The sequence below is a fragment of the Anopheles coluzzii genome, chromosome 2 (assembly GCF_943734685.1).
Source record: "Anopheles coluzzii chromosome 2, AcolN3, whole genome shotgun sequence".
NCBI lineage: Eukaryota > Metazoa > Arthropoda > Insecta > Diptera > Culicidae > Anopheles > Anopheles coluzzii.
Window position 1 is genome coordinate 4,200,920 of NC_064670.1, and position 144,179 is coordinate 4,345,098.

Consider the following 144,179-nt stretch of genomic DNA (forward strand, 5'->3'; position numbering starts at 1 on the left):
CGAGTGCATCGTCGCGCCAGCAAGGCACAAAAAAGAGCGTTAAAAACGCATAATAGGTTTGCCGGTTTGCACTTAATGCACCCGCCGTTGACCGTGTCGCGAGCGCTCAATTAATTAACGGAATAGATTTATGAATTGTCTGCCCTTTTCATCACACCTCGCGTTGCCCCCCGTAGTCCCATCCCATCCCGGTAGTCAGGGCAACTGTCGTCCGGCTTCTAAACAGGGCACTTCCTGTGCAATAAACAGTGTGCCTGTTGTTTGTGCCGGTTTGCAATTGAATATTATTTCCTCCGTGCAGTATTTTTGCATACTCCAACGTAGGGGTGGCGAGATTCTTTTCTGACCACCCTCCTCCTGCTGCTGCTGCTGATCGATCCCGGAGCCCATCCGGAGCCGGAGCTAATATTTATTCATTTATGTTATCGAAGTTTATTTCCCCTGGTTGAGTGTTGTCATCGCGATGCCGTTGGTGTACGATTAACAGCATTAGTGGGTGCGCAGCGATGGGTGCGATGATGTGCGATGCTATCGACCGACCGTATACAGACAGCGAAGGGCACTGCATTATCCATCTGGCGGGGACATTGGCATTCCCGGCGCCAATATCGATGGAACATGCCAATATTGGTTCGCTCGTTGGCACAGCTTTTCCACTGTCCGCTCTTGCGAAACCCCTAATTTGTTTCAAATGAGCACGGCACGCGAGTAGTACGTGCCAGGAAGCGATGCACTGCATGACCGCGGGTGGTTTCCCCTCTTTCCTCACTCCCCCCACATTGGTGGGTGCGCTTGAGTGCAATAAATTCATAAAACATAGATTTATTAATTTATGGCCTTGCGATAGATTCCAAACACTCGTAAATTATTTACTAGCACCAGACGGGGCTCGGATGTAGTGTGCACCGCGGGCACTGCTACAGTCCGGATGCAACTGCAGCCTCGTCGGTCTAGCACAAATTCTATGGTTTGGTTTGTGTGTGTGTGGGGGGTGAAAGTGTGTTTTAGATTGGTCGTACACTCGCTGCACGATGGTGTTGAAGCTTGATCATAATTGATACATATGGTTTTGCTTTTGAGCCCGATTGCATTCCACCACCGGCCGGGGCCGGCACGCTGTAAACTCATTGACTGGCGATATTTCTAGCATTGGTTTTCGGGTCGCGGCATGAAGTGCATTCGATGGATGTTGCAGAACAATGGCTCCATTCAAATAGGTCGGATTGTAATGCTGGCACGTTTGCTGGTGTTGATTTCTGTCGTTGCAAGTTGTCTTAACCGCGGCATGGCTTATGTTTCGTGAATGGCTGCATCGATTTTAAGGCTCTAGCGATTTGGGACAGATGGGAAGAAAACATAGATTTTTAGAAATAAAATTTAAGCGCTATTAATTCTAATAACTCTTTTTTCTGGAGTCTAAGTGCGCACTTAAGCGGAAAATTCTCCAAAACTGAAGCATTCTTCATCACAATACAACCACACGAAACAATTCAAATCGTAGCTTGTATCGTACGACACCGTAATCTTAAAATAATGCATGTAATTGCGAATCTTTATATGGCTTTTGTATGGCTGCATTCTTCAATTGTTCTTTTCATGTCCGTTTATATGGCGCATGTAGATGCTTCTTATACCGTGCTGGGAGGCATTTCCAGGTGTGTGTAACGATAAGATTTAATGAGCGCAAGATTATTTTGCGTTTAATGAAGGGTCGTATAAAATTTTACGTTTTTTCGAGTAGTGTAAGACAAGTTTCCTTTGCACACTCCCACCGTGACATGTATTAGCTTTCAGCATCTGAGGACGCCTTTCTTGGAGCGGGTACAATTTAATTGCAACCGAGCCAAGCTCCACCGGTAGACATTTCTCAGCCACAGTGACATCTGCACGCAAGTGTCTTCGCTTCTTTTTAGCGCAGCCGTTTGCACGATAGCACTTTCCCGGGTACCCGGGTGCGTTGGGTGTATCTGGGCGCCGTTATTCAAATTTACGATGTGTTATTACGCACATTCATCGTCACACCAAGTGGTGCCAGTCGACAGCGACAAAGGAAAGTGTGTTGAAATTTATCAAGCCAGCGTGTGTGTGTGTGTAAAAAAGGATCTTCCGCATTCAGGACAATGACTAACGAGAGAGAGAGAGAGAGAGAGAGAGAGAGAGAGAGAGAGAGAGAGAGAGAGAGAGAGAGAGAGAGAGAGAGAGAGAGAGAGAGTATGGGAGGAAGGAAGCAGAGTAATTCACTTTCCCATGCGAAGAAAAACGTGACCGCTTTGTGGTGTAGTGTGTGCGCGTTCCGAAGGCTCGGAGTGTCGCTCCGGTACGACAACAGACTAAACAGGCTGTAAGATAACGGCTAACTCCATTACGATGCTCATTACCATGGAATTAAAATTTCAATCACTCTTTGGTGCGAGCGCGCGCCTTGTTGTGTGCGTCTTTTGAAGTGTGCCCCATTTCCTCCCCGCCCTCACTGATACGATTAATTTATAGCCCCATAAAACCGTGGTCAAAGTTTACAAATTTTATCCACCAAACTTTATCGACCTCCACCACCACCACTAGCGTTTGTTTCATCGACAACTTCGACATGCGTAAAAACATCCGTGCATCCGTGGAGGTGATTAATTGCTAAGACGCTCATGGCTCTCGTGGCGTCATGGCCCCCTTTTGCAACCTTTGTCCTTTTCGGTGCGGCCTTTTCACTGGGAGGTAAGGGAGGGCGCCGTGGTTGGAGCTGTTTGGTCGCTTCCGGCGTATCACACCTAACCATTTATCTTCGTTCCTGGTACCGTGTGCCATTTCTTCGCCAAGGATAGTAATCAGTGACGGGAAAATGGCTGTTTTTCGCATAATTCATAATATGCAAATATATTCATCCTCTCGAAAAACCGGTACGCCCGTGGTAACGTTCCGTGCGATCGACCAGGGGCGGACATTCCCGTGCCGGTTGCAAACGAAGTTAGGCGACGTTTTATTTTCCTTTGCACAAACACACACACACACACACACTCACACCCATCTCGTCCTGGCTGGGACGTGAAGTGAACTGATGTCCTGTGTGTGTGTGAGTGTATGTGTGTGTGACGGAACGCTCCCGTACCTACGGTACGCCGCCGGGTGGATCCTGTCGAACAAACAAAAACACTTCACGTTCGCCGCCCGCACTTGCACGTAAAACGTTTCACGGGAATAAACAGTTCAATCTAGCGTGGTTCCGTGTTGTGCTGAGCGTTGGGTGCACTTTTCGGTGCCACGGCGAGAAGGAGTTTTTCGATGAAGTTGAGCTTTGGCGCCCAGTCAGCCAGAAATGCCGTTCCCGGACAACGGCTTAAACTCTCGCGAGTTTTCTTCGCCTCGGTGAGGGGCATTCCGGCAAGAGTGGCCGGAATGCTAACGAGTCCCGTTTTGCAATCCTCGGAAGGGAAGGAAGAGCGCGAGAGAGAGAGAGAGAGCGAGAGACAGAAGAAAGGTAAGGGTTAGGGCAGATACGGCAAGTCCTTGGGCGGCGCTGGGTGTAGGCATCCAGGTGAGAGTGTCTGCACCCCGTGCTGCGATGGCGGTGGGAGTAAAATAATTTATTTTCACTGTCGATGTTTCTCGAGTTGTTAATTTTCATAAATATTTATGACATCTTCTTGCAGCGGTGTTTTGTAGTCCTGGCTGGCTGGCTGGCTCGAGGCAAAATTTCGTGAGCGTCTCCATCCATTGCCCGGGATGCTGGTTGCGTGCGCGGAGGATGCTTTTTGGGAGCCGAAGCGAAACGGCAGGAAAGCTTCTTTTCGAGGAAGTGGATTATGAGTGGCACAGTCAGTGTGGCGATGGTGTGGGCGCTGGCATGGCGAACCGTGTTTCTGAGGCACTTGATGACCCCGTGCAGCCGGAAGGCGAAATTGATAATTTGATTCCTGGTTCCAACAGGAAAAAAAAACAGCGAGTTGAATGGTGCAGCATTTGGAAGATTCGCGCTAGTTTGTTTGGCGGCACGTTTTGAAGTGGAACTAAAAAATCGGCAAACAAATTCATCCCGCTCAACTCGTTTATCCTGTGAAACATACACGCATTCGCAAAAATGAAGGAACATATTTAATTTACACAGAAAAGCTTTTTATGGTGATTTGATAGCATTGGTGGAAATGGTGGTACCATCGATAGTGGCTGGAGGATTCTGCGTATGTGAATTGTGAAATTTTACGCCAGATAATTTCTAGAAATTTGTTTCCACTGCTTTCGGAAATTTATTAGCAACGTGACGGTGCAGGAATAGATTTCGAATGAAGAAATTGATAAAATGATGGAAAATGTGTTCCATTTTCATTGGAAATGTGACTGTCGATTGCGGGCAAAGAATCGCTGAATGATTGAATACACTGTGGTTATCCTAAGAGCATCAGTGCAACAAACGGCTACTGTGTGTGACATGCAAGTAGTGAGATCTTGTTTCTTATGCACTTTAAGTACCTTACAAACTTGTGTAAGTCTATAACGAGTAGCAAATGCTCCTCCAAACTCTAGAGTTGATATTTGAATCATTCACAACTACTTAAAGGCAATCTTTCAGCTTACAACACAAATGAATGAGTGTAATAGGCCCCACAATCTAAAAGAATAATCCTCAAGTGCTATCCCATCTTCCTGGAAATGCTTCAGAAGCACGGAGTAAGACAAAGCAGTACCAATATCTAAAACCAACAACAGATTTTCTCTTATTGACGTCCCTGTACACGCAATTGACATATATGCACTAATGAAAAACACAAAAGCCTTGCGACGCAAATCCCTTTTCAGTACTCCTCCAAAAGAGAAACGGGAGGGTGGAAATCCTATTGGATGGTACTTGAGAAGCCAGTAACATCATGCAGAATTGGTTTGGGGGGGAGCACACGGGAGCAAAGGTTCCCGCCGCTCGTTATGGTGTGTGGCCACCGCACTAAAATGCCTTGGAAAAATATGTTTCACTCCGATGGAGGTTTTCCCGTTCCGAGAAATGTTCCGACACGCATCGGTAGCGGTTGCCATATTAAAGAAAGGGGCAGATGTTTGTGCCCGGACAGATGAATGCTTTTCCGCCGTAAAAGGCAGAAAAGCAATCGAAAGCATTTTCCACTTCAACCGGTTGAAGAAATTTCTTCACTTTACGCCTGTCCACATACGGGGCACTCTAATCACCGCCACGGATGTCGATTTGGTGTTTGCAAGTTGCGCTGTGTGCGCCCTTTTTTGCCAAATCCCGGGTGATTCACTTCACACCGCAATTGATCGGGATGGTTTTGGAAAGTCCCTCCGAGGTTCAGGTAGTGGGCAGAAGAGTACTGTTTTTTCCCTCTCTCGTAGTGAAGTAGTTGAAAGAGCTGTAGGGCTGAAGGCATCGTTGGCAAAGAAAAATGACGGTTTTTGAATTGTCGAAAGGACAACGATGATGAGGAAGTAAATAAAGCCGAACCGAATGTAATCTCATAAAGTGTGCGAGGTGATGGTGTGAAACATTACTCTCAATCTTCACTGCAAATGGTAGGAGCGAATAGTAGCTTAGAGAAAGTGTTGCTTTTTAATGCTTAGAACATGGTTTTGAGAAAACACTCAAGGTTGTGAGAAGCTTTATAGATTTTGGTGGTATTGTATTGTATTTCTTTTGATTTTACTAAAATGTTCATTCGTTTGTTTCTTACTCTCCATGATAAATGTTCCACGCCTTAGTCTTAAGAGCTACTTGTAGTCCATTTAATGAGTAATTGACGTCATGAAATTAATTGTCCAAGAAATGATCTACTTTTGGAGCAACTCCACTTATGCGCAATGATGCTTATAAAGTAACAACATACGTACGGAAAAACTTCTCCAAAACTTACACACACCCACATATATTGATGCCTTTGGCAGTGCGAAAACGAGACACCTTTTTCATCGGCAACAAAGCACGTACCGGCGGCAGCCTAAACCCCGTACACAAGTAATCGTTGTAACCATTAGGACGTGTATAGGGAAAGTTTGCACTGTTGCGTTTTCACCCTGGCACGGATCCCTGATCTATCTCGTTTGCAGGTGGATCGATGACTGTCCGCATTCCGCCCCACCCCGGGTAAGGTTGTCGTTTTAATAGGAGCAGCACACTCCTGGACCCGGACGCCCTTGAACACACAAACACCATTACGCCGGTGTAGGGTGTAGGGAAAAACAGCAGCATCATCAAACTTTGCCCGGCCGTGTCTTTGATGCTTCTTAACCGCACACACACACACAAAGATACAGTGTAGTAAAAAAAAAAGAACACATAACTCAACCCCACACAGCGGTGGCCCGCACAAAGCTCACCCGAGCAAAAGATGGGCGCAAGCTGATAGAATAGGAGTCTGGTAGAAAAAGTTTCGTCACACTTGAGCCACGGACGGACGTTTTTCGCGTGGTTTCTCGCTTTGCGGCCGGATAGCGCGTTCTAGGCGTAAGAGTTTCAGCATCTCACACACATACGGTGTGCCGGGGTCGGTGGCAACGGAAGGCACTCGAAATTATGCTGACATATTGCACGACTGCTTTCGAGCTGTCACATTTAATTGCTTGTCGTTTCGGTAGTGGGTGACGGGTTAAATTAGCGTGAAATTGGGTCACAACTTTCTGTTTTCACGGCAAATTTGACCCCACGATGGATCTTTGTGCGGGTTTTTCGGGAACAGATGGATTAGGACGGATCCGAAACCGATCCGTGGCCACGTGAGGTTGTGGCGTGGCGGTGTTTTTAGTGGGTTTGTTGGTTTTTTGGAGGATTTGTGGTTAGTTTATTCACTTAGTGGTGCGGGCAGTGTGGGAAGGTTATTAGAACGGAGATATATTTATATCGTTTGGAAATGGATTCTTTTTGTTTTCTGTGCTCAGGTCGTTGAGATTGGTTTCTTGCAAAAGTTACATGAAGTAATCCGTGCCAAGTTTCGGAGAAATTGTTGCATGTCTACAACTTTTGACAAGGTTTGCTGAAACTTCTTTAGAAAATGGTAGAAGCACAAAACACAGAATAATGACACTAAACAGAAGAGTTCAGTAACCAAGAATCAAATCCCAGGATAAAAAGAAATGTCAACGGGTGTAAGCGCATTCTTTTATGTCCCGAAATGTGTCTTCTAGGAAGGGCTAACGTCTAATGATGTGACCGTTGCTTGGATATCCCGGGATCCGATGCTTTGGTCGTGAAGGTGGCTTCGTTTTCAACAATACCAAAGGCAACAATTTCTAACTGTATGATTTCCCCAGCAACAACAGATCAAGCAGTAATTGTTATTGACACTGGGAAGATTTCACCTGTTACAAATTACTGTTTGATTCTTGTGTTGTATGCACCTTTGCGCTTGAGTAAACATTTCCTTTGGAGTTGATTGATTGCAAAGCATGAGATTCTTAGTACGTCTTAAGTATGGCACGTAAGAGGCAGTTGGCAGATTATTGTTATGATGTGAAGGTAAAACGGTTCTATACGTACAAACAAGTTCGTCTGACTGCAAAGCATACGCTTCAATTTTATAGCTTGTTATGACGGTTATGAAATTACAATTCAATTTGCATGTATCTTGGAGCTGGTCCTTTTTCTTTCCCTCCAGGAAGATCCCGTCTGCCTTTGGCTGGGAATGTTCCAGGGAAGAACGACCATGCGAGAGTGCATAAATGCACCTATCAGCATGATAATGTATTTAGTTGTGTAAGAGTAACTTCATCCGTCGTCGTACACAACGCATACAGCACACACAATAGCACAATGGCCCGTGAATGTGGCTTATTGTTTTGTTCCGTGCCGGTGGAGGTGCAGTAAAAGTGCTGGGAAGGGAAGCGTTTCTCTGTGTCTAGCTTAGCCCGTCATGTTCATACGTCAACTGCTTATCACTTACAGTTATCTCATAAAACTAATACGTTAGTTATCAGTTACCGTACTGCAGCTGACTGTTTTCCATTCGGTCCTGGACCCGACGCTCAACCGCACTGCACCACGTGTCCCGGTGATTGCAATCACAGAGGATGCAATTCTTGCCCGGCCCACCCATCGTCCTCTCCACGGTGGAGGTGTTGCAGCATTCGACCATCTCGTCGCATTGCTGGGTGTCCTGGGCGCTCTCTGCGGTGCCACAGCTGTGCCGGAGTGGCCGTAACCACCATTGCAGTTGCTGGAGCGGTACGTGTGATTACGATAATTGTTTCGTTGAGACAATGCGCATTGTTTGTAATAAGTTTGATTCGAGCAACTACCTTGTGCCGGTGGTCTGTGCCGTGTTGCGGAGATGTTGCAACTCCACAGCAAACAAATTTAATCAAATGTACCGATCGGCAACATTGCCTTGCCCTTGTGTGGGATTCAATTTAGCTTTTCCAGTGAATTCATTGACTTAATGAAGTGGAGCGTGCTTTTTGGGAATGGCAAATTACATGATGTGGGATTCTGGCGCAAGCTGTAATGTAAAGTTCAAATGTCATGCCACATTTTCGAGCAAATTCGGGAAAATGTTTATTTTTACAAATTTCGGGATATCAAAGATGGGCTTTACAGCAACCAATCGATTGTTGTGTGCCATCCTGGAATGTTGTCCCATGTTCATTCTGCAACATTTGGTGGAATTTACCAAGAATATCAAATTTAGGGGAACAAAGCAACACAAGTTTCAGTGCTTTGAAGGTGGGGAAAACTAAATACAGTATAATTTTGTTGCAGAATAATGAGAAGCCATCGTGCATTATAGTCGTATATTTCCGGCATTTCCGCTTGATGCAGTGCCGCAATAGTCAGAAGCCAGAAATGTCCAGGAAAAGCGAACCACAGGAAAATCCGTGTAATGCTACCGACAGAGATGGATGGATTACTAAATGGTCTGGTGTTTACTCTGGTTGCATTCGTTCCTGGGCAGGTCCGTAGGTGTAGCTCATGTGTATCTCATCGATCTGCAACCTGTTTGTCCGTCGGATTTCCCCGCCTTAACCGATAGCAGTTGCGGTAACAGACTCGGAAAACAAACATACCCACCCACGATGGCAATTAATCAGATTTCCCCAAGATAAAAGCTTCTACAAAAAGGGTACACCCGTCTGAGAATGGTGTAGAGTGTGTATGGGAGTGTGTATGTTTGTGGCTGTGCATGCTACCGTTCTTTGGGTTTGCATTTTTTCGTACCCCAATCATGAAAGAAAGCTTGCTGAAAAGGGCGCAGCGGACGGCGTGGAAACAAACGAACGGCGAACACCTTTTCCGAATAATAATTACAAAAGATAAAACTCTCTAATCACCAACAGCAGCAACGACGCCACGATCCGCGGGTGGTGTGCATGGTTCCGCATGCACATGTGCACTTTTTCTCGCACCACACGATGAAGAACTAATTGCAACCGTACCAACCCGTTTTACAAATCAGACCACAATCGCCCTGAGCCCTCCCAACTCTCTCTCTCTCTCTCACTCTCTGTTTCCCGTGTTGCCCGATTTGGTGGCGTAAGCGAGCGAAAGGACATGCAGAAATCGAGATAGTCTACCTGATTGGATGGCGGAACAGTGGGGACCGGGCACGGGGAAACCAACACTGTGCCACTGTACTGTGCCTTGTGTGGTGGATCATGGGAAAATGATCTCACTTGTGTGCCCGCGGTAGGACGCGGTAGGACAGACGATGCAGAGGGAAAGAAATTGGATTTACAAAATTATTACCACCCGTCACGAGAATGTGCCATAAATCATTCTGGTTTGGGTTTGTTTGAGCGTACGTGAAATAACTGAGCAGGTGTCGCTACAGCTTCGCGGTTGCCGGGGCAGAGAGGCATTGAAAGCTACCACGGAAAGGAAGAAAGTGCAGCAAACTGCAGCTGCCAGTAAAATGGTAAGCATTGCACATCCGCCCGCGCTGTGCAAAACTTTGGTTAAGTTGCCGTGACGCATTCCACCACCACGGTAGCAATTTGCATGCCTTGGGAACTCATTGGGATAAACTTTTCTAGCTAGCGCCAGCTCGTAGGCGCTGCCGCGCAACGGTTCCAGGTGGTGTAGCAGCAGCCAGGATTAGAACGGAATTGCCACCAATCGTGCGGCTGACTCGCGCCTGCTAATGGAAAATTTCTGTTTCCGGTTTAAGATTTGCTCCAAAACCTCGGTGCGGTACCTAGCAATGGTAGGTAGCGTATCTAGGAAACGTGACGGAAATGAGCCGCAAAGCCGGTTTCGGTAACCCGTGCGCCTACACCCAGTATTATTCGGGGCAAAGTGTTTTCAAGTCAGCACGTGCACAAAAGGCACGCAATAATGGGATCGGTATGTGCGGCAATCGGTACCTGCGCTTGCATTGTTTTAGTTGCAAGATGAATCATTAGCAATGGGTGAAAGAGTCTGAAAAGCGTCCGTAAGGAGAAGTCGTATCATACTATCTGGGTGGTGAAAGGGAATTGTCTAATGGAGAACTTCTGGAATTCATAATTTTGAACAGAGGAGATCTCTAACAGCAAATATTTGGGCCATTTATGAGAGCGCATTGAAGGGCAACAGTTTTACGAGTTGGTTGATAATAACAGATGGTGGTTAGCAATAGGCTAATAACTGTAATTTTTAGATAAAATATAATGGATATTAAGCAGTTCACAATTGAAATCTTTTTCTGTGGTCTATAAAAAATCAAGAAATAGGGATTGATAATATATGAGGTCGTTAGGCAGCGTTAGACTAGAGGAGGTTCTTGGAAGCTCAACCTGCACAAACGATTTACAAAGTATGGCCATTGAGAAACAGGAGGTAGCATATTCGAAGCAAATGAATATAGCAGAGTATAAGTTCTTCTTACAACTTCCTGAGAATCTTGTGTAATGACTGAGTCATGAGGCCAGTGCTACATCTGTATGTAATTAATTGTATTAATCAGAAACGGATTTCCTAACATTGCTTAACCGAACCAACCAATTACAAATAAAAGAAGAGTACCACAAACCACAATTCCACCGAAACAGCACTTGTACCATAAAGCAAGTCATAACATTGGGATATACTGCAATGCCTGTTGTGCTCTTATCTAGTATCATTTCGTTACGTACTGCTAAAGACACATTGCGTCACGAGCGGTTATAGTGATCACAATTTTACCCGAAAATGACGTACATATGTTTACTGGTATCTGCACCACCACTGGACTACATACTCAAGAGTTTTCTGAAAGTTATTGAATTTCTAAGCGCTAACTATGGCACAATGTATGTAAGTGATATCTCTTCGGCATATATCCGGCACATCCTTTGACTTCAGGGCGGGTCGTACGCCAAAGAGCACCAGCATCGCACCGCGGTTCATCTAATCCGCACCCATATTTCTCCAGCGCAGGTTGAGTCACGCGTAGGCTATGATTACCAATTATAATGCGAAATATGAGCACCACTCGCGTGAAGCCCTGGCCCCACGTACCGTACTCTCGAGCGCTCTCGAGCGTGGCCTTTGTACACGGAGAATCCTTTTCCCTTGTGCCTTTGTTGCCTGATAAGCTGATGCGGCATACACCTTCTTCCTTCAGGTCCGTGCCTTAATGGTTGGGTTTAAGATGTTGATGAAGAAAGAAAGGACTCCATCTCCCGGCGACGAAGACGGATTCGACTCGTGCTGACAGCAATTGATCAATGGGGAACGCACACGCGGTAAAAGTCAGCGCGATGGACACGCAAGACACTTGCTGACGCGAAAGTTCCTTCACGGATAGTACTTCACACCGGCCATGGTAGTGTGTCGTGGTGCGCACCAAACGCACTCTCTCGCGCACACACTAACACACAAACACCTAAAGAGTCCCAAAGGAAAGCTCAATGGCGCGATAAGGCAGGTTCCGCTTTCCGCATGACAAATGATTTGCCGACAGTTTAAGAATGCTGAACGTTTTTAATGATCCTCATGTGCACGAGGCGCGACCCATTCTTCCGTGTGACGGCCGGTTGGTTGCGTTCCTCGGTGGCGTAGTGAGATGTATTTTTTGTCCCCGGTTTCGCGTCCCTGTCCCTTATCCTTTTGTGCTCGTCGTCGCTGTTTGAGCGTTCTTGCGGTGTACCGCTTATCGCTCCTAGCACTTTGCCGTAAATGCGTACAAAATTGGCGGTTTCGTCAAAAACGTTGCGCACACGGTATAATAGATCGCCATGTGGAGTGCCGTGCCGTGCCGTACCGTGGAGATAAATGACAATGAACCAGTGCGTACTTCAAATGAGCTCGGAGCTTGGGTTGTGTGTGTGTATGGCGTGCTATTGTACCTCAAATTATCTCTTCACAACCCTACGGAGCTTTTATTATCGTTGTTCTCGCATCTAAAGGCAAAAGGCGCAAGGGTCCCACAGCGCGCACTGTAGTTTAATGTCATTAAGAAAGGATATGTTTTTCTTGCGGTACGGCTTACAGCGCGATAAGCCGCTTGTACGGATTTATTGTACAGCATCCTGCTGATACGCAAATTTCTTGGCGTATTTTGCTGATGTACAGCGACGGTTTGGCTTTCTTTTTTTGTGCATGGTTTAATTTCATCTTTCCTCGGTATGGTTGGCCGCAGCGAGCCGTTCGTTGGATGGTGGCTGGTGGAATGATGAATTTCATTACACGAATCGTTTGTTCATTTACTTATCGTACTCTGACGAGCGAGTGAATGAAAGTTGTAGAGTAGTTTTGAGATGAACAGTTAAGCAAATAAGTGTGCTGACATGTGCTGTCTGTGAGCATAGATTTTGCCCTGCAAATAACTATACCTCTGCTTGATGACGTCTCTTGTGCCGCGGTATTTTTCATAAACTTTCAAATTTACAACAAAAAATCGCAATTTGCCGTTGGTTTTGGAAAAAAGATACGATTTCAATGTGATATTGTAATGTGGATGTGGGCAAAAAAATCAAAATTTCCGTCCGGTCACGATGACGATTGGTTCGATTGGCAACGATAAAGTGTAGAAAAATCTGCATTTGCTGTCCCAAACCAAACAACGCAACAAAACGTTCAAAACGGTAGCCGTAAAAATGTAACTATATTGCAGGCCCGCTGAAACCGCGATGGCAGATAATAAACCATAAAGTTGGCCCGAACCTCCGGCCTTACTGTGGGTAAACTTTGTCACAACGTTGCAGAAAACACACACACATTCGCACACAGCAAAAAGCTCAGCCTGACCCCCCATCCCGCCGCTGCACGAGTTCATATCAGTTGATGGAAATTCGATTCCTTCCTGCTGGGTGTAAATAACAGCCATCCGTTTCGAAAGTCGACCACACTGGAATGCCGTTCCAGCCCATTTCCGGGGGTTTGGGAGACGAACAGCGGTGTCGTCGTCGTCTGTGTTTGTGTCTGGATGGGCTCACCCTTTCCTGGGTCTCGGTGATCAGGACTCACGGGTGCTTTGATTTGTTTTCTGCTTCTCTGGCCCGGTTTCGGCTCCGAGCTCCGGTGGAGCGTTTTCCACACACGGGGCCCGGGCGGAAGAAAAGCAGGTAGGAATGGTAGAAATCGTAAAAAATGGTTCATATTCATATTTCATCCGAAAATATGAATGCTATGCCCAGAGCGCCACGTACACGGCTCGCTGTGGAAAAACTCATCTCTTGTTGCCCCCCTGTTGTTGTTTTGTTGGAACGGCTCGATCATGTGTGTCTGGAGCTGTGTGCGCCCTCGGTTCCGACGGAATGCCCGGGATAAATAAACCGAAACCGGAACCAACCGGCAGCGGCGGTAAAGTTTATTGAAGGATTGTTATCGTTTTGACATTACTCAGCACTTTAACGTTTCCGTGGGGGATTAGCTGTGCAGGGCGAGCGGAGGGAGAGCGGTATGTGCTTTTCACGGTGCGGGAAAGGTAGGAGTAAGTTGTCATATTGATGATGACTGTTTCGTACGACTGAGGCAGTAAGGTGCGACGCGACGTCCTTTGATATGAATCTGGCGGCCCGGATAGAGAGTCAAGGTGACAGGAGGATCCTGTTGCTGCTTGCCGCTGCAGTTTACGAGAAGATTAAACCGGAAGGATACGATTGCCATCCCATTTTGAGAACGAGGGAGTGAGGAGGGCGTTCGTTGTTTATGACGCGTGATTCGACAACGGGTGAGCGGGCGTAGGAGCGTGTTTAATAAATTTGCCCCGAGTGCGCGGGGCAGGCTTTTCACGTCGTTGAGGATTGTGAAAAACAAAATTGACAGATGCCTCGCGCGAAAAAAAAGGTTGCTAATAAAACCGGGCCCCGACCATATGTGCGTGGAGCTGAAGGGAGGATGGGCAGTAAAAAGGTGGAACCATAATTTACGGTTCAGCATTGTCGCACGATTCGCAATTCTAAATTGCGAAATGATCAACGACGTAATGACTGGAATTGTAGGCGAATGGGTAGCAGCTGGCGTGGAATTGTTTGCTGCTGCTCGTTAAGTGTGTACAAAAGCGACAACGAAATGCGCGACAAGAGACAATGGGAAGCCATTTCTTCCCGCCCTTGGTGAGGGTATTCCGATCCGATGGTATTGATGGAAAATATTTTGGTTGAAGTCTTTACAACAAGCAATGGAACAAAGGATTTCAATAGAAAGAAAAGCATTTCATCAGACAGAGGATTCCGGTAATTGATTGAAAATGACAATCGTTTTTGTAAAGATTGAACTCATGTCAAGCGTTTTTAAAAGCTCAATAAAAGCACTGTTTTGTTTGTTGATAGTCTTAGTTTGAGATTTTTGGTATTATTTGTAACAATTTCTAGAGTTTACTAGTTCACTCAAGTTTCCCACTTTCTTCTTTATTCACTGATAACGTTAGGTGTAGAAAGGGAAAGCAAAGCAACCCAACAGAAGGAAAGCGTTTGGTTCACAGCTTCCTTAGATCACACCATATGCTACCACTCAGCCTGGCTGCTGCATGCTGCCTGATGCAGTCCGCGAAGCGCTCGACCAGCACGAGGCTCTTGGCAGCCCAGGATAAGCATATTCTAATTTTATGCCACCATCCATATGTGTGACATTGTACGTGCGCAGCAGAACATACGTACGTTCGACCACATTTCGGAGGCTGCTGGCTTTTCCCCTATCCAACGCCGCACACTCACAGTACGGTGCGCTGGTCGAATGAAGACATCGGCCATCATACTTAGAATTCTATAAATAATTCATTGACAACGACAACCCGGTTTCGTTTGACTCCTGGCAGCGGCTTGGATGCCGGCTCCAAATTGTCGCACACTCTCGCACCCCAGACGTACGTCCCAACACGCTAGATGCATCGTCACTCCAGATGTGCTGCACGAAATTGGCGGCTGGCTGCATCCGTCGCATCGGGTTTTTCGGGGGAAGATGGAGAGAGAGAGCGAGAGAGACACTGTGTGTGTGCTTCAAATATGTTAATTGAATCTTCAGTGCACATTTCAGCTGCAGATAGCAGAACGATACCGGTCGTTTCGGTCCAAAAACCTCGCCCACCACTCTGTATGTGACCGCATGCGGTATGCCGCACGGTTGGGAGTGAGAAATGCGGTACGCTGGCTAAATGTTTAATTGAATTATTTTCGATTTGCACCGAACTGCAACAGATATCCCTCAATTAAGAAATTGTCATGCTGTGGAAAAAGGGCTGCCAGTGGAATGCTTTACCAGCGTTTTTTCCCCTAACTTTCCTCGGGAAGAGAGCTTCTCCTTCGTAGCACGTAGTGTCTGGGGCAAGGACGCAACGAAAGCCGCCATCTTGTTCGTTTGGTGAAGCGATCAAGTAAATCATTGTGAACGTGACTATCCTTTGGCTCGATCTGAATCACATTGTGCAGGAGATGATCTGGCAGAGTAGAACAGCTCGGTAACCGACCAACCAACCGACTTCTGCTGCAGTTCTTTAACGGTGTGGCACGGAATCCACCGCGGTTGGCCGTGGCGTAACGAGTTGATTGCAAGCTCGAATAAAAATTATGAGACGTGATACGTTTGCCCAACAATAGGGTGCAATCAGCGTGCCCAGTGTAGGACCGCATCGCATCCACATGTTGGGACACATCCACATTCGATAGTGCATTCGATGGGTGGTAAAGGTAATGGTTGCAAGAAGGTGCACCCGTTACATCTCTATCTTATTGCAAACCTGTGCCGAGCGGGTGTCTTTATTCACCCCCATCGGGATGGTCGGGCAAATTTGCGGGCCGGCACTTATTAGCGAGCGTAATTAGCATGTATTTACAATTGCAGTTCTACACTATCTTGATGCGGAACTTTGAATGTAGTAGCTCATGCAAAACGAAGGACGCGAGCGCAGGAGGAAAAAAACCCGGTCCAACAGTTCACTGGCAGCGCAAACTACCCAGCGCGAGTGCACTAATGCACTAATTAAGATTCGTCGTTTCCGTTTGCCTGAACTTTGCAGCGAATTTGGTACGGTTCGCTGGATAATGTAGCATTGCGCGGGTGATTCGCGTAACGACTTCCTTGACCGAAAGCCACCCGTAGATAGTGAAAGATCTTGCAAGAGTTCCATTAAGAGTCCACTTTCGTCTGGGTCGTCTATGGTGGTTGCTGTATTTTTTTTTATTACAACCGCTCGGGTTGGAAGAATATTCTGTTAGAATTTATGCGGTGTGATTATTATTCAAGTAACTAGTATCACGGTACACGGCGACGAACAGAGATACGATTTGGCTGCGTTAATCAGAGGGATGTTTTGAAGTGGATGAGATCTAAGGCGGATGAATGGATCAGTAAAAAGGAGTGGACATGGCTTTAATACATTGCTTTGAAGGTTGTAGCTCAAAAAATGTACTTATTTTTTATGAATTGTGTAGCTCTGTTATGTTTCTATAGAAATTAGAATGTCTCAACTTACTGTTACTGCTTTGTACTGCTTCGGACTGTTCATTTTTGTTTGAGAATAAAAACCAAAGTACAGCTCCACCAGTTCATCCTCGTATTGCATTACATTTTGCAGTTTTCTTTAAAGAACCGGAATGTTTCATTACTTACCGGTATATGGTACGGAGTAATGAAGGTGAACCCCGAGATCCATCCGAAAGGGGGCGAAAAAAGTAACCATAAAGTTTATGACGCTTTCCCGATTGATTTGCACATTTATTGCGAATGGAAAGCAACGTAAAGCTGCTGCTCTGAGTGGATTGGAAATTGTTTTTCAAACTTACAACCGAGGCTTGGGATGTTCTTCAGGTACAGGCACCCGATACCAGCGCCAGCTAGATAAGTGAACCTTCTAGTGTTTGATTTTTGCTTTCTCCCCACTTTCCACTGACTCCGTGGATCTTGCTCGAAGCGATGCAGCTAGCAGGGATCGATGAATATTTTGTATTTATATGTTTGTTTTTTCCCTTGAGCTGTAAAAAAAAACCCCATCGAAACCACCCACCAGAATGTCCACCATTACCGATGCTGCCGATGGCTTGAGCTAGCTGGCAAACGAGCAGTTAAAACTTTCATTCCCAGCTACATACGTACAAGCGAGCAAACAGGGTACGTGAATGGGATAGTTGTGTGCTTTCTTTTATTTAGTGCAACATTTTGGTCCCGATTTCCATTATGTTTTATGGCTGTCTGGTTGAATTTTTGATTGCATTTTCATGATTAAACCCCCTGTAATGTGGTAGTGCAGTTGGGTGCGCTTACGTTGTATCTTATATTTTTTCGATTACTGTCCCCACGAAGTTGTTTCGTTGAGCGCGAGCGGGTGGTGAAGATAAAACTTACAAAACTGTCTGTTCATCCGAAGGATTAGAGTCGTTGGCGGCAGGTTACGATTCCCATCTCAGACCTACCAATTGCAATTAACAAGCATTGTTTGCAATTGAGCGCAGAAGAGGAGCAAAGACAAAAGCAAACTCATAACTTGGCCCCATCCAGAAGCGATTGTAAGCATTGACAGCGAAATTGATAGCTCCATATCACGCACATAAATGTGAAATGGCTTCAAAACAGCTGGCGGCGGTGACAAAAGAGTGCCTAAACCGCTCCGGGGACAATCAACAAAGAAAAGGTATAGGGAACAAAGGCTCTCTTTAAGCGCGGCAACACATGCAAATCCGCAAAGAGGAGCAAGTTTTTCGTATGAAAAGAAAAACCTCCATGCCTGGAAGGACTTTCATATGCGAGCTGTTGTTGCTGCTGCTGCTCGTGCTCTTCACGGGTTTGTTGTTGGCCCCGAAAGCGAAGAATACAACAGTGTGGGAACGGTAAATTTGAAATCAAAATGTTTGCCGCTGGAAGAAAGTAGGTCAGCAGCTTCCTTGCAGCATGATGCTCGTCAAGGTGCTTAATCCTGCGTTTCTTGTGCAATACCACATTCCCGTACACGTTCCTCTTTGTCCGAACCTCGTGAAAACCAGTGTGGCCACGGTGTGGCAAACATCATAACTGAATGATTACTTTTTCCCGCTGCCACCGCACTAGCGATGATGTCACTTAGTGTGGGAATGAGAAGCTTGGAAAAGCCGAGAAAAAAGCGAGAAAAGAAACATCCCGGAAGGCAAAAGGCTCTCCGTTTTGTTTGTTGTTATCTTTGCACATTTTTGGTGGGATTTTTTTGTTGTTATTATTATTGCTGTGAGCTTCCCATACACTGTTTTGGTTGGGTGCGGAACTGTGTGGGAGGGGGTGCCCGGTCGGTTCCTTTTGTGGCGTTTGGCATCTCAGTCTGACTAAATGGCTCATTGTTGTGGGGATGATGAAAATTTGAATACCGATAACGGCTGAATTGAAGTTTGATGAAGATGAATTGCCAAGCTGGATTGGGTTAATGCGCGTCTATTCACCTGCGGAAGATGGGAGAAAAATACCCGCACACACAAACACACCCCACACGTCACACAAATGGTAACAATATGACGGGTGAGCATTACGGTGAGTATCAAGTAATTGTGCTGGCAGAGTTTGTTAGAGCAAACAGAAGAAGACGATGAAGTATCTCTGCCAACGTAAGCTTATTATTTTTTGTGCGACAGTAATTTATCAGCTGTTGGGATGACTTTAATTCGATTTTCCCTGCGCCAAAAAATGATAAAGAACTGTGGCGAGAAGACATTTAATTGAGAAAGAAGGTATGAAAACAAGTGAGTTAAAGTCCTTGAAATATAGAAACTGAAAATAGTCCATTACTTTTGGTATTTTTTTGAGTTATCATCCGTATGGTCTCAGTGATCATGTAAAGTCATGGCAGTCTAAACGATAGGGGATTCTGTGCTGATATCTGCCCATATCTGAAAACCTTTCATTGGCTTAGAATAGCCTAAAATCTCCTATACGATTGAGGTTCTATGTGCTACTCACTTTGAACATCGAAACGCATCCTTTCACCGCTCAAGTACCGCTGTGGTGAGAGAACTCAATCAGGAAATCGCTTAACTAGACTACGAATACGCCGATGTGGGTGAAGCTGCAAATAGGATGCAATTGCTGAACACACATGATTCCACAAGCCAAACTCTAATGGCTCGTTTGCTGGAGGTTAACGAGATTTAGGATGAAGCTACAGTGAATATCATTTGACCACATCAAATGAGTTTGAAGTGCTTCGGTGCTCTATATTGTTACTATTCTTTGATGTAGTATGACGTAGGTTGAGATCTTGTAACACTGTTACATAATAAAATTTAATGTAGATTCTTTAGAGTTTTCAGTTGGTGAATGAAAATTGCAACAGTTCTATCCAACGTGTTTCAGATCGCAGAATAAGTCATTATATTTGAAAGGTGGCTTAAAATACTATCGTAAGCTGAAATGAGTACAATAATAAATGTATCTTAACATCTCGTACTTATTTACTTATCGCACGCAGGCACGGAAAAAGACATGGACAAAGCTCCCCTATCTCGCCTATCGCACAATATCTCATACGCCATGGTTTGCACTATCGTATCATTTGTCTGGCGCGCCGGCCGCCGGGTTGAACGTAGTGGCTGTGCCGTACGTCGAACCGCAACCAAACATTCGCAGCAAGCGCATCCGGATGCATTTCCGGTCGCGTTTCTTTCCGTTCCGTCGCTTGGTGTGCGGGCGTGCGGTTTCGGGAGTTATCTCTCCGGCAATTTCCCTATCGATTTTTCCTGCTTCTGCGCCGGCTGCTGAGCAGAAACCGGAAACAGTTTGTTAAGTAAGAGAGAAGCACAATTATTTGTATTTGTGGTCGGTTTTGCGATGCCCCGGGTGCTGGCTGCAAAAGCAAAAGCTCCGAGCGCGGTTAAATCGAGCGTGACGAGCGCCTTGCGAGCCAGGGCGGAACACGAGGAGCGGGTCCGCCGATAGTGTTGTGCACGGTGAAAAATGGTGCCCTGGAAGCGAAAAACGGGAATGCGTCTCAGGGACACCGATCTCTTCCGGTGTGTCGTGGTTTCCGTGGATCGTGCCAGCTGGTAGAAAAATTGGAACCGGGGCATGCTCGGCAATGGCCAACGCTTCGATACAGTGTTTCGTGGTGTTTCGTGTACGAGCAGTGTACGTGTACCGTTGCCGTGATTGGCAAATGCAATGGAGTTACGTTCGGCTATTCCTTGGCCGTTTTGTTGTCCTCGCCAGCTCCATCCTTTCACAGATAACAAATAGGACATGCCACGGAAGAGGTGGACTGGTTTTATTTATCTCCCGGTTTAACTTAGCTACCGAACTGTTTCTCTGTTTGTGTTTTGTGTTTCGTGTAGTGGTGTGGCATAGCTATTTTTTGTTGTCTAGTAAGCGGTAGTATTGGTGCGAAACAACGAGAGGGTTGATTTTGTAGTGCGTTTGCAGCTAGTAGTAGCTGTTGCTGAGCGAAGCGGGGCATTTTTTCCCCGCACTGGCTCTGAACTGGCCGCAGTACTAAAGCAGATTATTCGCGCCAGCAACTTTGGCCGGTGCTAGCACTTAACTGCATTTCCTTAGGCACCGTTTATTTACTGGACGTATGTTGTTCTTCGCAGGGGCAAGCCTGCTAATCGTATCGGTAGTGGGCCCCCAGACAAACCCATAAATACCATTTTCCCATCGAGCAGCAAATGAAGATTAATTATTTAGGCTACGTGGACTACGAAGGTGGATATGGGACCGGCAAAGCTGGCAACACGGGTTTGGGAGGTGGTAAAGGGTCACGGCAGTCGAGCATGGCAGCCTAACACGAGCGCACGGTTGGTGGAAGGATGCTAGCGTCGGTAAAGCACGCAGCTCACAGCTGTAACACGTGTTTTCAAGTGTTGTTCGCTTTTAAATCCATTAGCTGTGTGGTGCGATCTGGCTGGGATCCTTGAACTGAAAGAGCTTGTGTCAGTGAAGTGGTTGTTTTTCGTTGGACGAAACTGGAAAGGCACAGCGAGACAGGTGGAACAGTAATGTTAGTAGCAGGAAGTTTTGAAGGACTTGGTTTTTATCAAGGTTGTTTTATTAAAGATTTAAGGGAACAGTGTAGAGGCGATTTTACAGGCAGCGCCATTGCAGGAGTAGGTAACTGTGCAATCATGAACTCCAGAATCAGTCAGTAAGGATATGAGTAAAATCAAAAGCCATAATGAGTTTATAATTAGGTCGTCTAATAATCTGTTTGGACTGTAAAATTCTCACAGTTTTTTTTTGCTTCTCTTGATTCAGAGATCTTAAAATACTCTCCTTTTCTCATCAGCCCACTTCATTATGCCTCTTTCTGGCTGGTGGCTTTGTGCGGCTTACTATTGAATCCATTTTTACACTCATTCATGCTCATTGTGTTCGGGTCCCTTGACAGACACACAGATGTCAGTCTGATCTTTCAGTTCTCATCTTCCTACAGTTATTAAGAACTACCAATCCCCTCGATCCATCCACGGTCTAATGGCCCCGATGCTCCGGAGGTTTGACCAGCGATGAACGGCAGGAACGCCACAGTGCGACCATCACCATCACCGGTCACCGGAGTGAATGTAATCTCTCATCCAGCCAGCCAGCCAGATGATTTATGACAGTCACATAATGCAAAAGATGTGTTAATCTCAGCTTGAAAGCGATCTAGGCCAGATGCCGCCGCTCCGGTGCGCCATTTGCCCCGCGCAATGGTCGCGCGAGCATAATTACTGTCGCCGTGCACAAACACACTCAAAAACTCACAATGGAAATGGTGGCATCAATTCCCGCGTGGATGCTGCATTGGAAGCCTCATATTTTTATGCCCGATTTCGAATAGCTTCCGGGCTGTGCCAGTAGCACCCTAACTCCCCATCGCGAGCACATTGCTTTTCTCTGTTGATTTGTACATTGGTCCATAGGGAAAAAGCAAAAAAAAAAAAAACAGATATACGAAGTATATTTGTGAGCTCTCAGTTTCGTTCGAGTCTCGGGTAATGCACAGTTATTCTATTTGCGATGGATAATGCCAATTCCGGTGGTAAAAAGGATTAAGAGTGAATATTCCATTTCGTGTCGGGCGCAATCCTATTAATTGAATGGCTAAAAGTCACAAATAACGAGCGAAATGGCGCTAGCAAACCGCACTGCTGCGCCAAAGTTTGCACAATGCATTGGAAACACTTCCACCATTACGCGCCGACATTGAATTGTGCAGGCAAGCGGTTAGACAAACATCTCCGCCCCCTCCAAACGCACGGGACAGTGTTTTGGGGGAATGGAAATATTTGGTTAATAAATTAAACAACGCTTCACTGCACACTGAGTCCGAGAAGAATGATGCGATGTTTGGGCAATTCATTGATGAAGCTTGGGCTGATGCGGAACAAACTAGAACAATATTTGACTGATGGGCAAATAAACAGTTGCGTTTGGCGAGCCAAAGTGGCCAAAGTATGTTTTTTATGACTAAATGATGACTGTAAACTGTAGCTGAGAAGCTGAGAAGTTTGTACTGTTTTTTTTTATTTGAAAGTAGTTAAAACCAAATTAAACATTGAAGTTAAAGCTTTATAAACTAGTCAAAGTATGTTTATTGTGTCAAAAATTTAAAAAATGTCTTTAAACGAATAATTTACGTCCAATCTCTTGTATTTAAATTTAAATGTTTTACTAGACAGGAGAGCACAGCAAATTCCCACCACAAAAAGAAAGCACATAAAATATGGTTATTGCAACCGTTCCCATCCGCGCAACGCACACCTTGGCTACAATTTTACTGCACTGGCTGCACGTGACATTGTTGCATTGATCCTTGGTGCCCACCAACGTCACGTGCGCCGCCCCCCGTTGTGCGTGGTACGTGATTTTTGATTAATTTCCCTACCCGGAACGCGAGCGCGTGGAAACAGCTGGAAATTCCGCAAATGAAAAGCGAAACAGCAAGCGATAAAGACGTAAAGGGGAGCGGGCGCAAAGGGGAGAGCTGGAACGAAAAGCCATGCGTACATGATCATCGATGTAAAATCGTACGCACGTCGCCCGATTCATGGCGTGATGTTTGGTGGCTTAATTTCCGGTGGTGTATCTTAACTTGTCAACCCCGGGACAACGGTGAACGATCCTGCTACTTGCCCCATGCCTCCACCGTAGACAAGCTGTGGCAGGCAAATTTGGCAAAGGTGGATGGAAAACCATTTTTCACCCAGAGCGCTCACACACACACTCACAGCGCCTGTCGAAGGTCGATCGACGAAATCGGGCGTAACGGCCGGAGCGCGTGTAAATGGAGCTCAACAATAGCAGCAGCAGCAGCCTTAAAGTGATGCCGTTGTGTCCGCCCAGGTTCCATGCTCTGTCATGTCGCATTTTCATCCCGTGTAAAAATGCGCTGGGAAGAGTGTATACAGTACAGGGAGTTGTTAACCTTCCAGCACCATCAGCACTAAAGACAGTGAAATCGAAATCCATAAATCAACCGGTGCAAATCTTGCCTACCAGCTGCGCAGGAGGGGACACACGTGCAACTGTGGGCCGGTGGGCGAACCGACGATGGCAAATGGAACGCAAAACGCAACCGAAAAATCGTGTACCCGTTGTTTGTGTGTGTGTGTGTGTGGCGATGAGAAAGGAAAAATCGTTTTTCGCGCAACATCTAAATCTCCCGGTAATCCGCTTTCCGTGTGCACGATTTAACGATTTTCAGTCAAACTTCTCCCCTACGATGGTGGTTGGTGGCTGGTGGGGACTTGCGGCGATGAAATGGGTGGCATAGTGGTTGGCGCACACGGCAACGAGCGCACGCGGCCACAGACACAAGGGGCTTCGTGTCGTAAAGTTTAAACTCTTCCCCTTCCGGGCTACGGTCGGTGGTTGTGCGCTGTGCGAAAAGCAGCCTGTGTACAACCCATAAAGCTCAACCATTTCTTCATTCGCCAGGCTTGGCAAAGCGGAACGCCCGGGGCTTCAGCCGGATGGAGAGCGGGAGGAGTTGATCTTCACGCTCCGTACGCGGGTGCCACACTGCCAGGAGGCGATGATGTTGGCCGTTTAGGTAAATTGAAAATGTGATTCCTGTACTGAACGCGAACGCGTGTGCTAGTAGTAGATTAGGCTGAAACCAGTCGGGCTTAATGTTATGGCTTAATGTATTGTATTGCACACCGACAAACCGAAACACACACACACACACACCTTGGCGAGAAAAGAGTAGCTGAAATCACTTGCAGGCATGTGGGGGCCTATTTATGGCGCAATAATTGTCAATCTTGTGCCATTGAAAGATAGAGCTGGCGTGTACGTGTTCGGGCAGTTGTGTAGGATTTGGGGGTAGGCTATGTATCTTCCTTAGGTTCATTTGGTCCGAGGAAAGCGCTACGAAGCTGGAGAAAGTGATAAAAAGTATTTGGGGAGTGTTTTGGACGACCTGGATAGGATAAATTGTGGTAGAACATTCAAAGCAAAGTAGGTAATTTGCAATTAATATACAATTCACTGAGTGAAGGAAGCAGATTTCTGATCAAATGTAGTAAGAAGAAAGCTTTATTTCACCTTTGATAAACAAAAAAACGTAAAAAAGTCTGAATGTGTTGGTACCATTTGACATATCATGTGAAAAGCCATCATCAGCTCAAACAGGTCACTCTGGCAAGGAAGCTACCAAAGGTAATGATGTGATTTCATGTGGCTCGTAATTTTGCAAAATTAGCCACAAATTCCTTGTCCAAATCAACCGGCCTCGTTATGCAAATGTTTGCTTGACTCAGCACAACACAATATTGTTTTACGCGGAATCAACATCAACGCATGCCACGTTATCTTTAGCGTGGAAAAAAGGCAGTCAAACTTGTATTTTTTCCGACCATTTGAATCCGTGTTGGGCGTTAGGTGGTTGGAAGATATAGCCACATTCGATGACCAATAAACAATCATTGCCCGTATCCGGGCACACAGCAGCAATAGCAGCATCATGATATGCTAACAATATCTAATCGTTTACGTAATGGTCGGCCGCCCGAAGCCCATCTCTCGCACATCCCCTTGCCGCTGCACACATCAATCAAACTCCAGCGCAAAGCGTGCCAGTGCGCGATGGCAGGAGTGGTGCTGAAGCGGAAAATAAATTCCGGCCATTCCGGTTTCCGGCTAAGCAACCGGCACGCGGCAAAAGCCACAGGTACGTCCGGGCGCGGAAGGACAAGCGCGGAAAGCGATGTTTGTTTTGTGCCACGCGCTTCTCTTTGGCGATGCGTGTGTGTGCGTTTGAGTGGTGCCGAACTGTCGGTGGAAATGTTCGTGCCAGAACCCGTTTGCAATCGCACATCGATCCTTTATCCGGCGCATTCTCGGAATTGATGAATGCATAAATTATTATTTGTCTATATTTTCCATATTTGATTCCGTGCGTGGCCGGCCGGTGTTGCGATTTCGTTTGAGCGGGTGTGTGGGCATTTGCTAGTCTGTTTGCGATGCGTGTGAGTGTTTGCAAACGATTTCTCGATTACCGCAAACTAATGGTCGTTCCTTGGAAGATGGCGTGTACATCGTTGGTGTGTGATTGTTCTTCGTTGCCAGCAGCCTGTTCGTTACCTTAATACATTTTAGGATGCGTGATGAAAATAGTTTGAAGATCCGTGAAGAGCGAACGAAACGGTACGGTACGGTGAAACTATTTCTGTAAACACTGTCTACTTGCACCAAAAAGCTAATCATGTGTAAAGTGCAAAACATTAAAGCAATATTTATAGGGCGTTGAGCTGCGCTCCCTGCCACGGAACGATATGTAAAGCAAGAGCTTTTATGCCATGCGACCGTTTCCTGCCATTTAAATCCCACCACATAGTGCGAAATGTCGCACACGGGCAGGTTAGTTTGCATGACTGACCACCAACATTGATGCACCGTGCGTGCGTGCGTGCATGCAGGTGTCTATAAACATGTCGCGCCGCGCGTTGCACTAGCTCCGTATGAGTGTGTTTGCCCATGGTGGGTTGGGGTTTTTTTGTTTCCTCCCCTAAAGCTAATCCCCTTCCGGATATCGACCATTTTCCACTCCCGCCATTGGGCTCGCTCGCACTCGAGGTCCGTTAAACAATGCGAAACGATTATCACGCTGTGCTGTAAAACCTCGCTTAAAACCGGGATGTATGTCCATCGGATGGAGAACTTTGCCATTCCCGCGGGAGGAACTATTTTCCAACCCGTTTTATCGCTTTCGAATAGGCAAACTAGCTGGGCAAACGTAGCCGATAGTGGAAATGGTGCTGGTCCCAAAACTAGAGCACGTCATGGCCCCGCAGGCGTAGGCGTGATTTTATTATTTGTTGATGTTAACTGCTGTTTTCGCACTATGTGTCCGGGCGGGCGATTGCGCTTGAATACATCACTCTCGCAGTGGAATGTACGAACGCGATTTAGCAGACGACGATCGGGGAGGGTCCGATTGAAGGTTGAATAGTAGCTTCAACCGTATGCGAGTTTGTTGAAATTACAACATTTACCGAATCTCGCCAATTTTTGGAGAGCTCGGAGTGGATGTGAAATTTTACTTTCTGGACACTGGGGGTGAAGTTTTTGCTGGCTGCAATTTCAGCAGCCGATGGGAGTGGGAAAACTCAAGAGGGAGCACTAGGAAAATGCTGGATCGCTTGGACCGCTAGTTGCTACTGCGCTGTTGACCCCGAGAGTCGAGTCGAGCGCATCCAACAGCGGCACTTCATCATCGGTATTGGTTCCGGTGCTGTGAGCTCGGAAACATGGGGTGCCTCCTCATTCCCGGGATGTTTCGCGCTATTCAAATGAAACCGCTCGGCTTGTTTGTAACAGTTTTCACTGTTTAACTTTGTTGCTCTTTCGGGCCTCCGGGACCGAGGCCGAGGGGCCGGGGCTTTACGCAGTATCAACAAATGCGCTTATTGTACCGCGAGCAATGTAGAACAATGCGCTCCTAAGAGTGCAAGCCTGGCTGCATTATCTGCTGCTGCTGCTGATGGTGGTAGTACGGCACGCTGAACACATTTCCGATTTCTGTGGCCTGTTTCTGAAGCTGCACTCGGCACACTCTGGTTCATTCGCGGTACGATGCTTTCGAAGACTTGTGCCCTCCACGCGTTCGCAAGCGGCCGCATCCAACGCAACCTGTTAGAGTGCAAGAGTCTGCAGTCTTTCGGTGGGGTTTTTTTTTGCTGGCTTTGTTTTATTACACGGACCAGCGGATGTACAGAGCGTCCGCACACAAAGCATTTGTCAACAAGCGTGCCCCGCGATTGGAGCCAAGGCTAGCTGGCTTTTGAGAAGAAGATGCGGCAGAGATGGCGGCGGCGGCGGCGGCTGGAAAAATGATTTTACGAAAGCGAGTCAGAAGGAAGCGCCTATTACTGTTGATCATAAACAATCAGCAAAGAAAACCGTTTCCGCATTGTTGGGCTTGCGAGTGGGTCGGCGAGCAACGCACTGTTAATATTTGTAAAAGCTACGAGGACGGGACGCATCTTTGCTGAACCTGAAACAATGCTGGATGAGTTGCAGACATAACAGGGCATGATGATGATGAACTTCTGTAACTGGAATTATGGCTATAGTTTTCGTCCTTCAACAAGCTGAATCGGCTTGAATGGGTTTGCAGCTTTAGAAGGGGAGAACTCATTTATTTAAATGTAAAACAGTAACGGTGCCGAAGTTGATGAACGTTGTTTTGCTTTACAGTTGACATATGTGCCGGTGAAGAATGATGCGGTGAAGTCAGGTGGAATTGGCAAAGTACGCGTTTGAAAATGGCACTTAATTAATTTCCAGCAATTCACAATTTCCTATAATAAACCTTACTTGGCTAACAATGATGTAAGGAATGGAATGAACGAACAAGTACATAATCTGTAAAATATAACAAAACAATTAGGTTAAATCGTTTAAGTCGATTGAAGTTAATTGTTTAATATTTTCCACGGAAAAGGCATCATTTTGCCTATTTGCGAGCATCATTCGTAAATGTATTGATAACACACACAAAAAAAAAACATAATCCATACTCGAAAACAGCAATAAAACCCTCGTTTTTTTGCCCACCACCGACAGTAATTGCGTACTTCTAGCGAACGAGAAAAAACAAAACCACCGGGACCGATGTTTGCCATCGAGCGATTAAAACAGGAAGCCCCCAGTGGAAAAATATGCACTAACAAGAAACACTAACCAGGTCGGGTTGCTCGCGGGTTGGAAAAACAAACCATTTTGTGGAAAACCGGCTTCAAATAAATCATACACCATCGCATCGTAAGCATCTTCGCGCTCATCGTGTAAACAATTCAAAGCACCTTTCGTCATCGGAATGTCGGCAGTCTGGTGGTGGTGGTGCTGCTGCCGATTTGGTGAGGAAAAAAAGGCACATATAAATTACCATTTTTCTTTGCTCACTCACCAGCTCAAGCCCGCATAGATCGCTTCCCTGGCCCGTGGTTCCTCCCGGTACCCGCAACGGTGAGTGCGGGGAATGCAAAAACCACAGCAAGGACGATACAGCGTATCCCGTATCCAGCGAATGTGCTGGAAAAGATCATTCGACGAGAGCAGCGCTTAATCACTTCACGCCTCATAAGCACCTTGCAATTAATATTCGTTAGTAGTAATTAATTAGTGTAATAAAATTTTCCAACCTAGTGAGTCCCGCGGTACATTTGCACCCTCGTTAGAAGGCTACCGAAACTCGGTCGGCTGTTGGGGTGGTGGTGGTGGTGGTGAATTGGTTCCTCTGTGTGTGTTTTATCTCTCTCTCCATTTCGTCAGTTCTTTTGCTTTCACTTTTCTCCCAACCGACCGACCAACTCAACCGTGGACGCGTGGGTTGGAGCCGGCCACTTCAAAATCAAACAAACCATTTAAAATCCCCGTGTGAATGTGGTTCGAAATGGAGGGGAGCTTGGGTGAGGGCGAACAACAAAAACATCGGACTCCGGACTCCGGACACGAGGTTTATTTTGCCCGTGCATAAATCGTAATAAATTTCGAAACGATCGCGGTGGCGGTGGCGCACGGAGGCCGGAAGAACTTAGGCCCCTTTCCCGAATTCACACTGACACGGATCATCAACCGTTGCCGCGTGCAGTTGCTGCAACATTTCACAACCTCCCCATCTCGGGAACGGGGCCGCCCGGGTGGGGTGAAAAATAATTGAGTTTTCTTTTAAAGACCTCTGCGTCAACATTGCCACACGGGGCGGCGGTCCCTCGCTTTGCCCGGAACGCTCATTAATAAACACTTCAATAGGATCTTGGTGCTGGTGTTTTTTTCACTCTTACCTTTTCCAATTCCCGCACAGAAAAGATTCTAAGGGCGTTGGGGAAGTGTCGGTACCGATCGGAATGCTGTGCGGTAGTACCTCACGCTTCTTCTCTTCTCATCAGCACGCGTGAAGAGTTTGCGCTTGAGCGAGCCCGTTTCGCAGGGTACGCCAAGGTACGGAGCAGCTCTAATAATGCCGAGGCAAAAGTCCTTTGGTCGTTGTGGGGCCGGGGCGTGGCGGGAATTCCTTTTTTCTTCGTCTGCCGGTTCGATCATAAATTCATTTTAAAAATTCAATAACCAGCGTTAGATAAAAGCAGGAAAAGCAATTCATCGCACAGACACACACACCGCGTGAGATGGGATGAGGCGACGAACCGGCAAAACGTCGCCGTCAAACGAAGGTGCTTCTGAGCTAGAATGCGTAAGAATCGTACCGGCACCGGGGTTGTGCGGAAAAGGTGGGGGAAGGGGTAGAGGAAGGCAAGAAAAGAGGAAAATAAATTGATTTTGATCAATCGAGTCGGGGTAGGGCTATGCGGCAGCGAGAGTTTTTGCACCAGCGTAGCTTTCGGTAGCGGTATGTGAATATATTCAACGCTACCAATTTGCGGAAAATGTGTGTACAAAGAAAGGACAGTTTTCCATGCCGAATGTATGATTGTACGTACGGAAGGAAGAAACGGTGACAGAAGCCTTTCTTGAGTAGTGCAACCTGGTTAGGTGATAGTACGGATGCCATAATTGTTGTGCATTGTGAAGAAAATGTGAAGTTATTTGTAATGAAATTTGCCGTTCGTTTTTTGTTCGTTGCCCATCACAAACCATACAATACGTCGAAAGAAAAAAAAATGAGAGAAAATTGTTTCCACTTGCCAGTACTGCGACTGGAGTGACAGTGCGACCGACAGAGACGGAAACCGTGCAGAAGAAATTATGTACCGAGCGGAAGGAACGAAGATCTAAGCAAACGACCTCGTAAACGGGACAGAACATTGGGCGAGGAAGAAAATCAAATGATTATTAAAATTGATTTCCCCCACTCGCCTGTGGGGTCCCTCTCCATGTCCGCAGTGGATCCAAGGCCCAGAACACAGTCAACTTCAGTTCCATTTATTTGCACCATCGAGCTGTTCCGTCATCTTACGGAATGAAATGCTTTCTTCTGCTGGAATATTTGCAATTAGTATGTGAGAGAGAACAGTGCATGAGATGTGTTTCGGTGCAGTTGACGCGTGTTACTAGTAAAACATTTGACGATACTCAACATCAAAACTTTACCCTCTAGAACAGCGATGGATCAATGGCTGCTAAAGTTGTGTGCGATCAATGCCTTTGCTTGTACGATTTTACTGCCATTTTTAACATTAATCCCACCACTGTGCATTAGCCTTTGTTGTTGTCAACTCACACTTTCCCTTGCGTTCGTTTGTTCATGTTGTGATTATTTCGCAGGCCCCATTTCCTTTCCCCGTGCTTCAGACCCGTGCTTCAGAACCGAAGCGACCCGTGCGAAGCGCAGAATTAATAAACTCGCGCTTTATTAGGTTTTGTGCCGGGGAAGCCGAACGAACCGGAATCAAATCATTCGGTACGATTGGAAAAGCTCACCGGTTCTGCTTTCCACGAGGGGGTTGTTGTTGCTGTGCGAGTTTCTGTTCATTTTGTACACCTCTTCTGCGTACTACTTCTGTCCGGGGAAAAAAAGTTGATAAAAAATGTATAAATACGGAAAAACATGTGAACCGTTTGCGGCAGAAGTGGCAGCCGAAGTGAGAGGAACAAACTTCTAGTTCCCCTTTTTCTAGTCGTTGCGTAGCGAAAGCGAAGAAAAAAAAATTGTCGAGGAGGTGAAATATTTCACGGCAAGCGCGTCAAATCATTAGAATCGCAAAAGAATGTGATCGAGCTTAGTACGAGTCCGAGGTTTACACGGGGAAAATGTTCGCTTGCCGGGAAAATGTTGCCAATTGCCGGCCCGAAAGCGACGAAATGGGAATGCGAAGCCACACAGTAAAGGGAAAGAGAGAGAGAAAAAAAAAAACGCTGAACCGTTTGCTAGTGGAAGCAAAAAGAATCTTCAAACAGAAGAGAAAATAAAAGCTGAAATTGAAATGAAAAAGAAAAATCAATGATTATTCATGCGCAACAATAAAAAAATGAATAATCGGAATAACGCTTTGAGCGATATTCATGAAAGTTTTACGCGGTTTTCCGCCATAACGAACGGGAAATTGCTTTCCCCTTTTTTATGCTGTATTCCACCACTGCACGCCGCTGATGAGAACGCAAATTGGAATTGGCGCGTTGGAGCTAGGGCGGGAAAGCTTGCGCCAGCACGTGCTGGGTGGGTGGCTGGTTGTTGCGCACGCTGGAGTGGGCTTTTTTCGCTGATTTTATTTGAAGGTTTTGTTTTGCATGGAGGCGCGGTGTGGGCGCGTTCTTTTAACTGCCACGATCGATCACTGATTATGGTTTTGTCTTGCGGATTGTTTTGGAATTTCCGTGTAATATCACTAATGCGGCGCGCAAAGTGCAAGATGAGCGCTAACCAGAGGAGCTTTAAGCACGAAAAAACTCATTTTACATTAAATTATTCAGATGAACTGGTGTGATGTGCATCAAGTGACATGCCGCTCAGCTGTTTTGTATATATTTGCACTAATCCAACTTCGCCTGTGCTCTGCCACTTTCGCTTTAGCGCCTCCTGTTTTTCAACAAACGAGCACGTTGTTAATGTTTTAGGAAGCTTTCGAATAAGCACGTGCTTATGAAGACGATAGAATACCGCCTTCAAGACCATTTCCAACACACGCACGTCCGCACGCACTTGTGAGCATTTGTGAGGTCGTTCTCTTGTCCCTTGTTTTCCGGGGGTGCTTGTACGGGACCTGTTTGTCTTCCCGCCCGAAAGCAGCGGGATGGTGAACGTATGAGAGACCCGGCTGACTGACTGTTGTGACGTACTCGCAAGCAAACAGTAAGCCCTACGAGACAAGGGGAAAAATCAGTCCACCACGCTGACCAAACATATAATTTATCACTTATCGTGATTTATGGTTTTTTGATTCATTCAGGGGAATTTAATATTATTTATTTATTTAGGGCCGCAACGATAAATTTCGTTGTGACTAGGGATACCGTTTCTTTCATACGTTCTCTTGCTCTATTGCTCTGTGTATCTCTCCGGCGCTGTTTGTTTGGCGGTCGTTGTTGTCGTTGTGTGGTATCCTTCCTTCCTTCCACGCCGGTGCACGATTTTTGCTGAGCCGCACCGAACGGAGCCGAAGGTGTATGACAGAGTAAGCTGGCAGGTTTCGTTTTTTTCGGGGGACAACAGACACGCACAAAGAAAGCACTGGATGGGGAGGGTGAAAAAAGGGAAAAAGTCATCCCCCGGCTCGACATAGGTGTGTGTGTGTGTGCATTGACTTGGCGCGGCACGCATAGATCAGGTAAGCAACGGAGCGACGATGACAATAGGAATGTATGCGACCTGTGTGACTTGCCGGCGTGAGGGAGTGCTGGGCGGAGCTTTATTTGGCTTTAATTGATCAACATTCACGGGAGGGAGTCTGCCATGATGAGCAGGTTGAACACCTTTCGTCTGACATTTGGTGACCTTGGAGCGATGGAGGGTTTAGCTTTGATGAGATGTTTGTTATCGGTATGTACATGTTATCATTAAACTGTAGGAATGGATGGCGAACTTTGATCATGGATGAACTCAACATTTACATGGCAATGTAGTGTTTTATAACAATGCATCATGATGACCGGTCTCGTGGTACAGTTGTCAGCTGGTACGACTTATCAACATGCTCGTCATGGGTTCAAGCCTCGACTGATTATCTTGCAATGGGCAATAAATAACTTACTGAAAGCCAAGCTCTTTAGTGGTACAGGGTAGACCTTGACCGAAAACGATTGTTGTGCCAAAGAAGAAGAAGAAGAAGAAGAAGAAGAAGAAGAAGAATAAGATGGATTAAAATGGACTGATATAAACCTCCATAACGTTCATGTCTTTTATGTTATTTCAATTTTGGAGTAAAAATTCCATTGTAAATTAACCAGAACACATTTTATTTAAATACTTTCAATCCATCAAACACCTGCTGTTGCATACATCCCTCTTTCAGCTATAATTCATGACATACGCTCACAATATATGTACTCCTCTGCGCCTTTTCCGCCTGATTCCTACTGATGACGGGGCTGCGGAGAAATGCGAAGCGGGGTGGAATTGAAGCTCAACCTACGCACCTTCGCGACAGCCGCTGACAGCGGAACTTCCTGCTGTCGGCCGAAATTGCGTGCTGCGTCACTTTTGCCATGCAGCACGAAGAATCGTTTACATTCACTAATTACAAGCTATCTGCCAAACGACCGCAGCTTCAGCTTGATTACTTCATTAATTTGCTGCAGTAAAACTCTCCGCCTGTGTGTATGTCTGTGCAGTGTCAGCGCACTTTGAGCGCCCGCGTCCAGGCCAAGTGGCAGGTGGCTCCCTTCCAGTTTCCGGTGTCCCACCCGACACGTGTATAAAGTCTCGTTTTTCTCTAATTCTCCTGCGCCCATCCAGGCAACAAACTCAATCTCTTCCATGGTGCGCTGGTACCACGGCAAAAGCCGCACGTAATGAAGCCTCTGCGATCGGGGATAGTACCGCACCGTATCGGTATAATGGCAACGCAAAGCACACGCGCACACATACACACAGGAACAGGCGGAAGGCGGCAGGGATGGTAATTCAAATCAACGTCCACCCACAACAAACAACATTCCCGTGCCTCCCCCTTCCGACCGACGCCATTCAGCGAAGCTTTCAAACAACCGGGAAGCCACATCGAAAGCCCGCATTAAGAAGTGAAAATGGTCTGTCTCGTGACACATTAGTGGTGAACGTTGTCCCAGCGAATCGAAACTCGGCTTCCTCCCGCTCCCGTCTGTAGCCCTCAGTGAGGAACTACACCAGCGCACGACTAATGCGTTGCGTTATTGTCTCCCTTTGCGCTTATCCCTGCCAGCCCTGCGCGGAAGACACGCAATGCGAACATTAAAAAGGAACGAACCAGATCTCCCCAAGGAATAGCGCACTCGAACCATCGCAACCATGACCTGCGCGCCGGTACCCTTTAATGGGCAGGATTAGAACCCTGGCCACCAGCAGGACAGGACAAACAGAGCAAACAAAAAAAACTGTTACTCAAACCGCAGACACGAGCACCGGTTTCGTGGTGTAGGTAGTAGCCATTTTGCAGGACGTGCAGGACGGCGCCCAGCGACGGTGTACGGGTGTCGGAAGCCTGTGCAAACCCGCCTGTGTCTACCTGGTTTGCCTTTTTGTTTTGTTACGGAGAATTAATGTTGCTACGAAACAATTCGGACACTTCCGGGCCCGGGCGTATCTGGGTAACAATGAAACGTGAATGTAACCAAACGGGGCAAAAAAGCAAACTCGCAGCAAGTAAAGAAAAATGGACGAGTGACATAAAAAGCATCCGCATCCGGAGGGTGGGAGGGGGGGGGGGGAGAGCTGGCCAGCAATATACGACTCTCAGACCGTTCGCCAACAAGCGCCAGGCCAGGTGGATCGGAACACGCGCGCTACAACATTCCTGGGCCGCTGCGGCCATAATCGTAAAGAGTCCTAAATTAAAAAGGACCTCAAGATACATTCGTGAATTAGTAATTGTTTCTACCTTTAGCAGATCTTTTATTTTTCCGCAACCGTTTCGCAGGTTGCGCTTCCGCTTAAGTAACGCTGAGGCAAAAACGGTAACAGCAGCAGCAGCAGCGGTGGCAACAACCGATGGGATTGGTTGGGAAGTTTAATTTCACTGTAATTTCCACGTTTTTCATTCCAACTTTGCGTGGCTGCGCTGTTCTGAAGTATCTCTGGCAGCTCTGTGGGCGTACGGGGAGGAAAGAATAAGAGAATGGAAATGGAAAATTAAGCTAACCGTGGCTGGCCACATTGTCTCATAAAACTGGACGAAATGATTCGTGGATGGTCGTCGTGTAGCACGTGGACGGAGGGAATGCAGGCAACTACGCGACTTCGGATCGGCACAGAGGTTTGTGACACTTGTTGTGACAGTGGTGGGGTCAGGGTGGGAAGGGGAGGGTTTGAAGGCAAAAAGAAAAATTGCAGATTTAAGCCACATGCACATGATACGAAAAACGGTTGGGATTTTATCGTTTTGGACAAGCGAAGCAGGCGCAGAATGGGGCGCCCACTCTACACGGAAAGCTAATTATTGGAATTGCTTTGGCTTTGGCCGGGAGGGACATTACGGAATGATTTAAAGCATTCCAAAACCTTAGGAGACATATTGCTTAAAGCGCTCATCTAAGACACAAGGATTAAATCCAAAATTTCTAGTTCCATGTTTATTTCAAATTGTCTGTGAGGTGGATTCGCTTCCAAACATCCGTCGAAAATGTGTTAGATCGCGAACAAATGGTAACCAAACGCTAAATAACATTTCACACCAATTTCACGATTGTCGATTGTGTAGACACGACCCTATTTGCCCACCCCAAACTACCCCAAAGCCGAACGCCCCGTAAACGTTCTAAACTCTGAGGCGTGGATCACAACGCAACAGCAACAACAAAAAAAAGGCGAGCCTCCCACACCAGTAAGTGAGATGTTTGCTGCTACTGGTGTTGATGGCGGTGTTGGCAAACTAAACACAAAAAAAGGAAACTCGCTCCACACACACCCCAAGAACGCACACGAAATGTCGAGGCTCGAACAATCGGAAAAAAAGTTGATTGATCTGCCGCTGGTAACGATAATTTCAAATTATAGTTTCCATTTCCCCGCAAGCCTCAGGCCGAGCACTCCCCTCCCCCTCTTCTACCCCTTTCTCTGACAGATGGGAGGGAGGGTGGGAGACTTCAAACTATCATCGCATGCAATCAGCAGCAGGCCGCGCAATGCAAAATTCGATTCCTGATCGGTGTCGGTGGGCGTCGGTGGTAGGACAGCTCGATTCATCGCAAGTTCGCGGGCGAGGTTTTGATGAACGCTATAGTTCGTTTGATTTTCCGAGCCGGATTGGGTGTTTGTGTGTGTGTGTGTTTTTTTTTCACCGCTCTACATGCCCGAGTGTACCTTTTAGCGGGTAAGTTTTTGCGCGTTCGCGCGAGTCCTTTTCAACGCGCCACCGGAAATTGCCTTTGAACGTCTGACGCAGGGGATGGCGTGAAAATGTCGATTGCAGTTTTATAATGAAGGTTTTAAAGTTGCTGGCAACAGGGGAATGAGAATGAGCAGTTGGCAGGCAACCCAAAACCAATGGGAAAAACTCCAATACTCCAAATTCGTGAATACCACTGAATGGTGCCCCGTTTTCTGACGGGAGGTTTTCCGCTGATGGACGGGTTGAACGGCACTGGGATGTGTGTAGTTTTGTGCTGGTAGTTTTAGTACCTCCCCCACAGTCCCCGAGCACCGGTATTATGGTTCCGCTGGTGGAAAATGCTTCAGCCATCGAAATTAAGTCGTCACAAATGGTGAAGGCACTGTGGCGTACGGCGTTGTCCCGTGGAGTGGTATGAAAAGTTTGCTGTAATGGCAGCGCTGCTAATGAAACGAAGCGCCAGCGGGTGTACGCGCAGGCGGCGGAAAAATAAACAATAAACAAAATGTAAACAAAATTGCCCAGACAACTTAAAGCTATAAGTTCGTTTCGGCAAGAAAGCATATTTTTAAAACGTTCCCCATTACTGTGCACGGCGATAAAACTCATTCAACTCGAATCAAAACAAAATAGGAAAATTGTATTAGCAAAATGCGTTCGGGTAAATCTGCTGCCGCCCCTTGCAGGGGGGATGCTCAAGCCATGAGGCCATGTCTACGGGTGGGATGCGAACGATGCTTTGGCTGTCTAAAAGCTGCCTAAGGTTGCCTACCCACCAGCGACCCCAAATTCTTTAGAAATTCTTCTCGCAACACCGATGTACCGATGTGGCAAACGGTCAAAGTCGGAGCCGTTTGCATCCAGCATGGCAAATGAACTAACCGCAAAATATGACACAACGTCTAGCTAAAGCGTGCCATCTCGGTTCGTTCGACTCCAACAGCAACAACACCAACAACAGATAGCAACGCGAGTGTACGCGGTTCGTTTGCGGGTTCCACTCCTCATTCCAATAACAGAAACTGCTGCCAAGCTGATGTAAATGGCAAGATAAGTAATTTAAATTTTACAGCACGATTGCGTTTTGTGTTTGAGTTTGTGCCTCGGAGTTGGCAGTTTCCTCGAAGCGGCAAGACGTGGCCGCTTCTCGCGAGTGCGCTCGACTGCAGGGTACATAACATAGCGATCGAGGCGGAGGGGGGAAATTTTAGGAAAATTTGATAGAAATGAAAATGGTGTGCGTTGTTTCCTGGGAAAGTACAATAACGGTAGTAGTACAACCTTATCGTGGAGGAGATCGGTGAGCGTCTGCCAACTTTGACACGCCGGAGTAACAATGTGATGCTTGCGCTTGATAAGACATTATTGTAAATGTTTAGATACTGTAACGCATGTCAAGTGAAAATGCGTGGCATTTGCTAGTGCGGTAAGGCCAACAAAAGTGCCAGAATAGAGAAAGATTTATGCCATTTGGTCGTATAAGATATCTCTGATTTTTATTAGCAATAAATCTTTTATCTCTTAAAGCGTTTAGAGACGATTTATTTAGGTTATAACTGGAACGACGAACAAAAATACGTCATCGCACTGCTCAGAATTGATTTCGTAAGCTTACGTAGTGACGGCATTCTATTTTTGAGTGTCTTTTCCCTTCTACGTCTGGATGAAGTACAATAGAATGTGTTTATATACATTAATGTATTATTACAACTAGGAGTGAGTGCTGGAAGAGCTTACAAACATTTTCATCGATATAAATAATCTCCTTCCCGTATCCAATGGATTTTAGCACTCTCGAAGAAGAAGAAAAAGCATCAACAACAGCTTCAAAACATTACCACGATCTTATTTACCCTGCCTCTAGTGTGCCTTGCGTATTATTCAATGTGCAACTTTGCTGTTCATCGATTTGCTCCATTTACGCAACTTTCCTGCAACCGCATCTTCCAGCATCAACTTCCGTCAAAGCACTCAACGCAGTCCCTCCTCGTGTTAGCATTCTTGTCAAAATCTTTTCCATAAACCTTTTTACATCCCTTCCTTACCGTGCCTCGTGCCAACTCTTATCGGAAGCGTAAAAGCTTCCTCATTCATGTGCATTATCCACCCACTCACACACACACACACACACACATCGCGCACAATCCCTGACTTTACAACATCATCCTCGAGGAGTAAGGATTATCGAGCAACGGTGGAAAACTTTTAAACAAACTCAGTCCCTCGCCCCCCCCCCCCATTCTTCGGACGCATTTTTGGAGCGTATATAGTTGTTTCCTAGAAGAACGCCAAACTTGACGCGAAAATCGTGTCCGCGCGTGTGTTGGAGAATGTGGCCCAAACTTTTTAGTCCTGCGCGGGGGGGCAGCCGGCGCGTAATGAGTGGTAAATTCGGTGGAAAATGTGTGCACCGCGGGCACACTGCTCTTCCCAGTTCCTTCTTTTCATCAACTGAAACTGGAACTCTCCATGATGAAGGACGACCTTGCGCAAGCGATTTTCACACACACACATACAGCTCACAGCGTTTGTGAACCCTCATTACGATGTCTTTTGTAATGGCAGCCAAAAGAAAGTGCTTTATCGGTGGGTGAGAACGAGTTGGGCAAAGTTTTTGATCCTCACTGTACTACATGAGGTAGTAGCACTGTACTAGTACAGTAGTGGACGCTTGGTGCTGGGTGCAGATTTTAGTTGTACTGGTGAAACTTTTTTTTGGTACGCGTTGGCATTAATGCACCGGACGGAACGAGTCGTAATCAGTTTTTAATCAAAGCCCTCGGTAGTGAGCTGAAAGCGCTCTTTGAAATTAATTTTCAGCTTCGCTGAAAGGAGGCCTCAGTGTAGGGAGGTAAAATGGATGCTTTTTTCCTTGTTGTTTGGTATGGTGTGACCGGTGTCTGGCCTTTTTCACATGCTTTTCTGCAAGTGTCTTTGGCGTTGAATGCGTTGTCTCCTTTTTTCGGAAATAATACTAATTACACAGCCGGATCTACTGCGCACAAAGGTGACAGCTGCGGCGTAATGATGATGTGTAATCATGCTCAGTGTACGGAGAAGTCAGTAGGCGAGTAGTTGATAACTTCTGAGACCTACGAACTACGATGGCATAAAGAAATGTGTTGATAATATCTCAGCAAACGACTAGAGTGTTTAAGAGCTCTTGTACTCCAATCCTATTTTAGAAACTCTCTTTTTCTTTTCCAAACCTGCCAAAATAAAAAAGAATTCAACATGAAGCTTCAACACGACTTCACTCAATTAATAAATTATAAACTCAAACGCTCACTTTAAAAAGCGCTTTCATTTCAGCGCTCCAGAGCAACATGTTTGCTTATGCTCAGCAGACAGCAGAGGCTCTGACCCCTCCCATCATCAACCCATCAATACACTCTAGCGTACGTGGTGAAAGCTGGTGCCGTATATTTGCCTTTTTTTTTTGAGCGCACATCAAATCGCAGCGATCCACTCTCAAGTACGCTCCGGTAAATAAAACAAGTTAATTTCATTAAATTTATAGCGTGGAGATTTTATTAACCAGCCCATTATACATCAAACGCTACGCGGTGGCTGCTGTAAGTCCGTGAGTGGGGCCTGTAAGTCAAAGGCAAAACTTCGTCCTCGCTGTTGTCGATGCGTGTGTGTGTGTGGTTGAATGGAATTTATTTTTATTTTTCCATTCCAGTTTGAGTTCCTTCCTTGCTCTTCTTTGATTTTTTCGTCCGTTCTATTCAACTGCTTCTCTGTTCGGTGCGCTGACTAACTGGCGCTCATCGGCACTTTAGTCGCAAGCAGCAAAGGCACTTGGATGGTTGATCGGAAAAGTTTATTGTTTGAAGTGTTTAATAAAATTTGATCCCCAACGGTTGGTCTGGCCGCGGGTGCAGCAGGGATAAAAGTGTTCAGCAAACACAGACACACACACACACACACGCACACACACACACACACACACACACACACACACACACACACACACACACACACACACCAACCCAACAAGCACACTTAATCTGACTTCATTGGATGTTCCGATGACAGCGTAGGGATGGACAGCGGAGCCATTCAGTCGAATTCCGGCCACATCCCGTGGTTTGGGCGTAAATCAATTCAATTAGATTTAAAGTGAATTAAAATTTATAGCATCAAAATCGTCATGGATCGTAAAAACTCGCTGAAAGCAGGAGGAAGGGAGCTTCCGTGCCATCACAATCGACCCCGTAGAGTGGAACGTCGATGGGATATGGGGTGACATCGGCACTGTACGTATGTTTTTTTTCTCGTCAGGCACTTGCCTTTCATTCACTACCCTTTTGGTTGCATTTTCGGTCCTTCGCTTCTCGGCGCGTTGCTTGCAATCGTCCTAGTGGTGGTGTTCAGTTAGGGGGTAAAATCCCCGATGGAAATGGTCGTAAAAGTTAAGCCTTTCCTTCTGGCTGGTTGGGTGGTTGTGTCAGAACGGTCCTTCCGTGGGTACTTCCTCCCTTGTGTGGGGCGTTGACGGTCCAAAATTCCAATATGCTTTGGCTGGGTGCTTACAATTCTCCCCCTTTTTTCCCGATGCGTCGGAATGAACGTCGTTTCGTGCCCAATCTACATTAATAGTCTCCACGGTCGTGTGTGTGTGAGTGAGGGAGAGTTGTCGCCGTTAGCCACAATCTTCGCTTGCGGTGAAGAAATGTCTCAATCAAAACTAGACGATCACATCAACGTCGACGGCATATTGTACTAATCCTGCCCGAGATATTACCATGCCCACTGACACAGCTCCTTCCCAGGCCGGGGGTTTCCTTCGTGACCCACCACGAGCACGCGGGTTCATTGTGTTCGGGCAGGATATAGTCGGAAAAATTTGCTGCCAATGTAGTTATGTGATTTGAGCACCGGTGAATGGAGCTCGCACACAAACCGGATGTATTATGGATCCTGGTCGGCCGGGGGCCCGGGGGAAAATCCGACCGTGGGCGCAGTTGGTATTTTGTCCATTTCCTTCCTCAGCGCCGTGCTCGTATGAATGACAGCTCGCCGTTGTATGTCGCGGGAATAATTCACCTTATGCTAATGTTATTAGAGTTTTGGTTCGTTTCTTCTTTTTTTATCCCCTGTTACAGTTATTTAACTGTACCCCGAAAGTCGCCCAGCAATGCGTCTTGCCGGTGCGAGCAGGCTTGGTAAGCAAGGGGTTTAGTCCTTCTGTTGTTGTGCGCTACAACAACTTGGCAACTGTGCGTCGTTATGGCCACGAGAACAGGAGTTGAATACTCCAAGAGACGGATCGGGAAAGCGGGTGCTGCTCCGCCAGCTTATTGTCCGGTCTCCACCAACAATCGGCCCTATGCTGCAGCATATTTTTCGAGCAATTTATTAAGAGCAGAAGTATATTATGAACGAGTGGAGCCACTGCCACCAGTCCGTAGGCTCCACTCAACTCGACGCAAATGGATATCAATTTGTTATATTGACACACAAATTTCTTCTCCTGAGTAACGGCGCAATAGAACGAAGGTGAGAAATTGAACGTACTGTCCACATGCCGTTGACGTCAGAATGTTCGGCCGGTTTGTTGGGATAAAGTTGTTCGGTTCGATGAAGATTGGTTGGGCGAGGCGGAGGAAAAAGGTGTGTAATTAGTACTAATCACTTTTACGGATTCGACGGAACACTCGGATGGGTTGTATTAACCAGGAAGCTTTGGTTTATTGCCTTGCATCATGCGGAAAGGTTCAAGGGCACGATGATGTATCGTTTGTGGAGTATAAAGCTCTTATGCTCTTGTAACAATCGATGGTTTGAGCTAAAAATAAGCACAATTGTCTTCAAAAGAGTGTTGTCATTGCGACAGATATAAAACATTCAAAGATATGTCAAGCACAGTTTAAGGTTTGATATTTTTTGCATCCAACGCATAGTAAATTGCAAGAAAAAGCACGTTATTTATTTATCATATGCTCGTTTCCACTTAGAGCAACACGGGCAATAATTCAGTTCGTGCTATTTTCACACCACGAGCGATACACCTAGCACGGCTTTTTTGTTGCCCGCGGGCTTTTACTTGTTGACCCGCTTGCACAAGGACAAACGTGGATAGCTTTTTTTTTATTGTACCACCCTAGTCAACAATTGGCAGCACACCATTGCCAACGTAACCGAACCCACATCCGCATCCGCCGGGAGGCGTTAAATTTGGCATGAAATTAAATCACATCTCGCTGCCACTTCAAACAGAATCCATCTCGTCGTGCATTGAGCCGTGAATATTTTTCCCTTGCGTCCGCCGCATGGCTGCGACACAACAAGTCCTGCCACCGGCACCGACTGACCAGCAACCGTGGTCCCGTGGTCAACCGAGTCCGACAGTACCGTACCGGGATGGTTTCAACCCTTTGCCGGCCGGAAAAGGCTGCCCGCCGTCCGTGTCCGTAACCCGGAAACCAGCTGAAATTGATACCCAATTTCGGTCCGAAAGGATAACTCCGCCATAGACGGCCCTTCGCCCCTCCCCCCACTATAACCGGGTTTGAGTGTAATTGGCTTCGGATGACCTTTTCGGGTTGACGGTTTTTGTTTGCTCGCTTTACGTTGCTTCCGTCACGCAAATGTCAGCTCGATCGTTCAACTTTCCCTGAGACAGGCCCGCTGGTCGAATGCCAATCTTCGTCGCCTGCTCGAACTTCGTGCCGTGGACGGGGGAGGAGCGCAAATTAGGAGACGCGCAATCTCGGGCGAAATTTCGCGACAACCGTGAACTGAAGTGACAGGTTGGGTGGGCCGGCTCACGCGCAAAACCGGAAGGAATAATAAGTGGGAAATTTAATTCAACTACGAACAGGAATTTCCTGTTGCTGCCTTGTGTGTCCCCTGCCGCGGGCCTGGTAAGCAGCCTGGGCAGCACATTTGCATATTGAGATAAGCGAACATCTGCCCAGGCTGTGAAATTCTCGTTCTTTTCATAGCTTCTCGCCTCATGTACGTGTACACACAGCAGCTCATGCTCGTGGTACACGCACATCACACCCACTATCGTGATCGCACCTGTGCTGGTAGTCATCGGGAGCAGAGAGAAGAGAGAATGTGTGGGGGGGTTGACGAATTTTCTAAGAAAACTTGGAAGCCTCCTTCCGGTGCTTGGTGGCTTTTTCGGTGAAAATAAATCACCTGCTGGGGGAGGGAAAGAGCGGGAAGTTTGGCTGTTTGTGTTTATTTGGAAGAAGTTTTTCGCACCGACGGGTTTGAGTTTTCTTTGTCGAGATGTCCGTTTGTGTGTGTGTTTGGGAGAGTTTTGCCGGCATGGCTGCCATAGGAGAACAGTTGCAAACAGCCAACAGGGACAGTGTCGTCTTGGTCGTGTCGAATGTAGCTTTTCGAGCATAGAGACTGACTGTTCGGCGGATGTTGTCTAATCCTTTTGCCGGTGCACTACTTCCTTCCGGCAACGAGTTTGATTGTGTTTTAGTATGGTGTGGAGCTCATTTTTGCAGTTAATTGTGGGCTATGTTTCAAGCGAAAGCTAACAATTGATTGGATGCTTGAGATGAGTTTGGCAGTTGTTAATGATACTACTAGATCAGTGTTTTTAACATAGATTTCTTAAACAACGGTTCATTTAATGAAATACGTATAATAAAAGTCTACATTTTGCAGACAAAAATGAACAATTTAGAGGAACACACATGAAGAAGGACCATTTGATACAACAACAACAAAAGTAAAAACTGGAAATTTTGAGTCGTTTATGCTCATTTTGAGAAGTTCTTCTCAACTACCATTTTTAGATTTGTAATAAAAAATAATGCTGGCAAATGTTTGACAACAATTGACTTTTAAGCACACATTTAAATTAACTAATCAGAGAAACTCAAATATGTAGCTACACAAATCACGACCCGTAATTCAAACATCAATTAACTATGTCCATGCAATCATACCAATTAATTGCTTCCAATAAATAACAATCCCCGGCGCAAGCTTTATTATAATCCCGGATTTTGTACCATCGGCAATGGCACTCGCAACCAACCAAGTGCTGAGGAGTAACGAATTGTGGTACGAAATCTTCCACCTGGAAGGACAATTGTGTCATGACAAAGTACACAGCAAAGCAAAAACAATTCCACAGCACAAAAAGGGAGTGAAACAATAACGGAGAACCAGCGGCCGCCAGTGGTTGCCTCCTGTCCCACTTCAATTACGCTGCATGTGCGTCTGTGGGCGCGTGTGCAAACGCACCGGAGTACGATGAATTATTCAGTAATAATAAATATAAATATCGACATTAAATGAAAATGGAAAATTAACGAATTAGTGACGCAACCGTTTTCATATTTCCTGCTCCACTCAACTTCGGTGTGGGCTGCGGTGTACGTACCAGCGGAAGGTAGAATCGCATAAAGCATTTGAAGGGACCGGGTGACAAGAATGGCACCTCCTCATCCCACACCCCACCAAGGTAAGTGGGCGCAGCGAAACGCACCAGAACAACAGCCGAAACATTAATGGCATTTTATGCAACCACGGGGTTGGGTTGGTTTTAGAGGGAAACAGGCAGGACGCGTTTGCACCGATGTACTACTGTGGTTGCAAATGGTGCAAAGAAGTAAACCATCAAGCGGCACACGCACACAAAAAATAACGACTTTCAATGCCAACGAAATAAGAGATGCATGAAACGGCCGACCAACCGTTTCCGCCGAGGCACACCGTGTCCGTCGCCAAATTGCAACTCATTCGGCGCGCGGTTACCCCCCCCCCCCCCCCCCAAAAAGGGCTCTCAAAATGGCATAACACGGAACACAAACGCACAAACCGCCAGCCAATCGAGCTTCCACCCACCGATGGAGGATAACATTTGCTGCGCAAAGTGGAAACCTTCCAAGCATGAATCAGGAATTAATAAATAAAATCATATCCACAATATTAATTGCAACCTTCATTATTTTCGTTTCTTTCATTCGAATGGAATGTGCTGCCGCTGCGCTGCGGAGCCTCGCAATGGCTCGTGCCGTGCCGTGGCTTTGGTACGGAAGTACCTGCTATACGATATGCCGGCCGCCGCCCAAAATCAGCCGGGACGTTATTTGCGAAAACAAACGACAATCATCATTTATCATTAAACGGCCGGTGTGATAATTATTATTTTAATTATCATTATGATTACAGGCCTCAAATGCGTGGTTGTGTGAGTGTGTTTGTATGTGCGTGTGTGTGTTTTTCCATTCGTTTGAAGATTGCCCGATTTATCGTGCACGAGTGTGTGAGTATGGATCGAGTCCCGTGATGCACATAACCACATGCAAATAAATTCAACACGATCAATGATAATTATCGTAGCGGTTAAAGTTTGTTTTCCTGTTCCATTTTTCCCCCTTTTTCCGTGAAAAATCAGGCATCGCCTGGGACGCCTGAACAGAGCTCTATAAAATATTATGTGATTTAACTGAAGCACTCCACTTCCTTCAAATTAACTGTATGCTTCACTCCAATAGGAAGCTTTACAAAGTAGACTAAATGCATATTAGTAGTGTTACGGCATCTTTCGCTTAGTTCGTGTGCCGGATTAGTACCGGTTACGATTGGAACCGTTTCCTTATCAAGGCAGGAGCAGCCCCATGCCGATGTCGGCCCGCAATCAATAGACGGTTTATGGAGTGGCACATCATTTGCACTGGAATTAACATTTTATTACGTCTTATTTATCTTCCATTACAGCTCTTTTTCCCGTATCGCGCTGGCAGCCCCGTGCCATTATCATTGTCGCGCTGGAGAAGCTCCGATAACGGGACGGAGGGATCGATCGTAATGCATGTAAATTGTGCCATGATGAGCAATCGGGATTGGATGCTGCTAGAGCGATCTAATTACAATTATTGAAATGAAATCACTCTCGCTTGCTCTATCTATCTCTCTCTCTCTTTCTCTCTCTCTCTCTTTCTCGAGGGAATTAAGAAACGGTTGGTAGAGACGATAGGCACGAGTTTTTACGCGATTAAACACTTTACAGGCGTACAGTAAATTTCACGGAAAAGCGTTTAAATCAGATTGCTTGCCTCGAATAATTTCACGTTTTTAAGTCTCAATATGCCAATTGAATGCATTGAAATGTAAATCCCCGTTTAAGCAGGATCGGGTTGCGTCTCGCTATCGCTCATTAAAACTATTTTCTCATGCTATCGCTCGGACGTAAATGGCAGCAACAATATATCTGCTTTCGCCCACGGTCAGAATAACATTTTCCCATCGTCCAGATCGTACCAGGGAAGCTGTGTACCCCGCAATGAGCAATGGGCCAGTGCCCGTGGCCAGTGGGATAAACATATGCGAACTTTAATCCAATTACAGTTTCCGTCAGCACGTACAGCGCAGGCGAGGGATGCAAATTTGCAAGCTGTGGAAGAATATGAAAAATCGACAATTCCAACTACCACACACACACACACACATGGCCGAACCGACAGCTGCAACTCCCGTGAGGACAGCAAACCTAGAACAAACAAACAACCCGCCAAACAATGGACAACGGATGGGAAAAAAGCGATATCTCGCCAGGTTTTGCAAAATAAACGTTTCCATGTATCGTGCTCTATCATTTTCCACGCGAACAAACATTTGGATTGAAAATACAAAGTTCGATGAAAAATGATTAAAAACATTTTTCAAGCGGCTGGTGGGTTGTTTTAATGGAAAATAATCTGTTACCGGTAGGGAAAATGGAACTCCAAACCGTCTGCCGTTTCATTCACTTCGCTTCGCTCGTCGTTGCCAAGCGACCAAATGCACAAATCAAAACACATATCAATTGCGAAACTAACAACTTTGCCGTCCCGCTGGGAGATAGAAAGGGAATAAAATGCGATTGTGGCTGTGCAAAAGTCGGTGGTGGGAAAGAAATGTAAAAAAATAAACCGTTTACCCGCAGAGGATCGTATCTTTTGGCACGGATTCTGTTTGCGACATTCGTTATCCTTGCCGGGCCGCGAGCGAATCGAGCGATGCGCACGCGATGCATCATGTATGTTGCAGATTTTTCTCGCCGTTGCTTTCGTGCCTCTTCCGTTGCCGTTTCGCTTGAAAGGAATGCACAATAGGATATGTATGGGTGTGTGTGTGTGTGAGAGAGAAGAGGCAAAGCGAAAGATAGCAATTCCCTAGTGACGCCGCCGGGGATGAGTGGCGTTGTGGGTTGCCGGCTGGGTTAAGATTCCGCATTAATCACGTTCTTGCTTCACAGCAGAGCAAAGTAACTACACATGGGTGTTATGACCGTCACCGGTGGGAATTATGGAACTGCTCTGCACTGCTCAGTATTTCCCAAAGACTGTTGTGACAAAAGGTAAGATCAGGTGGAAGGTACAGCATTTCTGCCCGAGGGCTTGTCGACACTCTTTTAGTCGTTTGCAATTTCATCTAGATATTGGTTGGGCGAATGGTTGAAGTGAGAGTGTGTTAGGCAGCTTCCTGCAGGCAATGGATAACACTATTGATTGGATCTGAGCAGAAGTTAGTTCATTAGTTGAAATTAAAAATTTTTATCGGAAGTTGGGGCTTGTGTTGTAGGAGAAAAAATGGAGTAGAAGAGTTTGTGGTAATGAATTGCGCATTAAAATAAGCAGCGTTTCTTGAATGTACTTTTTCACAGTATGGTTATCCATTTGATGATTGCTGTTTGATGTACAAGTTTCAGATAATTCATCATGGCGCAGTTGATTGATGGAGAGCATTTCATATATTCCTGTTAAAATAGAAGTGTGTTTAATCTGGTGCGAGAGTTGGTTATGTTAAATATAGCACAATATATTTCAATTAATATAAACAGTTCTTGGAATGATTTTGCTCACCTGATTGCAGCATGATGAGAACCTTGAATTTAATAAAAAAAAACAACCCAACAAATTGCACCGCAAACTATTGTTTGATGTTTATGCTGTGTTTGATCAGTTACAGTTCGTCTGTAATAGATTTACTTTGTATGCATTATACAATATAGAATATTGATATATAATGAATAGTAAAGCATAATACGGCTACTAAACGTTGTGCTTTATGGTTAAAAAATTAAAATATTAATTGTGGGCCGACGATGGATTAGGCGCATTGTAAAGAATTGCTTTTTATAGGTGCACAAGCTTTTTTACGATTAATATTTATTTTATAATACCGGAAAAAAACACAACCAATATAAAAGAACGATTTTGAAATGATGATGCTGGTAAAGTGGATTGTTCATACGATGTGATTCCTCGCCGCACAATGTAATACAACACGCTAGAGCATTTGCCAGCCTACCAGCAATGCTCAGAGGAGTCGAGTTGATTTGATTGTTGATCCTTTCCGCTCTGTTGTTCCACTGTTGTTGCCAGCAGCGAATAGAAACCCTCCCATATTAGATACCGAGCCCACCGGCAAGCCACCACACCACCGTACAGCGCCGAATGGCCAATCAAACTTTGAATGAAAGCAATGTTGTTTATTGAGTTTCCGATTCTTTCAGGCATTTTCTGACGTGTTGTTTTCCTTGCTCGTTTTTTTTATTGCTTTCCCCTTCCCAAGAGGGAAAAGCGCAATGCAAACAATACGACGCCATATGCACGCCCAGCCTTCACTGCACCCATCGAACGAGGCGTGAAACCCACCTCCGAGGGAAGGCGCCTCCATACAAATTGGCCTGCTGTACGCATCGAACTTTCGGGGCCCGTGTGTGTTAAGGGGGTAGTGGTGTGTTACCCGCAAGCAGTGGAACGCCACAGTCACGCAAGTGTCGTAATTGAGTTATTAAAAGTTGCAAGTTGTGTAGGTAAATTTTCAACTTCTCAATTTTCCCGACACTTTTCGCCACAGTTTCGCCACGCACGCCCTCTCCCCCATCGCCGGGTTAGCCATTTGCCAGTTGGGAAGTTGCTATTTCCGTCATGGTATGCAAACGGCAACGGACAGGGCCGGTGTGTGTGTGCAACTCGGGGGCAAAAGTGCATACACTCACGAAGTTTGAACTTTATCGCGCGCCACACTCCTTTGGCTCCCTTGCAGGATAGGATGTCGAACTGTCCGTCTGCCGTGCCGCGTTTGGTTCGTTGCGCTAGATCGGAGTTATCCGTACTCGTACCGGGTTAGGCGGGAATGGGCCGGCCCAGGAGGTGTTTGATTCGACTCGACACGACCCAAGCGGACGCACGTCCGCATCGTCCGGAGGCGAGATTTCTTGAAAGGCAATTAACACTCGGCAATTAAAACTTTTCCAACGGGTTTCGAGGACTGATCGATCGAGGGGTTGTTGTTTTTCTCCGTTGATGTTGTTGTGGTTTATTGTTGTTTGCGAGTGAATGGTTACTGTCTGATGTGGATTTAGAGATTGTAGGCTAGATACAATATAAAACAATGTCTATGTATATTTGCATTGCTGTTTTATGTGCGATTATGATCAATATTTACTCCAAAGTTTGTGGTGAAGATCGATTGCATATTGACACTATAAGAGAATGAATTTGAATTTGCATACTTAGTATACATATATTAATGGTTTCAGAGGTCCTTTTTATCATCATTCCTGAAAGCATTCATGTCGAGCTGTTTCGTAAAATCCTTCCCCGTTTTCAACACGTCACAAGCCAGCGATGTTCGCTGAAACATCTTCCTGCGCTATTTCCGCAAAAATGGGTAGTAGAGAGTAAAATAGAGCTGGTTGTCTTGAAGAAGTAGCGAAAGTTAGAGCGAGAAAAAGCGACAATAGAACCTGTTGGAATAATTTATTAATTATCGGAAATTGAAGTTTTCTACCAGCTTTCTTATAAACCCGAGTTTCAGCATCAAAAGGGTACTTGGCGGCTTTGTTTGCAGAGAAATGAACGCAGAAACCCCACCCTTCCTGGAGTTGGGTACGTTAAGCTGATCGTTTCGTTTACCCGTCCCAGAACGGAAGGCTTTGAGTGGGGAAGGGCTGCTTGCTCCAAATGGTGCTTTTCCCAATCTCGAGCTTGTTCGAAAAACTGTTGTGACGAAATCGTACGATAACGACTAATTCCGGACAGAGAGGGTAACGTGTGGTACACTTCAACTGGTGAACCTGTGCGGAGCCTGCCCTAGCCCTACCGACGAGCGAACCGAACGATCTGTAGACTACATCACAAATTCCCCCATACACAAGTTCCTTGCACCCTTGCAAACATGCTGTGTTTCTTCATTTCACCGAAACGGGTTCACCGTACACAAGGGGCGCGGACCTGTGCGAGTGGCGTGGGTGGAAATTTGCAAAGACCCCGTCCGTACGGAAGCTTTTCGTATCGCTCGTTCAGTAATTTTCTCCCCGAGCTGGCTGGCTGATAAATAATTCAATGTATCGCCTCCTCGCATCCACTCCGCCACCCAGCGCGCTTTCCTCGCTCAGCACAACCCTTTCGGGCTGCTGGCTTTTGTGGAGAAAGTTTTCCCAGATTTTGGGGTTTGTTTTTATTTTCATTTAGAACCTGGCAAACACACTCCCACACACACACCCGGCTCTGAATGCCGGAAGCGACAGAGGAAGGGTGTACATTTCGAGAGCGCCCGTAATCAATAGGCAAAGTGATTTTGATTATAACTCGATATCATTGATATGGAGCAGATTTTCGTTCTACATCGTACTCGCTGCGAGTCGGTGCCTGGTGGTAAGCGGATGTTCTTTCACGAACGACTTCCGAGTACCGGTTCCAACTGCTTTGTGGCGCTCCAGTAGGAGCAAAACAATCAAAGGAGTTTAATTAGAGAGCCCAGCTTCTTGTGGCGCTGTGTACGTACAGTGGCAAGCGTTTCTTTGAGGCAGCGTTTCTGGAGATTGAATGGGATTTTCTTATGTCGTTAGTTTTCTAGTAGTGGAGTGGAATGTTTGTCGTCTTAGCACTATTCGGTGAGATCGGTGGGCGAAGCTGGTAGTCGTTACAAGGCAGTAAATCCCGAAGGAGATCTAATACGACCAAAATGGAATAGAAAATGAACAGTGTGGGACTTTAACGAGGTGTTTTAACGAGAATGAATATATTTGAGGAAATTGTTCTTGATTCAAATTCTGAGATCCGGATTTCTTTTTCAAAATACTGCCTATTTATAAATTAAGGAGCTGCACTGGTCCATTTTTAGATCTTGTTATCGATCAATGTAAAGATCTTTAAAAATAACACATGATTTTTGTCATGATGCTCTTACAAATAGCTCTTGAAACACAACGTTTTGGCTGACATTAATTAGAAACCTGGCAAAAATATGAACTCATCATTTAAGGAACCTCATAAAAGCCTACCTTCATATCCTTAAGTGAATGCGATCGCTTCACCGTGCACTAACGTGGTGTTTTTATATCACCTGCAGGATGTGTGAACGTTTGCACCTTGGTTGAAAAGGGCCGCACAAGGAGCTAAAGTTTTCCTTCCCGCTTCGCTTCGCTGGCCCTTCACACGACACTTCCCAAGCAGGACCCCACACGCGGTTGTCCTGCGTGTGCTTCGGATTTTAACATTCATCACCCACCCGCGGTGCGCTGTTGGTTCTCCCGATTCGTCTGCATAGTCGGCTCGCGCTCTCACTCACGCGGAAGCACACAATCCCTCAGGGATTGTCTACCGTGCGCTGGAGTCAAGTGGAAGATTCATCTTCCCGGAACGGTGAGGTCGAAAAATATGCGCCCCGTTTCGCGTGAACCATTCCCCGGCAACCCCGACAACAATGAAGAGATAAAAAAAAAGATGACGCTACTGCAAGAAAGCAGTGGATAGAGCTCCGGAAGAAAATTCCTCGCCAAAGCTCTGGGTGTGTGTTGCTGTTGTTGCTCAGTCGAGAAAAATTGCTCGGGGCATTGTTTAAATTTTCTGGCACATTTTTCAGGGCTTATCCTGGTGAAGTTTGTGTTTGTGTCCGTGTTGCTGCTGCCCATCAGACAACCACACGGCATGGGCGCTAGGCGTTCGCCGTGGATGGCGCTCGTGCTGCAGGACTACCAACAAGAAGGTGTCGTTTGGTTTTGCGTTGGATTGTTGGCAGTGTCGGCAAAGGCAACAACAAAGCTGAACCTAGGATAATGGAATGTTTGTTGTGTGAATATTCCAACCATGATGATCCCCAGAGAGGCTTCGAACACAACCAGAAACATATAAAAAACAACAACAAAAAAGAGTGTGGAGAATTCGTTCGCTGGGTGTGATAGTGATGTAGTTTACGGTATAATGCTGCTAATAGTGATCAAATTTCTTTCCCACTGTTGTACTAAATGACATATACAGGCGGAATGTTTGGAAATCATACATTTGTTTCATTTTATTTTCTTTGTCCTTATAAGATTTCTTCTGCCATCCGCCAAGACGCTTGACAACTTGTTCTTGTCCGTTCATTGTTTGGTAGTTGCAAGTCTCCTCAAAGGATAGATTCGTTTCCCTCTTTATCTCTCGTTGCTTTTTGCTAGTTTAGAAATGGAAACAGAAAACGTAAAGCAAACACAAGAATTACCTAGTACTTCCCCTCTTCTGCCTGACGACCAGATGTATTAACTACTTTCTACTACACTTCTTAATGTTTGCTTTTGTACAGTGAATAAAAACAACACTTTTTGTTACACACACAAACACACACATTCGGCGCTCGCGCGCTACCATTCTCACGGGGGCCAGGTGCCATCTCGCTCTTGTTAAATCATTGTTTACCGAATCTCTTTGGAATTTCCACGACCTACTTAACGTTTCTGTGTGATATGGAATCAGTCAGTCGAACCATCGAACTTACTTTTGCTTCACCGGTTTCTGATATATATGTGTATTTACCTTCCTTTCCGTTCACAAGCTAGTGAGCCTTGCCTGCCTAACCGAAACGATAGGGGAATGATTTATTGTGATCGAGGCTGGATCGAAGGGAAACGATTGCTCGGGGTAAACAATCCGCCAGTTTAAGTGTTTTACACTCTATCAATTCTTTTCTTGTTGGAAGAATTACTTGAAGTGTGAAAAAGCTTTCCAGCGAACAGATTAGCTTGCAAACGCTTCCCGTTCAACCGAACCGACAATACCGAACTCTCCCGCAAGAGATCACAGATTCTCCGCTACGAAGTAACACCCGCTCACAAATAATCTCTTTCTCTGGGGATATTGCACATTCTGTGTGGCTCTCTGTAGCTGTACCGCATCTATAGTGTTCTTCCACGTTTATTGTCCAGTCATTAACGCAATGTCTTGGAAAGGGCTGCTCGCGCTGCTAAGATATGCGGCACCGAACCGCGCGCGTGCCTGTGTGTGTGGGTTCTTCAATGTTGCCTCCGAGCAGCCACCAACACCATCTGTAATTCTGCTTCCTCACCGGAAGATGCAACTCCGTTCGAGGATCGAATCTAGAAACAAGACTCTAAAATATGTACATACATCGAAGATATGGCCCAGTCCCTCGGGAGGCTGGACAATATCTCGCTTGCTTAATAATGGCGCTACACCTTTTCAAATTCGATCCATTCCACTGTGTTTCTAAAACAAAGGCTCTACGATAGCTACGCACTAAACTTACGCACAATCACGCATTGACGGGATGAACTTTCTCTCACGATAACGGGGGAGGTTCGGGTGAGTTTTGGGGCGGGATGGTATGGAGGATATGATTCCGGCGCTGGATAAGATTCCGCAGGATATGTGGGAGCCTTACGAACAAACACTTACACTAATCTGGCGGGATGACGTATGATGAAGGGGGGAAGGGGGGGGGGGGAGGGAGGGATGAAGTCGGACGCTCGATCTACACATTATATACAACTTTCCTGTATTCTGTTGGATGTGGTGACCACCTCGGGCCGAAACCGGTACTCGTTCAGCGTCGACGTGACCAGCGACTGGGAGGCCGGACTGCTCAGCAGGCTCCCCACCGCCCCGACCCCGGTTACGGACATCGACGGCAGTGGCAGCGTCGCCGTGGACGCCTGCTGACTAAGTGGACTGAGCGTCGAGGTGACGCTGCTATTGTTTGCACGGCCCAGCGTGGCATAGCTCTGCAAGGGAGAGGTGTAAACAGACGGTAAAGCCAGCTGAAGTGAGTGTTTGGGCTCGGGAGTGCTAAAATCGCGTTATACTGCGAAAACATGGGGCTGGAAAAGGGGCTAGCGGTAAGTGAAATGAAATTCTTACTGTCTTGCACTTACGATTTGTTTACTAGGCTTAAAGGAGTAATGATGTACTTCCGTGTTCGACCCGGTCAGCGAGGCCAGACTGGATCCATCACAATGTCGCTCCTCCTCATGGAGCAGATGCTCACCGCCGTTGCGGTGTATCAGTCTTGCCGAGGGGCTGCGGAACAGCGGCGTAGGAAGTGTCGTCTTCGGTGGCCTCCGCTCTGCGTTTGAAAAAGAGCACCGAAAAACCAAACCAAAGCATTAAGATTTATGCCAGATCCGTCCAGACGGTATCCGGAACAGATGAAGTGAGACTGCACCAGCGCACTACTTACCATACTGATTCGGTATCACATCCGGATCGGTTTCGTCCCCGTCGGGCGGTTCGCCACCAAGCGTGGGACTACCGCGTCGTCCCAGCCCACCAACGCCGCTGTCCACCAGCGGCGTCTGGATGCCGTTCGGGTCGTGCGTCTGATGATGTACGCCAGAGTCCAACTGGCAGTCGGGTGTCGAGGACAGCTGGGCGGTTTTGGTGGGCTTTAGTTTTTTGGTCGTGTTTCTGTGGATGTGCGTGAGTGAGATAGTGAGAGTAGAAGCAGAAAGAGGGCAGCAGAATAGGTGGAGTTAGTAGTGCATCCGTGCGAAGTGTTCACAAAAACGCCGCAGGCCTCCGGACTTCGGTGGACATTTTACACCGCACACATGGACGGTGTGGGACTTACTTGCTCGCATGTCGCCGGTAAATGGTCGCCAGGACGATGCAGACTACGGCAAACAGGATGGCCACCGTGAGTGTTAATGCGGCTAATACCGGTGATAAAGGAACATTCATAACGTTGGACACGCCTGTAATAAATCAGAGAAGGATTGGCTTTGAAAAACCTGGTCTTTCGCAAATGGTAGGCTGGTAGGCCTTGGTAATGGCTTGGTGTGCGACCGTTTTGCGACCTGGCGAGAGGTACGAGCTTGAAGCAAATGCAGTAGAGCACACAACATTTGCAAATTTTACTGTAAGAATGTTATCGATTGTGTAAGGTACGGTTAAGCAACAGTGATTGAAATGAATGTTTTGCAGAAGTAAACAATTTATATGAACGTAATGTTGAATTCAATTGGTTTATGTTACATTAATTCAAATAGAAAGTAATGCCCTATGCAACAGCTAGGCAAGCATGAATTCTTAATCCTCGGCTGCTCCCATTGCTACTGCTAGATTAGGGCATTAATAACTATCTTAATATTTTATCACTGTAAATCTTTCGCTAACTCCCGTCCACCCAACCGCACTGAAGTATCCACTCGGAAGTGGACTGATGCGGCCTTTCAGCAGCCACTGTAGCGACATATGTTGTCGTCGGTAAGCCAGACGATACGGTCCGCAATAAACTATTTAGCCCCGGACCTCTGTCTGTCGGTGTGTGTGTGTGTGTGTGCATGCCGTCCATTGGGCAGACTAAACGCAGCGCCGGGCTCATCTTCATTACCCAACGCGCCGTGATGCGTGGAACAACCGCTTTCGCCCATCTGGCCGAGCCGACCTTTAAGGCCGGATAAGTATCAAATTTATTATTAACGTCCCCGGGATCTCATTAATTTCCATGCCTTGCCGAACAAAATTACCTCCAAACCTCGGAGGCAGCGTAGGCCCGAAACGGCTGGGGATGGTTGGGCTCGCGCGCGCTCGAGGAAGATGCCGACCTAGGCCAGCCCAGCGTACGATGAAACGCTCTAATCCGGGGCACAAACATGACTCCCTCAGCCCCTTGCCCATGGTTTGACTGTGGAAGCTGTCCGCTTCCGGTGGTGAAACCATTCATCACGCTTTTCCTTTGCGGACCACCGTCCGCTAGCTGGCCTGCCTAAGCATGCAAGGTAGGGATTTTAGCGACCGAGCAAAGGACGCAAGCGTGACAGCGGGTGATGGTGGTGGAAAAATCGCCACTGACAGTTGCGGTGCGGTGGTGCGGTGTGGTGCCGTCTATAATCTCTTTGGAGCCACCGGGAGCTTTTCTCAGGTGGCTCACAAACAAAAGCGATTCTTTTGCCGATCTTTCGTGCAGAACCTCGGGCGCAGCCGAGCTACGGTGAGTGACGGTGACCAGTGTCACAGGTCATCAGGCGTGCAGGATTTTGTGCTACCCGAGCGGTCAACCGGGAGGAAGCCACCGTATGCGAAGGCGAAATGGATGGAGTGCGAACCCGTACCGAGTTATCGGACTTGCTCGATGGCAAGCCAGCTTCTGCGCTGTCGCCCGGAAGCTGCGTCGTTCATTGGCTTAGGTTTTGATAACGTGCACATGGAGACAACAAGCTTAAAACGGGCACGAATGGTTCTAGAACGTACGGGATGACACACAAAAAAAAAACAACAACAGGTCCTAAAAGTCTATAAGCTTCTTGGTGGAGTCGCTACGGCAGTGGTGTGAAGAATAGCTTTTTTTCGCAGTTGCTATGGTTTCGGTACGGCAATGGCGGTGAAAGTGCGCTAGCCGATTTGTACCGATGCTTTCGAGAAGGCGAAACGAACTCCCTCTGCGCTGGTAGTGTTAACGGATTAAGATGCAGCTATGACTTTGATGTGCATGTGAGCCAATTGTACAAAGTTGCTTGCTGGAAGGTACCGGCGAGTGTTGTTTTCAACTTTCCAGACCTGACTTTACGGAGCTCAGAAGAGCAATGGCCGCTAGAGGATGTATTTTCTCGTGAATTGTGTTAGCGAGTATTGTATTGTTGTGTGGTCTTATTGCAATCGTTCGTAAGCCGCTGACGGCGCTGACCCTTACCTGTGTATTTGGCCACGCCCTTGAAGGTGATATCATCTATTATGACCGGCTCCGAGCGGCCTTTGGCGTTGGCGGCGAACAGGATGATGCGGTACGAGCTGCCCGGCTCGAGGTTATCTATGTAGAACTGCACTGGCGGGTGCTGTGGATGAGAAAAAAAAGAAGAAATGGAAAGCTGGGTAAGTTTCCGTGCAGAAGAGACTGTCCTGACTGTGTTGTCCAGACCAGAATCGGACGAGTGTGCAGCGTCCTTGAGCTGGCAGAACCTTATCCATTTCTAGGAAGGGTCCATTTCTAGACCAATTGAGATGAATTGAGTCAAGATAGAGACTGTGGCACAGAATGTAGGTCATCTTGTTGATTTATTTCTTTGTTATATTGTTTACTTACTGAGTTGCAAAGTTAATAAACCAAATCGAGCAAAACATGCTTCTTTAAAGCTATACAGGCAATTGCTTAACAGACACTACCAGGATTTGCTGAACTGTGTAGCTTTGTACAAACAATTTTTGACCTCAGCAGCGTTACCTTCATTTCATGATGAGTTTCTGGGTACAGTACTTGTTCTATCCTTCGCTTCCACCAGATGGACGTTGGAATGATGACGGAAAACTACCCTTGGGCCACTTGTCACAATGCTGAAGCTTCTCCGAAAAAGAACAATCCTTTGCCCTGCCCAGCCCTCATCAGACCGGCCCGTTCTTCATGGGTACAACCTAGATGAAGCCCTCAAAAAACCGTGGAATGTTTCATATTTTCCAATTTTTATGTTCCACAGCGCTGCAGGAATCCCCCGACGCCCACAGGTTATGACGAAAGGGAGATAGTTTTCAACCTGAGCAGAGTACGGCACGGTGATAAAAGGAGAAAGTTTTAAGAACCACCTTGACAGAACACAGCGTATATACTCGCTCCTTTCCCTGCTCTTGGCGGTGCAGTGCCCCTTATTACTGGCTGGCAGCACTGGAAACCACGGCATGAGCGGGATACAACACTCAACGCCTGCACCCGTTGCAGGTGCAGAGAGATGAAAATGAGATTTTTGCTCACCCGAGCAGAAAATGTTAGTGAAACAATCGACAGTGACAGCTGTGTGTGTGTGTGTGGGATGGGATGGGAGGCATGGCAGATGCAAGGCTCAGAGGTCGGCTTGGAGGCTTGTTACGTAGCAGGGAGTGCAGGCGTATCGATTTTGTTGCCAGCTTGCTGCACCAACCAGATGTCTGTGTGGTGCAACCCACCCCAAACCCGGTGTATAACCACGAAGCTTCGAGGGAATGTTTGATGGAAGGCGGGAAGAGGTCACATACCTGTAAGCTTAAATTTCTAACTAATCGCAGGACGGGCACCTCCACCAGCTCCAGCAGGAACATCTGCGGCAAACCGCCATCGAACCCCTCGATACACTCGATGTGCAGGGAGTCGGCTGATTGATTCGACACGGAGCAGTTCTGCAGTGCGAAAGGGCGACCTGGAACGAACACACACATTCACAAACAGCGTTAGAGGGTGGGAAACACAGCAGAAGGCGTGGAGTTTCGGTGGTGGGCATGCTTATGCAAGAGTATCGATTGCAGTGACGAGAGCAGCGAAGGTAGCGCTTTGCACGGTTCGATAAGATCTAGAACATTGTAGGAGAATGTTATCTTGTGTCTGATGGTAGGCGTTATTTTTTAAGTTTTGAGAAGGCAGCTGCTTCATCCTTGCTTTCCGCCGCTCCAGAACGGGTATGGATATTATTCGTTATGTTTTGCAAACACCTTTCACTTTGCATCGTCCACGCGGGTGCCTTCCTTGTTCGATGGCGTTCCCATCGATTGTATGGCGTTTTAATTAAATTCCAGACTCGTGCCTCGTTGCCCCTTTCAGCAAACCCACTAACACTTGACCGGAAGCGCTCCACTCCACCACACATTCTACGGCGCTCTCGACACTTCAATGCTGTTAAGTGGACCGGATTCGGTCCGGCAACTTACCTGCAGCCACCACTTGGAAGACGCAGGGTGATTTCTGCACACCGATCGCGTTCCGTCCCCAGCAGGAAATCGTCCCGTAGTCCAGATCGGATGTCGGCGTGTAATTAAGCCTCGATAGACCGGTCTGTCCAGCGTCCGGTCAGCAGTGCAGGAGTCGAGGCGGAACCGGCAACGAGCAGCGACGAACAGAAAACAGATTGGAAGAAAAGAAACGGCACGTAAGCTTACTCGCTAAATTTCACCATCCAATTACCACCGGTACGGGACCGGAGCGGTTCGTTTTCATTATCGCATTTTGAGATGTTTTCTAATTATTTGTCCCGGCGGCCCTGGCGGTTGGAAGGGGGACGGGGCCACTCGTCTCCGTGTCACTTACCTCGCTCGAGTGTAGACGGGACGGTAGCTCGGTCTGCTCGCCGGACGAGTTGAACGTCCAGTGGAAGGATTCGGCCGGTGGCGATGCATCGACTTCACACTTGAGCTGCAGCGTTTCGTGCTTCAGAGCGCCCAAGAGCTCTTCGCGATCCACCGCACAGACGGGGGCATCTGGAATTGTTCGAGGCGGGCGAATTGTTGTACGGTCAGGAGAAAGAAATGCGCATCTATTAGCTAAAGTGCATGCTGATGGAGATTGTTTCGGTTGGTGGTTCGGTGGTGGTAAGGGAATTGAATTTTTGTGGTCGAATTTGTGACGTTGAAAGCTTAAACCAGGACAACAGTTTGTGATTGTGGTGCCAGCTAATGGAATCGCATGACTTAAGGCACACTAAGGCCTGGAAAGAGGTCATTCGAGGTATAATTTCACCAAAGCCGTATAATTGAAGATTCCCAACACTTGGGAAGCTTCTATGAAGTTTTGGGAATGTATTTTATTTCAATAAGGCATACCGATATGGCGCGGTTGTGCATATCGAATACTGGCACACTACTTTTTGTGTTTTTGAATTGAAATCAGAACAATAATTAAAAGAATTAGCTGAAATTTTGTGGAGCCTTCGAACCTTTACTTTACAAACATACAAAACATACAAATGAAAATTAATTTTCCGAGAGCCATTCGCTTTCAAACCGTTAAGTGCCTTTATTTTGAAACCATAGCTTCAGCCCACATACTGCCATTCAGCATTATGAACTAATTGAGTGTGAAATGTGCATCGAACCGAATCAGTGGAAATTTCATTCAAAAAAATAAACGAATTTCCCATTGCCCTCCACAGCCTCCAGTGCCCAAAAGCGCCATCAATGCTGCTGCCAGTTCATCAAAACAGGTGGAACGGGAAAGAACGGGAACGAGGGTATGCAAACGGGGAGCGAAAAATCAAATGGCGTAATTTCTGATTTACAACCATTTCTGACAAACAAATTATCAGTCAATTGAGAGGGAAAAACGTGCACAAGGCAAGCACAAGATCAGGGCCGGCGCAGCAGCCGTAGAGCACATCACCCCTCGCCCGTGATAGCGAGGTGCCTGTGTGCTGGTTTTATTCGATTATTGTGACTGATTGCGGTACGGCCGGGGCCGGCGAAATCAAAGCATCCTCCGTTCTCCATTGAGCGCGCGAGTGCGCGAACAAAAAACCGGGCGGCTCCATCCCGTGTTACAACCACGCTGGCACACACGTGGGCTTGGTGAGTGGCGTTTTCTGCACACTAGAACCAATTGACGTATGCTGGGGTTTTTGGAAGGAGATCATAGTGAAAGCTTTGGTAAATAATTGGGGAAAATAAGCAATGTTGGAGTGAGCCTACTATTTTGGATGGACAATTTTGACGGTTATAATTTTCCATGATGATATCATTTTTGAGCTTGGATACTGATGCCCTTAATTTTGGCCGAATCATCTCCCACTGTGCGATTGATGCTGGCTGAATGTGGAATGCTATGTCCCGGTCGAAAGGCGCCCACCATCGATCGGAATTCCCTGGACGGTTGTGACACTTCAATTACATTTACACGAATTGTTACGATGCCCACAATTGAGTACAAAGTGGAACCGGTTTTTTCCTTCCCAGAACCCAAACCTAGGGCCACTATTTCCCTTTTTCACACACTCTCTCCCTCTGTGAAAACCCCTTTGCCAGCCGTTTAAGGAATAAAAACATCCATCCACAGCGTTACACAGCGCACAGCGTACGGACGGCTGGAGTGCGTTTGTTTGTCGAAATGTATGGAGAATACAATTTAAATCCTCTCACACCCCTTCGTGCGTCAAATTATTCGCTCATATTTGCGCGTGAATTTTGGGGCCGGATTGTTCACCCCATGGTCGCGGTGAAAGCGAGCGTAAATCGAACTTTTGCTGCGCCGGTAAATATTCATGTGTGAAATTAAATTCGATGCGAGAACAAAACACCGAACCCCCAAAGTGGTTGCAATTTGCGGAACATGATGCGGTTTAGTAAAGGTAAAATAAAATTAAATAAAAACATGCTCACTCTCCCATACACACACAGAGAGCGAGGTATGAAAATAGGCAAGCCTTTCCACCACCATGCCACCGTGCCGCAGTGATTGCTGAAGTTTGTACTGCGCTGGAGGGAGGAGGGACTTCACAGCCGAAGCCTTATTTGCTTCCAGCCCACCGAACCGAGGTGCACCAAGGGTGCAAGGAGCGCGAGGAGTTAATGAAATTTCATTTCATTTACAATAATGCTTTCCCAAATGAATCCGTTCCAGTCGTTTGGTCGGGTGACTTCATTCAATGGTACCGAGCACGTTGGGAGGGAAGCGTTTTTTTCCTTTCTTCCGCGCGTGGTTCTTTTCAAAACACAGAGAAGTAAAAGGCAAAGCGACGATTCGCTGAACCTGCATTGAATAAAAAGGTGAAGGTTTTTTTTGTTCTTTCCAGTTCGTCAAGTACAAGTGGGAAGGAAATTCATAGAAGAAACAAAGTATCGTAGCGGCACAAAAAAAAAACACAGAAGAGGGAATGAGGAAAATCAGGTCGTGATCATTTACGCGGTGAAACGGCAGCCCCGGAGTCGGAAGGATACTTACAGCGCACGCGAAGTGTGACGTGATTGCTCGTTCCGCGGCCCTCGGTGTTTGCCGCCATGCAGGTGTAATCTCCGGCCAGACTGCGGGACACGCCTTGCAGGGCCAGCGAGTGGTCGGACAGGATGATGCCAGCTGTGACATTATGATGGAGTTCGTTTCCCTGTTGAAAGAGTGAACGAGTGAGAGTGAGAAAGAGGTAGAGAAAGAGAGCGAGGTTATAAAGGAAGGTATCGTCATCGGGTTCGCAGGACGCGACACACGAACACACCACAAACGAGGTTCTATCCACCGGCACACACCAAGAACGTTAAAGAGACAGCAAGCAAGAACCTCAGACGAAGCAGAATCACAAGGAAAAACAATCACATATACATATACATTACTTTTTTCCGCTCTCGAACGGTTTTGTGCTCCGTTCCACCGGCTTGAAGTCGTAATTGAAGGTGAAAAATTTACCCAACCTCAAACCCGCCCCATCCCTCGTGGGCGAATCTTGGGCAGGAATTGAATTATTTACCCAGACCGCTTTTAATAAGGATCAAGTGAAGCGCCGGCAAGAAACGCTGGCAAGGTAATCAGACCGACCGCCAGCCGCGTTCGCGGCCCAGCTGTGTTCGCGGCAAATGAAGTTCCAAGTCAGTGCGGCCGCGTTTGCCAGTGTTGTGTTGAGCGTTACGAAATTACACGAAAGTAAACACACACACACACACACACACACCCACACTGTTTGGCACACACATCCGCGTAATGTAACTACCAGCGGTTGTTGTTTGCGCTGCTGGTTAATTGTATTCCACTGAAGCTTTTCCCGCGGTGAGCGAACAGAACGCAGTCTTGGCGGGTAACAGAGCCCCCGGGGTTGGAAAGAAGGTTGTGGGGTGTAGGATCCTCTAACGATTATGAATGTACCGTGCAGATAATCCGAATTTTCGACATCAAACAGCAGTGCGACTGGAGCAGGGAGGGAGGGCAGGAGGATTTTCGTGTAATAGGAACAGGTGGTGATGGTGGTGGTGTCGATGGTAGTGGTTTTTCTTTGGAAACAGCGACAATGGTGCGTAATATGCGGTCGCGGTTTTCCATCCCTTTTTAGTTGCTTGCTTGTTTTGGCTCAACCGCGTGTGCTGTGCCTCTTCTGTGTGGCATCCAGTGTCAATTAAATTGTTAATTATTCTGCTTGGAACATCATTCTCTCTAAAAGGCATCTGCTTATCGTTCGTAGCGTGCGTGTGTGGTACCGGTACCGAGAGGGTAATGTTATTCAAAGATTTCGTGAATAGAAGCGCTGGCTTTAGAAATTGGAAAGTGAACGAGACAAGAGTGCATCGTTGTTTTGTAACAGGTGGCGCCGTTGTGCCACAGAAAAGCGTGTGTTTTAATGCGGAAGTGTGTTGCATGCGTGTTACTGGAGCTATTCATGATACGAAGAAAATAATTAAGAGTTTGACGCAGTCTTTCTGAATCGTTGGAATGAGTTTTGAATTCTTTTCGTGTGAGTCGTTTCGTTTTCGTTTCAATTCAATGATGAAAAACTGCCACAGTCACTTGAAACGATCTCACTTTCAGTCGCATTAAATCAGTATAAAATTCATTCGTGAGCATTAAACATCAATAAAACTGAGAGCTTTCAGCATGCATCAAATCACGTTGAAAGCCACGCGTAATACTGAAATTGCTGACTAGAAACAAAAAAGCTCCACTAGGCCATTATTTTCACACCACGCCAGTTCGAAGGATGATTAAATTCAATCTCTTTCCAGTGCACTTGCCGCACAATTTGAATTAACTAATTTTTTATGAGGAGGTGTCTTTTATGACCTCACATTATCCTCGCCAGGGCAGTAAACGAATGGGTGGTGGAGGGAGGGAGGGGGGCATTGGGACGTACCATAACAAAACCACGCACGGTCAAGTGAGGCTGCGCCGCTCTCGAGATCGCTCTCGACTGAAGCCGGAAGGGTCCGGAATCTGCGCGTACCGAACGTAACGCCATAAAGAACGCAATTCTCCGGTCTCATTTGCAACAGCTCAACGCTCAGCGCCCCCCGGGCGGTGGATGGGCCGCACCGCTTCGCAAATCCCATTTACAACCAATCCTCCAGTGGTTAGGCAAATCAAACACAGCACAGGACGGGCTTATGGGAAAGGAATCCAGGCATGGGGAAGCAAACGGAATGGCAAGCAAGTACCACGTCGAGCTCGCCGACAAATCGCCGTCCAAGGTTGCAGCCGAATAGCAGCCGAGCTGTTGGACCGAGCTGTCCCTCGGTGGGTGGAAAGCTCGAGGAGTATTCCTTTGTTACCGGAGAGGCACACACTCACACATCAGGATGATCAGGGTTTTTTTTTTGCTTCCATAACAGCGGAACAGTACTCTAGACTCTTGGTCAGGGGAAGCCAGTTTTGCCCAAGGACGGTCCATTCTTGCTGAGCTCAGCGGAACGTCCCAGGGAACAGGGGGAAGTATCGCACCGAATCGCTCGTTTACGAGGCTCCCATCGCATCACGATGGGTTTGCAGAAGATTATAACGGCCTTCGAGAAGAGCGGCCAGCTTCCGAGGGAGCGGAGGGTAATGCATGCGATCGAGAGATAGGAGCAGGCAATGTGGCATAGTTTCTCGAGCGACGCGGACCCTAAAACCTTCCCGCTTCGTTCGCGTTTTCTTTTTCTGCTGTTTGTTTGTTTGCGAGCAGACGGATGATGTAAAACGGCAACCGAACATATAAACCATCCTACTTACATCGTGATACCAGGCCAGCTTGTAGGGTTTGGGGTTCGATTGAATGTGACAGTCGAAGTAAATGTCGTCGCCCTCCTTAATGTCGTCCGGATTAAGAGATGATCCCATTTTGAGCGTCACGATCGGCATGTCTGTTGTGGGTGAATGGGAAAGGAAGAAAATGCGGTAAGTAAGCTTTTTATTACGGTGTCATCACTTTGCCAGAGTGTAAACATAATTTAGAAACCAGAAACAAACCAGTGGAAGTTTAGCGCAAAACTCTTTTATTCCCTGGGCCCGTTGGATGGCATGGCAGGCAGCTCCGAAGCCAGTCGTAAAACACACTTACAGCGATATAAAAATTCAACAAAACCAAAGCCAAGTTGCATTACGAACGGCGGCGGCGGCAGCGACAGTGCACTCAGAGACCACCGGAAGCAACTAAAAGTCACGACTGGAAAACATCCATTACGCTCTCTTAGTGGAGCACTACTACTGTACTGCGATTTACTTGTAAAATCATCCGGTAATCAAACCCCGGGCCGCTGGAATCACTCTTCCATTGGGCGCCTGCAACGAAACACGGCGGCACAATCTTCTGGCCACTTTATCTGCCGCAACCGATGCAAATGGGTATGGGTCTGCTCTCTCTTTCTCTCTCTCTCTCTCCCTTCCCTTGCAGTCGAAAAAGTAGTAGTCTACGGGTTTCGGTTTTTATTGCGCTACCCGGCCAGACAACACACGCGCTCCAGGGTGGTGAGCGTTGATGGTGTGCAATAAGGAGACAAGTTTTATGCTACTTGTCGTTGGCTAACGTTCGCGTTTTTTGCTTATTTATTTACGATCCTGCGAGATAAGGGGACCTTTTGTGAGAAAGGGAAAGGGGGAGAGTTGTGGAACTGGAGGCACGAAGACACAAACACATGCACAAACACTTTATTCGTCAACGGTACACGGGCGGTCCGGGCAGCAGGGCAGGTTCTTTGGTATTCTACACTCGTGGTTAAGTGGCGCTTCTTCGCCGAGCACGCCGTGAGGAAAGGCAAGAAAGAGAATCTCAGAGAAGATAAAGAAGTGGGAGCAAAAGTTTCATCTCGCCCTGCACGGACCCGTAGAGACTTTCGAAAGGACAATTTCAAGTGTCTGCTTTTTATCATTTCACGGTTGCATAAACACACCAGGGCACAACACATAAATAGACAGCAACATGCTATGCTAGCGCTGGCAGAACAAGTGGGACAGTCGATCTGAATGCAAAAAAAGCGAACACCGAAGAATCTCAATGGCCCAACAACGAAGGCACGACCGATTCAGTCCCATTCTTGTGACTAAAGTGAGTAGCAACAAAACGCAGAAACGAACGAACGAACGTACACTCACAAACTTTCGGTGCGGGAGAATAAGTTAATTTTCAGTTTTATGCTACAGTATTTATTAGATTTGGTTTCGTTTCGTTTCGTTTACGCTTCCGTGTATCGTGTTCCCGTTTACCTTAACGGGAAGGTTTACCTGTGTAGTGTGCGTTTGTTTGTTGTTTCGTGTGTTTTTTTTTGTCACCGGCACCCTCGATTGCTCGATCACGATTTATACGGTTGCGTCTCAATTAGGACCGTTCCGCAGGACCGCGTTGCTGAAAAGGGAGGCATACAGGGAGAAAAACAAAGAGAGAAAGAGAGAGAAAGAGCGAGATCGTTTCCTCCCAACCACTTCCTGGCAGGCAAAATAGTGATGATGGTCTTTGTGGAAGTTTAGCATTTATTGGTAGCGCAATAAAACGCCTGGTGAGGTCGTAACGAGACGCACCCGGACACGCAGCACACGGCGCCGATCGGCAGAACGGCAGCACAGTTTTATCGTTGCGATCGAACCCGTGGACGAATAAAACTGATAGGAATGCTGCAGGACGGATGGTGAGGAGGCCTGTAAATGGAATTCAATTTCCGTGTGCTGTTCCGTGTGCCGTTTTTTACTACTGCTTCTGCTGCTACTGCTCACAGCTCGCGCAGTGCTCGAAGCCAATTCCGATCCATTGCCGCCCAGTTCGAACTCAATCACGGACTGGGTGTGTGTGTGTGTGTTTTGGTGTCTTGAGTGATTTATTTGCTGGTCGCACCGCCACGGAAGACCACGGAGCAACCCCAAAGAGAGACAGACGTTAATAAGACCGAGACGGAATAGAGACGTTAAAGCAGGGAGCGCCATAAACGGTGTACAGTTTTGCGCCATCGCCACATAAACCGAAAATCCTACAGCCGTAATTGGGAAATAAAAGGAGTTTTGAGCTGAACCCCCTGCCCAGCTGCACGCTTAATTTTAAAATGTAATGCGATTTTTCCCGTTACACTACGCTAGCGGAAGGCTCTACTTACAATGCACCACCAGTCGCCACTTGTCCTCGATTGCGCTGTCCGGGATGAGCGGGTTCTCCGCCCGGCAGGTCAAATATTTGCCATCATCGTCCACCGTCGGCGTGTACGATATAACGCTGAGTGATTGGTTGCCCGTCTCGGAAAACTGCAGAACAGATGGAAAGCGAGAGAGAGAGAGAGAGAGAGAGAGAGAGAGAGAGAGAGAGAGAGAGAAAGAGAAATTGAATGGCAAAAGTAAATGTACTGACCGATGCGAGGCGACAGAGGAGAAGTTAAGCAACGAGTATGGCCACGGTTCCAATTCGCAACAGTTACCAAGCAACTTCCACAGCAGTAGCTGTGGGCCGGTTAGAAAGGTTCTCAGCGTTACACATTTCAATCACGTTCACGCTCAGCACTTGGAGGCACTCTTCCCTTTTATGGCAGCACACACCGGCACTGGCAGCGGAAGATCTTTGACTGTGTTTATACTATGTGTTCAATCAGGCTGCAACAAAGTATTACACTGATTCGCCGAACTGCAGAGCCTTTTTTCGCAGTGGAATGTGTTGGCATTACATTTATGTTTCATGCGCTGCACATTTTGCGCTGCCCGGTAGTGATATATTGCATTTGATTTGGAATGATATGAAGATGGGAAACGCTTACAGCATGTTTATATAACATTGCGGCAGACTAAAATCTCCAAGCTTAAGCCAATCGGTGGCTGAAAATAGTACAATCTTGTCAACATTCTTGTTTGGGTCATTTTTAACCGAGTATTATAGAATGAATTATTGGAAAAACTAAATGCCAAATGCGGTGTTCTATTCTACATTGTTTTCTACCAACTATTCCACCAAAGGTTCAATGCTAACTGCCAACAACGAACGATTGCAAAATTTGATCATGTTTGCTAGCACAAACAGTCGCTAGCATTATCATTTGCAATGCAATTTATTCGCGCGTTGTCTGCAAACGAGATTAGTTTGGATGCTCTCCAGCCCACCGCGTCGTACGGCAGCAAAGCCAGCGCTACTTTGAATGAGTTTTTGAATTAGAAAGCAAAAAAAGAAGGAAAAAAAACATAGACCACCTTTCGCCCCGGCCAGCGCTGCGCCAAATAATGGATATCGTGAAATTGTTGATTAATAATTATTGCCGATTGGTTTTGCTAATTATTTCCTCCGGCGGCACAATACAATTCGGCTGTCCGATGCATTGATTCAACCTACACGCAACATAATTATGAGCGCAATTAGCGAGCGAGCGGGCTCGCGCACGCCCCAGAAAACGTCGCAACACCTGCACCAGCTGGGCCAGCAGGTGTTCGTGGTGCAGGGCGTTGAAATTGTGGTTTGATTTAAAATTAATATTTAGCGATTTCTGTTTACGGCATCGGTAGCGATCGGCAGTTAGGCGTGTGTGTGCGTGTGTGTTCGATGTGTGGTCACAAGGCCACAGTCGATATAATTCGATTGTTGGCACAATGTTTTCCCAGAACTATGTTCACTTCAAAGATAGCGTTCGCAATCGCCCTAAAGGTATGAGGCAATACATTGTTGGTCTGTGTTTTCCCCATTAACATGGCGACGGGGGTTTTCGCCCCTTTGGCAATGTTTTCCATTTCACAGGAAAAAGTGAACGGCATGTGTCGTGTGAATGGAATTGTTTGGAACTGTGCTTGTAAGGGGAGAGCGTAGGGGAGATCGTTTGCAAACGACCAACCAACCGTGACGCCGTCCCAAACCTGTAATTACAAACCGAGGGTCCTCGTCCATACTTACGTTCTTGGTCACTCGCTTGAGCATTCGGGTTCCTTTCCACCACGAGATGGCCGCTTCCGGGCGGGAGCCTGAACTTTTGCACTCAATCTCGTACCGCTTGTCGGCGGAGACGAACTTTTCCTTGGCCATGATGTGGACGGCGACCGGTTTGACTGTGGAAATCGAAGCATCGTTGCGCTTTAGCAGCTCATTTCCATATGCACACACACACGCGCGCTGATGGGAAGCTTGAGTTCGTCGGAAGGTACTTACGGTTGACGTCCAGCACGACTACTTTATTGTTGGGCGGCGTCAGGTTCGTATTGCTCGCGACACACATCAGCCGGGCGTCCAGATGCTGTCGGCCAATGTTTGGATAGGACAGATGATTGACCGTCGTCCCGTCCGGGCGGGTCTCGAACGACTCGTCGATGACGCTGTTGTCCAGGTACCAGGTAACGTTTGGCCGGGGTCGCCCTGGAATCGCGAGAGGAAAACATGGCACAGTGTAGTGTCACATGAGATGTGACCTTTTGCGACGATGACCCTCCCCGGCACGGCACTTACCTCCTTTGACCTCGCAGATCAGGGCAATGTCGCTGCCCTCGCTGTACGGCTCGACCGTGTTGGCCTTTTCCCGGCGCCGCGAATCGTAGATGATGGGCCGATCCGGTGGCACTGGAATGAGGTAAAACAGCCCCCGGTGGGAAAACGGAAACGATGAGCACAACATGGAACGCAAAACCGGTTGAGTGACAGCAGCGAGCGATATTTGTCAATCAGTTGAGGTGTGGTCGTTGTGCGAAAACCCGTCCCTGTAGCCCTGGAAGGCTTACAGTGGGACAAGGTAAAATGATAAAATGGGGAAAAAGGGTTAAAATTGTGTCGTTTTTTCGTTTATTGATCGCTAGCTGGGGTCAAAACAGAGCAAGGAATTAAATGTTGAAAGGAACTAGGAAAGAACAATCGTTATTAAACGGCGTGGATTAAATCACAACGAAGCTTTTCATTTGAACTATTCAGGGTTTACATCACAATTGACTTCTAATGGACTAGATGCTTCTGGATCGCAATGTTGCCTTTCTGATTGACTCTTTGAGTGATTGATGAATCTATTTAATTGTTTTTTAAATGATGATTGACACCATGCCAGTCACCTTCAACGAATGATACAACTTAATCGCTCGCTGCAAACCACACGTGTCAAATTGCCGCAACAACCGAGAGTCGGTGGAGACGCCCGGTCACTCTTACCTATCACAGTGAAGTTTATTTTGAGATTTCTCGTGGGCGAATTGCGAAAGTCTACCCGGCACCGGTACATGCCCTCGTCCGACAGCTTGATCTCGTCCACCAGCAGCTGGGCCGGGTGGGTGGTGGCCCGGAAGAAGGCCCGCTTGCCGAAGTACTTGTCCGACGAGGAGAGGCGCGCCTGTGCCACCTGGCGGCCCCGCACGTCAAAGTTGTAGAGCGGTTCGTTGTCGTCCTCTTTGAACCAGAGCACCATGTACACGGCATCGTCCCGCTCGAGCGGCGTGATGTCGCACGGCAGGCTGGCCTGTTTGCCCAACACTCCGCTTACCGTCGTGATGGGAACTGGAGAGTGGAGAGAGAGAGAGAGAAAAAAAAATAAGAGAGAGAGAGAGAGAGAGAAAAAACATGAAAATCAAACAAACATTAAAGTGGTTCCACATCGCACCGAAGGCCAGCTGAATATTTACTTTGTCGTCGATGAAAGCAATAGCTTAATTAGCGCAAAACCCTATTCTCCGTCAGCCATAAGGGCGCACACAACTCCCCCCCCCCACCCCGTTGATTGACACCGAAGCGAAGGTTATAGTTATCACGGGGGTCTGGGTAAAATAATCTCATTTATGTCATGTTTTCCGCACCGAATCGATCAACACACATTCGCCTGGCAAAGCTGCGGGGCTTATCACCACTACGTCAATAACTTTAATTCTCTGCGCTCACCCCGGATTTATCCTTTGAAATCGCTCACTTATTTACGATGGCGGACCGGCGGGACGCCCATCGGCGCAGCGGGAAACGCGCGCACACAGGTGAAACCGGGATCGCCGGGCGCTATTAAAAGGGACCTCGGTGACGTTTATGGCCCTGTCCCAAAATCCCCATCGGTGGGACGATGGCGCTTTCCGGCAATCTAGTGCCGGAATCACAAAAGCTTCGTGTCCCTTGACGACCGGACATGATGGTCGAGCCCCGAACGGGTCCCGAACCAAGGCAGGACGCAAGGGCAAAAAGCCCAAACCCAAAGCATAATCCCATTCCGCCCCGATAAGCCGTAAGCTAGCATCAGTCAAAGCAAAGTATGTGTAGCCTGGGCCGGCAGCCTCGGCATCCCGGACAGCAGGGAAGGGACTACTTCAAAAGCACACCCCGGTGATCCCGGCACATGAAACGAATTTGATCCATCCAATCCTTGCTCCCGCTGCCTGTTCCTGTTCGTCTCGGTGGAGGCCGCATTCGCTCGAGAGGCACTCATTTGGTTGACTAATTTCCGTGCCAACGAGATGGGCGGTGGGTGGCTGGTTCTGTACACACACACCGCTACGCTCCCGCTGCAGCGAACCAACGAACCAACGAAGGCCACACCACACATCGGATTACGTTCCACCGTTTGAACTTTATTTTATTACACTTCATTGTTATTGTTATAGCGCTCGTTGTCGTTGTTAGGATACTTCACTCGCAGCGCCACCCAGCGAGCCTGCTCGCCCACTCATCCCGCCCAATCGCATACTCACACCCAAACACACAGCCTCATGTCTAGTGCCATTCGTACGATGGCGCTCGTGTGCCTGTAAAAAACGACCATCATCAATTCATAAATACCACCTGTGCCACAACCAACCGACCGACGGTAGAGCAGAACGCGACGGCATGAGCGCCACTGAACCGTACAGTACAGCATTGCGCTACGGAGGGTAGTGGTGGTAAAGGGGTGGTGGTGTAAAGGGTTTTGTTTATTTATTTATCACTGGCATTTTTGCCATCCTCGGTAGCTAGCACTACTTTACTGCCTTTCCCTACATCATCTTTCTTCCCTGGGTGCTGGAGTGTTGTTTCGGTGGAGTAGTTTTCTATGCTGTCGAATTACGTCAATGTAAACAACCGACACTATTGGGTGGTTATTGGGCCTGTGGTGAAAATCACTGAACATAATCATGAGTTCGGAGCGTGCGCTTATTAGATATTGAATATGCTTCTTGTGTGCATAGACATTGAAATTCAGGGGTGTGTGAATAATTACGATCAGCTTTTAGTCCAATGAGCTGTTTTTTTCCATAAAATATTAGATGATTGATATACATTTCAATTTTTTTATTATAATTTCTCTATTTATGTATGAACCAAAGCTTAATTTCTATCTCGTAATGTGTCTATCCGGGTCGAAGGACCAAAGAAGCGATGTTGTTTTGTTTAGTCCCATTGAATATTTGCCCCTTCATTTTGTTGCAAACATTATTTTTGATCTTTTATTACATAGCACAAAGCCATAAAAGAAAATATTCGCACACACAGACACCAACAAAGACTCTGTTTACCTTTAAGTTGGATGAAGCGAAAGCGCAAGGGCCTGCCGACCCAACATGCCTGGGGTCCGCTGACACACGCTGCCAACCTTTTTTTGGGGGCGCTGCGCCTTTTTGTCAGCTTTAATGCAATTAAACCCCAGAAAGCCCCCCGAAGCTACGCGGCCCCGGTAAGCCCACGCCGGATAACATCTCACGGCTGCGGGTAAGCAAGAAAAAAAAGGTTCAATTTTCTTTACGGGCACCACCCGCGCTTTCGATGTGTTGCAGCAGAGTGAAACCGAAAACGAAGGAAAAGTAGATTTCCTTTCCCAACACAAACACACATACACACACACACACGCAGAGCTTTTGTTCACTCAGTGCGGTTGGTTACCAACGAGCATGTTCTAAAGGTCGCTTAAACATGTTTCGATTTTTGTTCCGAGAGGAAAACTTTCTTGAGTGTCGTTTTTTTAGTCTTATTTTTAGGTAGATTTTAATTACGCTGTTAGTTCGATGTTGTTTGTGCGCGGTTTGTATGCTGCTGTGTACAACATACCACCTGCTCGCAGCAAACGAGAGGTGAGAAACGTTCGCGTGGAAGTTGTTAGAGGCATTAAAATTGGAATGATTAGCAGCAACATTGCTACAAACCCAAATCGTACCCACCTTTACGAATGCTATTCGCTTCCTATCGACTGCCTAACAACCGTGCCAATCGAGATTAGTGGAAGTACATTTTCAATTAGAAAGCTTTCCCGTTAGGTCGGACGACCCAAATCCCTTACGTTGCTAGCTTTACTACCGCAGCCTGTAAAGCTCTCAATGCAATCGCGTTGACATTGACCGTTTGATTTGCCTGCCCCGAAAGTCTTTTGCGTTCAATCATACCGACCCGGTTGTTAATCAATATTTACAAGGCTCCTTTCTGCCGTTGGGCTCTTGGAAGGGAGTGCGAACAGTACGCAGGTAGGAAGGAACATCATCGTTCGAGGAACAAAAAATGCTATCGCGATCCACCTTTTCGGCATTTCCCGGTGTGTTTGTTTGCCACTTCCGTGCCACCTACCGGGAAAGCGAGTGAGTGTGTGTGTGTGTGCCTCCTGTGTCCCGGAATGCCACAAACGCGAACGCGCCCGGAACAATTTTAATTGCCGACAGCCGAGCCCTGACCGTTCCGCGCAAACCCGAGCCCGAGCCCGTACCGTTTCGAAGGTAAAAAGGTAGGCAAAACAAGCAGGAAAGCATTGAACGAAAAAAACCCACAGACCCGAGGAAAATAAATCAAACAAACGTGGGTGAGCCGTAGCGTGAAAGACCCGACGTACCTGATTATAGGGCACGGCGGTGTGCGTTCTGCACCGCAATCGAACGGAAATGTCCGCCTTCTAGAAACAGGGCGATCGTTTTTTTTTTGTTGGTTCTCCTGCTCGCCTTGCAATTCCAAGCGCTCGATTAATTAACGGAACCGTTTTTACTTTCCATTTACCCCGTTGGTTCGCCTTATCGAACGGGGCCGAAGCTCAAAGCCGCCATAAATCAAAACCACGAACCCGAACGAGATTCCCCTCTCTCGCTGCAAAGGACTTCACCTTCTGGGTGGGCTGCGAGTTCGATTGATGATTGAATTGGTAGGTTTTTCGATTGATTTCGAATCGTCATTAATTTTGGGCTCGACATTGAGGCGTGTATTTTTTTGGCGTGTGTTTGTCCCCTGACTCTTCCACGTCCTGGAACTGGAACGGACCAGGGATCGGTTTCGGCTTATATGGGTCGAGCATTCAATTTGAACCTGAACTGAACCCACGGAACGCGCTGGAAGGGTTTGAACATGGATCAAAGCAGCACACACACACACACACACACAAACACGCAAAACTCCTTTTTTACAGTGCCCTTTCCGTTCGTGCATTCGATACGGCGTCATGATTAATTCACATGCCCTATCATTGCGGTTTGTGTTGGAAAAGTGTCAAATATTAAAACCGCTCATGCCCGCTCGTTTTGCCTTTACCGAGCGATCAAATATTCAACGGGCGGCGTGTTTCGGGCTTCGACCCGTTCGAACAGAGCCAACCGGACCGATTTACACGACGACGGCGATGGCGGCAGAGTCGGCGAATGTCTTAACCTTTATCAAATTTAATCCATTGACCGATCTCTCTGTGTGATCTCTGTGTGTGTGTGTGTGTTTGTGGGACCGTTTTGCTGTCCGCAAGCTGCTGCCCGCATTTTCACCAGTGGGTAGGAAATTCTAAAATAGACTTCACATTAAACCCTTTCCCGCAGCGCATGTGACACACACACACGCACACGAACAGACTCTCCTCCCGCCCTTTCGAACAATCGAAACCGGCCAATGTCTTCTTTATGCGGCACGATTGGCCCTCAGCAGCCGGCTTGTGGCCTGTCCCTTACTTTATCTGATGTGCCTTCCCTGTCAGCTCCCGAGGCCGTCCTCCCGTTTCTGTGTCTGTCAAAAGTTAGCATTCCCGGTATCGAGGACCGAGTTTTTCTGCGGCCCGTGTTGTCTTTGCCGTCAGCCTACCTTCCCCCCTATTGCCACTTTCATTTGCACCGAAAAAGTTACTCCTATCGAATGGAATTTGGACACGCGGGTGGAGGCTTTCGGGCTTTAACCGACCGGCAACGGAAAACAACCCTGTCGAAATGCTGGCCACTTGCGGGTGCGGTCAAGCACGGAGCACGAAGCAGCAGCAGCTGCTGAAGGTTAGGGCTAAATTTATTGATCGTGCGAGCACATAATCTTGCCCAATCCGGCTAGCGTGGATAAACGAGGGAAATTTGCACCGTCCTGCGGAAAGGTGCGACGTGGCGCTTGTTGGCACTTTGGTGTGTCTGTGCTGGTCTCTGTGTGTGGATGTGTGCTGCACTCTACTATACTGCCACTTACTCGATATCCTGTGCGCTGGGGTTTATCCGCATCCGTTAGTGCGGCGTTGAGTGAGAGTTGACCGTCCTCGAGCAAAGAGGAGGTATATGATTGGCCAGTATCAGCGTACCCTGGGCGGGCAAGACGCTTTCCCGAAGGAGTGGAGGGAGTCGCTGGGAAGCACTTCAGCAGGTTCGCTAGAGCTGAGTCAGTACTGAGGCAGAAATCGAAACATGGCAAGGCACAACTGCAGCACACTTTGCGCTCTGACCGACATCTGAAAACGAGAAAGCTAGCGAGCAAGGCGCTTCACCACGAGCGGACTAGCTAGCACGGTTGCAGTTTCGGGGAACCCCTGCGGGACTCCAGCGCCAGCGAGAGGAAGTGTACGAGTTGTCGACGCCACAAAACACGCTCTGTGTGGTTTTTCCGGTTCGAAACGGCAGCACACTTTTCTGCTACTTTTGCCGGTAGTTTTTGTGCAGCATCGATCGATTGGCCGTACTCGAAGGCGAAGAAATGGAAAACCAGACTGGTTTGGTCAGAGTTTGAGTCCCCGTGTGTGTGAATGTGTGTATTCTTGTGTGTTGGTGTGTTGAGTTTTCTTACCCCCGGGAAAAAAAGAAAGAAGCACACCACCGTACTTGACGTCATAGCAAAGCCGCCAGCTGACTCACGTTCTCAAGATGGCGACAATTTGAAAATCACCGCAATAGGGTTATACTTGCAGCGCCGTCGGTTTGTGTGTGTATGAGAGAGTGTCTTGTTGGTGTATTGAAGATGTTGAAAAAGGGGATTCGTTGGAAGCACTTTGTGCAACTGGAGAATGGTGATCTCTTTAAACACAATTGGGTTTAAGGATTGATTTAATTTAAGGAAAGAGCTACACTACGTTATGAGGTTATGTGTAATCTGATTTATACGTCAACTTTCAAGGATTTGCGGCAAAGAAGGACAATAACAGCAGAATCCTTTTTCAAAGAGACACTCACATTGAAAGCCAATTTTAAATACTCTTACAAAACGATCCGAAACTAGATATCTCCATGTCGTTTGAATTCAGAGAAATGCATAATGCATTGAATGGCCATGTTTATTGTTTATTTAGGATACTGTTAATTTTCAGCCGCAAAGCTTTCGGCTGCAGTTCCCGGAGCAGCTAGCATAAATGTCCCACTCCCACTCTACCTCTCAATGGATAGCGCAACTAACAGGTTAAACGAGGCCACAAAAAAGCCCCAACAAGCAATGCCAACTTGCAACCGACGCTCAGCAGCTTTTCACTTCACTGTGGTCATTTTACGTCCTGGTCCTGGTCCTGGCTTACAAACAACAACCGGCTAGGAAAAACGGGGCTCAAAATCTGCTCGCCAATGGGCCCATCCACCGTCGCATTTCCCCCCCGATCCACCGGCTTACCTGGAGTGCAGAAACCATTTACATTCAATTCACAGCCTCAGCGTACGGCGGGATTTCCGAAGCACAACTTCCGCCCTTAAATATCCCGCACTCTCGTCCCTCGGCTCAGTCATTCTGGCGCGCACTGTCACAGTGGGCCATCTGACGGTGCCATCTTTCCGTAGCCCACCAAATCCCGTCCGCTCTTGTTCCGTTCTTCCCATGCTGTGACGGTATGAATTTGAGCTTTTGAATAATTAATCGGACGCTCGGTCCAATGCATCCCTCGCCTCTTTCCCTGCTCCTTCCTCGTTCAGCCCACATCCAGGTGGGTGGGTTACGCCACAGCCCACCACCCACCTGGACCATTAAAACGGTACGCTGGAAGCCGGACGCAAGCCGTGTCCGGGCGACCCGGGAGCACAGCCCGAACCATAATCTCTGGCGAACAATCTCTAGTCAGCGTGGGACGGGCTGGGTGGTTAGTAGTGCTTAGCCTGCCAACCCGGGATTGTTGTGTGTGTGTGTGCCGGGACATTCATGATGTCTGCTGTGTACCCCGTCATCCCAAGCCAAAATCCCCACAACACAGCCAGCAAGAAGCCAAAGCACCCAGAGGGGAACCAGGTTACCGTGCACGATAAGCATCCAAAGAATAAATGGGGATCGTGTTGCTCCTTTGCAACAGGCCAAGGGGAGAGCGAGGGAGCGACCGAGCATAACAGGCAGCAACTACACTGGCTAGCAGCGAGCAGAGGGAAGAGAGAGAAAAAATAGTGCATACTTGCTGTATCCCGAGGCACCACCACCACCACCACCACCACACACAAGGGACCGTGTGGCAGCAAACGCCTCCCATCGGAGAGAGAAAAACGCTTAAAAAGCTTTCACAAAAACGGCGCTCGAAACTGCTGCTAAACTTTAGTTTGTGTGTTGTTATGTTCGGCCGGAACTCGTCCGCCCCTTTCTGCCCCCCTTTCCCTCTTGCTGCGTACCGTAGCGCACAACACTTTTCGGAAAATGTCCCACTTTTCTGGGAGCTTTTAATTTTCCGTAAAACGACAACGACGACCCCGCAGGTCTCTTGATGGTTTTGCCGCAAAAATGAGACCACCACACATACCGAGACACGGTAAAGCACGCTCAGGCGTTCGCTGGCTGGGGACATGCAAACATGAGGGGGGTGGGTGAGGGGGAAAGGGGACGGGGGCAAGCGAGTGGACCACGCGGAATGGGCAAACGGCACGGAAGCAGCGTCAGCAGGCGTCAGGGCAGAACGGAGCACAGCGAAGGGAGTGATGGAACACAAAAAAAAAGAAAAAATGGCACACACACACACAAAAACGAAGCAAAAGAAGAAGATCACCTCAACACGTCGACATGAATAAAAGTCATGTACCCGGGGCCGCAAAACCGGAATGTGTTCGGCCGACGTTAAGCAAAAATTCGCCGGAAGTTTATTTTAACCCGCTGCGCTCTCCCCTGTCCCTGTTCACTTACCGCTCGCCGACGCCACGCCACGGCGTTGGTCACAATTCACGGTAGAGCCAAGGGTGAATTTGGTTTCGCTTTTTTTTTTTGCTCCGTTTCGCTCACTCCCTCGACACACTTCCGTCACATTTCCGTCGGTTGGGCGGGTGCGTCGGTGCACACTTCCGGCTCTTGGGGAGGATTTGTGTGTGTGTGTGTGTGTTGGTTTGCATCGCGCCGGATGAACCCCCGGCACGTAATAGCTTATGAAGATGATTAATAAAATCCATTATGGCAATTTATAGAGAGATAAGATTTTTCCCATTCACCGGCCGGCCAACCCCGGCAATAAGGAGTCCGCGCAGTGCGCGAGAACACTCCCTCTTCCACCCGTCGCTTGGGGGGCGCGGCTTTCTTGCCTTTTGCTGGATGCAGGATTCGTTAGTCGAGGTGAGCGCTGTTTTTTGTTGTTGCTTCAGCAAACTTGAGCAAAGCTGAGCTTGTTTACCGTGCTTACAATTAGGAATTTTTCATTACAACCCACCCGATTCGGGTCGAGTCGCTTCGGGTCCCGTTGGAGCCTATGGACGGGGGTGCACACTTGGTTTTGTTTTTCCATCCTTCATTTAGGTAAAATAAGGCCAACCGAGCGGGGTGGGGGGAGGAGCGTTCTTATTGGGCTTTTGGCCGTGTGTAGGTGTGTTTCTGGCCGTTTGTACAAAGTTGGCGAGAAGATTGTTTCGCGTGAAAAGACTGTGAAACACGAGCGATGAGCGATCCGGCACGATAAGAAGTAAGCGTTTGATACAGTGAATAGAATTTTGACGCGACGATCAGATAAGTTAGATTCTGATTTTGTTCTTCTTTCACTTTAAAAGCTTTTGCAACAACAAAGTGAATGCGACAATTGGATTAGTTCATTGAAGATCATAACGTCTTTGGATATCGTATCTGTAATCTATGAACCTTATTTACGAAACTTATAAAAGTACATAATTTACAGAACAATTTTCGAATACACAAACAACTCCACGACATAAACATTCCTTCATTAAAACAAGCTCTCGTTTCGTTTGCTCTCGCAGGTGTAATTTTAATTATGGAAACGGTCCGTTTTAAAATAAATATTCGACTCGTGCTCTGGTTCCTTTCGCGTCCTACCAACCAGCCCCATCAACATCAACGAGCGCCCTGTGCAATAAACAATTAGGAAACGCTCTAAAACAATTCACCCCATCATACCCCCTCACCACACCCAGTGGGCAAGGGTCCACCATTAAGGACTGGGAAACGGGTGGCGAACTGGTTTAACATTTCCTCCGTACAAAACCCCGCCACGAAGGTTAAGCGAAGAGGTGAACCAAAAAAAGGAGAAAAAAAAGAAAACCGAACCAACAGTACATCACAGTACAAGCCCTCCTTTCATGGCCATCAATTAAGTCGTGTCTTATCAGATGGTAGCCGGTCCCGGGGGCGGGTGCTTGAAAGGAGTTTGTTTGCCAGGCCAATAAAATCTTTCACCAGAATTGGAAGATTCGTTGGCCGTTAGTGTGGCAGTGCTGGCGCGAGCTGGCTCAGTCTCGGAACCGCTGCTTTATGTCCTTCGTGTTGCGAAAGGTTGGCTCGAAGGATGGACAGACCCCCGGGGGAAGGGGGGGGGGGGAGTGGAAGCGGCCGTATGCTAATTAATGTTGCATAAATTAAGATGCGACCAGCGCGATAAGTAATTACACTTTTGTAGTCGCAACAGCGCACTCTAGTGATCAGCACGCAATCCTTTGCCCAGTGTTGGGAGCAATAGCTGGGGACTGGGGAGGCGCGTGCCCGATACTCGAACTGGCAAACCCGAAAGCAATACCGAACACGTCAATCCGTCGTTTTGCAAGCGTTGAAGCAGAACGGTTATACGTCCGGGAAAACGGAGTCCTTTCCGAGCGATTATGGCATCGCGACCACGGCTTACATGGGTTGCGGTACGCGCTTCATATGCATCAACCCGCTGGATGAATGGGATGTCACAGACGGAGCGAGATAGCGAAGATGTGGTGTAGCGTGTTTGTTTTTTGTTGTTTATGTCGCTTTCCCACTCTTATTATTTATTGCACAACGTGTGTTACAACATTTGGTTTTACGCTTGCCGCCGGTCTCAAAGGGAGTTTTTCACTCGAAGCGCATTCGCCTGTCTTCACCTTTCAGCAGCTCGGTGACGGCGTGTCGGGGAACGGGGAAAAAGATGGAAGAATCGCGGTTGGTCCTTCCACGGCCCAAAAACAGCCAGCAGCCAGGACGGGCTGCTGGTTTTATGGTATTTCTTTTCCGTTTTTACGCTTCATTTTGTGAACCACAGAGAAGCCCGCTGGCACAAAACGCATACACACACACGGTGTCACGTGTGGAAAATGGAGCGCCATCGCAAAAAAGATAGCGAAACCGCGTCCGTACCATTCCCGTTTCCCAATGGTCTCAGTATGTGTGTGTGTGTGTGTGTGTGAAGGGAAAGAAAACCGACAACGACAAGCGAAAGCGAGTAACGACATTCTGCGGATGATGGCAAAAGATGAGCCCACTGGGCGTAGGTGATAAAACGACAAAAAGCCTCCGCCTCCTTCACCTGTCGTCCCCTACCTTCCCACCACCCATCAAACAGATGGCAGATAAGCGTGGGTGGACTGGCAAGCTTCTGTTTTATGTTTTGTCGCGCTGACAGACCATATGTGGAAATGGGCCGAGCACTGAGCGGAGGCTCGATTACACGGAGGGATTTATTTGTGCCGCTGAAGTTATAATGTTGTCGCGGCTAAAGTAGTAAGTTCCCCGACACGACTTATGTTTGCTTCTCTTTCTCTCTCTCTGTGTTTTTATGTTTCCGTTTTGCTGTTACTCATAATCCTCGGGGCCAAAGTTTCGCCGGGACCGGGCTTGGAAAACTCGACACAAATTCCTGGTAGTATCGTGCGTTGTGGGGATGCATTGTGGAGTTGTTAAGCTTGTGATAAGGCACACACACATACACAAATACATGCATCTCTATAAACAGTGTCCAATTAGCTCATTGTCAAGCGTGAGTGCACTGCCGGTGGATCGCTGGCTGAGCTTGTTTTGCAAAGTGCATACAGATTGTGTGAACCGTGTTTTACGAAGGGAACAGAAGCGTTTGTTGTCGCTTAGCTGAGAGTACATACAGTGTAACAAATTATTATTTATGGTTTTTAAGTTGAGAGCTTTTTGAGGAAGTAAATGAAATTGAAACAAAAAAAGCTAATCCATTAACAATGTCTTAGTGAGTTCTTAGTTCGTCTGTGTAAACTTCGATTTCTTATCCATTTTTCCTGTTACATTGTGATCCAGTTTTGCGGAATGTATTTCCATCGGACCGTATTAGCCTCACAAAGTCCTTAAATCGAAAGCAATGGTGATACGCAAATAATGAAAAGAAAATCCCTCGTAGCACCATTTCGGCATCAATCCCATAAATGGGACGCGAACTACAAAAGCAACTTACCCCATTCAGACAACCGAGTATGGTTAACACTTCCCCCTAGAAAGCAACTTAATTACCGAACGTATTCGCTAAGCTGTTCTTTCCGTCCAGCCCACACCAGTTTCTTCCACTCTTTTTGAGGCTATTTCTGGAGCCGCTTTTCCTTTCATTCCAGCGACACGGCACGGGGACTTCCCTTTGGTGCGCCCGGAAAGTCAAAAGCAGCATAAATCACTCCCCATTCATAGCGCACGAAATAAAGTCTAATTTATTTATGGCTTACTTTCTTCATTAAGCTTGAGCTGTAAAAAATCACTCAACCGCACCCGCTCGTTCCTGCCCGCCAGCCGGCGACGTTGAAATCGACCCACCAGAGTGACCACGGCGAGCGCTGTACGTTTTGTGCAGTGACAGAACGTAAGTAAAGTTTTTCTGACCCATCCGCTACCCGGTCCGTACGGTTTGCCTCCCGAACAGACAAAGGGAGACTCCTATCTCGGTGTGGCCACAGCTTAATGCTTCAACTTTGGAGCCTTCGCTCATCTGGCCGAGGTGGCATTATGAATTTTTATCCAAGCGCACGCGTCTTGGAAGAAAGAGCAGTGCGGTAGTGTTTGGCACCGGAGCGCAACATAAATCCTGTAATAATCCTATTGCAGATAAAGCTCCCACCGCACCTTCTCCCACCTTCTGCGTGCTAAAGGGACGAATTAGAAAAGGTGCACCGAGAGGAGTTTTTCGTGTGGTGGGCAAGAACTTTTGTCGCCATCAAGGCCATCTCCGAACCTCCGAAAGGTGAGTTGGTGGCAAAGCGAAGCGGTAGGTTGACGGAGCGCTACGGAGAACGATGGCTCAACTCATAGGAAAGTCATTTGCAATCGAGACAAAACTAACTTCAACCTTGGTTTGCGCTGGAGATGGGAAGGATCGTTTGCGCTTCCGTGCCCGCGCGTTGACGAGAATGTGGCGAGAGCAGCAGCAGCGGACAAAAGTGAAATTGTTCCAAGAGTGCTTTTTCTCGCATTGCAAATCGGGATAAATATTTCAACGTCAAAAAGTTGCTCCCCAGTCAGGGTTTGCTGGAAGATGGCAGGAAGCAGGAGGAGAAGGAGCAAGTATTTTCGTGCCGAAGTTCGTTCCGACTGCTTGCCGTTCTTCTCGTCAGCTTTTAGTTGTGTTAGCATTAGCAACTGTTCCGACTGTGGATGCAAAGTTTGCGTCAGCATTCTTTCACCTCAAGGGCGCACCACACTTACCGGGCTGCCGCAGAAACGATCCTGCCTCGCTCGAGACCGAGGCGAATGTATTGTTTTCTCTTTTAGTGCGGCTTAATTCGACGGAAAACGGGCTTTTCCTGCCAATGCAAACGTACACAGCACAATCGCACGGGCGCGCATTGACAGGCACGGGAGGACCGGGTACGGGGGCGAAATCTTGTCGCAAACACCAGACACGTACCCTTGTCAAACAACTCCATCCGAGTAGCTTCAACAACAACAACACCGCCGTTCCGATTCTCCCTCTCGCACACGGAGGGAAATTGATTTCCCGGGCACTGACAGCACGCAAACGCTGGCATGATTTTCTGTGCGGCTGGTGCGGCTGCGGAAAATCCCTACGAAACGAAAGCAACACACACACACACACACACACATCCTGGAGCAACCCACTCACACGGAGCGCCCCCTATTGTATGCACAACAATGATACCGCCAATGGGTATTCGTGTGTATGTACGTCTTTCGATGCATGCCATGGCCACGGTCCCCGGGAAAAGAGACCTACGTAAACATAATTAAGAGGAGCCGTAGTCCGTAACCGAACAAATCACTTTCCTTTCCCTTTGCGTGGAAACCTCCTCTCCCGAGTGGACGGGCGCTTCTGCAGTGCTGCGGTTTTCTAAGCGCGTCTTGCCTTAGACCTGGTCGTTTCGATCTCGGCGTGGAACAAAATTGCCGTTGACTAGATAAATAGAAACAGGCCGATGCTCTCTTAGGCTTACGCAAACTTTGTGCCACACACCGAATCCGTGTCCGACGTGTGTTGTTGTTCTTGGACGGCAAGTGTGGAAATCTGTGCTCGCTGTGCGGAAAGGCAAGTCTTCTGCTCCTTGAAAAGGTAAAGGTTGAGCTACGCAGGCACCGGGCCGCCCAACGGAAGAAGCTTTTAGCACTCTTATTTCTCCCTCATTGAAGCACTCCACTTGCCGCACCGATGCTGATAGCAGCCGTTTCTGGTGCCCGGATCGCCTAAAAGGAGCGCTGCACAACGGAACCATACGCGAAACGGGATCTTTCGGCGAGGCCTTCGGCTTTGGGCAAACAATGGCAAACGAAACGGTGATTTATTATGCAGTCTGCAATTAACATGTTAAGAGAATTAGGATATATTATTCATCTGCCGGCTATTTTCTTTGTGTCCTTTTCCCGTTGCGCCGGTGCTCGTTGACGCACCAAACTCAGCGCAAGACGTCACAAGCGCACTTGCGATTGGTGTGGCTGCTCGATTCGCCACGGGGATGCTCGCTCGGGCCGGCGTCTTTTCGTCCTGACACGGCTTTTGAGATGATAAATGAGTAATGGCACTTCTCGGGCGCTGGCTTTGGGTGCAAAGTCAATCGATTGGCCCGGCGCCCTGGTTCGATGTGCAACCGGGCGATGCCATTGTGCATTCGGGTGCAGCAAGGCGCGCTCGAAGGCGTTCGGTGCGCCAGAAAGCCATCTCAACAGAGCATGATTGATCATCTTGATCGTCTTTCTTAGCGCCTGGCGCGTTAGTCCAGGGGCAAAGCCGTACGTGTCTGGGTGGATCTGACAGGAAATACATCATCTCATACACCTGTCATTTAAAGTGGAATACATTGCCGATGGCGAGGGAAGAGCGTACTGTGAGATGGAGGAACATTTGATGGTGTAAGAGATGGTCTTACCCGGGAAATATAATTGTTATTGAGTTGAATAATGAACGGCGATAATGGAATTGGTCCCTGGGAGTCTGAAGATTGTCAAAATGTTCTAACAGAGTCACCCGAAAATGAAGGTTAACATATATATAGTTCTAAATATTTGTTTTATATGATAGAATGAAATATACTAAAAAGTATGTGCAAGTATAAAAGCAATGATAAATATAATCACACGTTATAACTATTTTATTTTCAGAAATTATCATAGTCTCTATCTTCTGTTTAAGACATGGAAAAAATCTTCCACAACTTTCAGACTTTTACTTCACAGTAAATAACCTACAACAAGGCTCTAACAGAATAAATCCTCCACCACTATCGCACTATGCTAGCGTCCTCATTTTGTGTGTTTGCGTTCAGGATGGCTGACAGGCAGTGCCGTACCAGCAAATAGTGTAACCCTCGCTCAACATTTCCATCGTCCCGTAAATCACACCACCGTGGCATAATTTTCCCTTCCGACACCCCAACAAGCGCACTAAGCTGGCGGGAAATCGCAGGCGTTTTGTTTACAAACACAAACAATCCCCGGATTGTTGTGTGGTCGGGGGCAGGCTTTGCGGAACTTTTCCACCCGATCCACCCGGAGTGCTGGGGTAAAACCAGGGCTCCAGGGTGCGGTGTGATCGGTGTAATAAACTTTTCCTTCATTCCCGCAGCCTAACCGCGTGGTACGCGTCGATGCACTGTGCGGTGTGAGAATTAATCCCTAATTGTATACAAACATACGGAGGCAGTCGAGTGACCCTGGACCCATGGGCGATGGCCCCGACGCGTACAGCACGGTGTGTGAGCTGCACTCCCGATGCATTAAAAGGGGAAACGCAGGAAGGAGGGGATGATTGTTGCCAGTGGCTGAGCCGTACCGCGTGTTGGAATTTAAATTAGAAGTAACTCCACACTTCAACTACTCCAACTCCGGGCGGGCGGAGAAAAAGTGCCTCCGGGAGCGTGAGTGAGCGCTACACTGGATTGTTGCATGAAAATGCTGCTGCGGTTACCAAATTATCTTCGCATCGTCGAAAGCGAAGCACCAGCGCAACCACCAACAGTTTGCTTTGAAGTCAAACTACTCTATTTGACAGCTCATTAGCGTACGCTAGCGCTCTGTCCGAAAAAGTCATGTGTACATTGAGGTTTCGATGAGCGGAGCCGCGTGCAGAGTTGGTTGTTGAGAATAGAGAAAACAGACATCTCGCACCCTCCACAAAACCCACTCGACAAGGCAGAGAGAGTGAGAGTGAGAGAGAGTTCCGAACGATGTGGTAGATAGAAAAATAAAGCCAATAGCTAAAGTGCACCGAAAACTATGGCGATTGTTTGCCGTTCTGCTGCTGCTGCTGCTACTGATGCTGCTCTTTCGGTTTCCCGCATCACCGCCTGCCGCAAGATCAAACAAAACCGTTCCCGGGGCAGAAGAAAAACTAGCAGCATGTAGAAAAGAACGGCAGAAGACAAGCAGTGTTCCCAAAAAACCGCTCGCCCCACGTACAACCACGTTCGGCGGGCGGAAAGCTCAATTCAAACAGACTTTGTAGCTTGCTGGCGTATGAGTGAGTCCGAGATCACTCCCGTTTGATGTCACAGCGAGGGTTGTGATGTGTGACGACGTGGGACGGATGCAACTGTAACGTTTGTTGCAGTCGGGAAAGTTGCTTTAAATTGTGCCGTGCCCCTCTTTATGGCTGCATGTAAGTAAGGCACGATAGCAATGCTGAAAGCATAATGATACAGAGACAGAGAGAGAGAGTGTGTTGTGTACTGACCGACTCATGTTCATGTTGATGAGTTTCACATGGAGCTGCACTATCAAAACGACGAAAATTACAACATTGTTTTGGATGTGTTGTGTGTGTGTGTGTGTGTGGTAAAACTGTGAACGGGAGACACACTGCCAGATTGTAATTAAAATTAATTTCACAAGCTCTACCGGATGAAAACAAAGCACACCTATTTGCCGTAATGGAAGTGCCGTAACCATGTGGAAAGGAAAGTGCTTGCCAGCAGCCAAGCTACACAAAGCACAGGAAATGAACTCTCACCGGAATGAATAGTCGCTGAAAAGGACTCCAGCTCCAGGTCCCGTCCGATTGGGTGTAATATTGTGCCAAGCAGCCAAGCAGCAGGATGATGTATGGGCATTTGAATGTACACCGTGTAAGAATGCTTCGCCCGTGCTATACGCGTATGAATATTTTACCTCTTTGAGCGTACGGTTGGGTTTGATGAAATTTAAGCAGAAGTAAGAAACTGCATTAAATATTAAAAAACCAGCTCCAACCAGGAATGTCCTTGGCCGGGCCAGGCACAGAGGGTGGCTTGGAAATGCGCGAGTACCCTGCTCGTAGCCAACGTGCTCCCGTGATATATCTACCGGTTTAAGATCAAACAGTTGCACCGTAAATAACTTGCCCAGAATAACCTACCGTACGGGTCGTCGGACACCGAGAAACGGCGGCGCATTGTAGTGCCGTACGGTGTACGCTACCCTCTTGGTGACCACCGTAGTGCGTCGTCATGCTCGAGACTTTGTGCTCGACCCAGAGCTTTCATCGCACCCATTGCTAGCGCACCGTGAAAAAATCGCAGCTCGCGGAATCTGGCTGCTTTTGTGCCGGCGCGTTATCGCGTTGTTGGAAAAGCGCTGGTTGCCAAGGATGGTTGCCCCATGGCAGCCACCCAGCCCATGTAAGCGAAGGTAGAAAGGTAAGGTCCGGAGCGAAACAAACAGGACATCCATGCCATACGGCGACAAGGGAGGAGGAAAACAAGTTGACAGCGAAACGCGAGCTCGGCAAGCCGTCAGGCAGGGAAGGAGGAGCAAAGTGCAAAAGCTTCCTGAAAACAAGCAGCTAAATGTCAGCCCGGTGTGTGTGTGTGTATGTGTGTATGATGTAGCTTGATTTATGTACACGTGCGCGCGTACCAACAACGACGACGAGGTTCGAGCAGCGAGCACTGCTACATCGTCTTTTATCGCATTGCAATACTTTGTGTGACTTGTCGAGGTGAAACTTCACCGGTGCTGCGAACCAACTGCCACAACACCGTGTGATTGTGTAGAGTTTTTCGTGCTCGTGAGGGAGTAAATCACGCAAACCTTCCACCGCTGCTGCTACTCCCTTCAAAGTTTTTTGTGCTGTGTCCTTCTGCACCCAGTCCAGACGTCATAACGAATTAAACAAAGCGTCAAAATGTCGGCTTCGTTTTGTTTCGAGTTTTTTTTTTTGCCTAGGAATGATAATTTAACTTACAAAACAAAACACCGGAACAACTCATGCTACGCTCCGGTTCATATGCACACAGTTCCCTACTCCAAACCACTCCGCTCCGTAGGCTGCGATTTGTAGGGGTTGAATTATTGATAAATGGCTTGTAATTACAATCGGGCCCCTCCGCTCTACGGTGAAACCAACACCCCTTGAAGCTAAATCGACTCGCCTGCCGATCTACCCCCGTTCCCGAAAGAACGACACAGTCCTGGGTGTGAGCATGCATCCACATTTCCTCATAATAACTTCATTGCAAGCGCACGAAATCGAGAGCTACGGTCGGTTTATCTCTTCAGCAATCCCCTTACTACCTCTATCAGAGGCCGGGCGTGCAATAATGTGCGCTTGGCAATGGTTTCACGGGGTCGGGTTTCCCACGCCCACGTTAAACACTTCAAGCCAAGGCCCGTGTGATCCGTGTGTCTCAGGATCCCAGGCTCGAAGGGAGGGGAGTTAGATTCCCCAACACCGGTCTTATGATTGAGCGAGGTACGCCTCTCCGGATCGGGTATAGGGAGGAGTGCTCTCAGTGGTTGCCGATAACGGGCTATTAACAGCGTTATTAGTGAGCGGTCACGGATGAAGCTGTAGCAACACGCCACGACGGGATGCCGTCGGCTAGGGCAGAGGAAATCGCAAGCAGGCACAGCACGGTGCCGGATGTATGATTTGTTATCATTTGTTGTTGGCCGAGGGTAAACCTAGACGGTGTGCGGTTGTGGGATGTTCCGGAGGGATTTACTTTTTATTGAGATTATTGTAGTCAGTCGCTCCGATTTATAAGAAAAAGGAAGTTTGGGCAATCAGAATACGAAGATATCTGAATAGAGGCAGTTCAGAGCTTTTGTCGTTGTAACTTGAATTGTGTTAGAATTACGAACATCAATTCAATGATATGATATGATATCTTTAGTGTTTGTAGCCACACTAGTTGCATAATCATGAAGATGTGAAGATTGCTATCTTGACCATGATATAGGATATACCTTTGCGGACTATTGACTGAGTTTTTGAGCTATATTCTGGAAAAATCAGAATATCGATACGTACATTTGAGTTAACTCCTCCTAGAGTACGAATTGGAAGACCTTGGTCAAAACTATCAGAAGGTTTTTGGTGAAATTGTGAGCTTTCAGGATTTTCAAAAGCATCTTTGTTATATTATGTTAGGCCCTCGTGGGCTGGTCTCGTGGTACAATCATCAATTCGTACGACTTAACAAATGTCCGTCATGGGTTCAAGTCCCAAATGGACCTTTTCCCCATACGTAGGACTAGATTATTTTGCTATGGTAACCAATAAGTCACAGAAAGCCAAGATCTAACTAGAGGTACAGGGATCTTGACCGACAACGGTTGTTGTGCCAAAAGATGAAGTGTTAGGCCCTTATTGAAATGGATGGAAGAGACATATCTATCTGTTCGATAACTTATTCCCAATGTTCCAAAACTACTCTACTGTATTTGATGTATGTTTACGTACTCATCCTACCAAACCTAACCAAAAACTGCCCCAACATTAACAACGAATCTGCAGAGGACGCAATCAAAACGCTGTGCAAGATTAATCGGCCATTAGAGGGAAAAAGTGTACCCCGAATCGTGTCCCAACTAACGCGCCCTCAAAGGTGATCCCACCGAACTCAAGGCCAACCCCCTACCCCACCGTAATACAATTTCGCTCGCAATCATTGCCGAGACAATTTGTCACCTCATAACAAAAGGAATTGGCTTTTCGAGTGACGCACTCCCTACTTACTCGGTCGATCGAGCTCGTTGATTAGATCGTCCGTATCGGAGTAGGAAGCTCCCGCGAAGCGCCCGACGGCTAGCAGCGCGTAAAGCGTCAACGCTACCCAGCTCCGGCAGCTCCGGCCGGCCGTCGTCGTCGTCGTCGTCGTCGTCACGCTTCGCCGTCTGGCACCACTCGACATCGTCCTTGAGGTGATGAGCTGACCTTTCGAGCACCGTGTCGCTCCTTGGCCACTTGGACCACCGTGGCTGGCTGCTGCTACTGCGTCCGCCCCGCTGGCGTGGACGCGCTCACCGCACTGTCGTGAAAATGTCATCGCACTGTTGTCAGATTTTCGCCATTCCTAGTAGCACACGCGAACACATGCACCGGGTCGCACCAACACACCCATCGCGTACAACGACAGCCACCACACACACATCCGCACACGCAACGATACGTTTCACACGCGAACGCGATAGAATGATGTTGCTCGATCGAAATTTTCACCACCACCAACTAGTCCGTTTTTCACACTCGCACACTCACACAAACACACAAACACACACTTGCTCGACAAACGATGCTTTACGGCACAAAATACGCGGCACTGGAAACTCGTGGGAGCACTTGTATTTTCACAACAAGATATCAATTTTCTAGCCCTTCGCTTTACCCCACTGAGGCGCTCTTATCGCACGCTATCTTTGCACGGATCCGGGTGGAAAAAAAGAATTTTCCCCTTCCTTTCCCTCCCTCACTGCTCTTTCCGCTTCCTGCTCACTTCACACGAAAATTCACCTTCACGCAACGGAAACGGGCTGTGGGCAGGATGCGGCAAAGATGATCCTTCCAAATTCGTTGTTTATTTTTCCGGTCCGCGCTGCTGTTGTTGCTGCGTGTGTTGGTGTCGGTGCTGGCAGCGGTGCCACCATCGCATCGTGGCTCGTTTCGGTTTTTCTTATCGCTAATGGATAGCTGTTGAGCTGTCAGCAAAACCCGTTGCTCTCGTGGCGCCACACGCTGCCGTTGCGCTGGAACGAGAAAGCACACACAGACACATGAAAAAAGGATAAGAATTAAAAAAAAGAGGAGCTGCAAAGGAGCTCCCGATAGTGCCCGATAAGGCAGGAAGAAGAACACTCGGAACAGAGGGCAAGTGCAGGGAAAATTCCAAACCCATTTTCGTTACCCGCGCAACATGAAAACCAAACTCCAGGAAAAAGGTGGCCAAGGGGTTGGGCATTTCAAGCGTTGCCTCCCTTACAGCGTGATTGCCCTTTGCGTGGGTGTTGGAAAACCAACTCCCCAACTCTCCCTTCCCACCCCGTAAAGCATGGTTGAAGAAAACCGCCCAATGGTGGCGTTTTCCACTCCACAACGCTTTCACTCGTTAAGTTCTTGTTGCGTCAAAGTGTTGTGCTTTTGCTCTCTCTCTTCGGTGTTCGGGGCTGCTACAACAAATCAGCCTTCCTGCAGAGCCGGTGTTTGGCGTGGCGTGGGCTGTGACCGGGGCAGCGGATGCTCCGAGCCGCGCTAGACAAGGGTGAGTGTTATTCGATTGTCTCAGCGCTTCCGCCGACGTTTCCGCCTACGTTTGGTGCGGAAATTCAAACACTCCCGCGGCTACCCATGCTGGTCACGATTCGCCGTTCTTTGCAAGGGGGTTTGCAGCTGGCTGGAGTGGGCAAACGCGAGCAAAAACGAAACAAAACGAAAGGAAAAGAAAAGACAAGTAAAGAAAAAACAATACCACGAGCACTTGCAAGATGAAGATGGATAGTTTCCGAGGGCTAAAGGACACGCTTGCCGTTCGTCGTTGGTGTGGTGTAGAAGCAAAGGGGAGAATGCGAGCTTGAAGCAACGATAAAAGGTACAACAGAAAGAAGATACTCGTTATATGATAAGGATTAATGGTGTGACGTCTGAGCGAAGGGACACTGGTCGAGCGTGCCAGCGAGTCGGTGATGAATTGGACTTGTAAGTCAGATGTGTTTCGTTCGTTAGTTTGTAGTTGAAACGCCATTTCAAAGGGATGACTCCTTACCTTTAACTTGAAGTATTTATTGTTCTTAAATCTCAGAGCCGATATTTTACCAATCGTCATAAAACCTTGAGATACGCCATTTCTGATTTGTTTGTCCCTTTCTGCGTTGCTATCTGTGGAATTTGGAACTGTGGAACCGATACCTTTTTTTTAGGTCCAACCATTTCTCCGGAACTATCAATACTTGTTGACGTGAAAATCACGACACACCCCCACGAGCCCACAAATCAGTGCCCACCGTGGCCCATGCACCCGTGGAAGACATGGTTGGCAATTTTCCCGAAAACATGTCGCAACAGCATGGCGATCAATCTCTGACAGCGCACCTCACGGACGACCTATTCGTTGAGATTGTTCGCGTGCCACACGTCGTCTCGTTATCGTCAGCACCGCTCCCCACCCACCCTTCGGCTCTGCTTCGGTCACCTGGTCGCCAGCCCACGTTTTTGTCACCGAAGACAGCCCAAGGCCGTTGCCATGAAACGCGCTTCCTGATGGAGAGAGAGAGAGAGAGGGAGGGATGTATGTGTGTTCCAGTTCATAAACGACACCGACACTGGTCGTGCATACGAAACTACACGGACTAGTTCGCTACGGCACACGGCACGGCGTCATTGGCCAGGCGCAAAAGAAAAAAAAACTGTCATGCCGAGGGAGCGAGCCAAAATCACATCACGCGTTGCGAATAAAATGATATATGGAGCATAAAGCCTCCTCGCTGCGTCGGCTGCAGAACGGCTTCGCCGTGCCAAATAAGCTCATTCTTTCGCTGGAAACACGTCGACAGCTGGAACGACGTTTATCGGCACTTGGAACGTTTGCTGCAGATAACGAACTTACATCTGTGCACTGTGTGCCGATGTCGCGACATAGGTCTGTTTGGTCCTGCCAAACGTGAGCTACTTAGGTTATGTGTTGAAGGGAATTTTTGCTTCTTCATCGCTCGGATGTTTTATGGACTGCTTTTGCTGCTGCTGCAAGGCTTTACCCGCTGCAATGCCTCGTCCCAATGGGTGTTTATGAATGTATCCCAGCAAGGACAATCTACGCGAAATGTCTTACACTGCGCTTATCTCTGCTTGTCGTTTTCCCGATCTCACAGTACTCAGTAAATAATCCGAGGGGCGAGTTCTTCAACAACGCTTCGATCGCCCACGAAAGTGACTTGTTTTAGACTTTGAGAAGATTACTCCAAAAATAAAACAACAAAACAGCTCTCTTGCTACACGGTTTACGTCACCACTCGCAATCGAGCAACATTCCACGCGTTTCCGTGGCGTCATCCGCGTACGCCATTTCCATCAAATGCCCCATAATTAGGTTTGTCACCACGACGCGGCCTGATATTGCGTACGACGAAGAGTCTTCCCATTTTGTTACTTCACGGCCGAAACGTTCCAGCCACTTCCTGGGACCACCTGGACGCCAGGAACCGTGTGGCCAACGTTGGGCCGTCGTTGGGCCGCATTTGAGCCACATCGTGAAATAGATTATTCATGAGCATCCGCTTCAAAAGCGCCTCGGGACACTCGATCAGGTCATGTCCCCGGTGCCGGAGTGGGAAAGTGTGATCCGAAACCGAATTTCCTTTTTCCACACACACACACACACACACACACACACTTACACACAGACACCGAAACACGATCACGATAGGGCGGCCGATGGGATGATGATTCGGTAAAATTCCCTTGCCCCTTTTCCCCCCTTTCCCGGGGAGGGGTTTTGGCGGGTGTTTCAACTTGCAAAACACTTTCTTCGCCAAGCTCCCCGAAGACAAAGGAAAAACCGGACCCGACGGCGCATAATTTTTAAAAAGCATTTCAACCAACCAAAAAAGAAACCCTCTCCGACCCATGGCCGTGTTCGGTGGAGCAAATTTAGATGCGGTTTTTATCGCCGCGGCGCGGCTTCGGGGACTTTGGCGTGCGATGATAATATTGTGTTACACGGTGGGTTTACAATATTTGTGCGCCTACCCTCTGGAGGAACATCGGTATGACAAATTGGCAGGAATTTTGGTAATGTTTCAAAGGACCTTTTTTCTCCCCGTTCACTTTCTCCACGGTCGGTGCGGAGTTGCTTTCGAAGAAAAGCCACCGAACAGACGGCTAAGAAGGGGGAAAACAATAGCGCATACACGCTCTGCTCGTGCTGAGATACATTATTGTGACAACCGGAATGGAAACTTTCCTTTTTCTTCATGGCGGGAGTGCTACAAGTTGCGCGGGTGAAAATCTAATCAAATTCACGAAAGTAATTGAAATACAAAAAGTAGACAACTTTACCATAAAACCCATAAAGCCTAATTACGGTGCACGCGCTGTCTGGCTCGAAGGTGAAACAGCTAGCATCATTTCGCTTTCAAACGAACGGATGATGAGCCGTGAGGCGCACGCTGGACGGCTCGCTTCACCATCGCAAACCACCATCATCCCGTGGGAGGTTTTGCGGTGCGAAAAGTTGCGGTCGCTAATCGTTCGTAAAGAGGGCGTCATTGCGTCGTTTTTCTTGCCACCGCCGCTCCGGGTTGAGCTGATGGGGGAAAAGGAATATGGCGAATTTTCACCGCGACATCGAAAGCAAATCCCATTGGGGGGGGCGGTGATGTTTCGCTTTTTGGTGCCGCCGAGACGTCATAATTCGTTCCTCGAAAGCGGTCTGTGTGTGTGTGTGTGGTTGTGGGTGTATCAGGGTGAGCGTTGGCGAGCACTTTAGCATTAGACGGTGGTAGCAGCGATGAAAAACGACAAGTGACACGTACCCGAAAATGAAAATGGTTAACCGAATTAGCGTCTGAAGCGATCAACGGTTTCAAGTGGCTTTTCAAGCAAGCAGGTGGGGTAGCGTTGTAGCTGATTGCTCTCAATTTGCTTGCACTTTATTGTTTTTGATTCGTGAGTGTAACGTTTGTTTGATGTAATTTATGCAGCTGGCAAGCTTTTAGCCAAGATGAATTATTTATGCAAAATGTAAACCATTTGCGATTAAAACGTGCATGAAGAATGCATAATAAGAATTTCCGAGAAGGCTTCAATGAGATTATGCTTAAGCTAAAAATAAGCATAGTCAAATAAAATGTAAAATGTACATTGCTGAAACTAGCACGGGTTGTTTAAAGATACGCAAGTTACACAAAAGAGTGAAAAGAACAATTAAAATCTCAGACAATGCATAAAAATTGCAATAAGTTTACGAAATCGATTCAAAACAATATGCTTATTGGATTGTTTTATAGAAAAAAAGTTCATATCGTCTATTTAAAAAATAATTATCGACCAATGCATTCGAACAATTGACGAGGAATGCAAAATGCATGAATCGTACAACATTATTCACATTATTCAGCTTAAATAGCATATTATGGGGTCGACTCACCCACCACACGCTCGCATTAATGCATATTTGCATTGCAAATTTTTAGAGTGCTTCTATCAGACATGTACTTTATCTCTATGATGTTGTGCATTTTTGAAGCTCGGCGTGGAAAATGTGGTTGCAGGTTGGTCAGAATTATGACTCCGATCGCAACATTTCATACATACTTCATGCGGATACCATGCGAACTACAGCATGCACCGCACAATGTATCCTTTTTTTATCAAAAGTTTAATCGGAAACAAAAACCCAATCAAAGTATCTTTCGATGTGATCGGTATCAACACGTTTTGCACATTTTCTCACCACTCACCAGCAATCAAACTCGCATTACTGTTAATTTGCGAAACGGGCTAATCATTTGCTGTCCGACCGTGTTCCCGCCACCATCGAAACGACTATTTCAACACACACACACACCCTCAACAAGCAGCATAACGATGGCGGTGGTGGGCCAAAAGTAGCAATAAAACTATCATTTGTCCCAGATTCGCCTAGTTCGGAAAAGTGGCAGCTGACATTATCGATATATGCCTTGGCAACGAGCGCGCGAAAAGGCCTGGCTCGCAGTTGGGCACGTTTAGGGGAGCGGGGAGCCTAAAAAAAGGAAGGAAAATCAACGCCCGAACACTTCGCTCACAGGGACGTGTAAAGCTTTTAGCCACTGCCACTACGGGCTTGACAGACTTTTCGGGTTGGCTGTGACAGCGCGGCGGCCAGTGAACAGTAATGGCCGTCCCGCTTCGGCACAGCTTCGGCACAGAACGGTGGCTACTTTTGGCATAGTTCATACATTGATGGCCATTGTTATGACTGCAATTAAACGATTATGGAACACGCTTGCATCGTGTCCCGTGTGGGTGGGTGGAAGGGAGGAGGAAGACGATGTTTCGTCCCCCAATCTGTCAGTGACAGTTGAGCTCTAGTCCGGTGCCAGAGTATGTGCGACAGTGGGAACTGACAAACTGGAGGAAGCGAATCCTGGTAAATGTGTGCATGTGTGTCGTGTGATGACGTCTATGCTTCATCAAGGATAATGGTCGCTCGTTTTGCGCCAGCAACGGAGAAGGGCGCTGCCAGGAGAGGCTGCCAGTTTGCTCGAATGATCACCATCAGCGTCGATTTGATGTCTGTTGCCGAACTCCCCAGCCGCAACACATCGGACTCATCGTTACATTCCGCTGGGAAAAAGGGACGCCACGGTGGACGTGCTATCTTCCGGCCGAGTCGTCCAGTGGCGCGAACAGACAGAGAAGGAAAGTTCGAATAAACTCTGCTTAACAGAATTAAACTCATATTGTACGTTATTACAGTTATGCTTCTTTATTACATTTTCATGGCCATGGCAACGCATCGAGATGGGAAGGACTGGTTGGACGAGAGAGAGAGAGCGAGAGCTAAAGAAGGAAGCCAGTGGAATGTAGCCCCGGGAATGGGTAGTCAATTGGAGATTATACGGCTGCTCCGTCCTACAAGACGTGGATTTAGGATGCCACGAAGTGTGTTTGTCTGTTTAGAAATTTGCTAGCGTTTCTTATCCTTTCCACAGTGAAGGATGAAACAAATGTCGTAACGAATTGTTTGCAATATACTTAGTGATGGTGGAATCTGTCACATGTACTTGTACAAAGTGTATTGTGAATTTATTATGTTTTCAAGATTCTTAAATAAATCTTTTTTTATGAGCAACACGTGTGAGAAACTTTTGAGCAGCACTGTAACAACACACACACACACACACACACACACACACACACACACACACACACACACATTTCCCGATAAAAATACACCACATGTTAGGAGATTTCTTGCGCACCGTGTGCTGACCGAACCGTGGGCGTTTTTGCACGTCCTGCCAGCTGCGATGCTCTTTGCTCGGTCCGAAGGAAAAACCAAGAAGGAAATCATTATCGAAGGATGTGAGCGGAATAGTAATGCGCGTGTTGCTGTCTGCTTGCAGCGAAACGGCAGGTCGATCGCCAGAAAACAGGAAGTAGTTTGCGGTCAACTTCTTGCACTTGTAGCCATTTTCCTGCACATCACAGCAGTGTTAGATAATATTTTGCCCAACCACGATTGCCCCACACTGTCTTGCGATGTGTGTGTGGTTTTGTGTTATTTATTATCCCAAGAGCGTGGTGGTGACTTCAGCAGATAAGTGGTCAGTTAAGCAGCGCGAGGAATACACAGTTGGCACGCGTATGAATTTAATTTCGCTCCATTTTCAAACGTACTGCAAAACTGTGTACGTGCTCAGTTGTGTGCTTTACAATTGTTTAGAGCTTGTGGGGGGAAAACCCCCAAGCGCAATATCTAAACGATGAGTGCTTCCCACTTCCATACGTACAAGTGATTTATGGCTATTGTTGAGGGATTTATTAACTCAACGAAAACGTAAAAAACAGAACGTTTTCTTCTAAGAATTAGCTCGTAAAATTGTTTGCAAAATTTAAATAAAAAGGTAAAATTGTGGAAAATTGCAACGGTCCGTCGGTTATGTAGCCTTCGTGAATGAATATTTTCTTCCAAAGCCCACACCACAAGCTTTGAGATCAAGTTCACTTTCCATTAACATTACTTGGAAAACATCCTGCAACCCAGCGCCCTGTGGGTCCACCCCATCCAGGCTGCGGGCGGGAAAAATAATTCACGCTCCAATTATTTTTCTACCCTACCAGTGCGGTGGAGCAAATGGGAGAGAGAGATTGCCCGCCAGCAGCAGCAGCAGCAGCAGCAGCAACGATATCAACATCAGCTAGGAAGAACAAAGGTACCGCTAGTGAAAAACAAAACCATCCAAGAAGTGTTGAAAAGGGTCAATTTTACTACGAGGATGAAAATGGTCGGTTGCTTGCTTGCTTTTCCAGCATCCCCTTTTCCTACTGTTCCTAGAGCTCGAGCCTGATTGTATGTGTGTGCACGTTCTTCCGATAGCTTTATTTTGTTGGAAAAGGATTTCGGGAAAACGTGGAAAGCCCATTTGCCAATCAACCGTGGATCGTACAGCCTCGAGCGCTTTTTTAAAGGCGCTCTGGTATTGCAATTTTGTATACAAAAAAAAAAACACATCGAAAACAAGGAAATCACGCACCGCATGTGCTTTTGATATTTTGTTAAAAAGGTTGCTGTATTAACATGTTCACTCTGTTCACGCTGCCACTGTTGTTCAACATCAAAGCGGCTGGTAACTTCGGCACTGTACACAGGCTTCACCGGCAGCTTGTTTTGGCGTGAGTGAAGCAGTATCTTTTAAAGTTTTCCACGAACATAATGCAAATGTCCATATAAAGCCTGCGCGGAGCGGAAAAAGCTGGCTGTACACTTTCATCTCGATCAACTAATTGACAGGACCGCAGTGAATTTCTAGGGCTTTTTTTCCTTCTTTCTTTCACAAAACTCCGAATGCAAGCTTGCAGTGCGGTGTGATGCAAAATGCCAACCGAGAAGCCCACAGCAGTGCAGCGCGGGAGCATAAATAAAAAAAAAAAAAACATAATCAATTGCCGACACTGCAAATGGTTGCGCTCATCACTGCAGCAGTCGCCGGGTGACAGCGAGATGAAAGGAGCAAAGGCCCTTTCCTCGACACTAAAGCTTTTAATGAAAAGGATACCGAAACCAGCGAAGCGGCACTGTTTCAATAGTTGGTACAGCTTGTGCTGGCACAAAACCGCAGGACCGGTAGTCGGCAGTCGGGCAATAGGGACATATCAAGGACAGTTTCGGTTCGTTTATTCGCACACGCTTGCCTGCTCTCGCTCTCTCTCTCTCGCTATCTAGGACACAGGCACACAAACAACATCCGTACAAAGTCATGTCAGCGGCAAAGCACTGCCACTGCACACGGCCCGAGTGCTATTGCAATGCCGTGAGTCGGAATAATTGATTAGTTAATTAAGTGCTCGGATAATTATGTGTCTCACAGCAGGGCCCGGTAGCCCGGGGATACACACTGCACTGCGCACCGCCACCGGAAGCAATGGCACAACTGCGGAGATGGCTTTAAGCTATTTAATGTACAACATAATCCCGCGAGGAAATGTCCATTTCGCTGGCAGGGAGCGTTATGGTGGTGGGTGTGTTCTTTAAACCTTGATACCTTAAGTGGATCAGTAAACAATGTGTTTGTGGAGTAGGGATCATGAAAGTCATGTTGCATCGGAGCCCATATCCAAACAATGTGGAGCACTCGGAGTTTGTTTTCGGTCCATTGTTGTTGCTGCCAATTAAAATTCCAAAATTTCAAATCAACAATTACTTGCACTCCCCTTCAACAGCACTGCCAGTCCTTCTGCTCTCCGGAGTGCACTTGTCCGCTTCCCCCGGAGAACGTGCTCTATTATGTGGCCATGCAAATCAAACACTCAATTCCTGCCTGCAATCCTGCCAAAGCCCCACTCTAATGCCATCCGTAATCCCGGTGCATTAGCATCAGGCGTCAGAGCACCACCAAACACCAAAGAGCGCACCATACTGTGCGACGGTGCGGCTCGAACGTGCTCACCAACCGTACACGAACACGCGACAGCAACTGCTTCGTCCTCCCCGGCCAGCCGGAGATGGTTGGTCCCGTCGAGCGAAATTACTATTTGTCAAGAATTCCGGCACATGGGTCCCACCATCCGGGTGGGCACGAAATCGTCCTCTATTGCTGCAGCGTACGCCGTCCGTACGGAATCACGTCCGAGCGTATGGGCCAAAGCGGGCGCCAACACGCGACAACTCGCTCTTGCTCGATAGTTGGTACCAAAGTCACACACACACACACATAGAGGCAGACATTGGGCAACAATAGCGGATAATCCACATGTGTGGCCACGGTCCACGGGTCCCCTCGATCCCAGCCGGCCAATTATAAATAGTTTAATCACTCCCGTGGGACCCCGCTCGGGCCGCTTAATCGAACTGGGACACGAAATCTCGGAACTCCGTGCCTGTTTATGAGATCGCTTCGACTCCGGTTTCTTGGATGTGTGTTCCCTCTGCCGCTCTTTACCTTTCTAGGTGGCGATTGTTCATTCCCTGTCCCTCGGAGGGGATTCACCGTTTACCTGAATTGGGTGGAATACGTCCAGCGATTTGAGGCTGACAATTAAAATTAATTTAACATTTTAACCCCTAATTGCTAGCGACGAGGGCACAAGTAGCGTTTTCTATGTGCGGCCACCCACAGCCCACACACAGAGAACTAGAAACAGATGTCTTTTTCCCACTCCTCCCCTCCAAAGAAAGAGAACAAAAGAGCAGCACGAAGAAGGAAAGTTTTACATCAGAAGCTAGCTCACATTGTGACACACGTTGTGCCATTGGAGGTCGTGAATTTTGCTGCACGATGGAAAACATATTTCATACCGCTAGTGGCTGCATGGGCGCCCGAGTGGGCGTCGTCTCGTGGGAAAGTTTGGACCCATAAATCTTTTCCTTTCCCTTCGTTTTTTCTTCTTCTTTTCTTTTTCTCCTTTTTCCAAAACGGATCGATTCCACATTTCGTTCAAAGTAGTCCATTTCCCGAGGCAGTTTCTGCTGGCTTATGCCTCAGTCGTCAGAACATGTGACCGATAGGCCACACAAAGTTGCAAAAAAGAAGACCATACACACACAAACACGTAGATGACCAGGAGGGTAGAAGAGATGGGAGAAAAATTATGTGTATGTGTGCTAACAAAACAAAAAAACCGGGTTATGAACGCTTTCCCCACAAAAGGATTCGGCCAATCGATTATTTGGCTATGTAAAAGAGTTATTTAGATTCCGGTTTTGCACTCATGTTTGTGTTACACTCTCGCCTCGCCTGTTTCCACTAAATAAATAACGATCGAATGGTTGTTGCAAAACATGGCTACATATACACGTAAACAGGCAAACACAAACACGAGAGTAGGGTTTGTTTAATTCACTTCTGCCTTAATCAAAAACGATCAAAGCGAAACACGAAACACACACACGCACCGTCCCTCTCCCCACCCGAGGGGTCCATGTTGGCGAAGGAATGTTGCTGTTTCGATGTGAAATTAAAATTTCGCAAAACATACCACATCGAACACCACACACAGACACAGATACACACATGTCAGAAAAGAACCCCCAGGGAAGGGTGGAATGAAAGGATCACTTACACGCACACGCACCACAAAAACATAGAGAGATATGCATAGAACCGCATCATCACGCTTCGAAGCAACCATCGCACCATGTGTGTGTGTGTTGCGGGAGGAAAGAGGCTCCGGGGGAGGCATAAGTTTCGAGCCCGCAAGCTCTTACGGCCGAGGTTTGATCGCTGCCGGGCTTGCGGAAAAATTGGCCCATCAAGCTTTAAACTTTTTGGCCCTCCATTTTGCGCCCCGGGGTAGCGTTCACTTTCGCACGCCGGCACGCCCGGGAAGGCTTAGTTTTCTTACGCCCGAGTTGATAATGAAACGGGGTTGGATTAAGCGTCTCCAGCACGTTCCCTTTTTCCATCCAGCTTTGCCTCCCCCTCCCAAAAGTCCTGAGCGCTCAGCCTTTGGCTGGGACGAAAACTTTACACGCCCGGCTAGGTTTTGCGGTGGGTCTTAATAATTCATCGAATCTTCAAACGGCGTTTCGGTTCGGTTTGGGAGTGCGGTTAACCCCCGGCTCATCCGGAACAGGCACCAGGGGTGCCGGGAGCTGGCCGAAGTAGACGGCCGGGTGGTACCCGCTCGTTAACAATGCTAATTTATGCTAGCGTACGGTGTTTTCGGTGAGGAGGTTTCGATTTCGAGTCCGGGTGTCCTTCCTTTGTGACGTCGCTTAAAACCAGCCCAATCGCAATGCCGGTGTGACAAAGTTGTCTGCTTGCGACCGCGAACCAGAGTTCCCCATCATTACGTCTCTGTGCCTAATGCGCTGCTGCTGTAAGTTGTGGTTTTCAAAAGCGGTCGGTGCAACTTCCAGCTCCGTCTCGTGCGGGCTTTTGGAGGTCGTTTACACTCAATCAAACAATCGATGTCCGTGTGATTTGACATTGTTTAACTTCAATTACGGGTTGTGCTTTTCCGACATCGGTGTGGTCCCCAACCCCACCACCGATCGATAGCCACTGCATTGCACACAAACACACACACAGCAGCAGCAGCGATTTCTACTCCAATGCGTCGACTCCTCATTATGCTGAGTGTTGGTCGCTGCTTCATTCCATTCCAGGCTCTCGTTTTTGTTTTGTTTTACCAACTCGGCGGAACCTCGGACCTATGCCCACTAGCAAGTCATTGCATTAATTAATCGCTTAAATCATGCTCACGAACAGACACACAGACACACCGACACAAAGGAAGAGTGACAAAGTAGAACAGTCAATACGAGTTTATCGGTCGACGCTCATTATCTCGACCCGCTGCGTACTGCCATCCTTCCGATTATCATTAACAGACACCCTCGTGTCGACCCTCGTCACAACCCGATGGGGGTTTGGGGAGCCCGTACAGCACACACGCACGTCGTTCCCTTTGTACTAACCTACCCCAAAGTATCTCGTTTCCGGCTTCCGTTAAAGGCGACGCTTTTCCGGTATTTTCCGCAGCTCACAATCAAGGGCGCGCGTACGTCAATACGATTAGATGCGGCTCGCACACGGCAATACTGTTGATTCGCTGCAGCTTAGAATACCGCACAAGCACACAGACACATAAACACACACACTGGCGCGCACACACATCCGCACAAGCTCAATCGCAGTACCGCCTGCCTTGATAATCACGCTTCACTTTAACGGTGGCACATCGGAAAGCTTTTATCCTTATTATGCATCCTGTTTCACCCGCCCGTGTCACACACACGTACACATACACACACACACACTCACTTTCCACTTCCACTCGTCTTGCAGCTCTTCTCGCTCCTCGTATTGGCACACTGGTTCCGGTGTGCTTCCGGTTGTTAGGAATTCTCTCGCTACGCTTTCCCGTTTTACACCAACACACGGATGGTCACAGCACGACTCCTAGCAGGACGCATGCGAATACAAAGATATTTTTCTCACCTCACCCGCACTGTGAGACCCTGTTGGGGGTTGGTGTTGGTTGGCTGGTTGCAGAGGCTGGGAGACTTTTCCCACTCTTTTCGCTACACGTTGCGACGCTAGATGGCTAGACTATTTGGCTGCAGGCTTTGCCAGCCCGTTGAACCGTCGAGCTTTAAGCCCCGTTGCGCTGATTACATAAACACTTCCGCCACGGTTGGCGAACACGACTGGGCGACTGGGGTTGCATCGGACGCGGACCCCCTTTTCGAAACACGTGACAAAGTGGGTCCTGTTATGCTTCTTTTCTGAAATTTCCACTTGGGAGGTAATTCAAAGCTGTTGGACGATTGGTGTTCACCGGGTGGATTGAATTTTCACCAATCGTTTTCCGGTTTCCGGACACTTCCAGTCAGTCACTGTGCTTTCGACCTCATTCACTTTACACACACACACACACACTTCCCGGGGGGTTTATGCTTCCGCCTCTTTCGGAACGTAGGTGGTTAAATGTACTTCGCTAAGTGCTGTGTTCCAAAACTTGAAGCCGGCGGTTCTGTCATTCATTTATCCTTGTTTCTCTCAATGCTCACTCGCTACCATTACCACGGTACGGCTGACGGGGTACACGGCACGGACCACGGACCACGGCACTACGAAACACGCACACGCACGGCCCGGAGACGGCACACGAGCATCACGATGATGTGATGATGTGATCACGAGCGTTACTGACGGAGCTTGGCGGCCTGCAGCAGCACCAAAGACACGGTTTTTTCGGGCGCCCTCTTGTGCTGAGATTCTCCGAGCGCGAGATGGCAGCTTCCCCGTCGGGCCGGGTCGAAAGGGCCGAACGTGCGTTCGCGTTTGTTTCGGTACACGCGGGAGTTGTTCGGGCCTGCTGGGCCGTTCATCGTTCGGGGCATTCCTTGGCGCGCGCGAGTTCTAGCATTGGCGGCTGTTTGTCGTGTCTGGCTGGTCCGTTTTACTCACGGTAACTCTGAGTGCCGTTGTTTTGGTGGGGAACGGGCTGCAGATGCGTGATGTCGACGTAAATGCTATGCTCTCCAGCTGAACTATGGGATGGTGTGGACATAGGGCTGCAGTGGAATTGGTTGGTAAGTATCCATTTGATAAATAGGATTAAATATTATTACAATTATATTAAGACAGAGCTTAGTTCCTAATTGCGTGCACGTTTTTAGCTTTGTTTTTTAAAGGAATCATCAACTGAACTACAAACACTGTACAAATGCAGATGCCTCAGTTGCTGTAACGTAAGGAGAACGTAAGTACGCAGCCAGTTGCCTAATATGCAAACGATTCTTTGGCGATTTGAGTTATGTTTCAAACGAAGTTTAAAAGCTTATTTTTTACGATTGTGCCTGATAGATTTGGTAGTTAACTCATAGATTGATGAAAGTAAAGAAACAAACACGGTAAGAGTGTACGGTCCATAGTGAATAACTGTAAATATATTTACTAAGAGACATTTTAAAACAAAAACTGCAAAACATAAGTTTGTTATCAATGTTATGCTTAGCATTTAGCAAATTGAAAACATTGGTACATATAAACTTGAGTGGGTTTATCGACCGAATTCTACCAAGCGGAACAGATCCAATTCAAGGTTGGCTCATATTTCTTCATTGATACAATTATTTTTATAAGCTATGGACGTTACAAGGTTTCTCTTGCATTCTTGCATCTTATATCTCCTTTCCGATGACCTTTAATGACGAGAGTGGTGAAAGTCTCCATTTTGTCATACCATTCAAGTTGATAAAGCAAATAATATGTGTCAAATTCCATCCTATTGTTTCTTATGCACTTTTCACGTTTGTTTGTTGTTTTTCTCAACGCCATCGTAAAAGCATACGATAAACTCACTAGATCGATCACCGAGACAACACCAAGCCTTCACTATTCACCTTCTATTCGATTATTGTTTCACCGACAACAACTGTCCTATTACTGTCCTTTCACCGACCTCCATTGTCTGCACATCTTGTCGAACATGAAGATCCCTGAGCTCGAATGCATCCCCAAAAGTGACCTGTAGTCCTCTAACCTTTTGCACACAGCTGCGCGCTGCAGCCCCGTCAACGCGATCGATCACGCCGCACGGCGCTTAACGCATTTCCTGTCTACATTCTTCGCGCCTTCGATGGGAAAACAGGGTGTGAAAATGATGACTGGCACCTTGTTGTGCACGATGTCACGGTCCCGGATGTGGGGCCTCTCCCCTGAATCCTGCGGGCACCGTTTAAGAGCAGCCCCACAAGGTACGCACGCGAAGGCGAAAGATCGATCAGCTCGATCAGTGATCGAACGTTGGCGATAACAAGCCTGACACAGAAAACGACGATCGACGCTGATCAGCGAACCGGTTGATTGATTGCAGAAATCCGGGGCGCTGGGCGATGGCAGCGTGAACGGAACGTAATCGAACGTAATGCCCACACCCCTCCCCCCCTCCCCTTCCCAGCGATGGGTTGCATCTATAAAAGTCAGTTCTGCTTCACTCATCAATAAACTGTGCACCGGAGACGCTTCGGTTCTCGGCCGTTGGCGCATTCTTCGCCTTCGGATGGCCACGTGTGGTCGAGCGGGAGAAGGCGAAAGAAAGGAAAGAAAAGAAAAAAAGTATGAGTACCAGTACTGCCAAGTCGTTGGCAACCATGCATGCTAATTTTCTCGCCACTTTAGCGTAAAACCACTCGACACTTGGCTGGTCGGTGTTGTTGCTGGTGCCGAGGCCGAGCGGTCGGCGAGAACGGCGATGTGCTATCTTGTTGAAGCAATCCTGCAAAGAAATGGAACGCTCTGGAATCGCTGTGGAAGAGACTCCGAGGGAAGAAAGTGGGTCTGGGTACGCCGTTTGCACTGCACGAAGCGTAAGCGATATGCAATTTGTGTAAATTACACACCTTCTTCAGCTGAAGATGCTCCATTCCTCGGGTTTCGCGAGAAGGAGACATTTTTCATTTCCCACTTATCTTTTCTGCAGCGATGCAGGGAGCAAAGGGGTGTGGTAGAGCAGGGATGGTGGTGCATATCGATCACACGAGCAGCGAACAATGGACAACGGTGTCCAATACACTGGCGCGCACCATTTGTTCCTAGGATCCTTCGGGGCGGGATAGCAGCAGCAGCAGCACACACCGGCACATTGAGCGTGGAAAACGGTTTTGCGATGGTTGTGCGATTTCATGCTGCTTGCACTGAGTAGGAGCTGGAGCTTTGTGCTCCGTATCGTTCGCTGGAGCTTGCTCAACAATCTGAAACAATATTTCATAGCATCATTGTCGTACCGACTGCTGTGCATCGCGAGGAAAAAAGCACCATTTGGCCAAGCAAAGCGGGAGGATCTAGCAAAGATGCTTGAGTTGATAATCCGTGCTGCTTTCCGCGGTCGTCCACTTCTCTATCCGATCCGTGGTAACGAGATTGTGCACAAAAAGACCACTAATTTTATGTTATTGTCTTGTTAATGTTTCATTATAACCAACGAACACGACTGGTCCTGCTCACACCGGCCCTTCCCTCAACGGACGATTAAAAAGTGGGTTAGCATGCTCGATAACGAGCCAGCCAGCCAGCCCAGGCAGAGCGAACGGCACATTCCCATACCACTTTTAATGTGGCCAGATTAAACGAAATCGATAGCGGCGGCTTTCAAAAGGTCCACTGCACCGCAACCGCCCGCTCGGGTATGCGCATATTGGCGCCAATATTGAGCTGCAAAGTTATTACGCGGGGTTGAAAAAATATGCTGGCGTAATAATTACCGCCGGCCATGCTCATATAAGGAATCTTTTCATTTACCGCGGCTGGGCAAAGGCTCAAGATGGTGCAAACTGTGGAAAGAATTCTACCAACCGTCGCTCCTGCTCTCTCTCTCTCTCTCTCTCTCTCTCTCTCTCTCTCTCTTTTTTTGCCTCACCCATCGAAGGTGATAAATGTGGGCTGGTACTAATTATTCGCGCCCCATCAGAGGTGCGCGCGGTGGCAAGTGCGAACAAATTGTAATTACCCCAGCACCGGTCACCACTTGCACAGGGGTTGCAGCATCGATAAAGGGAAGCCAGATAAAGGCATGGGCGCCAAAAGCTGACCGCCAAACCCCGCTGCAAGAAGAAGGAGGCAAACGTAAAGTAGCGCGCCCCCGGGTTGAAACTGAGCAAACAGGTGTTTTCGCAACATTTTCCTTTCCCTTTTTCTTTTCTTATCTACCTATCAACGTGCAGACCGTTTGGTTTACTGCTCGACTGATTTGCATACGATCGTTTTTTCTTTAGTTTTTGTATTCCATCTCGATTCTGCATGAATGTATGCAAAATAAGCGCCGAACAGCGCTAACAGGTTCTGATCGTTAATATGGCTTCAAAGGAGAACGATCGTTTAAAATACAAAAAGAAACCGATAAGAGGGTTATAGTTTTGGTCATTTTATGTCAACAATCGTGGAGGAGATTGTTTGAAGGTTTAAGGCAATTTTTTATAACAATAACAACAAATCTCCCCTTTTAATTGCGTTATTCATTATGCAAAATTAATAAATTGCCAAAACGCTGCTAAAATACTGTTTATCGTCAAAGATGCGTCAAACACGCGAGGCATTACAGTAAAATATCCCATTCCAAGTTACATTCCATATCACAAGCACAACAAAAACAAACAGCTTTTGACTAACTCTAGAAATGCTATTGAGGACCACTCGCAAAATCGAAGCCATTTTCATCTGAATTTACGATTGAAGAACAGGCCTTCGCGCGCGCTTTCAAATGTCAGGCCTATACGCAATGCAACACTGTACACTGTATTTGTGCCTCGATTGGTGTTGGCATCTACATGGCTTGGGGCAGGAATAAAATGCTCGCTCTTACCAGCACCACGCTGCGATATGACGATAAACTTGTTTTTGACTCTCAAGCACGTTGCTTGTTATTTTGGAGACGCTCGAAACAACATACTCCTCAACGGTATCACGCACGACGGCCTGGATGGCAGCTTTTACGACGCGGCATCTCATCCAAAATAGTACGACGGGTGCGACTAAGCGAAAGCTGCTTTGCCAACTCCACTGCCACCCTGGCATGTAATTGATCAGAAGCTGTTGAAGTGTATTTATGGGAAAATATTGATTTTCAAGTGACAAACTCGAGCTTTGGAGAGCTTTCTTCGTGAAAGCTTGAGTATTGTTCACAAGTTTGTAAAATGTCTGTAAAATGAATGTTTTTTGAACATTTTTGTATGCCTCACATCTCTGGTTTGCTTCCATTATAACGCTATCGCATGATGTGAAATGACATCCCATCGGCAGTTGGTACCGACCATCGGCTGGGACGTACAAACGACCACCGCGCCAGATGTTGACCAGGCCCGACCCAAAACGTGCCCGTGCCACAGTGCCACCATAATTGTTTTTCTTTTTCTCCCCTCCAAAGTGCCGCAGCAGCAACATGCCGGGCGCAGGGTTTATACCCGTCCGTCGTGTTGCATTAAATGTCCCGCAGCAAGTGTCCGGCAGATCTCATTTTACACACACGCGCGCCCGCGCATGTAAACGATGCTGCAAATGTGGATTTAATTAAAATTTAATTTTTAAATAATTGTTTCATTTCATGTGCGCTTTACTTTGCCGCACAACTCCCCTCCCAACCCAGACGGTTCAGTGTTGTGTTGTGCAAGCGTGATGCACCTGTGATGCGCCGCACGATTAACGGCGATAATGGGTTTTTGTGCGTTTGAGTTTTTTTTCACACGTGACGCATCCCCCAGCCCCCAGGTGAGGAGACGGTGAGAAGCGGGGATTCGTCCACTAAAAGATTTTTAATGTTTTGTGGTTCGTAATGGTTTTTCGTTGTCGTTCGTTGTTCGTTCGCCCTGCCGTGCTCGTGCGAAAGGCTCGTTCACGCTGCACACGGTGCGAGTGATTCGATTTTAATTGATAATTGATCCATTGTCAATTGAGAACGATTTACAGACAGGGGGAGGCAAAGGAGGAGAAGGGGAGGGGCTCACGATTTATGACCGATTCGGGGTTGATTTTTGTTGTTTTACGCTGCTGTGAGCAGAAGCAGTTCCGGCGTGACCGTTGATGGGTTAAGATAGAGAGACGGAGAGAGTGTGTGTCGATGGACACGATTAATGGCACGTTTTGGACCAGGGCCTCACGGGTCCCCATTCTTGTCGGTTCAAATTGATCCGACTGTAAATTAATCTCCTGCATCCTTGTGATTCACAAATTTTGCTGATCGTTCATTTTATCATTCGAACAAAAGGGGGTAACTGAAGGAGCTGGAAGCAAAGGTGCTTAAGGCGGAGCAGGTCCGAAGGTGAAATAAACTTTCCCCGGTCATTATCGTCGCCCCGCTGGGGAGTGGCAGTGTAAAAGTTTTCCGAAACGCAAGTGTCAGCAGTATTGGATATTTGCTTCCATTCCCCTCCGTTTTTTTGGGAGGAGCAAAACTTTTCCGAGCAGGGACGCTGTTGTCCCAACCTGGGGGAGGTTGAGCAGGGATGGAGAAAGTTTAAAAGTATTTCTTTCCAAATGCTGCTACTGGGGTGCTCCGGCCTGCGCCTGGGAAGGATAACAGTCGGACGCAACGTTCGCACCGGAAACCGGAATTCTGCCCATCGGGTGGTACTTACAGAAGAGGGGAGATTTTACCTTTGCCCGATTCCACCCGGATCGATCCCTGCCTCCCTGCGAGCGCCCACGTGCGGCTTAGTCGATAATAGAAATTATTTGATTATAATCAGCTTAATTTGATTGGGTAATAATCGTACGTTTGTCCGTCAGCCCCGCATCCAGTTCGATCCCGCTCATCCTCGCCGGAACAGCGGTGTTGTCCGAAGCCGAGCAGGCAGGCAGGCTGGATTGGGCAAAGGGCAAACAGGGCAAAGTTTTCTTCCACAGTTGACTCCGAAGCGTAGTCAGCAGCAGCGAGCCACTCTCCACTCCAGGCGGTTTGTGACTGTTGTGAGCTGTGTGTAAACCAGTGGTGAGAAAATCGGTAAAGAAAACTGGTAACAACCCGGGATTGCTTTCTTTCTGCCACCGCAGCACAGCTGACGCAACCGATTCAAATCCTGCCTTGCCTGTGCCCTCCCTCCAGGGCGCCGGGCAGGAGAAAGAAAAGCGATTTGAATTTAAAAGTATCGGAAACTTCACCAATTGGTGGTAAAATTCAATTAGTGTAATGAGCGCGGGTGACTGGGTACAAACAGGTCCGATTGCTCCACGCGCAGGGGGAAAGGATTTCTTTCAAATCAGAGAAAGAGAGAGAGCTAAGGGAGTAAAAGAGAGAGAGTGAATGAGAGAGAGGGAAAGGGACATACAAGGAGCATGGAAAACGGAAAAGTTTGTTACGGGATTCGGGGGAGCATCAGCATAGGGAAAGTTGGAACCAGTTTGAAGCATCCGATGAAGCGTCAGCTGGTGCTGGGAACTAGTTTACAACAGTTGCAAATGACAGCGGCATCAGGCATTGGGATAATTTTGAGCAAAGTTTGCAGCAAGCTTTGGCTTAGCGTCGATCAGGGAGAAGGGGGGGAGAGCTTCCGGGAATTATTGAGAAATTTTAATTGAATGATTTTTCACGACTTCAAACAATGCGATATAAGACGGCCACTTTATTGCTTCAATCAGTTACTTTAGGGAATGTGTTCAGTAATGATGTATGTGGGAAAAAGAGGAAAAATAGGCTAAATGAACAAGAACATATTTCTCTTAATAAAGGTTAGTTTATGGCAACACAATTTTCCACTGATTGGAATTGAAACGTCCCTCACTTCGTCGTGGTACCTCAACACATGGACGAAACACGGGATTCGTGGAAGCTGCAAATCATTTTAGGCACACTAACACTTTACATTCATCCATTTGCCGCTTCATTACACTTTGCCAGTCAAATTCGACGAACATTCTATCCACAATCGCTTCGAAATGCGTCTGAATCGGCGTTCAGTGTGATATCGATTAGCGGATGGCCCTGTGACGGTCTCCCCGCGGGCTCGTACAGCCTCGTACATTAAACGAATTGAAAGCAAATGCACACCCAAACACACCTATACACACGTTAACTGATTTACGAAATTATCTAATTCAATTGCACGTATGTATTACCATACCCAAAAGTACGTGTTTTACACAATGAGCACGTGGGCCGCTTCACCGTGTCATGCGTACTGTTCTTATCATGCCTCGCAGCGCACGAATTGATAGATTTCGGCGTTCATCTCCGCATTCCAAACATAAAAAAGCGTCCTCCTCCTCCTTCTCCCCTAACTGGCATGTCCCCCTGCCAGGACGTGTGCGTGTGTGTGTGCATGAGCATTTCCGTTCTGTGTGCTGTGGATCAGAAAGCAAAACCATTCGATATGGATTCACGGTGCGCTGCTTAGCTTAAATCTGAGAGAATTCAATTTCTTTCGCCCCATTCTACACCCTCCACCTGAACGCATTGCGATCCCGTGCACACCGGTAATCCGATCAGAAGAAAAGGTGCGTTCGCCTTCGTTCTCGGTGACGCACGTTCTTCATACACGTGCACGGTACACGCGGCCCAGCGTCTCAAGTGCGCGGCCTCGAGGTAAGATTTGTAGGATCGCTTTTTGCACGCGCCTCACTCCCACCGTGTCACTCTCATAAGCGGCTTGTCCTGCGTTCCGGACCTCCCCCCCGCCCCCCAGTCCGGCCAGGAAGTCGGCCATTGACGGTGTGGCCTATCGTCCCTTCGTGCCTTCGAGATGATTTGACAACGCGCGGGTATGTTTATGTTAGCCTGGCCCTGGCTGCCTTCCTGCTTTACGTGAAACGCTTTAGCGTGTTCTTCCTTCATTGCTCCTCGCGGGCACACGCTTACACGCTCACCCACGGCTTTGATCTGAGATCCGAACCCAGCCCGATTGCGCTGTGTTTATGTTTCATTTTCGAAGCTGCGCGGCGGCGACGAACATTCTTCCCGGTTTTGTGCCCAGCACCGGCACCGTGATAATCTTCAAATCTCGTTTTGTGACCTTCGCCCTTGCCGCCATGCCGCGCCGTCCTGTCGCTAAGGTCACACGCACCCCCTAGGACACACACATACATACACACACACAGGCACATACGCCGGGTGACATAAGCTGGATCGTGCAATATTATCGAGAATAATATTTCGGATGGGTTTGGGCAAGACCTGCCTGTTGATGGAAGTTTATCTTCTTGCCGTGACGTGGTGTCGGTAAAGTGTTTTTCAGTGGGAAAGGAGATGTAATCGCTCGAGTTCTGAGCTCGGATGATGAAGAAGAATGTTCCATTTCTTATGAGCAGTATGTTTGGAGTCCACAATTCTATGACTTTTGCAATTCAAACATTGTTTTTTCGGTAATTTTGGATGTGAGGTTGACTCACCAAACAACAAGATCCTGCTAAAAAGAGATGTCTCAACATGTTTTATAAGTTCAGTCTCTCAAAATTACTCCGACAAATTGCTCCAAAACACTCGGAGTAATGCTTCAAAAACAAGACAAACAAATGCAGGCGGTAAGGAAAACATCTCGAAAGAATCGTAGGAGAAGCCACTGGCTGAGATTTTTTTTTGTGTTGCTGCTTTTGTGTTGCTCCACGCCTAGAATAAAAATTCATCAGACCGTTACCACCTTCACCGGTCGTCAAGTTGTTATTCTAGCGTCTCATGCGTGATGCGCGTGTTAACATCTTCATTCGGGCTTAGGACGCCCGGTTCACTTTCTCCGTCACCGCACGTGGTTCGGGTGGATTTGGTGCGATCCCCGGGGCGGGATGCCATCGAGAAAGGTAAACCCCGAAAGCAGAGTGAAAAAGCCGGAGAGACGCAAAACGACAACGACCGGAAAACCGATTATACCACGTGCTGCACGCCTATCAGAGGTTGTGAGGATGTCTTCCTCATGCAGCCCTTTCCACACGGGAACCTTCACTCACACACACATAGATGTCAACGACGCATTCAATCACGGGTGTTTCCCGTCCCGAGTGCTGGAGCTCACCCTCCCCTTTCACCTCTTTCCCCAAGAGCAAGGGCTGATGTTGTACTCCGATTAGCGTGAAATGTTATTAAAATTGTTTACAAGACACAAAACACCGCATCGTCGCCGTGTCGTTGTGTCGGGGCGCTCCAGCAATCGGGACGCCGTACAACGTAGCAGTAGGGGCGCTCTCTCGCCCCCGGGCTCTCGTTCCCAATTTTGTGGTGCGACAAACGGTCATGAAGATATTGGAACGGATTAGTGTCCAAACGTGTTAGGTACGGCAGGCACAAAGTTCCTAGAGGAGCCGGTTTGGGGCGTGTATACTCATGGCCGAGCTCGATGCTGCCGAGTGTGATCCCTGCCGAAAAACTCTTGGAAACTCTGTAAACCGAAAATGCGGCAACTGCCGCAAACCGACACACACACACGTGCATGTCTTCAAACGGTAGGTGCTGTGGACCTTCAGCGGGCGTTGGCAGCAGACGGTTAGCGTGGCTCAATGATGGTCGGTTGAGGATTTTCACTTTTCGGGCTGGGGGAAGATTTTCTTAATTGGTCACCGCATGCATTGGCTTTGATTTCTCAATTGGGTGTGCGTTGGGAGGGGCCGATCGGGAGGGAAATGAGTTTCCTCCTCTGCGCGGCTGCCGTGTGCCATGTGCCGCTGTGTTGCGGGGATGTTAAGGAGAGATATTATTTTTATCTGTAAAACACTTTCGGCACGTCATCGTACTGGTGTGCAGTGTGTATCGTTTAGCTTAATGAGCGTGATAAATTTATAAACCGCTGTTGTGGTGACGCTTGCACAATGGTTGAGAGGCGATTTATGGTTGCTCTCCCTGCGGCCGGTTAACTGCAGGGACGATAGTGGGGATTAAATGAACATAGATGAATAGAAGAAGCGAACATCAACTCCAGTTAGGAAAATCGTTCATTTTAAGCAATTCTTTTAACATCTTGTAAGATACACACTTTAAATTTGATTGAAATCCGGCAATTATATCATAAAAAATAGGTCCTTGTTCTCGCATTCTTAACAGGTACACGCAAGTTGTTCTGCTTAGCGTCAACCTTCCCATGGTTTGTCCTATTCGTCTGCGGTAAGAACCAAATCTAATTATTCTTCCACTTTTTGTCACCCTCTCTCCCGTTCCCATTTTCGCTTCCCAAGATGTTAAAACGCAAACTTCTTCATCCGCAATGACAAAAAAACATACAATCCTAATCCTCCCTGCTTAAGGCGCCTTCGCGCTCCAAAGCATTTTCTCAGCTCCCTCCACGCGAACGCAAAAACGCACACAGATTATTGTCCCCTAGAAAAAAGTATTCCGAATTCCTACCGCCAAGGAAGGCGCCAAGGGAGCGCCTTCACTCGGTGGGCGCCGGAATGGATCCGCACAGGAAGAATACAATGCCGCGCGGACAATACCGAACCAACAGAATCGTTTTGCCGTTTCTTGCGCTGCGTTTCGCATCTTGCTCCATCCGCGCGCTCGCTCCCGCGTGGCAAAAAGGTGGGAAAAGCGTCGCATCAATTATTTATTTCATAACAACACCGATCGCATTGCATAAATTACGCCAATGAATAATAAACAGGCCACGCCGGTGGCGGATGCGGACGAATGGCACGTTCCCCACGGACAGCATCACCCGGAAAGGCGAAAGACAATCTGCGCCACCCTGCCCGGATTAGTGAAGGTATTTGTCGTGGACATTCGGTGCGGTGCGGTGCGTTGCAGCATCCACCTTTCCGGAAAGTGTCATCCTACCGGAGATCAGCAAATTGAGAAGCATTCGGTGGTGGTGGACGGGCGAGCGAGCTAATGAACGCACCCGCGCTACAAAAGCGTACAAAAAGAAAGAGGGCAGGCCTAAGAAATTAGCAAACATCGTTTCCATTCCCAGCCATTCAGAAGCCACGAGCAAACCGCTTTTGTGCAAATATAGCTCCAAGGAGAAAGTTTTTCACCACCGAAAGCCTTCCCCGGGCTTACCTGCACAAATGGGGAAGGAGGACATAATTCCGGTGCATAAATTAGGCCAACGGAACAATAAGCATGGAAGTAAGGGCTTAGCAGTTGCGCATGATTTGTCAGCGGGACGCGATTTCGATGGGCTAAAAATGAACCGTGGATTCTAGGCTGGACAAAGCGTGCCCAAATGGAACCAAAAGAAATGGAGAAACCAAAAACAATCCCAGATGTCAAAACTGTAATCTGCTTTGCCAACTTCCTAATGAGCGGCTTAGTGATGATGATGGGTTTTTGGTGGCGAGAGAGAGCGAGAAAGCTCCTTCCTGGGCAGTCAGCAACATCCTCCAAAGTGTGCCTCCGGCTAGCCATTCACTGTCGACCTTCTCCCGCTGGAATATCTGGTTCGATTTATCGGCCATTATTTTTGGGGGATTCTATTAATGCGCTTCATTATTTCGAGCTCTTCGTTGGGGTGAGGGCCTTCCGAGCAGGGAATGTCAGAGAGCTGGTTCGTTTGATCCTTGACCCTATCGAGAGGTCACACATTGGGAGAACTTCAAACCGAAGCTTAGTTAGAATACCACAGAGTGTGTTTTTTTGCCGTCTCTGGGTGAAGTAAATCTGAGTCTTGTCCCTCGGTAAACAAACAAAAGAGGAAAGGTCTGCCAAACATTGCGTCAACAGCTTTGGTCAGAACCACACCAAAAGTTCAACCAATTGGGAGGAAAAATCCTTCCCTTTTTTGTTGTTGTTCGCCTGCAAAACTATTGCCAGTTATTTTGGCTTCAGCTTCACCAAACCTGGGACCAAATCTAGCCTGACCCTCTTTAGCCGCACGGGGTGCGTTCTCCCGGTTCGGTCTTAAACATCAGTTTCTTGATTTGAAAACTTCATCCCCTCCTTCTCGTGCCAGCGATAACGGTTCGGCACGGTGCTTCTTTGCAGTGTTTTATCCGACGATATTTTTGTTGCTGACCGTGGTGGTGTATGCCCACCTCTCCAACCATTGAAATTCCTGCATCCCAATGGGTAGCGCCCAGTAGCTACCCAGCCAGGGGGATTGGAATTGAACGCAGGGGTGCAGGGGATGTTTTCCCAAAACCAACCTCAGCTTGACCGTACTCGTGTTGTTGTTTTTTCTCCACTGCTTTGGTGTACCGACCAAGTCCGGCAGAAGGAACAGAGCATGGGGGTGGGAGGGGTACTGGTGCCCAAGATAAAAACCCACCACCAGCCACAACCGGCAGATTAGTATCGGTCGAAGGAAAAATGGTCAATTTACTTGTGCGATGGCTAAACGCTGGTAAAAAGGATAATGGCGGTCATGCGGTAGGATCGCCAAAAGTGGATCTTAAAACCATCCCATCTCTCTCTCTCTCTCTCTCTCTCTCTCTCTCTCTCTCTATCTCTCTCTCTTTCTTTATTTTTCGAATTTCTATCTCTAAAGCTGAAGTGAAGAGCTGCCTGGTAGCAGCAAAACAACACTCTCTGTACCATTGGACAGGGGTGCCTTTATTGGAAGGATTCCATCACGCCTCGATAGCGAGCGGTTTTTATCGCACTTTCTCTCTCTCCCTGCCCGTCATGGTCTCTCCACCCCACTTCGTTGCACGCTGGACGGTCGGTCAGAGATGGAATTTTATTTGAATTTTGATAAGTGAAATGTTATTCTTTGTCTCACGTACGGGATCGCCCGGGTTGCAGGTGTGTGGTGTGCGTTAGAACATAGATCCCTGAAAAAAAGAAGCACCTGTACGAGAGAGAGAGACAACGGTCCCCCCGTCCCACAAGCATTGCGTGCAGAAATGTTTACACGCGATTGTGCAACCATTTCAGGCTCGTGTTTGTGTCTGTGTATGTTTTACCCTTTTGGAATAGTGGTACTATGGTGCATTTTGCCTTGAGTTGCTGGATAAAATACATTGCAAGTGGCGTTTCGTGCAGGTTGTGCGTATTTTAGCTTTTCCTGGGATATTCGCCCACAACTCAAAGCGTGGTGAAATCCGTTTTCTCATGAAATCTTTGTAGTAGAATTCAGCAGAAAGCAAATAAATACACCTAAGCAACAACCGTCCTGCAGTCTCCGAAGTGTTTTGCGTGAATTCGGGTCTTAGGGCCACTTAATCGGTTTGCAGAACACTCTGGACAAAGTTCGGCAAACGTTTCTTCTGCTGCTCGTGCCATCAACCGGCACGTGTCATCGACAACCTAATCCCACTGTGCGTAAAGATAGCATAAATGGCACAGCTCCGATTGCGCTCTGCACTCAGTTAATCGTTCGGCCTCTGGGTGCCATTGTGCCAGGTGTGGAGGCGGACCGGCTAAATTGATAGTGTGAGCCCCGGGTGAGCGAGGCTGCATGGTGATCTTCCATCAGCAATTGCGTTCGCCATCGCCATCGTCATCATCAAACGCTCGAACGCTCGTTGACCTGGCAGAGCACATTACGCAATGCATATCCTGCCCCATCGGAAGAGCATGTGGGCTGTTTGTTTACCACCTCCATATACACAGCTTACTATTTACATTCACTCAATTTCCCCGCACCATTCCACTACCATTATCACCATGGCACTAGAACGGTCGTACAAGGACACGTGTGTGTGTGTGTGTGTCTGTGTGTGCATCAGACGATACGGCCGATTGCTGTGAGGTTTCCACTAGCTTGTACAGCCCGATTCTAGCTCTGTTTGATGGGAAAATGGATAGAGATTCTCGTCCAATCCGAGATCTCTCAAAAGCGTCCACCTCGGAGTGCGTACCGGGGAGTGTTGCCGTTGTTGTTGTTTTTTTCCTAATGAGATTTTTATCTGATTCCAGCTTCAGAGGCCGTTCGAAAAATAACATGCTTTTAAAATCGGTCTACCTTTCGTGCCGGCTGGCCCGCAAAGGGAATTGATGATGCGATGAGGGCACCGGGCACCAAACTAATAGGCCAGTAGTGTGTGTGTGCACCGATATTCACCGGAACGCATTTTCGCATATCAAAGGGTTCGTGTTTGATTGTAGGTATGTGTGTGACCATCCTAATCGTTAGTCTTTAACGGGCGAATCAACGGCCACGGGTGTTACGCTTTTGCCGACAGGCGTTACAAAGTTCAAAACCAAGCTCACAGGTAAACCACATCATAATCCCACGAGAAATTGCAAATGAAATGGCGACATAGGACACGTGAGTGAGTGTTTTTCAGTATTTATTTTGCTTATTTACCCCTACGCAGAACGTCCTCCACATCCAACGCCGACGCGATCAGTAGCAAATGGGAGAACTTTATTAACGTATATGGATTTTCGGCTGTTTCATAAATAATGGATGAGAAAAGTTACTCCAAGCAAATATGGTGAACCGGGGATGGATGGTAAAGGATTCCATTCCTCCCAACAACAAAAAACAAGGTAACTCTAAACGCGCAACCAAAACAACCCCACACACAAACACACTCACGCGGGCAAAACGAAAGCACTAAAAATTTTATTGCCTCTCAAGCAGAACGCGAATTTTCAACAATTTATTTATTGCTCTCACCGTTTGCCCCAAACAAATGTCGACACACACTCACCACACAGAGAATCACACACACACACATGAGCGTGCAAGCACGCCTTTCTAGAAGGGCTGTGGCGCAAGGCGCAAACCGATCTTAAAGATTCATCCAAGAGCCGGCTGGCTGGCCCTTTGGTTCGTTGCCGGTGGTGTCGCCTAACCCGTGCACACATCCGCTTGTAAGTGAGTGCTGCTTTTGCTGCTGCGTTGTCGTTGGGTTTGGCGGGAAAATTATTATAAAAAATGTACACTTTCGTGGGTTTCATTTCCTCGCTGGGCGATGATTTTATTTGCGCTAACCGCGGTCGGTGGAAGCGCTGCGAGCAGCCATAACTGTGCCGTGCGTTGTTTGCTTCTGTTGCCCATTTTCACTTCACTTCCACCAACACACACACACAAGCGAGCACAAACGGATTTAATTGAAATGTTTCAGGTGCGAGCGTACTCGGCACGTAAAATGAAAGCTAAACAAGCAGCAGCATCCCACCTTCCGCGACTCGTTCCGCTAATTGAATGAGTGATGTTGGAGTGCTTGCCTGCCTCCCCAAAAACCTGCCCAGCAATATCGCAATTAATTTAGCTTTATGCATAAAGCATACCTGTATGCCTTTGCCCTTGCTGGTAGGGGACGGGGAAGGCATACGGTTGATACATTAAACTGCCAAACTCGGTTCGAATCGCGGGAAGGCTGTGTTTGACTTTGCCCTAGCACGGGCTTCTTGGAAGCTAGCAACTAGTCAGCTCAACCCCGGCGATAGCAGCGTTGGATAAGTTTGCGTTTCCGTGTGGATAACTTCCGCGGAACAGCCACGGTACGGTCAGATCGGAACCGTTTTTTTTTCTCGTCCAGGAGCACTGTGTGCACTACCGGTTGGTGTGGAAAATGTTTCTCCGAAAATGGTCTTCCCTGTCGACAACTTTCGGCGTAAAACGTTCACAGAATCTGGGAACCCAAAATCTGGCCGTAGCTATTGTTCTGTTTCATTATGCAGAGTTATAATGTTGGACAGTGATTTGATGCTTGAATTATTTAAGCCACTGCCACTTATGGGAATGGGGTGATGTTTTTCCTAGCATTCAGTCCTTTTTTCCGAACACATAAGCATTCCTTCACGATATAATTCACTTCCAAGTAGCAGACAACTACCTGCGAATATTATTCCAATGAAGTAAACATAGTTTGGGTGACTGATGCATGAATGCTTTGAATCACTCTTCACATTCAGGTCTTGTCCACCTATGTAAGACATAATCCCCATACAATGTCATGCTCTGTTCAATTCCTGCAAGTGTTTCAAATTTTATTGATTAAACATTCTGAATCGAATAATTCTGTATTGAACTCGAGTCAATCTCTCTACATCAGGCGGTTCAGAGACATGTGTTGATTGCACATTAAGATATGAAACATCCCTGAAGGAAGCGTGGGCTTCAATCTAACCCCTACCATATTTATCTTTATGACATCCTTTTGGCAAATTTAAATGCCAATGCCAGTATGCCACTCACTCACACAAACCATCTCCGGGACACATATTTGCCCTCGTTCAATCCATATGCATACATCATCCCTGTGAGCCATTCATCAAAATCCGGTCCGAGAAGGCTTCCGAGAACTCGAATGGATGGAATTTGAAATGCTCGCTTTTCATGCCGGGGTGAGCTACATTCCAACTATGGCTTCCAGACTCCCGAAGAGCCGGTGACGAGCATCATCTGGTCTTGGCCTCACGCGTAGGGCGGCCGAGTGGGCAGGCCATGCTGGCAGGCCCGAAAACATACCGAAGCTTGTAATTATAATCTAAATATTTTTATGCTGATAGATTTATTTATTCTTCTGGTTGGTCATATTTTGCTCGCACCGAGGTTCAAAGAGAACAGAGATGCTGCTTCCTCGACCGCCGTGCCGGCTCGTTACCCGGGCTCGGTCCCCGGTCCGAAAAAGAGACGATCGAGCTCGATTGCTCGTTCCGTTCGAAAATAGAGCAAACCGAACCGAACGGCCCAGAAGGGATCAGTTTTCCTTTGCGCTTTCAAGACAAATCACTGTCATAAATAACGAGCATCACCAAGCAGCGGCACGCAGTCCAAGGAGGGGTCGCCCGACTCAGCCGCACTCAGTCACTGAGATGGAAAATTGAAGTAATAGGTGAACGGGAATGGGAAACACAAGAGAGGAAGGGAAGACCAGGGGTGGCCAGAACACGTGAGTGGAGAAAAACCAGACGTCCACACGCACACGAGATGTGCGGCTGTGGCTGCTGATGCTGTTGCTATCGAAATCAGTTGAGCTCGATCTGTTCCGAATTGTATCTTTTGTTCACCTACGAAGATCGAGTTACGGGCGAGCTGCGGTGAAGGATTCACTTTTTATGAGTTCAACTCGTGGGTCTGCGTTTGGTGTTGGGAGGTTTTTGTCTTGTTGTTGTTGCTTCTTCTGTCGCTGTTAATTTTCTACTTTCCAAACTGTCTGGCGGAAGCAGAACCCCAACGGCTGTCTTCACGTGCTTCTTCACCCGCGTCCGCGCAAACAACGGAACGAAAGGAAGGAAGGGCGCGACACCAAAGGCCAAACACCACGCAGCCGGCGAGCAGGGCGTGAAAATGGATATGGAAACTCATTTAAATACAAATGACATCTGTTAATGAAACACTAATTAGAGCATGCCCCAGCCGGTTGGCATGTGTGTGCTGGTTTGGCACCGGCCAGGCAAGGCTCTGGCGAGTCGCACAGTAATGCAAATCACAAAAGCTGCCAAGCTGCTCACACGCACACACACACAAGGCTATCGGTCGCCCAAAACGGTACCGAGCAAACCGAACGTGACGTACGGCCGCCTGCTTTATGCATGTCGTTTTCGGGCTGACATTCGATACCTTTACCCTGGGCTGGCGCATCTTCCCGCCAACGGGCTCCGACGGGAGCATGATTCACCGAGGTTGGAGGTCATAAAATAATTGGCTTTATTTCTGGGAATGCCCGGCCCCGGATGTCGGAGCCTTTCCGGGGGCTGGCACTCCCGCTGGGCCAAACGGCTGCCACGCGTCGGGCCCAATCGCGCCGTTTAACATCTTGACTTGTGTGCCAGCAGGTAGCGCGCAGCGCCAAATCGTTCTGTGTAACGGACGGTGTAAATTGATTTCCACTGGACATTTCGGGCCCGGACGAGATCGACGTTTATGGTCGGGTTTACAGCATAACAGTTGAGCTCCGGGACAGGTTGGGCTCACTCACTCAACAGTGGTGCAATAAAAACGCGGCGTTCCATGCTGATGGGCTTTCGCTGGATGGGTTGTAAAAGTTTGGCTAAGGTTTGCATACAGAAGCGTGCCAGTATCGGTTGAGAGAAAACAAATGCATAGAAACATGCAATATAAATGAGAATAAATTAGAAGCTAGACATATTGTTATTGCTGTAGCGTATCGGGAAGCATAAAACTTAGAACCAAATGCATGTTAATGAGGAGCATCTGTGTTTATCTAGTAAGCGTAAGAAACTGGAATGGAAAGAGGTCAAAACGGAGAGAAAATTGAGGAAAGAATGAAACACACAAAACTTCTATTTCATAATTTATGTTACCTAAGAACATAATCATGACACGTCAAGCGATATTAGCATTACAATATGAGCAAATAAAAGAAAAAAAGACAATTTAAAGAATAATTTATATAAAAACAATAAGCTCCAAGCAAAAGCAATGAAGAAGCTAATTCCTGTCCTTCAATTGAATATTTCTTTGCAGAAACGGCAGTCATATTCGGTGCCATAAATGTCAAACCATTTCTCGATCATAAAATCTCTCTCCAGTACAACGATACACATGTTACCGGTTAACATCCATTCCATTCCATTCTGAAAGCATTCCTCATTTCACGGCCACCAACGATTTATGCCCCGTTTAGGATGCACGCGTTCGAAAGTGTTTTCCAATCAAGAAACGGCACTTAAATGTCGTCTATTTCCATTTTACACCGTAACGACAGATCGCTTTCACTTTCAAACCAGGAGAACGTCATCCCCAACAAAACCCGATATGATTTACTCCGCTCCGGATCTTACGGTTTAATCCATCGTAAACACATAAATTGCCGACGCCGGCCCAATCGTCACCAAGGCTGTTGGCAAACAGTTAGATTCTTCTCTTGGGTGGAATAAAACAACGAAAGTAAAAAAAACCGTTCCCAAAAGTCTCGGGCCGACTCACGCGAGACAAAACCGTTCGAACCCGGGCGAGGATTACCATTCCGTAGCATCATCTTCGGCGCGAGATGATTCGGTTTTGTTTTACTGTAACTGCGCTGCGGTCGTAAAAATTCCACGCGACACCAGACACCACGGTGTTCGGTGCAATCGCTGGGCGGTTGTTCTGCGATTTGGTGGCGCACGATAAGGGATTCTAAAAATATGCCCCCAGCACCCATCACCTACCTTGGTGATGCTCCGGTCCGGTTGTGACCGTTTTTTTTTTTTTTGATGAGTTTGTTTGATCGGGGATGAAAGCCCGTAGCTCTTTGCTCTAGGCCATTTAATTGCTCCTTGATGGCCACCCGGGTATTTGATAATTGACTACTAAATCAATCCCTCGGCCGCAATAAAAGCCGACGAACGGGAGCTCCCCATTGGCAGCCGTTTGAAGTGGGGTGCAAAATGAAGAGGTAGAACCATTTTTATGAGGAATTCCGTTGCATTAGACAGTTAAAAACGAGCTTACTTTTGCGTAGTGGAATGAGTGCTCGAACTGGCTTTACGAAATGACGTCTTCCGCGACGAGCGTCTGCTGCGTGTTTGATCGTCCGCAACACATCACAAGAATCTCTGTTGTTTCTTCTTTTGATGTAACCAAGGGCGAAACGAATTCTGAGAACAGATGAGTTAAAAAAGGTTGCTACAGTTATAGCTCGGTGCGTGACTCGGTTGGCTCGCAATCATTTTGGGCTATTCCATTTTAAATAAGAAATTATCAAAGCTTGGATCATTTGTCTCAACGAGTTTCCGCCTGCCTGACTGACAGGATGCCATTTCGCTCCAGAAACGATCCAAAATGACGGTTAATTGTGACGGAGTTGAGATTTTGGCGCAGCATCACACGCACGACCACCCACGTGCCTTCGCTGTGTCAGATCGGATCGCGTGTGCGGTCATCGGTCGTCTATTTTGGCCGCTTTAGGCCAGCCTCCCTTCCCCCGTACATCGAACCCCTCCTGCGTCTCACGCAAGCAGAACCATTTATCTCACAGCGTTCGTCATTCCGTCAGGTCGTAAATGAACGCTTTCGCTCGCAGTCCAGAGAACCAGAAATGTGTTTGGTCAGAAAATAAACCCAACTTCCCGGCGGCAAAATGAACGCGCGCGCGCTCCGCATGGATAAATGGGTTCGAACTCCAGCAGGCGCGGTTTCGATTGCGCGGCGGTATCGGTCCCGCGTCCCTGCGATTGTGTTTTGACTGGTGGAAATGGATTTCCAAGCAATTGTTGATGTTTTGCGTTCGATGGCACGCGAGTTCCCACTCATATGTACACACACACATACACACACACGCACGGGAGGTTGTGTGTACACAAAACACGCCATGCCACTCGTATTACGCACCGTGTTTTCCCGTTTGCAGTGGGAAAACATTCCCGTGGGCAGGCGGGATTAGCTGGGATTTTGGGGGGGGGGGGTTAGGGAGGGTGGTAGCAAAAATAAGCAAACAGGGAAACTGGAGATGTGAATGTTCAAACTCGAGCGCGGATGGATAATTGGGAACGCTTCCCCATTGGCACGGCAGTCCATAATTTACACCGCAGTTCTCCAGCAGCTCGCCCCATCATCGGTTAATAGATCATGCGAGAGTGTACATTTACGCTGTGGAGAATTTTCGTTTCCCGAAACTATCAACGCGCGATGCAACCGCGAGCCCGTTTTAGTATGTTTCCTGCAACTCGTAAATATTGTCTTGTTGTGGTTTACTGTAGTCTTGGTGTTTTTACATTCCAGCACGCAGCTCATAAATTGACCACTGTAGTTTGCCAGGGGAGTTTTTCGTTGTTGTTGCTATTGATTGAAGTAATTTGAAACGCATAAACGGATGTATGCTCTCATGGTAAATACGAGCAACCACTTAATCAAATGCTTGTGTTGAGATGTTATCGTTTAATCCTCAAAATCACACAAAACGCATCAACAGTTTTGTACAATTATTGCGAGGACTTCACAGTGCTGTGTGGATTGAATGTTCAAATGCTGGCCGATCTTTGTCTGTCGTAAGATGAACCAAAAAAAGACGCAAAACTAACCTTTCAAAGCTAATTTCCAATTCTCTCCACGCCACAGCTCAGTTCGTTTTGCCTATCAAGCTGAAACACTGAATCATTTACGCGGCAAAACAAAACCCGTTTGTGCAAAAAATACGAATTCCACCAAAGAAGCCACAAATCCCTTCGTCACGGCACGATCGGTCACTGCACGATCATCAATTTTCCGCTGGTAGATAATTAAATTACCCGGGCACAGTTTTGCACCGCGTGCCAAATCGTTCGAAGGCAGGCACGATTTCACACCTGCATTAGTGCTGCGGTGATCGTGATTTTGTGTTGCTGGAGAAAAAAGTGAAACAACGAACCGGTAGCAACAGCAAACTCAACTCTCCCAGTAGTCCGTCAAGGTCAATAGAAATAAAAGTTTGAAAAACCCCACGATGACTTCCTAAGGTGGGTGGATGGACGAGATCGAGATGGAATGCTTTGTTTGACGATCGAACCCGATGTATCTCGTCCAGCGACGAGCGACGGCCCCTCCAGCTTTGACTTATGGTTTCGGCATGATTAATGAATTTGCCCAGCAGCCACGATAGCGTGCTACCCGTGCTCGGATGTTGTATTAATCTGTCCAGCTTCCCGTAGAGGCGCGATAACCAACAACGGCATACGACAATAAGTGAATAATAATCGTGTTTGATTGATTAATTATGAAGCCGCGAGAGTCCCTCGGCTGGGCAAGGGATCATCCGGGGCCTGTCCGGGCGGTACTGGGAGATCGAATTAGCTTGCTTGGATCGCCGATTAAATTATCTCGTCATCTCTCTGCCGAAGCGATGGCCCCACTCGGACGAAAGCGCCCAGGGATGATGCATTGCGTTCACTTGCTCTGGGGGGTGTGACGTGTCTTGCTGTAAACAGCGGCCCTTTCCAGTTTTTGGAAGCAACCATTACTTCCCACGGTTGATGTTGGGGATGGGGGGAGAGCTGGGGGATGGTCTGCTGACCGCGACCCGCTCGGTTGACGATAATCCGAGCGATTACCTGCTCGGTACGGTGTAATCATAGCTGACAAGCCGGGGAAGCGTTTTCTAGCTGATGATTTACACAAAATTGTAGGGCTAGAACACTGGAGTAGGGCCCTCAAGGGATGCATCCGGATGAAGTGGTCGGATCTTTAGAGAACCTTTCAGAAATCAATTAATCAGAAAAAGCTGTGAGATACTGAACTTAACATCAGCTCCTCCAGAATACCCCAGAATAAGAAAAGAGCGACCGAAAAAGGGCCAATGGGTCCCCGCTTGGTAGAGCTGCCCTTCGTTCATTAATCTTCTTCGTGATGAGATGAAACCGTGCTGCCATAACTCATCGTTATTTATTTATCGAGATGCTGTAAACAAGATGTCCCGTACGGATGGAACACACACAAAAACGCCTGGAACGGGATCTGGAGCGCGAGCTGACCGGCGACAGTTGGCCAAATTTGGTGTGTTGGTCGTGTGAGCGAGCGGGTCCGCACAGCAGCTGCACCGATCGTGGGTCCATCGAAAGGGGCGAGAAATCGTAAAACAACGCTAATGATAAAAACCTCGTCGTCGGATCGGATAGCACACCCTGAAGGGGTCGCGGTGCCGTGGACGTATGCAAACATCTTTCTTCGACTGCTTTTGCGGGAACATTAAACCCTTTTAAGCTGATGAACATTGTTTACACTTTTTTGATCGTTCTTTCGTGCTTTTCTCCCGCCCGTATGCCACTGCTCATTCCCTTGAACGTTTCCGTCCTTTCGGTATCGGATCCCGCCCGAGTCAACACGATGCAAAACATGCTGAATCAATAAATCATGCCGCGCATCTGTGGCAGCGGGATGATCTTCATCTATCGATTACAACCCCGGTTTGTGTCGTTCCGTTGCTTTATTTATTTACTTTCGTTAGCAGAGTGTGGTAAATCGGGAAAGACGGATTGCATCCGAACGAAGCGGGGCAGGATGAACTACTTCGGGGGGTCGGGTGGGTGGGAGTGCTTCGCGTCTTTGAAGACAAAGTGCTGTAGAGCATTGCGGCGAAGAAGCTGCATGCGAATGGAGCAAAACCGTTACGCGGGACACGCTGTTTACGGGAAGGAATTGGAACGGCTCTGTTGAGTGATACGGAGCAATGCGGTTTGAAGCACGTTTGGAAAGGCACAGTGTAACCCTTGGCAATGTATTCAGCTACCAAATATTGTTCGATTGTGGCAAGAAAGTCCAGGAGATGAAGCTGAGAAATGTGATATTGATTGGACTGTTACACCTATTTCGAGTGATGATATTTTGATCCTGCTAAAGTATTAAAATTACATTATTAAAAGATAAAAGTCAATGATGATAAAACTCAAAAAAGCACATTAATACTACGTGTTGCTCTATTCCATGTAAATTGTAAATAAACACGACAAAATCGCCCTAAAGTGTTTTCAATACGTTGTGAACAACAGAACTTTACTTCGCCACTCGCCAACAGAAGCCACGATGAGTATCACAATCAATAGATTTAAATCGGCTTTGTCCGGTGCGATGACTCGAGACATTTTGACATTGAGCAGCTTCAGTCTCCCTTGAATCAAGTGCTAATTAGCTTCCGTAAAAACCTCGTCAACTGTGGCATCCGACGAGGGCGATTCTCACACTTCCCAACGCGGTGCCCGAATCGTCCATTGAAACAGAGCGACTACTCGCGGCCGCCCGGTGGCGTAATAATCATCGCTCAATTACCGCACCACCTGCCACCCCAAGGTTCAGGGTGTCGGGTGGGACAATAATTGGGCAACATTGTGCAAACATTTTTTGAAGTAGCAGCAGCTTTGCATAGCACCTTCACCGAAAAAAACATACGCAACCAGATTGTTTCGAGAGGACGGCCGCTGATAGTGGTGTGAAGATCTTGCTTCGTGTTGAAGAATGGATGATGCTTATCGTTTGTGTTTTTGTTATTGTTGTTGTGTGTGTATGTGTGTTTGTCTATGTCCTCCCAACATCGACTTTGCTAGCCATTTATCACTCTCAGCCGGTGGGCTTATCCCCTCTTCAATGCTATTTATTTAACAGATTAAGCGCCACACAGCTCGCCTTTAGATACGTTACGTTTCGATGCTAATGAGCGGTATCGACACCGCAAAGAGCGCCCGGAGAGGACCGTTTCCCAAGCACATGACATGAGGGGCAAGGTTTGGGCCGTTTGGTTTGGGAATGAAAAGGAAAAGATACACCCATACACTTGCCGTCCGTAATTGTGGTGCTTCTGGAAAGAAATGAGACGAAAAAAGTACGGTACACCAATGCGAGCGAAAGAGAGCCGAGTTTCCGTAAAATTTCCCTTTTCCGGTACACTTTTCACCGCTGCAGCTTCCCATGACTCGATGCGTTGCCACTCTTCACACACACTCCCGAAACCAAACAAAAAGCCGGCTTCAGAACCGAGCAAATATGGAATGATTTAAGGTTCTCTTGCTTAACCTCCGAACCGTGATGGATCATTCGTTCCAAGCCGAGGGCGAGGAGAGAGAGAGAGAGAGAGCCAAGGGTGCCAAGGGTTTTAACTCCGCTACCTCGGCCGCACCTCAAAACCGCCAGCCTGTCTTCAGCCCATAACAAAGCGGAAGGATGTAATACGCTAATGGTTGTTTGTTTGGGAACGAGAATTTAATGATTTCCAAACAATTGAATTGGGATAAGCACTGTTTGTGATGATGGGGCACTGTGGCTGCCGGGGGTTGCAACGGGTCCCGGTAGGCATGCGGCCAACTGGCCAGACAAAGAATGGACTAACGTGTCGGTTAAGTACGCTCCATACATTTGCAAGCAAATACGCAAGCTAATATGGGTGCTACACGGGCTGCGGCAGTATCGTGACAAATGGGCAGATTATTTGGGCAAGCATACCGTTTTCGGGCTTAAAGCAGCAGTGAAAGAATGAAAGGATTAAATAAGGTTCATTTTTCAATCCTCACTGTGGTGACTTTTTAAAAATTAGTTCACCCAGGGGCTATAAATTGCAACCGTTGCTAGGTAATCTTGTTGTTGAATGACAACTGAAGCTATCCTGTAACTTAATCAAACAACGCGGCGGCTGTGATTAATGTTGTGCATGTTAACAGCGTCGAAATATGCATCGATGCGTACGCGCCGGCAATGTATCATAAGCCGGCTGCCACATCAAATCAGCGCGCCTCCAGTAAGTTCGGCTTGCTTCGATAGCATTACGATAAGACACGTTCACTACAAGACTTTCGCCGAAGGTACAACGCATTGAACTCGTAGTAGGCCGTACGCTCAAATCTGTTGGCGTGGAAAACCACCCATACACATAGCAACCGTCGCGTAAAGCCACTGAAGCGACCGTAGCATGATGAACCCATAAGTCATTCCCGCAGTTTGGGGTGCCACGTGCGAGTACTTTATTCGTCCGCACGAACCATCGGCCAGGCCAGGGGAAGCTGTCTCGCTCTTCTGTACGTAAAATGTCACGATAAATCGTTCCAGCCGGTACTACTGGGCGAGTGCTTCGCTGTACGCCGAAAAACTGTACGCATCGAAGCCCGGGATGGTTACTTACGCAGCGCAGCGCACAACAAGCGCAGCGAGGGCTTCGATGGGAGCCCGGTTGCAAAGGCCAAAAATCCACTTCCTGGTTAGCCATTTTCAACTTCAACACATTCGGCAGGCGGGCAGGCAGGGGTAAGAAACAGGTACAGGAGGCTATCGTTACGCTGAATTATCGCACAACCGTTCGCGGTTGTTAATATTCCGTCGGTTTTTCCGATTTCCATCGAATGCACCAGCCGCTTGAACGTGTAAGCGCCCGGTGGTAGGGCGCTCGGTAACGTTGGCAAGGATTGCGCGTTTCCCTTTTTTTTTTTTGATTGCCTGTGTATTTATGGGCTGGAAAATGCCGCCCGAAACCGTTGGAATAGACCAACGTTGCGCGACCTCGTAACCATGGCGCGGACTATGTTGCACGGTACCCATACTCGAGGGTACAGCGGTTCACAATTGCAGCGTTAAATTGCATCTGTTGTGCAGCTGCATGAGCTGTGCACATTTTTCCGTGCACAAGAGGCCTACAAAAAAAGGGCAGGAAGCTCGGTTCTTTCAATTTACACAGAGAAACCCTTTTGTCGATTTGGTTGCATTGGATGGAGTTTCCGTTTTTTTATAGAGAAAGAGAGAGAGAGAGAGAGAGAGAGTAAAAGCCAAACTTTTGTTCGATATGAACAAATGTGCAGCATAAAAATCGGATTGGCGGGGCACCAATATCGCCGGACATGGCGGATCGTTTGATGTCTGTTACATTGAATCAATTCAACGGAAGAACAATAAAAGATTCTGAAATTATTCCAGTTTGATACCGATGGTTTTAAAGTGATTCATTTTAAATTTGGTTTGTATTTAGCAGGAAAGATGACCATTTTAGATAGCGAAAAATTAGTTTAGATAGAATCGTTTGATATAGCAATCAAAATAATTTGCGCAAATCAAGATCATGTAAGTTCCTCTTTTATTCATTTAAAATATAAAATCCAAAAAAAATGCATCAAACAATACCTTAATCTTTTACAAAATAATTCGCAATTATGTAAACAGAAATTAGAAAAAAGCACCATTCACGAAGCAGCCCCAAACAAATGAGCGCTCACTCATCAATCTCGTCCCCATCCAGCCAGTAATCCAAACGGTCGCCACCACACCGTACCAATTTAACCGTTCAATTTTATATGATAAAGAGAGAGAGAGAGAAAGAAAAAAAAACATGTTTAACATTACCACCACCTCCAATCTGGCCTAGCACAGCCGATCGAGCCGCTCGAAATGTCCCCTGCAGTGATGGTGCGGTCTGGCGGCAAAGGCAGCGACACTCGATCAAACGCTTCCCGGGCTTGATTCGATGGAAACGCTCAGCATGGTTTAGCACGCGGCAACCGGATCCGCTCTGGAACGATTCTGACCCCCCGGCTCTTCGGGCGGTTCGGTGTAATGGCTCAGCGAAAAACTGACCGTTCATCAAAAATAGGAACCACACGCGTTCGTTTTTCATCGGGCGATTTGTTTCTCTTTTTTTTTGCTCGCTCACCGTTTTCCACCATTTCCAGCATGATTCCATACAATTTGTACGAGCGTTTTTTTTTTTCATTTCCAATTTCTTCCTCTCTCTCTCGCGCGCGCTCTTGCATAGGCACGTAGGCAGAAAAAGCTCCCGAAACGTTTATGTATTACCCGTCCCCGGTTCGACTGCCGTGTTGTGCCGCGCGCAAGAAGATGGAAGGTCCGCGTGATTGGACGCAACGTGGGATGAAAATGGCAGAAAATTATCGTTTTCCAACCACCGACCACAGCACACCGAATATGTAACCGTTTCGACCCCTGATCCTGATGGGGGGAAAGAGTGAAAAAACGCACAACCTGAAACGTTCCAACAGTCGTGTTAGAAAGGAAAGTGAAATGAAAAAAAAAACGCTGGCAAAAGAACCACGTCAGACGACATGAAGCGAAAATTCGTTGACCGATGATGTCATTAAGGGTGGACGGTTGCTGTGTATGTGTTAGTCTGGCATCGGTTGGTCGGCGATGTAATCTGTCGCAAATTTTTCGGTTAAATATTTGATAGATTAAATCTAACAACCTTACCCCGAGCTGCGTCTGTTCTCTCTCTCTACTCTTCCCACTGGCACATAATCTGTCGCACAGAGCCTGCGTTGCCATTGCCCCCGGGGCGTACCAAACCAATCAGGAATCATTTATGCTGCCCGCACGGTTGCGTGGGAATTGGGAATACGAATTATGATAAATACATGCCGGACACGCGGCTACGCGGTAGCGCGGCGAGCCGAGGATTGAAGTACGGTTTTAATGGAAAGCACGAAAGGAAGCATTTACTTTGAGCTAATGGTTGGTGGTCTCATTTTTCTCTCTGAGGTTAAATTTGTTAGAAAAACATCATGCAATTGGAAAAAACGTGTCGATACAAATGAAGTGCAATAATTTTAATTAATTGGTAATTATAACACCGATTGGATTTTTTGCAAACCGTTTTGAAACCATCACAAGTTTCCTAGAATTCTCACCTAAAATTCCAAATAATTAAACAGGCATAAATAAACGATTGTATAAATATGACGAGACATTGATAAGGGATTTATAGAAGTAATACTGTAAAAATAAAAAAAATAAAAAAACGAACATTAAAAAAGCTTTTCCCGGCTTTCGATCTACCGGTTGTTTATCAACATCCCATCGGAACCAATTCCACAAGCAAGGCAATGCATGGGCAATCTCTCGCTGGGAATCGACGGGATGAATTTATGGGCACTCGCGATCACATTTGGCAAAGTTGATTTAGATTTAAATTGAAACCGAACACAACGCCAAAAGTGGTCGTGTCGCTACCGAGACCGGGCCGATCTGGGATCGTTTTCTTTTTTTTCCATTTCTCAAGAAAAGCCGAAAAAAGCATTGCAAAAGCTAAGTGAACAGCAGCTTTTGTCTTTCCCTGCCCCCTCGGTGTAGCGATCCGTGTCCGGCCAATTCAACGGTAGGACCTGCTAATGTCCCACGGGAAGCTTCTGTGAAGACCTCCAGAAGAGGGAAGGGGAGAGGGGATCCCTGGACTGGAACAACGGCAATAGCAACTTTGTCCGTTTCCATTTACCTTTCTCTGGCCAGCACACGGCCGCGGTCACAGCTTCACAGCAAGCGGGCACTGTATCGAACGGTAATAGATTTCAAACAAGATGCCACACTCCCAGCACAGGGAATACCGCCTCCCGGTAGAAGATTTATTTGACACTGATTAAATCTGGAAGATAGGTTTGTTATTTCTTGCCTGCAGCTGTCTCGGAGGCACACGCAAACACACAAGCGGGGTTGTGTAACACGACGAGCTTGCAACAAAGCGCAGCCAGTGCCACAACAGTAAACAACACGGTTGCTAAATCATCAAGGAATTGGAAACTAGCTTCCAGCCTTGTAGCGCAAGTGCTGAAGCACGAAGAATGTACTTTGCTACCGCTTGCTGTCTCTCAAGTGCTAAGATGCTAAGAATAGAAATGGTTGTGAAAATAAACACGGCAAAGGATATTGATTTGGAAGCCAATTTTATCGGACAACATTCGGGAAGGACGTTATCAGCTTCGGTGATGATATTTTCATCTCGTTTATTGAGAATGCTGTCGAGAGAATTGAAGATGTACTTCATCTGATTTGCCTGGTGAAAGGTTCATTTTATTTGTAATAAATTGGAAGTGCATCAAACATCTATTGAAACGGTAAGAGTTTATTTCCTCCCAATTATTATCATCAGGGTAGTCGATCCGTTTCAAAGGTCAATGTTTGGTTTTTACCTCAGTGTTATAGTGCATTCTTTAATCCAAACAAAATTTCCTCAAAAAAAGCAGTAACTCCTGAATGAATGCACTTGCCTTCCATGGAAATAACGCTTTGAATGAGCTGCAAACAATACGCCTCACCTATGGCTATAAATATTTCATGGGAGCTTTCCCGGCCTTCCATCACCGTTCCCCATGGATCCTGGAAAATGAATGAATAATCTCAGATGAAAAGGAATACTGACAAAAAATAACATCTCGATTTCGAATACCCAACTGTGCGCAATCAGTGTCCAGGGTATGAGTGTGTGCTTTCGTGGAGTTGAAGCAAGGCTACGTAACAGACCAAAAAGCGTACGGGGTAACCTACCCGATGGCGTCATCTGTACCTTGGTTCCGCACATAACCACAGGGATATTAATCCGTGATGTGTAATAAATATTGCAATCATGCATTTTATTGTTACTCTTGCCTTCCCCTCCCCTGTCTGTGTGTGTGTGTGTGTGTTTGGTGCTGGTCGCAAAGGGCATTTGTGCGTCACAATAATTTGAGTGTAGCCTCTTTATTTCGTTTTTCGGTTGGAAGGAAGGGAAAGCGTGGCTTGATAGTTGTTTCTCTCCCACCGAATCAACCATTCCATTTCCCGGGGAACCCCAGAAGTATATCACACAGACAGGGAGGAGAGAGACTGGGGCAAAGGCAAACAAATGTGGCTAATTATTTTTACGTGACAGTTTTGTTGACCGTAAATGAGTCTGGGTCGAGGCAAAATGTGAGTTGCTCGGGTTGACGTAAGTGTGCAATGCTCTACGGTACGGCAGGACAAATTGGAGAACCGCTCCCAACCGTGGACTGGCACAACATTGTAACCCTTTTTGGGTCGGCTGTTTATGCCACTTTTTTGTGACGGTCAGCCCAGTTGACGATGCTGCCACGATTATGAGCTACAGCTTTCCATTCATTCGTCAAGTTGGCCGATGTGTTCCACCCGGATCGGATCGGTAATTTGTGTGGGTCATGGAGGAATATCGATTTACATGATTACCTCGTCTTGGGCGCAATGAAAACCTCTGAATGGTGGTCAGTTTTCTTCAATCACCAACCACACACACAAGCGCACGTACACAAAGGGCACCAAACAAAAGACGAATGACTTGATCTCGAGCGAGCAACCTTCGTTTCGTCGATGGCCCAGACTAGACCAAACAGGCAGCCACTGGCAGTGCAAACCGACTGGACTGAACTGAACTGGATTGGAGTTCAAGCGCACTTTATTCGATTGATTAATGACACGTATTTAGGCACAGATAAATCATCGGTTAATTATGAGGTGAACGGGAGAACGATCCCAACGCGCACCCAACGCGCTCGATACGTCCGTTAAAGATGATCGCTGTCATTAGTGAAGCTCATTGATGTTGGGCAACTTCAATTCGCTTCAAACGCCAGCGGCCGGGGTTCCACTTTCAACCAACAATTCATTATTAATCGTGCATCTCATCCGCCAACGATACGTCCGGCAGAACGGCAAGATTCCAGGGAAATAGGACCACCACCAGCAACCACAACCCCGCTGAACGACTGGCTGGCGGACTGGGCTGGGTGTGCAGTGTGCGAGGAAGCCAGCCGAACCGATAAGCATCTGGGCAACCCGAGGTCGTTCGTGTCTAGACTGGACCGGCGGTTTGTAAGGGCTTTGGCGCCGGCTTGCTTTGAATGGGTTTCCTACGCTTGCTACGAACAAACCTTCCGTCCCACTGACGGATCCAGCATCATCCGCTAACAAGATGATCGGCGTGTTTGGCAGTTTGATCTAAACATTCGACCGGATGGATGCGTGTGTGCGTGTGTCAATGTTTTGTCTTGAATGCGAACCGAACAGAAACAGGACACGTTCGCAGCTGGTCGTATGGAATATCTTGCCACCAGCAAACGGTGCCTTATGATTATGGTGCCTTATGATGGTCTGCGGTGTGAGCAGGAAGCCGAGAAAGTGGAGGACCAGCAGGAGGAAGGAATGCGCGATAACAGTTTTGTTTATACATACGCCCGATGCGATATGTTGCGAGCTTATGTTTATCTACTGCCACTGAGTGTTTGAATGGCTGATGAAGATGTTAGGCGCACGAATATCATTAGAGCTGATGTAGGGGTTGTTTGCTTGAAATTTGCCCTCTTCGGGCGAAACGCAACCACAATGGATTATGCCCGAAGGAATGGCAAGTGGAACTGTGCGTGTCGGATGGGAAGTTGATATGAATTATGTTGTTTTAAGCGTCTTTAATCGTAAGCAGAGCACAGCTGGTGAGTTTTGAAAATCATTTAACTTATACTTTAATCTTTGTTCTCTTCGAAATTTTGTTGATAGGATTATTGATCATCTTTGTTCAAACAACACACACACACTAGAGCTTTTGGAAATGTAGAATCGATCCCAATAGAACAATTTGAAGTTTATCGCTACTAATGGGACAGCTCGTTAGTCGTTTGCAACGAACAATGCGTACAGCATCCGGCCTTCCACCAATCTGAAGCTGAGATTCTTTCCAACAAGAGATCGACATGCATTCCCGCTGCTGGCCATGTCGATTTTGAACCATTAACGTAAACCTCGCGATAGAGGATTTTCGCCGAAAAACGCTCTAAACATGATGCACATGTATTCGCAACGGCATTGGACTGTGCTCGGCTTTGGTCGATACTACTTATCGCCTTCTGAGAAGGCTCTGTTCTAATCTACAGTCTCTCTTCTGGTGAACGGCAACAGCGAAACCAAACAATCCCGTGGTGAAAGCTTCTTGACTTTTTTTGCATTTGAAAGGGAAAAAGTTTTTTTTTTGTTTGTGTAGGAGATAATAGGATTAATTTTTAATACGAAGAAATTATTTTAGGATACGCAGCTGAAGCAAAAATTATAAAAGAACGCACCACAGCCATTTTCCCCACACGATGAATACCACCACCAGCGAGAGCGTCCTAAAATTGACTCTAATCGAGAGGAGAAAGAGAGGGAAATTTGTGGGAAAAAATGGTAGAAAAAACACACGCACCAAGAGAGATGCGTTTTTTGTTGGCAAAATGACAGTTTCTCCATCCTACTCATTGCCGCTATCCGCCATCAACGCCTGGCCAACGTCAAAGAATGTGCCAACGAACTAAACAACGAAGCCGCAGAAATGCTATCATAATAAAATAATTGAATATTCTGTACCGTTCACACCGGATGCCAGAGGAGCACGCACGCACCGCACGCAAGTGAGGGAAGCGTTGACTGCGGCAGGCTGCGGTCCAACCCTGGCAAAACAACCCTGGGAAAGCTGGGAACGAGCAGGCTGACCCCTTTGCCTACCGGGGGATTATCGAGAAAATTGACCTGTTAACGAGTTTGAAATGCTTTCAAAAGGTGGTTCACCCATTCTAATGAAGGATTATCGTTCCGGAGACTGTGGGTACGGTCAACTTTTGCCTCTACCTGCCAGTTTTCGATGGATGGGGAACCTCAAACGTCCCGCTTCTGACTCTGTTTGCTCACGTGCTTCACGTTCCGGCAGTAGTGTGTGTGTGTGTGTGTGTATGTTTTTTCTGATCGGATTTTTTCCTCCTACCACATTGGATCTGGTTTCCTGGAGGTATGGAATACACATCCAACAAGCAGATTTGCCTATTTGCGTAGGATCTCAGTGCCATAGTTTCCCTCACAGTTTGTGTGCGTATGTGTGTGCTGTACCGTTCGTTGCGCAAGCCAAAGGAAGAAGGGGATATTATGTTTGGGGAAATATAATCTACCGCTGGACAGATCTAATCCAATAAAAGCTGTCCTGCTTAAGATATTTGTCGAGGAGTAACAGTATCATCCAGGATTTTTTCTGGTGTCCCTCTGTCTTTAGGTCGGCATCATTTTTTGGACATTTTTCGGGGAAGCAGGATTGCCATTACGCTACGGCCATATCTACGGAATAATTTCGGTAGTTTAATTTGAATCTCAATGCTTCTGGATTATGTTTCAGCAAATTATGAAAACTGAACTCGGCACATTGCGTAGGTTTACTTACGAGTAAAGCTCTAAGGGTTTTTTGGGGGATATGGAATGGAATCCGGGATGGTTCTGAAGGAGATTATTGAATTTAGCCATAAAATGGTTCAAAAATGCTTCAAATACAGAATGCAATTATACCCAGTTTCAAATTAACTTTCATAATAATGGTTTTAGAGTAAAGAGACACAAATTACTTTCAAAATATGAAGGTACATTTCTATTCATTTGAAGATAAATAACAGAATTCGTTTCTATAAAGAGCCAAATATTTAAACAGCGGTCAAATGTACAGGGTTTTTTAAGAGTTGTCATAGTTTTGGGACACTTTCTTGACTCTTTCTTATGGAAAATAACTTCATATGATGCAAATTTGACTCTATGGCACCGTATTTCACAGACTCATTGGAAATTCTTATTGGATTTGATCAAAAAGGTGCTAATTTAGTGCAATTCCCGTCACATAATGTTCATTTCGTGTAAGAAAGAGTCACAAAAGTAACCTACAGGTTTGATAACCCATGAAAAACCCTCTAATGGATTTGCACGTCGTCTACTCAGTGTCTTATAAACCAACACCCACGCAAGCTCGTTTTCCAATATCTACACCTATTCCCGGTAGAATTAAAAAAAAAACTAATCGTTACACCCGACTGGTCCTGTTTTATGAAACACAATCGTCAGCAAACATTCGTACCGACTTGCGAAACGACTTTGATAACTATCCAAATAAATAACCTGTTCATCTTGTTCAACCTCTTTGCAGCGTGCCATCCGGCGTGATCTTAGCGCGCAGCTGTGCGTCCCTCCCCGGTTTGCCTCCCCCTCACACACAGCGAGCGAGGGAAGACGTCACGCTCCAGCAAGGGGCAGGAACACAATCCCTGACAAGTTAATTTCTAACAAATCTACGTTCGCAACGGTTCGGCGAAAATGAAAAGTGGCAAACTTTTTCCTTTCGCTTCCTTCCGTTTCGTTGTTCGCTGTTCGCTGTGTGGTGGCCAAAGATTGCGCCTTGCAGTCTTTTACTGGGACTGGCGTTTTTTTATTATTATTCCGGTAACTACTGGTGAAGGTGAATTGGAAGGGCTGCTTGAGCAACGGATTGAATGAAAGCAAGAATCCTTAGCTCTACACTGCTCGTCTGCTGACATGGAGCTGGAAACTGGAAAAGCACCAAGCGGGAGTCAAAAGCGGGAAAAAGGGTACACGCGGGCGAGGCAGGAAAGAAAAACGTTTAATATTACTTTCGCAACACTTCAGTCAGTTCAACTCCGTTCATCAGGGTGGTCGTGTTGAGCCACGTTACTCTACCACACCATCACTGGGATAAGCTGTTTCTCGAATCAACCCCACACAAGGCGTAGAAACTAGTTAGGCTGAATTGGCCACTGTGTGGATGCTTCCGTTTCCTTCGGTTCCGGTGTCCGGACTCGGTATGAAAACTCCCTCCCCCTAAAAGACAGGTTGGAGTAGGATGTTTTCCGAAAGTTTTCTAAAGAATAAACAAACGCTCCCGGCTGCCACTGGTGGATTGGCCGTAGGTGCACACAATCGGGGCTGGCAATAGCCGCCACAGGATAGACACCGTGTGGACGTAGACCGTGCTAGCAGGCAGCGCCGAGTCGGCAGCGGACACGTCGGAAGCAGTTTGCGAAACAGCGCAAACTTTAGAAACAAGCGTGCAAACTGTGAACAACCGGAAACCCCTGAAGTTATGGCGCACTGTGCGCCTCCATTTAGGGCCCAGCTGCTCTCCTTTCTCTCACGTTCTCTGGCATGCTGAGCACTGCGCACTGTCTCTTTTCGCTCCTTTATTTCTGTGCCTACCTAGATGAGGAGGCATAGAAACTGGCTCGTGAAATACAGAAGAGAGTGGAAAAATGGTGAGACCTACACACATACTGTGTCATGAAAATCAGTTCCTTCCGGAGGCGTCGTCACGCGTGAAGGTCCGTTTTACGCGGGGAAGCTTTTGCGTACCCAATGCCCACAAACACACACAAAAGCGCATCGAAATCCGTGGCAAGCAATCAGGATGCAGCGTCCAAGGCAAGGGCAAAACTTCTGATTGCGTTTGTTGTTATTCAAAGTTTCATTTCGTGTCGGTTGGGCCAATGTTTCCCCCTTTTTTCCCACTGTGCACACAGATTGGTTAGTAGCGCCGGCGGGAGATGGATTTTCATTCGGGAATAAGTCACCGGACGAGCGAGCGAAAGCAAAGGTGGCCTACCCTAGCGGAACGAGCAAATGGTTCGTTCGCGTTGGTTCCGACTGTCTGTCGGTGGCCGGTGACCGGCTGGCCGTTCGCTCTTACACAGAACAAACAGTGGCCGTTGAACGTACAAGTGCTGTTTCACCGTTTCACCGTGGCCCCGTTCGCAGAGGAAGTGTTAATGCAGCTAATGTCGACGATAAAGGGAACATTCATAAAGGGCTTGATGTACCTATAAATCATGAAAAATATACAAGGGATTATCTTGCCCTCTCGCCGGGCAGTCCGGTCTGGCCGGAGGGTTTTCCGAGGTCAGTTGAACTCTGATATCAACGTGGATCAACGTGGTCAGCTCGCTTTCTTTGCACTCATTGTATGGCTCTTGGTTGCAGCTCTTGATGCTTGATGATAGTGCATTCGGTTGTGAATGCTGACCTCGGCCGTAAATTACTGTGCAATGCTGAGGCCAACCTTGGCGCTATGAGCTCGATATATCGGTCCCAGCCCTTAATGCTGTGTGTCTAGGGCAGGTCTTTGCCACCGATACATTGATTCGTGTTGTTCGAGCTTGACTGTAGACAGGCAAGAGTTCCGCTCGATGATTTCATCGGTAAAGGAAGCGGAGCTGAATGTTTGGTTGAAGGTAAATGAATTGTTTCATCGCCGAGTACTCTGTAGTTCACTGTTGCTCAGAGGTTTATCATACAGAGGCAGGGAAAATGAACGTCATAGCAACACATTTCTATTGCAATCGGTATTTGGAAAGCGCAATTTCTACCATATTTAAATGCAACTACTCTCGTGCGGAAATACACATTTCCACTTCCGCACAATATCTGCATACATGCAGCTTGGAGAAGGATTCAAACAATCTCCTGCCCTCGTTATTGGACGCATGTCAGCGCCCAGCACCAGCAACACACCCACAAACAGCGCCTTTTTTCTCCTTTGCTCCCTGTGTAGCGACGTCATTAGTGCCTGCTTTTGACACAGAATAGCGTAACCCGGGGAGATATTTGTCCACCCGTCCGTTGGATGGCATTCCAGCCTTTAGCACAACCAACCAGATGACGAAACTGTCTATTAGCGCTGCCATTATTCCTTCCACGCATGGTCGCACGCATCTCTCTCGGCCAACAGTCACCGCCTCATGCCACCCCACTGTCATCATTCATATGCGCCGTCGTTGCCCACCACACACCTTTTTCTTTGCATCCGATTTCGAAAATTTCCACTGATGCGGCAAATCAACCTTAGCCGTCCGTGTGGGTGCCATAACGAGCCCGGATCCCAACCTGCCAGGATGCCAACCGATGTTGACGTCAAATGTTCGCCATCCACCACCGGCACCGAACCGTCCAAAAAGCTGGCGCCAATGTCTTGCACCACCAACTCGTTGCTCGTTTCATTCGCTGCACTGCAAAAGAAGCTTTTGCAATAAACACACCCAACGAACACGACACCGTGCGCACTACCTTTATCGTGCCCGTGCAATAGGTTGGTGCAAGCTGTATGAATGTGTGTGTGTTTTTCTCTTTCTCTTTCTCTTTCTCTTTCTCTTTCTCTCTCTCTCTCTCTCTCTCTCTCTCTCTCTTTCTAGCTATCCTCCTAACAAGAATCGGGGACATAAATCACAATCAAGCCGCTTTGGCGTACGGAAGCGTTGCCCGTGTAAGGTGTGATTGGATTTCACTCGAGAGCGATGGCCGCATGCAAGGAGCAAGTTTATCAACAGCTACCACCCAGAACCAAACGCCGAGATAAGTTAGGGCGTGCAAGCATGCAGAAAAGAGAGAGAGAGAGAGAGAGAGAGAGAGAGAGAGAGAGAAAAAAAACGAAAGAAACTACCCTGGCACACTGTGCCAGGACACTTGTACCTCCGAAAGCCAGCCAGCGAAAACGGGAACCATTTTTCTCGCACTGCCCCAACAAAGCATGCACTTTGCGGGATGATTGTCGTGTCGGTGCCGCGGCAAAGTTATTTTGTACGGTGCTTCCGGAAACCTTTGAACAAATTGCAATTCAACCACCGCTCTTCGGGTGTCGCCCGGGCATGATTATTACCGGACCGGGCACGGCGGCTGTTCTCCGCGAGCGCAAGCCGTGTGAATTGGTTCGGCAAAGTGTTTCTTATTGTTCCGTTTTAAGCGGGAAGTGGGCTGTGCTTTAGCATTGTTTGGGATATGCGTGTGTTACTTTGGTTGTTGCGGGGAAGGTAAATGGTTAAGCGAGCTGGAAAACACTGAAGAACATTGCATGCACATTGAGAGTCATTGCGTTTTGTGACTGACAATCGACTGCATGGAGTGTCCTGGAGGGTTTGAATTTACAGTTTCATTTTTGTATTTATTAACAACTATTCAGTAAATAAATTCTGCTTGGAAATGAATATATCTTCTTTCAATGATGAGACTTTGAAGTTTCAAGGAAGTTTAATAACACTTGAAATTCACCAATACAATACTTTATATGACTTATTAAATAGGTTCATTCTAGTTTTATATACCTTAACATTTGATTATTCACTAGATCGAATGCTTCCTTCTGTTCAATTACCATCCCTGAGCTCAAATTTATTTATTTCGTTTCAGAGATGAGTGCCTCTCAGAATCTTCTTAAAAATGCAAACAACCCAGTCAGCTCACGTTGAACTTCTCCTAAACGCGAACGGAAACTTTGCGTCAAATGCCTCAGCGTTCCAAAAATAAATTATGTTTCAATCAAAAACACATCGTCCTTATGCGTCCCGAGGCCCGTGCCAGGGCCGGCCGGCAATCCACCACGCGATGGCGTTCGTTACCCCCGTCTTGGCAGCACCCGCACCGAGGCCGAGCTTAAATTTCCCGCGCCGTAATGGACGCGCATCGGCATCGTCGTTCGTCCGCTCAGGCATTAATGGCGCCGCGCCGTGCGTCGGCCTTCGCTTTCGTCGGCTTCCTCCATGCGGGCGCGCTCCGTAATTTGATTAACGTCACGTCTTAAGCAGCTTTATAATCAATATCGTGTCTATCATCAATGCCCGGTGTCACGTTTCATGTGCCGTGTGCCTGCCGCCTGCCGCGCACTGTGTGTACTGTGAGGACCCACCGCTCTCACTTTACACCAAAACGAGGATCCAATTTATCCACCGCTTTAGAATGTCGTCCCTCCCTCGATTGCGTCTTAGAGTTTTCCTTCCCCAACAGCCTGCTTTTCCACATGCCTTAGTTCGCCTGTCCTCCGTGCACTGTGCGAATGACATCAATCTTTCGACCAGCGGCTCTCCCTCGGAAGGACATAATCTTTCCGTTTAACCTGCCGCTTCCGCACTTGTCACGAGGAGCTTTTGCTGTTACATTTGCTATCTTCCACCCGCTCTTCTATTCCACCCGTCCATTCCCCCAGCTACTCGTTACCGTGCGATGTCTTCACGGCGGATAAGCACGCGGAGAGACAAAAACAAATGCGCCATCCCCGCCACAAAAAAAAAGCGAATGCGAAGCGACCAGCAGGCCAGCAAAAAGAAATGCTACAAAAATAAAACACCAACCAAACCAAGCGCAGTACAAATGGCAGTCAATTTTTCAGATCACTGATTTTGATTGGGGTTTGGCTGGGTGTCCTTGCTTGAACTGCGGGAGGACTGGGTGTGTCGGGCCAGGGACACTGGAGCACACAGGGCTTTCCGTTCATGGAAACACTTTCGTTCGCAATTGATCGTGGCTTATCTCGGGAGGGCGGTACGGTGATCTTCCTCCAACACTAATCCTGATAAATGCTAATAAATGTTTTAAGGCTTTGCTGCCGAATCGGCAAACAATCCTTCGGACGACAAGGGCGATGCGTTCAGCCGTGCCTATGAATTATTTGCACCGTGGTGAATCTCTCCGTGCTCTGCCGAAATGTACTTTGGACTGAGGACGCTTCGGACGTGTTTGAGATTAAGCAACTTACGAGCAAGTTAATACAATTTACCCTCATCAGGAGATGATTGCCTCCCGTGCGAGCGTTTGATACATTGTAGCACATTTGTAGAACTTGAACGAATAGTGACACAATTCTTTGTTCGATCACAAAATGTCATTTTGCAATGTTTCTTGCTACATTTTTACTAATTTGTAACAAGAAATATAAGTCAGTTGGTGGCTGCAGTTGTTGGCAATCAAACGCCCCTCTGCAAACCAGACGACGGTATCGAATGGCAACTCCGCTGGTTCACGAGATTTCAAAACGACTGCATCATATAAATGGCAAAACCGTTATGACCATGGTAAGACACGGTAATAAGGGATGATTTCTCCAACAC

General features: G+C 47.4%; 1 protein-coding gene across 2 annotated transcripts; it reads right to left on the bottom strand.

The window, feature by feature from the left end:
* Positions 1-52,922: 52,922 nt before the first annotated feature.
* On the bottom strand, positions 52,923-104,606 carry LOC120949986 (hemicentin-1). Of its 2 annotated transcripts, none has more exons than XM_040367664.2 (17): positions 103,028-104,606; positions 90,147-91,153; positions 70,625-70,966; positions 69,938-70,048; positions 69,644-69,847; positions 69,392-69,543; positions 67,626-67,770; positions 65,278-65,408; positions 62,536-62,695; positions 59,914-60,083; positions 59,538-59,661; positions 58,872-59,032; positions 57,562-57,703; positions 55,501-55,624; positions 55,111-55,337; positions 54,806-54,996; positions 52,923-54,655 (listed from the first exon to the last, which is right to left on the bottom strand). In XM_040367664.2, the coding sequence occupies exons 2-17, from the start codon at positions 90,454-90,456 to the stop codon at positions 54,413-54,415; spliced, it is 2,937 nt and encodes a 978-aa protein (XP_040223598.2). In that variant the 5' UTR covers positions 90,457-91,153; positions 103,028-104,606; the 3' UTR covers positions 52,923-54,412. The 2 variants fall into 2 exon arrangements, with proteins under 2 accessions (XP_040223598.2, XP_040223599.2); XM_040367665.2 differs by having other exon boundaries at positions 103,024-104,606.
* Between the last annotated feature and the right edge of the window lie 39,573 nt (positions 104,607-144,179).

What these genes read in the sequence shown, in the direction of transcription:
- LOC120949986 (XM_040367664.2), bottom strand. Translation starts at nt 90,456, where the DNA reads ATGACATTTTCACGACAGTGCGGTGAGCGCGTCCACGCCAGCGGGGCG. An exon ending in CTTCCAAGTGGTGGCTGCAG is followed by an intron (nt 59,033 to 59,537) that starts GTAAGTTGCCGG and finishes TGTTCGTTCCAG; the next exon opens with GTCGCCCTTTCGCACTGCAG. An exon ending in TACCGGCGACATGCGAGCAA is followed by an intron (nt 55,338 to 55,500) that starts GTAAGTCCCACA and finishes GCACATCCACAG; the next exon opens with AAACACGACCAAAAAACTAA.